We start from the raw sequence: 144179 nt of genomic DNA on the forward strand, positions 1-144179 counted from the left end.
AACAAACCGTGCCAACAATTTCGCCGCTAGATCACCCGCTTCATACAGGTGTTTTTGTTTTGCACGATACGCCATCCTAACCTCATGTTTAGCCACCGATTGGCATTCAGCCTATTTCAGTTCTATGTCTGTTTTCAAACAATGTGTGGAGGATGCCGCAATGTCCCTCTCCAACTGCACCAGTTCACCTTCAAGTGTGGCCAGCCTGCGGAGTCTCTCCCTCCTTTCACCTATTTCACTGGATATGATCACTGCCCGGATTGTGGCTTTATACACCTCCCACAATGTAACTGAACTCTGCACACTGCCCTTATTCTCCTCAAAATAAAGTGCAATTGCCTTTTCTAATCTTTTAACCTCTTGTTTGTTTGCGAGATGCCAAGTCTTCACCCTCCATGTCCCCTGCGCCTGCCGCTTGCCAATGGTCATAGACGCACACAGTGGCGAGTGATCAATGATCCCTCTGGCCAGACACCCTGCCTTAGTAAACCTGTATAAGGTGCACCCCGGAGTGAAGTAATCGAGCCTTGTGCCATGTGCCCCAGAGTAATGAGTAATAATAATAATAATAATAATAATAGGGGGTCTTGTAAAGCGCTTGGTGACGCACAACGGCGTGTCCCGCGCTAGGATGCGAGCGCTAGCAGGAGAAGGTACTAAGGTGGGAACCCACTACCGGGCATATAGAAATGTTTTTAGCTTGTAGCCTCTCTTTTGCCTGTGAAGAGCTCTCCAAATATCGTTCATCCCCAGTACCTGCACAAAACCCTCTAGCTTTCCTCGGGTCTCCTCCCCTCTCTCCTCATACTCATCCTGTCAAGCTGTGTATCCATCACCAAATTAAAATTGTCCTATAATTGTGAGTGCCGAGAGGGTCTCCATCAGGATATTCCCCACCTTGTGAAGAGTTATAGATTAGAGTGTTCCAGTGGTGCCTACACATTTATCAATAACATTGTTCCGCTCTCACAATCCTCCACCCTCAAAATCCCCCAACAACGCCATGTAGCTGCCATTGGCATCCATCTACGGGCAAGAGACATGAAATGGCAATGTCCTCAAGAGAAGAGTCCGCACACCCCTCGATGCCAAGGTATAAAGTGCGTAGCAGGAAAGCCTATATGTGCCCCTCCCCAGTCTGCAGTGTTTACTACCTATGGGGTTATGTTTGCTGTGAGAACACTATGGCAGTTTATATCTACCAAGAGCCCTGGTGACCAGACCTTTTTTAACCTTATTCCCTAGCCTGTTGATGTTCCATGTCAACAATATAAACCAAACCAATTAATCGGAGGGTCTAAGGGCGAGTTTAGTGGCCCACACTAGGTACATGCCCCAATCCATATAACTCGTTACACGAAGAGTACCTAGAGGTCAAAACATATCTGTCACTCAACTGTGGATACAGACCCCAGCACCATACATATAACACAGTGGGAACAAACAGTGCAACTGAGTGTGATAATTACTGAGTTAAGACTCAAGAGCATGGGGAAAAATTCCCATCAGAAGCCACACTGTCAACAATGTCAGAAGCTGCTGTCGCGACATCGTGGCTGGATTTTTGCTTACCCCTCTCGTGCTCCCTACTCTGTAATGTGTGCGGTCAGTGATTCTCACCCCCGGTGTCTCAGTACACTGATGCACTATAAACTATCCCCATAAATTCCCCACCCTACCGTGCAGTGATCCTGAAACTGGCCATCCCCCCCCCAATTCACCGTATGTTTGGACCCAAAACAACATCAATAACATAAAAACAACCCACGCTTCTATCGCTGGGGAGAAACCTAAGGCCGTACTTGTACAGCCATCCACAGTGGATGGCTCTGTCTCAGTCGGCTGTGATCCACTGCCTTCTCCCTCTGAGACCACCACTGTCCATCTGTTGTTGCTGAGAATGGTACCACAGTTCTTGACTTCCAGCACTGTTTTTTCACTTGTGCCGCCTTCATCTGTTCCTTTGTCAGCTAAGCTGTGGGACATTTGGTATTCCTTCACCACGAGTGTGCTGTCCTCCACTCAGTGTCCCCCTGTGTTTGGGGAGGGGGGCCTAACCACAAACCCTGTTGCACTAGCCATGGCCAGGACTCCTGGGCCGTTGACATGAAATGTGCCTTGTCTCCATGTAAAATTTGTTGCCTCGCCGGCAAGATGAGCACTTATCATGAATCCAGCTGTCGTAGCACCCTCTTGACCGGAACAAACGTACCTCTCTGCCTTTGGACCAAATTAGTATAGTCTGGGTCTAAATTGACCTCCTGTCCTTCTATTACCCAAGGACTATGTTTCTGTGCCGCTTGCCAGTCAGTTAGTCAAAATACTTTATTTCGATCTCACAGATCAACAAAGTAAAAAAAATAGACACAGTTTACAGAGTACTAAATAGATAAAAAGGACATTTCAGCTGTTATCATAGAATGGATACATTTATTAAAACATGATAAAACAATTTGTGGACTAAACACATATACAATTTACAAAACATTCTACTGTATTTGTCTCAGTTATAGCTGCTCAGGAAGTGACTTACACATCCAATAGGCACTTGGAGCGCCGTATCCAGGTAGCCAAAAGAAATTTGGCCACACCGAAGACATGGGGACTAGCTATGCTGGTACATAAAATTCTAAAAGCAACCTGGTGTTTCTTGGTACCAAGATTCTTACACAGTGGAGCAATCCACTTTGCTTGCGACCTACTGTACTGGGGAGAAAAGAAAAATAGGTGTTCCAATGTTCGATTTCGTCAATAAATGTTTCAAAGCTCAAAAATGATTTAAAATCAATAAAAGATAAAGTGTAACCACCTGTGCTACTGCAGTGAGGGCTGGGCCTTGTTGCGCACACTGATGTGTTAGCATAGGCTTATTAGAAGTTTAAACACCATATTACCTTTTGCTGCTTTTTGCACACAACACTGCATATAGCTGTTGTAAGTTAGGCTGCGCGAAATGCTTCACATGAGAATGGCTTGTTGTCAACATCCCTAGACTTACATCGCGACCCTAGTCTGCACAGTGAGTGCTAAAGTCTCCAAGGTTATCATAACAAGGTAGCTGTTGTTCGGGCTGGTCGGCTCATGTTTTAGACATAACATACATGCAGCTGCAGCCAACGCGATTCTGGTGACTTTAAAATTGCACTGTAAGCATGAGTTCAGGCACTTGGAAGAATCCCGTTTTTCCAGAGAGACAGTGAGCTTTTGCAGATCCTGATGTGATTCATTCCTGCTGATCTTGGAGGTATGGGGGTCCACACATGCCTAACAGACCGTCTATATTTTATAAAACATAGTTCCTATCTAGGGAGGGTGTTACACTAGGCACTATAACACCTGTTTTCACCATCATTGTAATATGATTTCTCCTTTTGTGTTTTATGGAATTGTAACAATGCTGATCATATTATTTCTAATCATATGTCAGCTTATGTTAGCAAAGATACTGCATCTTAGAGCACGTCGTTAAAATACATTTTTTTAACTTTCCCATGTCTCTTTTTATTCCTGTTGTGGACTGGTATGAGAAAAACAAACAAAAGAGTGTTCTTGCTTCCCACCATTCCTGAGTATAATCTAAGTCGCATGTTCTGGGTTGTCTAAGCATTGGTTCCTTTGCTATAGGACGAAGAGCTAATGTGACACTGATGCTAGTCAGTTAGGGTTTCTAGGTACTAAGGTGAGTTTTTTGGTCCACCACAATTCACTGAGGTCTTGGGTCTCAGTGCACAGTTCTGCGTAGGAGCAGAATCCCCGCAACATGGCGCACCCAACTTAGTGGTCATATTTTGAGACTCTCGAGTAGTGCTTATATCAGTCCACGACCCCCTCACTATTGTTTCCGGTTGACAGTGGTGACGGATAAACCTACCTATAGATACATAGGTCTTTTCAAGCTTGATAATTTAAAAGGGTTTCTATTGAGTTACTACCCAGTTGTGCTACGTTACTTAGTCCCTTACTGTTTAATGTGTATCTAACCCCCTTGATCTATCTGGCTGAGCAGTTGGGGGCCAAGATAATTGCCTACGCCGACAATACACAACTTTTGTTTACCTGGCCAGGTGACAATTTGGATACGGCGACGGCACAGCTCTGCCTGTCCTCGGTCTTTTGCTGGCTGGCCTCAGCCCAGTTAAAGTGTAAGGAGGACAAATCTGAAGTTCTTTTTATGGCACATTCCCCAATAACTTTAGGGACTCATTTTGGTCCCCAGGCAACGACAGCCCCAAGTCGATGGGTGGCCCAGCTAAAAACTTGGGCGTCTGGTTCGGGGAAAATTTGAAATTTGAAGACCACATTAAAAAACTTACAGGCACCTGCTTTGCCACTCTGAAAGCGTTACGCTGATTTTTCCCACTGCTTCCGAGGGAAGCCAAGGAGTCAGTCTCTCGTGCCCTTATTCTTTCCAGACTTGACTATGCTAACACCCTGTTTAGTAGCATCCCAGCGTATCTGGTCAAACGACTTCAGGTCGTTCAGAAGGATTAGTTACTTACCTGTAATCCTAGTTCTCTTCCAGGGGTATCCTCATCAAAGTCATAAGCATTAGAATATTCCCGCCCATGCGCGGGACCCCAGAAACACTATATTATATGTGCCCCACATATATATTCTCATATATATATATATATAAACATATATATATAAAAACATGCAATAGCAGCCAAATAACATCAGAGCTGAAATATGCTGTGAAGAATTTCCACCATACATGAATAATATGCATTAGAACCATGAGAAACAACACCAAAGATTGTTTGGAAACTGTTTTAATGCTCAGATAGCAGTAGAAATTCTTATAACTCACTGAAAGCATAGAAAGCTCCCAGGCTGCATTGCAAACACACAGTCTAAAAAGACTGAAAAGCTAACCTGTAGCTGCATAGCAATAAACTGACACCGTGCCTTTAAGGCACCCATGACCCCCAGTATCCCATCATGCCTCAGGGGTGACTGTTAGGTCAGTTGTTCTTTTCGGAGACTGAAAAAACCCAATGACAAATAGGTTAACAATATCTCCTTATTAAAGAATGTCCTTTGCCCGGGGAGGCGGGAGGGTTGCTTATGACTTTGATGAGGATACCCCTGGTAGAGAACTAGGATTACAGGTAAGTAACTAATCTTTCTCTTCCAGGGGATCCTCATCAATAGTCACAAGCATTAGAATAGAATAGCGAGCCTCACCTCATCTCCCTGCGGGCAAAGGAGTAACAATACAATAATAACCGTACTAAGCCTAGTAACAACTAAGCTTGTACAGGTCGCAGGCTACCCAAATAGATTCCTCAAAGAGGCTTGTCCTACTTGAGTATCGGCCCTGGAATCAGATTCTAGACAGTAATGCCTCGTAAAGGTATGAACTGATTTCCAAGTTGCAGCCTTGCATATTTCTGACATTGGAATGTCGTGCAAGAAAGCCACTGTGGCCGCTTTCCCTTTGGTAGAATGCGCTTTGGTTGACACCAATAAAGGCTTGCCTGCAAGCTGGTAGGCCAATTTAATGCAGGAGACAATCCATCTAGAGATGGACCTCTTGGCCGCTGGAAAGCCCGTTCTCATTGAACCATAGTTCATGAACAGCTAATCCGACTTCCTGATTCCTTTGGTTTTTTCCAAATAGAACTTGAGCACTCTTTAAATTCAAGGAGTGCAATGACCACTCTGCTGGGGTTGCTGGATTTGGAAAAAAAGAAGGGAGGGGGGTGGACTGATTTATATGAAAATCAGGAACCACCTTAGGCAAGAAGGATGGGTGAGCCCTCAGGACCACCCTATTGTGATGGAAAACAGTATATGGTTCCTTCGCACAGAGCGCTTGTATCTCTGCGCGCTGATGTGATTGCTACTAAAAAGGCTGCTTTCCAAGATAGATGTTGCAAAGAGGCCTTGTGGATAGGTTCGAAAGGAGGTGAAATTAACCTGGATAGAACCAGGTTCAATTCTCAAGGAGGAGAAGGATTTCGCACAGGAGGATAGACTTTTTTCAACCCCTGGAGGAAGTCCTTAACCACCGGAACCTGAAAGAAAGAAATCTGATTAGGCGATTTCCTGTACGCTACTATAGCTGACAGATGCACTCTAATGGAAGCATATTTCAATCTAGAAGTTGCCAAGGAATGGAGGTATGGCAGAATTACCTCCTCCTGCCCTTTAGTAGGATCCAGGTGATGATCTCTACACCATATATAAAACCTTTTCCACTTGAACGCATAGGACTCTCTCGTGGAAGGCCTCTTAGCCTCCTTTAAAATGTGCATGCATTCAGGAGGCAAGTTCAGATGTCCATAAGCTTGCATAACAGGTCCGGCCTGCAAGGAAGTCGTCTGTGTGGACACACAGACAGATGCAGAAGGTCCGGGTACCACCACTGCCGTGGCCAATCCGGAGCTATCAAGATCATCTCCATGTCCGACCCGAGGTGCTTGGACACTACCTTCGGAATCAGAGCCAGGGGAGGAAATGCGTAAGCGAATGCTCCCGACCAATCCATCAGGAGAGCATTCCCCTGCGTCCCTGGCCGGTGGAACCTGGACGCGAAGGCATGGCATTTGGCGTTTTCGTCGTCTGCAAACAAGTCTATTGCCTGACGACCCCAGCAACGAAAAAGCTCTTCTACTACTTTGTCGTTTAGCACCCAGTCTGGTTGATCTTCGAAGTGCCTGCTGAGTGCGTCTGCTTTGACGTTCAATTCGCCTGGAAGGTGCACCGCCACTACTGTGAGGCCTCAGGGAGAGAAGCCAGTGCCAGATGCTTTGAGCCTCTCGGGAGAGTGGGCGAGATCGCGTGCCTCCTTGTTTGTTCAGATAGAACATGGTGGTCATATTGTCCGTCTGAACTAGGACTGAGTTGGACTCGATTGCTGGAAAGAAAGCTTTGAGAGCTAGAAACACCGCTCTGAGCTCCAGCAAGTTGATGTGGTATGTCTGCTCCTGCGCAGACCACTGACTCTGAATCTGAAGCGGACCCATGTGCGCTCCCCAGCCTTGCAGAGATGCATCCGTCACTATAGACTGGGAAGGAAGAGGTTGGTGAAAAGGTACTCCCACCAGCACATTCCTCGTCCGAGTCCACCATTTGATGGCATCCTTTGTTGCTTGAGAAAGAGTGATACGATCTTCCCAACGCCCTGTCGCTTGGTCCCACTGGTCTTCGAGAGCCTGTTGTAGAGGCCGCATTCTCAGCCTGGCGTTTGGGATGAGAAAAATGCAGGATGCCATGGAACCCAGCAGGGATGCTACTTGTCGGGCTGTTGGACACCGAGACTCTAGCAGAATCCCACATTTCTGTCTCATGGAAAAAAGTCTATCCTCCGAAGGAAACGCTTTTCCCAATTTTGTGTCCAGAACGGAGCCTAGGTAGTGGATGGACTGTGTCGGCCGCTGGACTGACTTCTCCAGGTTTACATGGAGACCGAGCCTGTGCAACTGGTGCAGGCAAAGTTGCAGATCGTGTGCTACCCGTACCGGAGATGAATGAATGAATGAAATAAATCTTATAACGCGCTTCTAAGCCCCAAGGCATCAAGGCGCCTGGATGGACCCTTTAGGAGCCAGTCGTCCAGGTACGGATAGATGAAGAGTCCCTTCTTGTGAAGAAAAGCCGCCACCACTGCCATGCATTTGGTGAAGACTCGTGGTGCGGACTTGAGTCCGAAGGGTAGCACCTTGTACTGGTAGTGTTTGTTTCCTACGACAAACCTCAAGTACTTGCGATGCCGCAGTGCAATTGGGATGTGAAAGTATGCATCTTGCAGATCCACCGAACACATCCAATCTCCGGTTTGAAGATGTGGGCATATTTGGTGAAGAGCTAACATGCGGAACTTTTCTTTTACGATGACTTTGTTTAGGAGACGAAGATCGAGTATGGGCCTGAATTTGTCCACCTGATCTCTTTTGGGGACAAGGAAGTATCTGGAGTAAACTCCCTTTCCCCTTTGAGAGGGGGGAACTTCCTCTATAGCTCTTTTTTGTAGCAGGATTTTCACCTCTCTCCTGAGCAAGCTTAGCTGGTGAGGGCAAGATCTCTTTGGAGGAATGCTCCTTGGAAGCGCATGGAAACGTAGCATGTATCCATTGCACAGTATATTCAGCACCCATCGATCTTTTGTGATGCTGACCCACTCTGCCAGGTGTTGTGAAGCACTTCCTCCCACTGGAGTGGGCAACGGCGCCAGAGGAAGCCACTGCTCAGGCCTTTCCTCCTCTCGTTGTGGTAGAGGACTGCTGGTGACCTCCTCTACCTCTGTTGGATTTTCCTCGAAACTGGGATTTCCCCTGGTTCTTATTTTGGGACCACTGAGGAGTTTGAACCCTCTGTTGAGCCCCTCTTCCCTTGCTGGTCTTAACACGGCGTTTGAACTCTTTTTTCTTTTCCAGACCCACCGCCTTTACTGTATCCAGCTCTGTCTTCATACGAGTCATCTCTTCGTCAGCATGTTGTCCGAAGAGAGAGGACCCCCGAAAAGGGGAGATTTAGGATGCGGTGTTGAACATCCGGCTTCAAACCTGTGAGACGCAACCAAGCTGACCTCAAGGCACAAACCCCATGTGAGTAGGAGTGTGTCGCGAGAACTGCACCGTCCGCTGCAGTGCTTATCAACTGGTTCGCCACCAGACATCCTTCTGTCATAGTTTCTTCGAAGTCCTTCTGGTCTTCTTTAGGAAGCTTTGACTTAAACCGTTCCATTAAGTCCCATAAGGCTCGATCGTATCTGCCCAACAGTGCGGCCGCACTCAAGACTTTCAGTGTGGAGGCAGCTGAATTGCACACCTTGCGACCCCACGAGTCTTGTGACTTGCTGTCCTTATCTGGTGGTGCTGAAGAGGAAGCAGCAACTGCATGCGTCTTCCTTGCAGCTGCCACTATCACAGAGTCCGCTGGAGGGTCAAATTGTACAAAAACTGGGTCAGATGAAGCTGGTTTGTACTTCTTCTGTATGCGGGCCGGCACCGCTCTGATGGTTGCTGGAGTAAGGAAAACGTCCTTGACCGGATCCATTATCCCCGGGACCAAAGGCAGCAGCGCGCGAGAGACAGCTTTTTTGTGCAAAGTTTCAAAAATTACTGTCGTAGCCACCTGGGGGACAGACATCTTAATGTTCAGTTTCTGAGCTCCCCTTTGTAGGACATCTAGGTAAGTGCCTATGTCATCCACTGGAGAGGATCTAGAAACAGGACTATCCATTATCGTAGGAGAGTAATCCCTCTTGGAAGACCTGGTAGAAGAGGTAGATGAAGTAGACGGAGTTCTTCGATGTCTACGGTGTGCACCGTGCCTCCTCTCCTGTGATCTCCTTGGGTGTTCTTCCCTTCTAGGAGAGCGAGATCTGACAGGATCTTTTCTTCTGGGTGAATGAGATCTGACCGGATCCTCTCTTCTGGGAGAACGAGATCTAACCGGATCTTCCCTTCTGGGAGAGCGGGATCTGGTTGGTCGTCTCACAGGCGATCTGCTTGCTTGGCGCCTGGGGGGACTGCGTCTGTCCACTTCCTCCACCAGCCTCTGGAGAGGAGATCTGTGCTGAGGACTGACATATTCTTGCATACGTCTGGCAGCCCCTGACTCTCGCCAATGATCCAAGGCCTTGTACCATCTAGGTGACAGTCTGACCTCCGCAGCCGAAGGATCTGGCTGCCGTACAGGCGATCTGTGGACAGGACTTCTGGATCTTGAGGATGTTGTCGAAGAGCCAGAAGACTGTGACGTGAAATGGCGAGAAGCTGACTCCGTCACCATGATTACAGAGTTTCTCGACGACGATCAAGCCCTTTCTGAATGCCTCGACGTCGAGCGTTCCGGCGTCGGATGTCTTTCTCTCGACGCCGAATGCCTCTGGGGAGTCGGCGGATCCATCAATCTCGACGTTGAATGCTTCGACGGCGATCGATGCGAGGATCTACGATCTCTCGACGCCGAACGGCGATGAGCAGCCATCGGCGGAGCCTCTCTCGACGCCGAACGGCGATGACCAGCCATCGACGGAGCCTCTCTCGACGCCGAACGGCGATGACCAGCCATCGACGGAGTTCTCTCTCTCAACGTCGAATGTCTGTGCGACGACGGCGGAGGGGTATTGGTCACCCTCGACGCCGAGCGTTGACGAGACGGCGACGGAGAATGCCTCCTCGACGCCGACCGATGTTTTCTTGTCGACGGCAGAGGGGTCACACTTCTCGAAGATGGTCGTCGCCTAGATGACGACGGCGGAGGAACGACCTCCCTCGACGCCGATCGTCGCCGGGTTGACGATAGCGAAGGGGTCCTGGATCTCGACGCCGACCGTCGCCTGGTTGCTGGTGGCGGAGTCACATTCCTCGATGCCGAACATCGCCCGGTTGACGGTGGCGGAGGAGGAGTGACCTCCCTCAACGCAGTTCGCCGCCTGGTTGATGCCGGCGGAGGGGATTTCGACGACGGAACTGGATTCTTCGACGTCGTCGACGTACCTGGTCTTCCCTTCGACGGCGAGCCCGCCGTCGACGGTAGTTTTGAAGAGAGATGACCCACCGGTGGTTCTTTTCTCAGCGCCGAGCCCGACGCTGAAGCTGAAGGGTGTGAAGACTTCTCTTTTGAAGATGTTTTAGCCTTCTTGGAGCCCTTCTTCACCGGAGACCTTCCTCTGGATGACCTGTGAGCCAGGCCATAAATGAGAATCCTCTCCCTGTCTTTGAGAGTTCTTCCTGACAGGTGCTCACAATGAGGACAGGTGCCTGGATCATGTTCTTCAGGCAGACACAGGATACAGATGTTGTGGTTGTCTGACTTTGCCTTCTTGTCGCCACAAGAAGGACATTTGTCAAAAAGTGAAGGCATTCTCAGTTGAAAATGTTCACTAAACTGACTGAAAAAGACAGTTTCTTACTTGACTAGATGTTAAATGTCAAAGTAAGTAAAAAAGTTGTTAAAAGGGAAGTAATTTTCTGTCAGAAAACAGAACTTTGTGGAGCTGTGTAACTAGGATCCTTCCTGAAGGAGCCGGAAAGAACAACTGACCTAACTGTCACCCCTGAGGCATGATGGGATACTGGGGGTCATGGGTGCCTTAAAGGCACGGTGTCAGTTTATTGCGATGCAGCTACAGGTTAGCTTTTCAGTCTTTTTAGACTGTGTGTTTGCAATGCAGCCTGGGAGCTTTCTATGCTATCAGTGAGTTATATGAATTTCTACTGCTATCTGAGCATTAAAACATTTTCTAAACAAACGTTGGTGTTGTTTCTCATGTTTCTAATGCATATTATTCATGTATGGTGTAAATTCTTCACAGCATATTTCAGCTCTGATGTTATTTGGCTGCTATTGCATGTTTTTATATATATATGTTTATATATATATATATATATATCTATATATATATATATATATATATATATATATATATATATATATATATATATATATAAGTATATATATGAGTATATATATGTGGGGCACATATAATATAGTGTTTCCGGGGTCCCGCGCATGGGCGGGAATATTCTAATGCTTATGACTATTGATGAGGATCCCCTAGAAGAGAATGCAGTCTCCATTTTAACATTCCCAGAAGGACTAGTGTCCGCTCCCACCTGCGTAGTCTCCACTGGCTCAGCGGATACTATTTAAGTCCCTGGTGCTCTCTTTTAGAGCCACCCATGAGCAAGGACCGCCCTATCTGAGAAAACGGTTTTCCTTTTACGTGCCTAACCGGTGCCTTACATCGGCCACTCTTTGCAGGATGGTTATTCCTAGATTCAAGCTTGCAAGGTTAGGGGGCCAATCTATATCCGTTGTGGCTGCTAGAGCCTGGAATGCCCTCCCCCTTTATCTTCGAGAAAGCCAGTGCATTGGCCAGTTCAAGAAGGGCTTAAAGACACATCTGTTTAATCTCATGGTATAGTTCGGTCTCCTTCTGTGATCTGCTCTCCCTCACTCGCGCCAAGACACTTACAAGTATTTGAGAGCGCTACAAAACAGTTTATTACATAACATAACAAAACATAACATTGTCTTTTATCTCTGCTGTGTCATTATGGGTGATGTTGAAATACCCCAGCATAGCCACATGGTGGTCCGTAATCATTTGCCGTCCTATGCCGTCCCCTTGGAGGGCATGGCAGTTGTTTTTGAGGTGAGTGCAGACGCGGCATACCCATTTGAGCTTTGCTACTCATGGGTTACGTTTCCTGCAGTAAATGTGGATACCAATTTGTTTCATGTTTACACTCACACTCCTGTGCCTATGGAGTACACTCCATATAGGACACTGGAGATTCCGATTTCAGCTTGGCAGCACCGCATTTGGTTTAATGGCACCTTCCCCCACTCTAACTGCGGTTCGATTAGGTCCATTGTCCATCCCAGGCGCTTCTTAGCCTGTTTTGGCTGGATTTACCCCGCACCCCCATGCCGGGGTGGTTCCTGTTGGTGAATTGAGGCCACTTTATACCTATGCTGGAGGGGTTCTAAGGGCCTTGGTTCAATACACATCCCGCAACATCCAGGGCGGGGCACCTGGTGTTGCGGCGCATCCAGTTGGACCTGGCAGGATGAAACTTAGTCCCGTCATGGTTAATGCGGTTATGGGGAAGCGCCCCCAGGATAAGGATGATATGCCTTTTTGGCTTGCCGAGAAATTTGACCAACTGGAGGCAGTATTTCCTAACACGACTCCTGCTGAAAAAGCGCAGGATTCTTACTATTAGTTTGCAGAAAGACTTGGTGCCGGAAGTAACTGATTGTAACCCATATGGTATGGTTTTTGCGGCAGTATATGCTAAGTGCTTCGGCACTCCATCCATGGCTGTCCTTCCCTCCATCATTAAGCATGTTCAAGATGAACACGGACCTGAGGCGGCTGTTGAGTTGCAGTGGCGGCTGGTGATATTTGAAAGAGGTGGGGCGTAACAGTTTGGGATGTGTGCCCTATGGCTAGTGAGCGTAGGAAGCAAAGCTGATCGTCATAGGAGGCACATGGAGCTTAAGCCTCAGGTAGCTCCTGCTCTGCCCTTCAAAGATCCTAACAGCACCTGGGCAGCATCCTTGGAGACCCCTGCGCACCCTGTGAGCATGTCTGTACCCCAGTGTGTTCTGATACCCCAGACAGCTCATGAGGGGTCAGAAACAACTCATAAAGCGACAACTGTGATGTGAACACAAAGATTTCCCTGGGTTCCTAATGTTGACCCTGTACCCAAGATAGATTCGATACTCCGGGCAGTTTTTCACCACGGAACAAATGTGGACCACGTGGAATTAAATGCATTCATTGCAGCAGCCAGTGCATACTGTTGAGTTGAAAAATTATCCCTGGGTGGACAACACAGCAGCACACTTGCCAAAAATAAAATATTCAAAATCCTAATAAAAGTCTAAGCACAAGATCTACATGGTGTGCCCACCATTGGTCCTCGAAGGAGAGATCCACGAATGATTTAAGAATATTCATATGAGGCAATACATGCCCTGACAATGTACATCACAATGGGCGCGCTGCAGTGGAGAGTCTGTGCATAAACTGTAAGAGAGCCGGCCGCCCTATCTCTTTACAATGCCACCACCAACACTTTGAAATAAAATGTGCTTACTCACCCTTCTTGGAAGTGATGCAGGTATGCACATGCCCTCACCGGTCACACAATACACATACGCGCACATATAAACACATTACACAACATACACATCCACAAACATATACAGCCGCACACACTCTCTCAAAACGCACGAGAGCAATCAGAGGCAGAAAGGGAACTAAAGACATTTCCTGAATAACCTCTGGGCGGGAGAGGGAATAATACACCAATTTACATCGACGACCAGCCAGGTGGCAGACAGCAAGGTCCCACCGTCTCAGATACAATCAATCAACACTTCCTAACTTTGGGTACTTCTTTGAGAGGTCTGCTGGTTGGGAACAGAGCCGCCAACTGCATAAGATCAGGGGTTGAAGTGGGCGGGGTCTGTTAGGAACGACATTCCCAAACTTGTTTTATTTTACACTAACAGGTCTCACCCCATACTTCTTGTCGTCTCGGCCCCAAGTTTGCTCACTCCACTCCCCTCAGGATAGTTCCAATACCTTTTTTTATGCACTTCATTCAACCATTGCATAAGATATCCTATAACAGGCATCGTCCGGTAACCTCTGAGCTTCTCCGATGTAATAAAAACCTCATGTAAAACCCGAAAAGCACACTTCAAAGACAACTCCGATAGCACCGCTTTCCTCCTTATCTATAAGGGATTATAATTGAATTTTCAAAGCAGAAGAGCCGGCGAGGTGAGTCGCTGCCTAACGCCTAAGAAGCGATGACCATGCACAGCCCCATGTTACTAACATGATGTTAGAGAATTATAAAATATAAAAAACTTACCTTGGCTTCCCGCGCTGACTCCAGACTCGAGTCCCGAGACTGCAGACTCCCGCCGTCCTGGATTTTGAATGCCGCCGCTGCGTCTGACATGGTGTGGGCTCTCGTCACTGAAGGCTGCAGGCAGCCTCCCTCCCCTCCATGGCAGCCGGTGATGATTGGTTCAGCCGGCTGCCCTAACCGCGTCATTTCTCCTAGTCTGCATCCTGCAGAACGGAGAGTGGTAGGTTGCTTGGGGGAGCGGCTTGCCCACTGTTGCTAATACTGTCTGTTTGGACAGCCTCTCAGGCTGTCCAAACAGTCCGTATTAACGACAGTGGGCAAGCCACTCCCCCAAGCCACTCCCCCCTGCCCTGAGGCTCGAGGAACAAGGAAGTTCTGTTCTGCTGACTGCTTTCTCGCCGTGCGAGAAGGGCAGGCAGAAACAAATGGTAGTTATAAATAAATAACTACCATTTGTTTCTGCCTTCTTCTCGCACAGCGAGAAAGCAGGGGGGGCGGCGCCCAAACGCCCCCATGCAGTAACCGCCACTGTTGACTTGGGAATGAGACTCGTCGGAGAGCTTGACTTAGTTTCCGATCTTGTCCTTTCTAATGTTAATAGAGATGCGGTGAGTTCCAGGTGTCTGATGTTTTGCGCGATATCCCCAATGCCGAGAAACCCCGTCAGTTACCGAAAATTATTACGGCGGCTTATAAGACCATTGGCCGTAATAGTTTGGGTGTTAAGCCTTTTGCCAAAGCAGGGCAGAAGCAAACTCAAGGGTCGAAGTCTGACAAAGACGATCGCCCTACTGTTCCAAAGCAGACTTGGAATAAAAATAAAAAACAGGGGAAACAGCAACAGAAACAGGAGTCCCGTCCCGCTTCCCCAATACCTGCGTCTACTGAGCGAACATATGAATTGCGCGACCGCGCTACTATTAAGTCACCTGATCGTTTTCAGGTTCCTGATCAAAGTTCTCCTCGCTCTTTGCAGGATTCATCGGTCTCACCCACCGGTGAAGGAGGCCGCGGCAGAGGACGGGGTGCAAAACAAGAGGTACCCCGCAAGTCAGACGGTAAAGGCAAGCAGGACGACTCTCCACGTCAAAGACCCCAGTTTCAGAAAAAGAAAGTTGCTGCTTTAACAGCGAGATATGCAATGGATAGTTAGAACGCAGCTTCAGAATCTGACAAGGGCGCTGACGCTGCTGAACAGCGTAGTGGAAATTACCATAGTGCGGGAGGCGCTGCGTCCACTTCTTAAGGTGACAGCAACTGACACATTTGTTGTTGTTGAGACAGATGACACTAGAGTGTCTCCCCCGAAAGACTTTTTGAAATCGTCCTTTTAATTGAAGGTGACATACAACGTACTGTAAAAGGGGTATTTTGGGAGAATCTAACTACTACCTATGACATTTTGTTGGCGGAGGCCGATTGGCCCCCACCTTTCGTTTTAGCAGTTCTACAAGGGGAGGAGGTTATCCTCCCTAGTTTCACGCACACAGTTCCGAAAGGAGCAGGCTCTGCATTTTGCAGAAGATTGGGCTAAAGTGCTTGCAACAAATTTGTAGCGTACTCACAGTGGCTGAGACAAATCATTCCCCCAGCATGAGATACCATTGGGGTCAATGCCACAGCCTCAACCCCAAAACCCCATGCGGTGTGAAGCAAAAGCTCCCGTGGCAGAAATCCTTGAACAGTTAGAATATCAAGGTGTGATTGAAACGTGTGTGTCTCTGATGAATAACCCTCTTTTTACTGTGACCAAGCCTGATGGCTCGTACCATTTGGTATTGGATTACCGGCATTTGAACTCTCTTTGTCGAACCTGCGCGGCACAAAATACTCACAGTTCTGCCCTTGTGGATATTCTTGTGCGTAAAAGGTTTAAGACCACACTTGACATATCCAATGGCTTTTTTGGCCATAATTTGTCCTCTATTAGTAGTCAATGGACAGCTTTTACCTGTGGTGGCAAACAACGCCAGTTCAGAAGATTGGCTATGGGCTATAAGAACAGTCCAGGCGTCTTTGCTGCCCGCGTAGGCTCTCTTTTAGAGAGACTAGACCCAGATGCATGTTCGTATGTGGATAACATTTATCTCACAGATGACGAATTGTGGCCGCATCTACGTGGCGTTGACAGCATAATTTGCCAGTTTGCAGACTTCGGTTACAAATTTAACTTTGCAAAATCTCACATTGCTGAGTAAACAGTGTTGTTCCTGGGCTATGAGCTCAACAATAAAGGTTGAGGTTAGCCCATTGACCTCTCCGTGTATTTTGAGGATGTTGCGCTGGCGTAGCTGGGGGAGGGACAGCAGAAGTTTCTCCATGCTGCACTTGAACTTGATGAGATAACTGACGCCATTATGAGTATGTGTTCTGGCAAAGCCCCGGGCTCCGATGGCTTTCCCATCGATTTTTATAAACTCTTTGCCCCCATATTTGCCCCCATCCTGAAACAGGTGTACTATGCCACCCTAGAGGAAGGAAGCCTACCCCGTACCATGCGGGAGGTGCTTATTACTTCTCTACTTAAACCTGGTAAGTCACCCTCACACTGCGACTCTTATCGACCACTCTCCCTCATAAACAATGACACCAAAATACTAGCCAAGGTATTAGCCACGAGACTTAATCTCCTCATGGAACGATTAGTTCTTCCAGATCAAGCTGGGTTTGTGCCCAATCGGGCTACCTCTCACAATCTTCGCACACTTCACGCTGTGCTCCAAGATCTCAACCCCAAATGTGACGCTGTGGCGGTCTTCCTTGATGCCACTAAGGCATTCGATTCCTTAGAATGGGATTACTTGCTAGGCACGTTACAATATATGGGTCTACCGTTCAGCTTTCTAGACTGGGTGAAATTATTATATTATCAGCCCATAGCTACTGTACTCCTCAATGGGTCCAGATCCACTCCGTTTCATGTCCAAAGGGGGCTCGTCAAGGCTGCCTGCTTTCCCCCATCCTATTTGCCATAGCAATTGAGCCTTTGGCAGCAATGCTTCGGCAAAAGCACTACCACCGCTCCCTCATTTATAGCTCCCGTCCTCTTCTAGTGTCGCTCTACGCCGCCGACGACATCACGCTGTACATTGAGAAGCCCTGCGAGAACCTAAACCCAATACTCCGTGAAATTACGAAATTTGGAGGGATTGCTGGAGTCCAGATTAATTGGGCTAAATCTGCAATCTTACCGCTCACAGACAGCACGCAATCGTTTCAGCTTGACTACCCGCTGGTGTGGGAGCGGGAAGACCTGAAATACCTAGGTATTCATATACACAGAGACAAGGAAGCAATGATGCGTGCCAATTATGGCACTGCACTGGACAAGATCACAGACAACATCACAAAATGGCTGCATCTTCCCCTGTCCATGGCGGGTCGCATTGCGCTAATTAAAATGAACATACTACCCAAACCATTATACCTATTCGTTAATATCCCTTACAACCCAGGCACTTTTTTTTCCGCACCCTCAAGTCTCAGATTACGCGCTTTATCTGGGGAGGGAAACAGGCACGTCTCAGCCTTGACACTCTTATGCTCCCCTTCCACCTAGGAGGCTTTGAAGTACCCGACTTCGAACAATATTACGATTGCGCGCAAGCTCACTTCGCGGTTTACTGGTATCACCCGCCACCATATATGGCTCATTTGGCCGTAGAGGAGGGCTACATGGGCCCCATTGCCCCCACCGGCTATATCCATACCCACGTCGGTCAGAGAAGTCGTGACCCCTCAACTGTAGACTACACTGTGCAGGCCTGGAACCGTCTTGTACATGCTCTTGATAACCCATTTGCTTACTCGCCCAACCTTCCCTTGCTTAATGACCCGAGAATACAAGTCACCTGCGAAGCCATATGCCACGCAATGTTCAGTAAATTGAAAACATGCTGCTGGGGAGACCTTTATCTATAAGGCACTTTCCGTACGGCGGAACAGTTTTTTGGGGATGTGCCTCCTTCTGTTATGATACTTTCCTATTTACCAGACTACAGCAAAATGTCCGGGCCATAACCCCCTCCTTTCCTACGGAACCTGATACACTTGCCCCACTTCACGCTCTGGTACAACCTGGCGCTCCACGGCACGTTGTATCCATGCTTTACAAACATGCACAGAACGCGCCCGGCGTTGCCCCTGTTAGAGCTAGATTGGAATGGGACGGGGACCTGGACTCACCTCTCACGGACGAACAGTGGGAAGCCAGCTGTACCCACACACAATTCAGAAAAGGGGGTGGTGATGAACAGAGTGTCTGATTTAAGCAGACCACTCTTACCCAGTCCAAAGATCAGGGCTTGATCCATCACCGTTATTTAGCTCACTGCACCATCCCAGCTCAGAACCTGGCTATATGCAAATTAGTCTGTCCCTGGCCCAGTGCATCATGGGAACAGGGCAGACCAAACTACCAAGCCAATTCTTCACCAGAAAGGAGACAAGCTTCCGGGGACCGGTTTCTGGCATTTCAGCCGTCGTCGGCCCGGCTTGCTTGAATCCTGATGGTGGTGTGAGCAAGGGACTCAAGTCTGAGTATACCCTGCCACACCTATAGTGGCCAAAAACGATTCAGAAAAGGGGGTGGTGATGAACCCACACACAGGCGGTTACAGGCAACAATAGGCAACGGCTACTTCATTACAAATTTCTTCACAGGCTCTACTATACACCTGCCAAACTGCACAAATTTCATTTGCGAGACACTGATTGCTGTCTTCGATGTGGCGTGGCTGGTGCCGATTTTATACATTTAGCATGGTTTTGCCCCCAGATTGCTAGGTACTGGGATCAAGTCTTTGCGGGACTTACAGACATGCTCGGTGTCGCACTCACCCCATGCCCACTCCAGGCACTGTTGGGGCTGACGCAATCTGTGACCACTGTACACAAAAAATTTCTAGCCCTCGGCCTGTTGCTTGCTAAGCGCTTAATAGCGTGCCGTTGGGGTAGAGGCCGAGCCCCCAAGTTCAAATGTTGGATTCATTCTCTGTCCACATGGCAAGAGAGATTGCACGACTATGCAGAGCTCCTACCCCCCACCTCACAGCCAAAAGACATATGGGCACCACTCTCGGCATACCTCCTTAAGTTGAGAGCGGAAGAGGAGGAGACTCGGGCTGGGGAGGCTCTACCCATTACAACATCGTCCACTGCGCCATCCGAGTGAATCTTCATCAGCATACACCACTTCTGCTCATCTGCCTCTTGTGCTATACTTGTAACTGCTGTTTGCTCTGTCTGCCTTTAGGAATGGGGCCGGTTGGGGTTTTTATGTTGGGGTCATCGCTCGAATATCCTATCTCCTCATTAACATCCGAGATGGCTGTTTACAGGAGATGGAGGACACTCTTATTTTAACAGTTGTGAATATGCAATGTACATGGACTGATGCTGGACTACTCTGGGCATTTGCTTCTTACGTTCTAATTCTGCGTTCTGTAGAGGGGGGGAGGGAGGGGATTAGGTAAATGTTCATTACCTCTTCAGTATTGGATATATGACTAGTACTGTACAGCATGGAAAGATGCGTCAACTTTGCTCTCTAATGTTCAATGTCATTATCTGATTTTCTTACATTGATGTACCATGCTTCATGAATCAATAAAAGTTTTTGAAACTCAAAAAAAAAAACCAATAAAGGTCGAGGTCTGGAGAAATGCACACGGCTGCGCGCTCCGACAACTCTGAAAAAAATACAGTCTTTACTGGGCTTTTTACATTTCGGACGTAATTGCATTCCCGAATATGCCCAGCGTATCAAGCCTCTTTACGCCTTGGTACAACCAACTTTCTCAAAATCTTGCTGGCTGCCTGCTCATTCAGCCATCTTGCAATCTTTGCAGGCTGACCTTCTAGAATCTAAATTCTTATTGACTCGTGATAACCACACCAACCAGGTGATAAGAATCGTACCAGGGGCGGTGGGTTTCACGTACCTGACCTTTAATGAGGGTGACACAGTCCCTAATCGCTTACAAGTCACACTTGTACACTTCGGCTGAGCTGCGGTTTTCCACTGTGGAAAAAGTTTTGACAGCAGTGCAAATGGCGATTCTGAAAGAACGTGCACTGTCAAAGGAAAACGCATTTTGGTTGTTACTCCGTATCCTGCCCTAGAGGCAGTGACAAAAGCCAGTGTACCAAATTCAAAAGCTTTGCACCCAAGGTGGATACAGTGGGCTACGTCCTTGACATCTGGGGATGTCACTTTCATTTTCGACTCTTCTTTGCAGACTCTGGAGTATATGCAGTATGAATTTGTTCATCCAGCTCCCCTGACCATGCGCCAGCTGGATGATTACTATTGTATCATTTACACTGACGGTTCGGCGCAACTGGCCATGGTTTCAAAGCACACTTATTCTTCGGCCTGCGCAGTAGTGGTTGATACTATGGTGAATGGTGAATTAAAGTCCGACGTTGTTTCTTACACAGACATTAGGGGACTGTACCGCCCAGTTGGCAGAGCTCCGTGCTCTACTGCTTGCATTGGAGAACGCTGATCCTAGTGTGACTACTCTCATCGTAAGTGACTCTTACTACTGTGTACAGTCTTACAATGACAATTTGTTCTTTTGGGCTGAAAATGACTATCGTGATTCCAAAGGTAGCACAATAAAACAAAAAATGGTCTGGGTTCAAGTGGCTGAGCTTATAGAACGGCTGCTGCTCGTGTTTGTGATTCATATACTTGGTCACCAGCGTGTTGGAGTTCACGATGTTGGCAATAGTCTCGCAGCAGTAGCTACATATGTGGTTGCAGCAGTTACGCGTTCCAAATGTAAGATGGATGATGACATCTTGGCAGCTACTGCCGCAACAGAGAAGAGAAGTAATTACCCTAGAGGTTTCCATTCGAAGTACTCTTATCACTTAAGTCCTGATAAAGTTCCTTATGTGAGAATTAACGACGTTGGTGACAGATTGATTCCCAACGCGGACCGCAGGTCCACACTGATTACAGCCGCTCACGAGGGTATGACATCCGCTCATGCTGGTGTCTCTGCAACTGTATCACTCTTGCAACAGCGTTACTGGTGGTGTGGATTGTACAAACAAACGAGTGATTATGTCCTTCGTTTTAACATTTGCCAGCAGATTAAACCTTCTACTGCTGCACGCCCGCCCCAGACACAGTTGCATATATCTAATAAACCACTGGGTTGTGTTTATTTAGATTACTGCAGTCCTTTCTCTTCTGATACTGCATATAAGTACATCTTAGATGCAGTTGATTCTTGCACGCGCTTTGTGTGGGTGTGGCCCCAAAGGAGTGCTGATTCTCAAACTGTCGTAAGGGATTTGCGTGTCTTTGTGGGAATTTTTATGTGTGGTACCTTCCACTCGGACCAGGGTCCAGTGTTCGCCTCTAAGGCATACAAGGATGCCATGCGTTCATTGGGGGTCTCCAATTCAAATTTTCATCTCCATATTGGCCTGAGGGCAATAGTGTTGTGGAGTGGATGAACCGTGACTTAAAGCAATCCTTGACAGCTAGGGTTTTAGGTATAGGCCGGAACTGGCTAGCCCACCTCAATAGCGTCCAGCGTGTACTTAATAATCTCCCTAGAAGGTCTCTGGGTGGGCGGACTCCATACGAAATGCTCTTTGGTATCAAAGTGTTTGTTCCGGACCTTGAGGGTCTAGACCAGGCGGCTTCAGCCGCTCCCTTTGATATAGATGAACATTGTGCTGTTTTCCAGAATCTACAAAAGACCAGAGACAGTCTTGCAAAGGAACATTTGCCCTCCACATCTGATGCTGTGTTGCAGATTCCGGTAGTTGGCTGGCTACCCCGAGTTGGTGAACTGGTCCGAGAGAAGGTTGAGAACAAGAAGGAGTTTGGCCCCTCATATCGTGCTCCAGTTCCTGTGCTTGGCATGCAGGGCACAAGAACAGTCATTTTACCTCCACTTCCTGGTCATAAGGAAAACAGGTACATCTCCATTGACAATGTCAAACTACACAGAGTGGCGATTCTTCTTTGTATGACACCTGCGGTCTCTTGTCCAGCGATGCTGCAAAACTCTGTTTCGGCCCCGGCACCTACCACCAGGCCTGATGTTGCCATTGAGATGAATACAGTTACAAATCCTTTATTGAATCCACCAGCTGGTGATCCTCTTGATGATACTGAGTACACTTACCCCACAGATTTATCGATGCCCGATTTGTAGACCTGTGTGGCTAATCAGTCACGTTTTTCATTTGACACTGACTCTAACACAGGTCTTCAAACTTTAGTCGGCCGAGCCACCCCATCTAAACCTTTTTAAACGTCGAGCCCCCCCACCACCACTACCACCTGACAAAAAAGTTCTGGAAGCTGGTATTCTGCATCATTGATGGCCATTCCCTCCAGCAGAGCCCAGGTTGTATAGGGCAAATAATAATAAATAAAGTAAGAGTGTTTAGTAAGCACGTTTTTGTAGTGCATGTGCTTATTTTAAAGTTCAAATGAAAAGTCTCCAAGAAAAAAATTACGACAAATAATTACATTGGTGCTTTTTTTTCACATAAAACACAAAATTTAGGATAGATGAGCAAAAACACTCTCAAAACACAGGTGTGGGAGTGCATGTTTTTCTCCACAGAGACAATGTGTGGATGGATTCTTGCTTCTGCCATCCTTAGGTTGTGCTCCACTTCCAGTCTTGAGCAGTGCCTGGAAAAGGGAGTGCTCACAACATTTTGCAATATATTTTTTGTAGTTTTATATACGGCGAACATGACCTAAAGTTATTGGAGCGCTTTACAGGAGCGTCTTTTACATTACACAAGCACACATTCATTTTTTGTACAAATAGGGAGATTAAGTGATTTTGCCCAGAATCAAAGGATGTTGAGCAGACATCAAGAAGAGAACCTGGTTTCCCAGCTCTACAGTCATCAGCTCCGGCTGTTGTGCCACATCCTTGCCCCTAAACAAGATATCAGAAAAATAAGTTCCACCAAACATGCTTTCTGACACAATTGAAAATCCATGATTATGTGGAGTATGGCCAGGTGTTGCCATGTTAGTAGGAGGCCAGCCGCAGTTTTCCAAGAAGGCCTAGGGGACATTTACATCATACACATGTGATATACGTGATTCAAGAGGATATATACATCTTTATTCTCTAGCAGCATCAAGAGTCAATTTGTTAGCATAGTCGGCTTATAAAGAAGATCGCCTTCCAAAGCTTCAGAAATAGCTGCACAAGAAAACATTTAAAGTTGGTCTACGAAAGAAGCGAGGACAGATAGTAGGCACACTTCACAATATTTGTTATATTTGACTTGTGGGCTCAGCTCTAGGGATTGGAACATGTTAAACAAGCACCAGCGACTTTAATCAAGGTCAAAGTCATTTTTCGTAAGTCACTGGTAAATTAAGTGATTTTAACCAGGATCACACGATGTTGAGCCAAACCCAGGACTTGAACCTGGGTCCCCAGAACCAAAGGCAGCACCTATAGCATTAATGCCAAATCCACTCCTCCTTGAAATATCCAATGTTCCCACTAGTATTGGGACAAAGGGGAAAGGAGCGAGGCTTTAAAAAAAAAATACAAAAAGCTCTTCACTCTTACCTGCCTGAGAATGGAATCTTCAGGAAGGATGTAACCATTGTAAACTCCTTGCAGTGAAACGTACTTCCGACGTGGGAAGCAACATGGGGCGCAACTAGACAGAACTTCGAGGGGGGGACTAAGATTCCCAGCCAGGGCTGGCCCTAACACTGATCGCACACGTGAGAGGGACAGGTGAGTGAAGTGTCACATGAGCAGGGTGAGGAGTGTGCTCGTGTGACTGCAGGGTGAGGTACAGGGTGAACTCGTGTGACTGCAGGGTGATTACAGGGTAAACAGCGCAAGAGTATTGTGAGTGAAGAGTGATCACTGTGAGTGCAGAGTGTGCGGTGTGCTCATGTGACCGCAGGGTAAGTGAAAGGAGAACAGTGTAAGTTCATGGTGAGTGGCATAAGTGCAGTGTGGTCACTGTGAGTACAGGGTGAGAGGGTGGGTTGAGTGCATAGTGATCAGTGTGAGTACATTGTGATCACTGTGAGTGCAGGGTGAGTGTGAAAGTGAAGGACAAGAATGGGGAGTGAGTTGTCTAAATGCAGGGTGCATTCCCAAACACAGTTGAAGTTACTCAGCATGTTATTGAGCCGTGGCATAGGGTTTCAGATATAAGTTAAACTATTGCTTTTATGGCATTATTCAAGGTCCAGGGATTGAGTGTGGAGGAAATAAATAGTGCTCATCCTGCAATAAACGTCCAGTCTTGTGATTAGGGTTGCCAGCTCCTTATATTGATGTCCCAGAAGGTACAAAAGTTAGTGGTCCCCTAAAGCCTATTTTCAGCATTGATCTGTGCACACTTGGAACTGCAAAAATACATAGAAAGCATTTTTAATTTTGTTCTAAGGCTGCCTAAAGGATCTATGACTTATAATTAAAGGGAACAAAGATTGAAATGTCACATTACAAAGGAATACATAATATTTTATTTATAACCCTATTTAGTGTCAAGACAAGGCCTTTGCATGCTCTTTAAAGAGCACATGGCTGGCATTTTTATTTTGGTAACCCTACTTTATATTCCTTTTCATGAAATGCATTCTCACATTAAGGCAGCAAAAAGTAAAATGTAAGGAATAGGCAGAGTGGGGGCACAGGGGGTCCTGGAACCAGAAAACAAACAGCCTCTTTAATCAGTTTACAAAGGTATGTAAATATGGACATGGGGCAGATTTACAAGCCCCTTGTGTCACTTTTGCGTCACTTTTTCCATGTTAAAAGTGCCGCAAAAGTGGTGCAAGGGGCATGTAAATAAGCCCCATGGTTTTTAACAGGCGCACAACGCCCATGAGCTCAAAAGGCTTCAGCATGCCCCCCCACACCACCCGTCGTGTGTGTCAGCCCAACCTGAGACAGCTTCCCGGACACACACACAGATAGTTTTGGAGCTGCCAGCCGCACCTGAGTACTTCACAGGTCTTTAAAAGACCATTTACGCGTTCATGAGGCTTTGTTGTTTTCCACCCTTTTTTAGAGCCCCTGCATCTCCGTGACCATGAGAATTAGCCCCCCACCCCCGAAATCGTTGTGCCTCTGGCCTTAAAGACCTATGACTCTTGATCCTCTCAGTCGAGCCCCCAGCAGCTGGTGCTGCAGCAGCCCGGGCTGAGATGCACGTCTCGCGCCTGAAAGCAACAATGTGGGGATAAGTGCGCCCCCCCCCCCCCTGAAGGGATGCGGTGCCCCCCCCCCCCAAGGGGGGGCGCGCACCACAGTTTGAAGACCTATGCTCTAACACATCAAAGCCACCCTCAAAAGTTTACATTTTTGCAATTTGTTTAAAAAACATTTTTTGATTCCCCCCTGGATTTTTTTATTCGTCAATTGGATTTGTGGTATATTTGTTTTGTCTTGTGAATGGACACTATGTTAAAGAAAGATCTACAATTAGAATGATTGATGGAACTTTGGAGCCCCACTCCTTATCAAACATCATGAAGAGGGACCAGACTTTTGTGAATATCACTGCTTGGCCTGTCTTAGATGTGATTGTATGGGATGATCAAATTTCAGATTCATGGTCCCACAGAGGTTATCAATGTCCCTAATGTACTTCGTGTTTTTAATGGGGGATGTGGTTAAACAAAATATACGCTCTGATGACTGGGACGTCCAAGCCGTAGAGGCTCTATTTTCTGATTTGAAATATTATGCTGCCTTTGATGCTGAAGATCTGTATTTAGACTCTGCAAATTATGCTGACTTGTTTTGTTACCAACATTATGGCAATCATTTTCTACACAAAGCAAACACATTTAGGAATGTGGTTAATTATACACAATGGGAACATTGTCCCGCTCCTGCTGAAGGCAGCTCCAAAACTCTTTTGAAAAAGTTTACTTATTTTACTGATTTTGATCAGTCCAATCATGATGCATTTTATTTTAAAATGACTGAGAAGTCCTCTTCCAAAGTTAGACTTACCCACACTAAATTGTTATATTGCAAGTCCTTTACTGACCAATTGGCTATTGGGGGCTATGAGCTGTGGAAAGATACTATTGATCTTAAATCTGTTTGGGGTTCTATAAATTGGCAAGTGCAAGGCACTGAGGCTATGTATCGTGCATGTCTCATCCCGAACCATATGTTGTTTCTGAATTCGACTATTTCACAAACCACCTGCTTTTGATTGGCTACGTCTAAAAAATTAAATGCTCCTTCTATTCCTGATTTGAGAGAATACTCCAAATGGAATAATTACACCAGTAGGTCCCTTAGTGATTTACAGGCTCTGTTACAAAATTTGTCCTTTAACATTTCCAGTTTGAATCCCCAAGGCTGGTTATTATGGCAAAAAAGGGCAGATTCATGCCAGCATCGTTTTCTGGGTTTGGCCCCTGGCTATACACAGGTTAGGGTGGATCCCCGTTTTGAGAGTGACCATTCTGTCACTACCTATTCTGTAGGCAAGCTATGTCAGAACTGGCTTAAAACACTCCACTTTAGCATCAGTTAAGCTTCATTTGTCTAAATTGTCTGATGATGTTGACTTGAATGACTTTGTGAAAGGTCCTGCAGCAGGCAGGTCCAAAAGATGGATTTATGCTGTTTACAATGAAGTTTGGAAACTGTCCCAAATTGAAGCTGCTTCTAGGTTAAGGGCTATTGATCAAGCTGATTTAGAAAAAGTGCTTGCAGTTGTAGATGATAGCATTAACATACTTTCTTCCCGAATTTACACATTAGATAATATTGTTTCTTCTGTTGTTGATAATGTGCAAGATGAAGTCTCCGCTTTGTACCATGGTCAAAATCAATTGCGTTCTATTATGCAGTTTGCATGGACTTTACAAATGGTGAAGGCTGGGAAAGTGCCATGGGACTATATGAACACTTCTTTGCTATTTTTAGCCATTTAATCTGACTGTTAAACAACAATTTATGTCAATGAAAGATGCAACATTTTCACTATTGCATATTGAAAAGTTAGAACCTTTACCATTTTCTGTGGCCTAAACAAATTCTGCAATTTGGCTTATTCGCGGTTTAATAACACTACCTTTTCTACTGTTTAAATCTGAAGCTTGTATGAAGCACTATGCCATAGGCAGATATGAACCCTTGGATAGTGCATATCTCAATGAGGTTTGGTCTCTTCCTTTCACCTATAGGTGTCTGAGGGAGGGTAAAGAAGTTTATTTAGAAGGTGAAGATTGCACTTCCAACCCGATCACTCATTGGTCTGTAGGAATATACAATTGCACGGCTCGTGTAATTCAGAAGCACCGAATTTGGACTGTATTTTAAAAGGTACACCCTCCCCGGCTATTACACCTACTTTCACGTTGTTAGCGAACGGTAGTTATTTGTTATTAAATAATGACGATAGCTGTGGCATGCTGGCAGGGATACCGTACATAGTGACGGTCTCCCAAAGTGTAGTCTGTTGTAAGAATGTGCTGTTTCCTCCTCCGCATGGGAAGCTCGATATATCCATCTGGCCTTCCATTCCGACCTTGAAAGCAGAGTTCAACAAGATGAGTTGAATAAGGGCTCTTTTGTCTCAAAAAGAAGTCGCCCCTACATCTGCGCGTAAAACATTCGTCCTTCACGTGGCTAATACTTGTACTGAGGTACATGCCTTACTCCACACAGATCTCCCCCTGCATTTTGGAGCATTGATTCACACTATCTTTAATGTCTCGTCGACCACAGGCTTGGCACACTTTTTTAAAGTAGTAAGTTCTGGCCTTGTGACTTCATTCCAAACTATATTTGGTGTGATACCGGCATTTTTTCATTCTATTTTTTCCAGCGTCTTTGGCGGTTTACCGTTAATTCTCGCCTTGGCTGCTGGTGTACTGCTGTTAATTTGCTGGCTACAAAATGGTTGCACACTCTGTGCCCTACGACAATCTGCCCCAGCTGCTCGAACTTCGTAACCAGATGCTTGAATACTATGGATCGCTGCCTCTGGCTACCTTGAGTGTGGCGTATGGTTTATCTTTCCGGTTTTCCACTGCCTGGATTGCAGTTTTGAATAGGCTCTAGATTTGTCTCTCTGCGATACGGCGTCTCCTTACCTGGATTATGATCTACTAATGAGCCCCTTAGTTGCTCATGAACTAGACTGTTCTGGTGTTGGGATTATGGCCTGCGCAGCAGCGCATGGAGTCCTAGGCAATTAGGATATATGGACTGCAGCCCATGACTTTCTGGCACGCAGTTATCTTGAAGAACACCAGAGTTGTCCTCTGATGGTGCTAGAGGCTCCGGCTGTTGAGGACCATATGTGTTCCTTACCATTACTAAATTGGATGGCTGAAATGTTCACTAACGATAACAACGACTTCCTATTGGAGGCAGTTGCAATGTACTGTGCCTATACGCTGTTGGATTGAAGTGACAATTTTTTTTCCTGCTTCATAGACAAGTGCTGGACTCATGATACTTTTTTCTCCTTCATTTTTTTTTCTACACATTATATGTGTTTGACATTATACATCCCTGTAGGGTTTTGGATTTTTTGTGGTTGCTAATTCGGATTGTACTCTCAATTATCCAATTTGGTGAAATTTTTAACTTTGTTCTGTCTCATTCGAACTTGAACTCTGCGTTCTTAAACATTGCCCCCACTATTGTGCTTCCCACCATTCCTGAGTATAATCTAAGTCGCATGTTCTGGGTTGTCTAAGCTTTGGTTCCTTCGCTATAGGACGAAGAGCTAATGTGACACAGATGCTAGTCGGTTAGGGTTTCTAAGTACTAAGGTGAGTTTTTTGGTCCACCACAATTCACTGAGGTCTTGAGTCTCTGCACAGTTCTGTGTAGGAGCAGAATCCCTGTAACACTACTAGTCACTATGTTCATAGCAGCTGCTTCCCAATACAATTGTTTTGTCTTTTCTATAGATAACTGGCAAATTGTTCCGGGAAAAGCCAATAATCATGTAGACTCAACCTCTATAAGAGAGTTTTGATAACATAGAACAAAGGGATTTTAATTACACCTGGCTTGGGTCAACAAATCTCTGACACCTTAGTGATAGGGTTCAAAATGGACTGAGGTCCATAAACGATACCAGAACAATAACATTCGATATTCAATTTTGTGCAATATCTTCCTCTGGCTAAAATCTAAATACAGGGGGAACAGAGGTGTACTTGTTGGAAGTGAAACAATAGATCTCATAAACCTATGCTCATACTCAGCCGTAGCAATGCTAGTATGGTTTGATGATCCCCATATTTCAGCATCATACTGTGCGGACCCAATAACTTTAACATTATATATCTCCAAAACAGGAGCCACTCGCCTGGAAGAAGTTCGGAGGTAAACCTTCACCAAATGTACAGACTTTTGGGTAAGCATCGATTGGGCCTTTTCAATCTGTGGGGCCCAGCTCGGGTTTGGTTTCAACCAAACGCCTAAGTAATCAAAGGAGTACATGTGATCGATAGACATGTTTTCCACCAAGATATGTATACTACTACGAAAATGTCTGGCCCTAGAGAAAAACATGCATTTTGTTTTGGTACTGTTTAGCTCTAGGCCCGTTGCAGCACAGAATGAAGAAAAATGGTTCAAGAGCAGTTGTAAGCCTTGCCGAGTCTTTCGAAATCAATAAGGTATCATCGGCAAAAAGGAGGGCTGGAACCCTACTTCCCCCTAGACTTGGTGCATCACACCCCTCCTTACTAAGGTGGTCAATCACCCCAATAATATACAAAGAAAAAAGAGTAGGGGCTAAAACACAGCGCTGTCTGACTCCTTGGACCACCCTAAATGGATCAGTGAGATGCCCAGCTGAGCCCCACCGAACCTGAGTCTCATTTCCCACATGGAGTCTCACTAAAATGTTCAATAGGGAGGGAGAAATACCCAGGTTTTCCAGCACTCTCCATATACTTTTCCAGGAAACAAGACCAAATGTTGTACGCAGAGCTACAAAAGCAACATACAGCTTTCCCCCATGGAGTAATACCTCGCCCCAATATAGACATAGGAACCTAAGGACCTGATCCAGGGTACTGATACATGTGCGAAAACCCACCTGGAAGTCAGATAGAATACCCTCCTCATCAATCCTATTCTGCAAATGAAACAAAACTTGTTTGCAGAATTATTTTTGCGGTGAATCTATAAAACTGATGGGACGATAGTTTGCCAGGCCTGCCCGATCCCCCTTCTTGTAGATGGGCAGGCTCCCGGCAAACTTCCACGAAGGTGGAATCGCAAGAACCGACCATATAGCATTAGACAGAATACTCATATACTGACCCCAGACTTCGGTAGTGGCTCTAAATAAATTGTTAGAAATTCTGTCCGGGGCACAGGCAGGAATGCATGAATTAATGGCATTTAGAGTATCTGATAAAGTAAAGACAAGAGTGTTATTAAATTCCTGATTATAGATACATTCACTAAGTTTATCATCCATAGCTAATGATTCACTGCTAGAATATAGCTTACTGAAATGGTCTACCCAATCATCAGGTTGTACACAAAGATCCAACCCTGTTTGGATACCAGTAGTACAAGTAGAGGCCAGGCGCCAAATGTACTGCTATCCTTAAAGATCATGGCATCATGGAGAGTTAACCACATTTTGTCCTCCCACTCCTTCCTTGCCCTTGACAGAGCCTGTCTATCTTTGGACCTATAGCAGGTTATATTATGGTGCATGTTGGATTTCTCTGCCACCCTTTATGTGCTTTTGGCGAGCCCACATGAGCGTTTGTATCATGGGCTCGCCTTAGGGAAACTCACACCACCCTTTAACGAATTACCCAGCAGATCCCTGATCTGGTTAAATAATGGGAAGCGACTCTTGCCTAAAAGGCCACTCCCCAATAATGCCAAAATGAATTTAAAATAAGATCCCTGGTGTCTAATGGCTTCTGTTGGGCCTGAAAACATGAGGCCCATGCTCACGCCCACTGTGGCGTCGGTGGGCTCCAGGCCATCTGACGCACACAAGGGGTTAATCCTCAGCCACTACCTATACCAGATTAATGAAGCTTTGAAATTTGATTATGTTTTGCACCCCTTTGTTCATCTTAAACATGGTTATTTGTCGTTTTGAGTATTATAAATGTTGTTTATGCACTCATATCTTTTTTAACTGTTTTTAATGTAAGTTTTTAAAGGTATATGTGTGATTATAATAATTAGTAATGGGAGAGGCACACCTAATTAAATCAACAATTAACAGTGAAGTTTAAATGCTCATTAAACACGCGTGCTGCGGAGGTAGACACAATGTCCATACTGCGCCAGTGAATTATTGCAGGATAGAATCAAGCGAAACCGCTTGCCCTCTGCGCACTGTTGCGAATCCAAAATGGATGATTACATAATATTCAAATCTAAATGTAACTGATGTCAACATACAAAGTTACATAAGGACTCATAGGCGTGAATTGCAATCAATATGCGTTTTTACTAGCATCATAACATTGTACTGCACAGTGTTCATTTGATTTCGAGTAAATACAATGAATTCATCATGAAAAAAAGTTTGATGTTTACATCACATCAATTTATATGTTTCATCTCACAAGTTTGCCCTGCCCAATGCATTTCGGGCCACATGGCCCTTCGTCAGGGGCGGTACCTGAAACGACACAAACATAAATTGCTTTCACTCTAATGAAAGAATCTTCAACTGCATAGTTCATAGTTCACCACAGGTATCATTACGAAATTATTGTAAAAAGTAACTATGCTCATGTTTAATTCATAACAAGAAAATAAAAAGATAAACAACTCTGGCTAGTACACTCACTTGGACAGTTGTAATGGAATGGCACGAGGAGTGGGAAAGACCACAGTGAGATGTTCTGGTATGGAGGGCCTGACGGGTCAATGTGCTGTAGAAAATGTACAAAAAAAGGACATCGACTATCGTCAAATGAACGTCATGTGCAACAAATGGGAAAGCGGTGACATGAACCGAAACAAATGCACTCACATGTCAACTGAGATGGTGACGAAATAATACAGTCCGTTCGGTCCGAATATAATAAAACGGGGCCTGGGATGCTGGAACACTCACTTGCCTCAATAGTACGTGCAAAATTACCTAAAATGATCAGAGAAATAATGACCAAACGAGGATAAACATTTCATCTAGAGCAAAGTTTGTGAGCACGGATGATTCAATCAAAGTGAGTGTTCATGGATTCTAACATGAAAATCCATGGTGGCAACTGAAACCAACCTGTTGAATCTTTGAAAGATGCGGTGATTTTCGCCCAACATTCACAGCAGATGTAATACCAAGTTCAACCCGACACTCTACAAAAACAACGACAGCGTTACTCTAACTGACTATTATCCTGCATTTAAACTATGGGACCTTGTTCAAATAGCAAGTACCTTAAGCCACGAGTAACGATAACAAGGTAATCCGGATTCCACTCTCGTACTCAGCTCCCGGTCACGAACGCCCGATAATCCTGCCGATTCGAACGCTAAACTTGGTGCGACGGCCTTGTTAAGTGACGTGAAGGTGTGATGAAAACAAAAAGCGGACTCTTCCGCAAAGATGTGGGGAAAAGTGATGGAGATAAGACGCCATGCCTGAATAGTTAAGCGTACGAGTAATGTGCCAGATGGTTGATACATGGTCAAAATGAATGCGAGACCCTACTTCATATGTGTAAGAAACAAGAAAACAATAAAAACAAATACAAATAGTAACAGACAAATAGGATATATGTTGTCGTAGTGATAACAACCTGAATCATCAAGCAGTCCTACGGCGTACACAGATAGTGCAGAAATCACAGATAACAAGTTAAATCCACTCGATCATTGATCCCATTGGGATCTTGTGTGTTTAATCTTTTTATCCAAAATATCTCTCTTTGCAACAAAGTTTTGGTGAGATTTTTTCGGGTGTGGGGATGACCACTTCGAGAATCTGGAATTTGATCTGAGCTATTGTATGTCTGTTATTGTCCCAATGTACTGCCAGACTACTGCTGGTATTTTTGTTCCGGATGGTGCTCTTATGCTCGGATATGCGTGTCTTTATTTTTCTTTCTGTTTTGCCCACATACAACAATCCGCAGGGGCACTTGATGGCATATATAACATTCATGGTGTTACAATCCGCATTAATCCTGGTAGAAATAGTTTCTCCTGTGTGTGGATGTTTCACTGTGTCGGTCACCATCACATTATTACAGTGAACACAATTTTGGCATTTTCTCATTCCTTTATAAATGATTGTTTTTGTCACGGGATTGGGTTTTAGTAGCTCTTTTATATTTCGTGATCTTCTATAGGCAAAAATTGGTCTATTCACAAACAATTCTTTGAAGTCAGTCTCATGACTCAACAAATCCCAGTGTCGGTTGATGCTCTTCTTTATCTCATGGGAACTGGTAGAGTATTTAGAAACAAATACCTGACGTTGGCACTGCTGTTTTGTTTTCTTATTCAACAAGGTTTCCCTAGATAACTTTTCAGTCTTATCTTTGGCTGTTTCCAACGCAGTCATGGGATACTTTTTAGACACATACTTGGTGATGATAGTTTTGAGGTTGGTTTGTAAAGTTTCTTCCTGTGAACAAAGTCTTTTGGCTCGTAACATTAATGAGTATGGCAGATTGTCAATGAGATTCCTGGAATGAAAACTGTTATACTGGAGAGCAGTGTTTTTGTCTGTGGCCTTATGGTATACTTCAGTATCAAGCGTATCATTCTCCAATTTCACTAATACATCCAAAAATGGAATGGCTTTATCATCAATATGATGGGTAAATTGGATATTCTCATCATACAAGTTGAGCTGGGATATCTTCTGTTCCAACATTCGGCAGGCAGCAAGCACACAGTACAACCTCTGTCCACACTGAATCCAGGACCCTCTAGAGATGACCCCTTTGCACATGAAGGATAGCGATGTGATGCTGTTAAGAGTAAGTATACAACACGCCATTTTTATTTATTTATTTATTTATAGAGTTTTATATAGCGCGGACAAGACCCGTGGGTATCAGAGCGCTTAACAGGTAAAGAATGATATATAACATTATCAAAACAGTAAAAACAAACAAAACAAAATAGATATGAGGTAGAGGCAGTATAGTGTATGGACGAAATTAGCTATATAAATTCCTAGTGTCAACACATATATCCATTATAATAGCATTAATAACAACAGAAAATCGATATGAGGTAGAAGGCAATACAATGTGTGGGCATGGTTAGATATATAATTTCCTAATGTATGTGCAATTGGCCTTAGATGGCTAGTAGGGCTTGGCTAGTGTCCTGGTATCAAACCAGGCTTGGTGAGGTAGGGTTATATGGCATTCCATTGCATATAAAGAGTAATAAGGATGAATACATATAGAGAGGTAGAGGTTATATAGTTTTGTCTGAGATAAGTTTACAGGTATATGAGGTAGCAGTAGCGTGTCAAGCCTCTGCTTGAGCATGGCCACAGTCAATTGTCAGTTATTGATCTTCCAGTTTTCATAAAGAGGACAATCCTCTGTTAGTGTAACTCTCTTGCGCTTCTAGTTGTTCTGTTACCTCCTGATAACTTAAGTTTCTTGGCTAGGTATCTTGGGGTGTTGTAGTGAACCGCTTTATGTGTGATACAGGCCATCTTCATTTGGATTCTGGCCTCGTAAGGTAGCCAGTTTAGTGCTTTCAGTTGAGGAGATATATGATCGAATTTCTTCGTTCCCGTAATGAGTCTTGCCGCTGCGTTAAGGCAGGCTTTTAATGGTGCTGTGGATGTTTTCGGTAGGCCAGCTAGTGTGGTGCAGCCGTATTCGATCCTCTAGATAACTAGTGATTGGATCGCCAGTTTTAGATCTGTCTCTGAGATAAAGGGTTTCAGTTTTCTTAAGTAATTCAAGTGGAAGCGGGCGCTCTTGGCCATTGAATTAATATGGTCTTTCATGTCAAGGTTTTCATCTAGCGTAATTCCTAGTGATTTGGCTGAGTTCACTAGGGTTGGGGTGCAATTTAGCGACGTCACCATTTTAGTCCATTCCTTAACTTCAGATTGGCTCTTTGTCGGTGAAATTAGCAGGAATTCTGTTTTCTGGGCGTTTAATTTCAGATGGTTCATTGTTAACCATCGCAAAGCTTCTTTTAGTGTCTTGTTCATTAGGTCAATGTCCTCAAGGGAGGCGATCTTTATGTATAATTGCGTGTCGTCTGCATACATATGATAGGATATCTGTGATTTTTGAAGAATCTCCGTGAGAGGTTCTACATACAAGTTGAATAGATCTGGGGATAACGTTGAGCCTTGTGGGACCCCAATTGCATTGGGGCTCGGGGAAGAGATTGCTTGATTAACCAGGAATCGCTGAGTCCTATTCTGTAGGAAGGAATTGAACCATTTCAGTACGTTTCCGGACAGACCCATCCTGTCTTGTAGCCTGGTCATTAGTACTTTGTGCTTTACCGTGTCAAATGCTGATGACAAGTCTAGGAGGATCAGTAGGCATGTTTGGTTACGGTCTAGGGCTTGTAAGGCGTCATCGACAATGTGCAGGATCGCAGTTTCAGTACTGTGTCCTGTTCTGAATCCTGATTGGCAATCGTCCAGTAGCGAGAATTTCGCTATATGTTGGCTTAGTTGGGCCTGCACGCATTTCTCAATGAGTTTGGCCAATAGAGGGATGTTGGTCACTGGACGATAGTTGTTCAGGTCTGTTGCATCAGCTGTCGGTTTTTTGATGATGGGCACTACCTGCCCTGTTTTTAGGCAGTCAGGGAGAGTCCCTTGTGCAAGTGAGGCATTTATTATCTCAGTCCAGATTGGAACTAGCGTATGGCTGATTTCTCTTATACACTTTCCCGGTAGAGGGTCTTGATAGTGGTTGTTTGGTCTGATTTCCGCTAGCGTTTTGGCGATCTTTCCCTGGTCGTACAGTTCAAATGTATCCCATATTGCCTTGTTTTTTGTTTGGAGACCCTCTGTTAAGACATTGGCCTCAATTTTAGGTGGAGGAAGGGTCATCAGGTTAGTTGCTGCATTTGTGAGTTCAACTTCAAGCAGCTTGGATTTTTCCGTGAAAAATGAGGAGAATTCCTCGCAGCTTATGGGAGTTTTAGTATTCTCTTGAACCGTTTTGGCGAGTTTGTTTGACTGTTGTTTTAAAATCTCGAAGAGTTTTCGTGGTCTGTTTATGGCATTGTCCAATTCAGCTCTGATAAATTCTTTTTTGGAGTTGATTATCTTTTTGTTATATTCGTTTCTTGTTTTCCTGAGGGCTATCAGCTCCGGGGAGGAGGGATGTTGTCTCCATTTCCTTTCGGCCATTCTCAGTTTGCGCCTGTCCTCGTTCAACGACTCATTAAACCAGGGATTTTTTGGTTTCTCCGCGAATTTTTTCAGTTTTTGGGGCATGGTGTCATTGACGATATTACCGATCGAGGTTACGTAGTGATCCGTCAGCTCATTGACATTTTGCTTATTGTTGGGTGGCTTCAGATCTTTTTCACATCTTTCAACCAGTAGTTCAATATTGGCCTCCTTTGTGTCTCGGATCAGTTTCGTGAGCTTGCGAGGTTGCACGGTCCTGCCCTTTTTCATTGTAGGTATCGCGAATGTTATAGCGTGATGATCAGACCAATCAAATGGGTCTATAGCGAGGATTGATGCTTCATCATTTCTTGAGATAATCCAGTCTAAGGTCGCTCCTTGTGAGTGAGTGGGTTGGTTGCATGCTTGTATAAGTTTTAGCTCACTGAGGAAGTCCTTGATCGAGTTGATCAGTTTGTCATTGCCGTCCTCCCAATGTAGGTTAAAGTCGCCTAGGTATATGTTATTGGCATCCGAGTTGGAGTTGGTCGTTATGATCTCCATCAGTTGCTCTGTGAACTTAGCATTCTCTCCTGGTGGGTGGTAGAATGCATGCAAGTTGCAGCCATGGAAATAAATAATATAGAGCAAGTCACTCTCAGGATATAGATCACAATACGATCACACTCATTTTGCAGATCGTGAGTATGCTCAGTATGCACACATCTGACAGCAACTAATATAAAGACTTGCATGCACACTTAGAATACTGACTCTGCTGCAACTCTGTATATACTGACCCCTGGGACACTAGTTAGTGTCTTAAAAAGACTTAAATATACCAGTTAGCAAGTGACAGGAGCAGTGGCTCTTACGTGCATATCCAGCCAACACGAACGGAAGATAGAGGGCAATCTTACAGTGAAGGTGAGCTTTGGAGTTTGATGTACCACACAACGCCTCGGTAGACTCGGTGTGCCTGTTGTACGTGGTGGCTGCTGGCTCAAGTTGGTAGCAGGAGGATTCACACCTGCAAAGAGCAGGTTCGGCCCATGCATTATTCCACCACAGATTCAAAACTTGCTTGATGTGCCAGGCAGGCAGAGTAATAATTCCTGGTGGTCTGTGTGTGACCGTGGGCTTGGGCTTTTGAGTTTTGCACTGTCTCCTTAATCAAAAGCACACAGCAATCCCCCACTAATCTAATCACACAATATTGAATTGCTTTTTAAGTTATTAGGGTTCAGCCAACTAGTTCCAACAAAGGAGTGGAATTAAAGTATCATTGTCATAAAGACTCCATCCCATTTGGAGAATTCTTAAGAATTAGATGCACCGGCTCTACAATGGGGGAGTATGTGCAGCATGGAGAAGAGCTGACGGGTAGACTCTTAAATAGAGGATATCCTAGGGGTTTCATCAGACCTAAAGCAACTACGTGAGTTACAGGATTGATATCTTGAGACAGGAGAGTGAAGGTGGGGAGAGCACAACTCTTATGTATGGATGCACATGTGAAGATCTAGACCTCTGCCTTTCTCTCTATATGTCACACATACAATCGAACTGATGGCAAGATGCGTCTTCAGGGCAATCTTCTTATGTACACTGGTTATAAGGTATTAAATGTGTTTTCTGACGATTTCAAGTTATACTTACAGACAGAGAATATATCATATCAACTGATACTCTACCCTCTATCACTTGGTGCACCACGGCAGAGGTATCTATAATGTAGGTTCTAACAATGGAAACTCTATTTAGTTTCTTACCCATTAAGTAATTATGTTTTTGTGGTCTGACCGGTTATTTTTATATACTAACTTGCAGATCATCACCGATTGACCCCCCCATAATCTGTTTCATATTGTGTGGTCTGGAAGAAGGTGGATCATCACTATCTCTTACCAACCGAAACGTGCGTTGACTGTTTTTGTGAGAATTCCTGGCCTGCAACACAACAGCAGCAGAAACTGGGGATGATCTTTCCGCGTTGTAACTCACAGTGTATGTAAGCTGTGGCTGGGACTGGAATGAGTGGTATATATGAGAAGATGTGATTTCTTTGAACGAAAGAGTGAGGGGATTGTGATATGGGGGTGATACCAGTCACATGCAATCTTTAGCTAATATGTATAATGTATAAAGTTTTTATAGAAAATGTACAAAAAAAACGTGTTTTCTTTTTTGTTTAAATGTGTTTTGATATTGAAGAAATTAAAGATCATATTGCTGAAATTGTTAAAAACAATATTGTGGATTAATTTGTAAACTGCAATGTATGGCAGTATGCCCTCAATGATTAAAATATAAAATAATATATTACGGTAACACACATATATGGTCTTAAATTGTTTACGGTCTCTCCACTGAGCACTTTGAGGTGCTTTGAAGATACATAGGTCGAGTGGGCCTTTGTGCTTTGTTTTGTCAGTTTTAAAGACGAACCTGCACTGAAAAAAAAAGTAAAGAAAAAAAACGACACCTCTAATATGGGTAAATTAACCTTGAAGGAAGCTGTTCTAGGGCCCTTCCCCTGTCCTAGCCCGAGGGACGTAGCTAGGCCAGTAAGATTGGGAGGTGAGGGCGAGCTTCAGATTTCCCAACAATCACGCTGGCATATCATGGTTGAATACATTATCTGAGAAGCAGGACATGAAGGGGCAGTGGAATGGGAGAGCAGTGTGTATTGTTGGCACAACTTAAAATAGAATATTTTGTAAAACAACTCAAAAACGTTAAGAAATTCAAAACAGAGGACAGAGGGGCAGTGTGTGTGTTTTAGTCTGTGTGTGCATGTAAAAGTCCTAGGAGAAATCTGACAGCCACATCACAATATCAAACTGAAAGAACCTGTACCCAGCTATTTACTACAATATACATTTATTACGGGGCGTAACACCCCAAACACCACCCATGAAGCTGCCCCTGCCCAGCCCACCAATCATACTCAAGTCCTGACCAATGGCAGCAGTTGTTGGGAAGTGTAGAAGGAGAAAGAGTTCTGATGGATACATCTGCCTGTGGATTCCTCACCTTATGAATATCCCCTGCGCCAGCATTCCGCAGAATTTTTTCCTAGCTCTCCACGCCGACGAGGACGTTTGCTCCACTCGCGACTCCGCATGACAACACCGGAGTCATAAGAGAGCCTCGTCAGCATGATGATGTCAGTGCCCTTTTTTCTGCGCTGTCGACGCGGAACTGTTTTCTAGCACTCTCCATATTTTGTGGAGTTGCTTTGTTATTCCTTCTGCTTTAACTGTTGCTAGAAGGGATGTCGTCTTCAAGGAAGTCTGGTTTTAAGCCCTGTAGGGAATGTGGGGGGTCACATGTCCATCATTGATCCCCATGAAGATTGTTTATGGTGCTTGTCGTCGGATCACGGCATGGAGGACTGTTCCTGTTGCAGGAAAATGAATCCTAAAGCACTTAAAGAACAGGAAGCCAAGTTGTTTCTGGCCAAGGCGAAGAAAGAAGGTAGAGGGCATAAGCATGATAAGTCGAAGTTGAAGACGTCGACTTCGCATACATCGAAGTGGAGAAAGCAGGAAAAAAAAACAAGACATTGATCTCGGCGCCATTCGACGAAGGGTAAGGCTTCGAGGTCACCTTCGCCTGCCCTCTCGACATCGCCGTAAGGACTTTGTATCTCCTACGCCCTCCCCTTCTCCTAGTGCGTCTCCGGAGAAGTCTCCTATGCCTAGAGAAACTCCGGGGCATCTCCGGCGCCATGGGATTCACCAGCTTCAGACGCTGAGCCAGTTCAGGATGTTTCATCTTCTCCTGTGCCTGAGATTGAACCATGGATTCGGCAGTGGATCCGATCGTTCTGACGTCGGACACTCCCAGTTTGGATACTGGCTCGAATCCATATCCACAATTCCCTGGTTCCAGGGGTGGATCCGTCACATTTTTTAAATGCTATGTATGGTGTTTTTACAAAGGCGGCTTTCCAATCCGGAGCACCTTCTGGTCCCGTGGGTCTGCTGACATTCAACTTGGGTGTGCCCCAGCACTATGCCCAGGCACCCTTCATGCCGGTGGTGCCGTCATGGCAATTTCCGGTACCGAGAGTCTCTACGCAGTTTATAAAATCCTCAGCGCTGTCTGGGGAGCCCTCCTTTCGGCCTTGTGTGGATCTCGTGTCTCCTTCAGAGCCTCCTTCGACGCCGGCTCCTGAGTAGTCGGCGCCGCGCATGACGCCAACAACGCCGCGTCTGCGGATTCGTAAGAGGTTTTTAGAAAAGGAGCAGTATCATAGCGAGGAAGTAGAGGAGGGCTAGTTTGAAGAGTCCCTGGGTGAATTCAAGGGAATTCAGGAGGCGAGTGGTTTAGAGACCTCTCCAGAGTGGGAACTCTCTTCTACAAGGGCTGCACCTCCTCAAGAGGTAGCTCCCTACCATTTGGTGATAAGGAAAGCTGCGGAGCTTTTGGATTTGTAGTTACTTACTGCTGAATATAAACCAAACTTGTTGTTTTGCATTCACCTTCCTCCACAGTTGACCCTCTGTTACCCTTTAATGAAGCTTTGTTGGATCCTATCCTCGAGGTTTGGCATAAACTACTCTGTTTGCCTGCCGTTTCTTAAGCTCTGGCTAGAAGGTATAGGACGGCACCAGGGGATCCAGATTTTCTCTCTTCTCAACCATCTCCGGAGAGTTTGGTGGTGCAGGCATCCTGCTCCAAGGAATCTTCAGGTGCTTTTCCACAGACCCCAGCTGACAGGGACTCAAAGAAGATGGAATTGTCAGCTAAAAAGGTTTTCTCCTCTTCTAGCATGGCACTGAAATCGACCAACGCCACTTGTCTGTTGGACCGTTACATGCATGCTTTGATGGACCTGGCAAAATAACTGGCCCCCAAGTTACCTGATGAGGAGAGGGGACACTTTATGGAGGTTCTGTCAGACGCTCAGGCTGCGGCTAGACAGGTTATTCAATCAGATCTGGATACAGCTGACTCAGTAGCCAGAGTTATGGGCTCCTCCATAGCTACAAGAAGGCAGGCTTGGCTTTGTTCTTCTGGATTTTCCCCTGATGTCCAGGCCACTCTTGTTGATTAGCCCTTTGACGGGTCAAAGCTCTTTGGGGAAAAAGCAGATTTGGACTTACAAAGGTTTAAGGATAGCAGAGCCACAGCGAAATCCTTAGGATTGCAGACCAAGTCGAGAGGCTTCGGCTAAAAAAAATATCGAGGCTTTGGAAGGTCTCCCTTTCGCAACTTCGTCAACCTCTGCGGCAGCAGCAAAATCCACTCTATAAATCTTATAGAGGAAGAGCCAGAGGTCGCCAACATGGTTCTGCCTACAATCTCTCTTCCTCCTCTTCTGCCTCCCCCGGTCCTTCTGGTACCACAGGAAAGCAGCCCTAGATCTCCCATCCTGGATCATGTGGGTCCTGTAGGGGGTTGGCTGTCTCACTTTCTGCAAGGTTCAGGAATTTCCTCCTCCATACCCTCCTTCGTCATTCAGGAGATGTTCCCTGTATTCCACAATGGAGCGGTTGTTCCAGTTCTGAAGGTCCTTCGCCTGCTTGGTCTTTTCGCTTCCTGTATTCTGTTAGTCAACCATGCACGCTGGCACATGAGGGCGCTCCAGTGATATCTCCGCAGGCAGTGGTATCAGCACAACGGAGATCTCAGGGAGACAGTCAGGATCTCCAGAGAAGCTGCAGCGGATCTGAGCGTGGAGGGCAATCTGTCTCAAGGAAAGCCCTTTCATCTTCCTCCATCGGTGGCCACAGTGAGCGGGACTGCTGTGGGTAATCTATTCATAAGGCGGGGAATCCACGGGCAGATGTATTCATCAGAAGAACAAGTTACTTACCTTCAGTTACGCTTTTTCTGGTGGATACTGTATCTGCCTGTGGATTCCTCACTGACCCACCCTCCTCCCCATTGTCCACTTTGGTAAACCTTAAAGGATGCCTAATTTGGCTTGTTGTTTTACATTGTATCTTCTTTCTATCTGGTACATTTATAGGAAATGCTGATGTTCTTTAGCTTTCCTTTTTTATTTTGTACTGTGTATATTAGTTCAAATGTTGTGTACTGTGTATACTTTGAATCTGTTGTTGGTCCACCTGTTCGCCTCGGAGGCACGGAAAAAATGGGTGGAACTGACGTCATCATGCCGACGAGGCTCTCTTATGGCTCCGGTGACGTCATGCAGAGTCGCAAGCGGAGCCCAGGTCCTCGTTGGTATGGAGAGCTAGAAAAAATTCTGCGGAATGCTGGCGCTGGGGATATTCATAAAGTGAGGAATCCACAGGCAGATTCTGTATCCACCAGAAAAAGCGTTACCGAAGATAAGTAACTTGTTCATCAGTGCCACACCCACTCCTCCATTGTTACCAAATGCCTACCCTGCCCTCTGCCATTCAGTTAGTTGGCACTGTTTTAATCCCAGCCTGGGCCATGTAAATAACATCCAATGGGAAGCTTGTATGTAAAAATGAATCCCAGCAGGCTTCCTCCCCCCTCAGCTTTCATCACAGGCCTGGTTTATGCCTCTAGGGCGAACACAACCTTGTCCTGGGTCCTGCCAACACATGAAGAATGTTTGGGAGGTTTCATGTCACAGTTCCCTGACTTATCTTCCCTAGAAAAAAAACTGGGAATCACACCAGTTGATCACAAAGAAAGAGCAGCAGTTATTCCCAGCTGCTTGGTCTTAATTTGTTTACTCTTTTTCTTTTCCCCCAGCGTGGGAGGTCACCACCCCTCACGCCCTTTAACAGCAGCCACCCATGCCTAGGGGATTGTTAGACTGACAGAGGCGAGTCCATTGGCATAACTAGGGAGGGGGGCAGGGGTCCACCCCGGGCAGCACACTTTTTGGGGGCGGCAGAGGTGAGCAAGTATTGTCTGTCGGCTACCGCCATTCCCCCGCCTCTCGAGAATAAGTTGGCCGCCAACCCCTTCCCCCTACCCGGAACAAGTCATCCGGCAGCCCCCCACACCCCTGTTCTTCCCTGCAGGAGACGTCAAACTTAGGTACTGCCCCCGTGGTAGTAGGTCTAGCTACGCTACTGGGCGAGTCACGCAGTTAGCTCTACTTTACTTTTTTCCAAAGTTACTCTTTATTTTTGTAATCTTCTGTAGGTCTTTTGCTCCCTGTGTTTTGCCCTCAGTTATTATTAATGGTACGTTTAGGTGCTCTGTTTCTCGATACTGTGTTCTGATTGGCAATCCTCGTGTACATATATCATACTTTACACTTGGAAAGTTCTTTCTACGAAGCGTCTAATATTTGCAGATTACCAGTGTTTGCTTTGTTTTTCCAACTGTATCGCCCCCATCCACACCTTCTCCTTTTGTCTCCTCACCTCATTTTGGGTGTGGGGTCCCTCCATCCTCTGTGAAACTCTCACTGTACTGGCACTTCCTCCTGTCTCCACCACTGTGTCTCCATCAACATGAACTTGTCTTCTCTGGGCCCCATCACCCTAGCTTAGAGGCCTTCAAGCTTTTTGACACCACACCCCTGTGAAAACAAATGTATAAAATAAAAATCATTCCCCGCAACATTTTTCACAATTATTCTATTAAATTGGCAATGTTTAAATATGTATCTATCTATGTAAACATTGCAATTAAGTTCTGTTACCCCTTTTGAAAATATATGATTGCCTAGCATACTGTTCTGGTCAGCCAGGCCTCATTAAAGTGTGAAACTATCCATTACCAGAAACAGGAGAGGGGGAGGTTTAAGGAATATTTTGAGTCCCTTTCCCTTCTAAACATACTTCCAGTCAGGATATAAATGACAAAAGATGTTACTGATAAATCATTACAACGTGGCTTACTGCTGCTCATTTTGTTCTGCTTAAAACAAAGCACTGTGATCAGCATGATGCTTCTTTTGACCAGAGCCTGGCCCCACTCCTGGGACATCTATAGGCCAGCCAATGGTGACCCGTTTGAAGACCCCTGCCCTAGCTGCTGCCTCTTCTCCTCATTGTGCTACTCTCCATTTGACTAATGACTTGCTTCTCCATCTTGATAGCTCTCTGTGGCCGCTCAGGAAGATCTTAACAGCTGCAAACTGCCTTATGCTTGCAGCACAGGGTGGCCTCCTCACCTCCATAGAACTCCAGGATAGTTCTGTTGCAGATGGTGAGTTTTTATTGCCGGGCAGCTACTGTAATAGGACGGAGTAGCTCACAAGGGTGAGGCCCGAGGAGACATGTCCTATTACACCACTGGCATACGCACACCCCTGACATTCTATTTTTAAAAGAGCACGCTAGCAGGGTTTTTAGCAACTCAATATATGATTAAAATTATAAGTGCCGAAACTATCCTAAAAGCTTTGGGTCACCTGCTACAGCTCAAATGGTCTTTCTAGAAGAGTAATGGTTGGTAGGCATAACTTGCAACATATTAGAAGAGGAAAAAGGTAGATTTTGAAAAAATAATCTGGGAAAATGCATTTCTCCCATAGTCTTCTATTGAAGCAGAGGCAATTTCAGGTGGGAGACAGCCACGATGAAGACATTTTGGGCCTCAAACCTTAGGAGTCTCCAGACTGAATCGGGTCTATTGGCATGCAAGAGTAGGTAGCAATGTTCCTGGTATTTGGCAGCACTGGTGGCTTCAGAAATATAATGGGCCCCGGCAAGGGGGGCCACCTGGCGGTTTTATACCAGCCTGACTGGTATTTTAATGTCTGAACTACTACTAAAAGTAGATGGTTTGTTCATGAGGGTGTCGTCCCCTCCCACCTGCTGCGGTGCAAAACGTGAAAAATAAAATGCTAATGAAATTATTTCATTGCCATTTTTCAAGTTTAGCAGCACAGCACCCAGCAGCCGGGATTAGTGGAGGTGTGTCCTCCTCTGCTGCCGATTGACAGCAGAAGAGGACTGGAGGACCAAGATTGACCTTCCAAAGTGCGCATGTCACTTTGGCTGGCTCTCTTGAGCAGGCCAAAGTGACATGCACACTTTGCAACTCTCCACTCAGCTGTCTTAGACAGCTAGGTGGAGACCAAGCACAGGCCTATAGGGCCTGAAGGACCCTCCAACAAGGATGTTCCAGCCAATCCTGGCACTGCTCTTATGCTGGGAGAGTAGTGCCAGGATTGGTTAGTGGAATTTCCTGGAAACTTGAGCCTTTTGAGCTGACATGCAGCAGGCAAGGTAAGAGACTTTATTTTTTTTATTCGCCTTGCCTGCATGCACGCACCCACCCACCACTTAGTTGTCCGTCCGCCCACTTCACCGGTGCACATACGTGCCAGCCGCCCCTCCAATCACCTAAAGCCAATATTTTTTCAGTACATACTTTAAACTGTAACTGTACATAGAAAACACTTTAAAATGTTTTCTACAGCTTCCCTAATAATTCCTGACGGATAATTAAAGTAAACAAAGAGAGAAAACCCATCTTAAAAATTAACACATATGATATATTCTTTACAGAATGTTAAAGCATAAACAGATGGCTTGTATAATTCTCTAGGAAAGGTGTCAACCCTAGCCCCGGCACGTATTTGTTTGAAAATTAGGCACTGAGAGAGAAAGAATAAAATGTCCTGTGTAGCTTTTCATGGTTTTAATTAACACAGAATCCTGGGGGACCACATAACATAACATACAGAACTATGACAAGCCGCCATGACATAAGGACACGGAAGGTCCAAGTGGAAGACATAGGTTCTTCACTGTGCTGCCTCACAAGAAACAGCTTCTCTTAATTCTAGGGGGACCAGTGGGTAACAGGTTCCCCGCTGCCTCGCTGCCACTGTTCTCAATGTGGGGGTTCCCATTTTGTCTTTTCCCCTGAAGGTGGATGCAGCCCCAGTGGGGTATTGTAAATGGAGAAGAACCGGGCTTTTGGAGACCACTGCGACAGAGTCAAGGCTCTATGGAGCCTGCTTAGGTCCACCAAACAATACATCAGACAATCACTGAGATTCTCTCACTCTTTGGTTCAGTCTTGTGATCCAGCTACATTTTTTAAAGGGAATTACCTATATGAATATGTCATATTCTTCGTAGTCAGTTACTGTATGTGAATATGGGATGTAACGCCTCTTCTCAATCTGCCTGAGGTGTGTCTTTTCGAATTCTAAGTCTTTGACAAATCTCAAGTTGACGAAACCTTCACTATTCTCAAGTATGTTCGTTGAAAGGCAAAGAGGTTTCTACTGCCTTCCCACTCGACTGAAGGGACCACTTCAGGCTCAAATCAGGACAAGGGGAGGACGTACAGAGAAGATTCTAGGCCGCAGAAAGTGCTGGGAACAGGCTGTTCCTTTGCGCAACACTTTCACCATTCAAGGAATCCAAACCTCTGCAGGCTAGGACACAAAGGAAACCACACCCTTCCAAAAACAGAAGCTCATTGACCCTGACCCAACTGCTGACCAGAAGGATTCCAGGGAGATCTCATGATCAGCAGTTCTGTGCACACACTGTCAGCAGGCCTGTGCTATGCAGCCTACAGCAATTCAAAACTTAGACATGAGCTCTGCTGACAATACTGTTGTTGTATCTGAATTGGGATGGGTCCCATTTAGTCGAACTGTGTCCAGCAAGGACAAAGGGCCTGGAAAACATTTGGAAGTCCAACTCCCAGTTTCTTTTTTCAAAAACTTGTTGCAATTGCTATAAGGCATGAGTGGGATTGACATTTTACATAAAGACTGTTTCTGATATATTTGTATATCTGTATCTCTATTTATGTTTATGATTGTTTCCAAAGTGTGAATGTGCACCTGAGGCACCTAGGCACTGTTGAAGAGTTCACAGTGTTCTAAATGCATTCAGAGTATATTCTAAGATCATAAAATCTAACTGTATATGTTTTGAAGAGTCACTTATATGGGCTTTTAAACAGCAGATGATTAGTAAAGAAAATGTAATAGTGACTGACAAACATTTCGAGGTCTTTGGGCAAGAATAGAAGAAGTTCCACTGCCTGCCCTGGCTACCCTCAAAGAAGGGATTGACATTAGGTTCATTTAAGCTCCTGCATCTTGTTCAAGTTATCAGGTGTCCCATTATTTGCCATTCACTTTGGGTCTCATGAGTACCTACCTGTATCACTGGAGGCAGTCACGTGAACCAGAGCACTGGATGAGCATTAGCCAGGCCCAAGTAAATGGCTAGGGTGTGCACACCATAGGAGAGCAGACTTTAAAAATGGGCTGAGCAATATTGTATTTAAACTCCTTAAAAGGTCATATATGATGCTGCACCTCAGTTCTTACCCTTAATGTCCTCACGTTCACAAATAAATTGTTTTTACCTAAGCACATTTACTGCTAATGTATTAACTGTAGTTTACAGACGCTTGTCTGTTCTTATGTGATGACCCAAGAGTCAGATCTCTTTGTATATATCCTGCAGGCACTCTGCCCAGATCCAAATCCTTCATGCCCAAACCACCTGTGCACACTCAGCAAGTGTGGGGCTACATAGCGGTTGATTCATACACATTTTGCCCATGTGATATCAGATGTATCTAACTCTTCTGTCAGGCTCAGACTGCATCACCCCCCCCCCTTTTCTGCAGTTAACTGTAATTGTTCTTGTTTATTTAAATCTTTTTATTGCATAAAACTCTTGCACAGTGTACAATAAATGCAAATCATACATAAGATACAGAGTGAACATGAATTCAGACACAGGAATAGCACTCATTGGGCATGTAGCATAAATATAATACAAAAACTCCTGCTGACAAATGGAGTTTCAGGATAGTGCAGAACTTTTGCGCACATCCCTCATCTCCCTCTCCCAATCAGTTACCTCGGTAGGCGCGCCAGTTGGCCAACACTTTGTCCCATTTATTGGGGCAGCCCCTACTTTGCAAGAGCATGTGTTCTGCCCTTTGACACCAGTCCATACCAGATTCTCAGTCCTCAGTTCGGGCAGGAGCCACTGCACCCCAAGCAGGTGCTATATTGCGGTTGCCTACCATTGCTGCTACCGCCAGATTCTTTGAAATTTGTTCCAGGCCTCCCCACCCAAAAGATTTAAAAGGCGCAGTTTAGCGTCCAGGGCGACCGTCAGTTTGAGCACTCTATGTCATTTGCTTGACACTTCCCTCCCGTGCTTGACAACCATTTTTACTCTGTGTGTTAAAATGTATGCTTGACAATCATTTTCTCTTTGTGTTTTGAAACATGTGCTTGACAATCATTTTTACTTGGGGTTTAAAATGTATTTTGTCTTTCTTTAGAAGTAGTTTGATGCTAAAACTGCTCTCCCCCATCCAGTTGGCCTTTTACCTGGTTGTCCACTTGCTACCTCTTCTTCCCCTAGCTCCCAACGTTAATTTTATCTTTCAGGTTATGTTGCTTTATTGTATTGTACTTATACGGTTTCTTCACATCAATGTTAGTTTTCCTCTTTGTACAGAGATCTGATACCTGTCTTGTTTGTGCTTTATAAATGTTTTCAAATTAAAATAATGATGTTCAACACAGTAGAGCTGTATTGCTGGGCACGTCCATACAATATGAAAGAAAGCTCCTTTCTGCCCACAACCCCTCAGGCATAGCGTCGAGTCCCTCCTAACCATCTTGTGTAGGAGAACCCTGGAATAGTCTGCCCAATAATATCCTTAGCTGAATCAGCCCGAAGCGGTCCCGTATTGCCAACTTTCTCGGGCTTTGAATAGCTTCAATCCAGTCATCGTCCTCTAGTGACCTGGTGTCCCTCTCTCAGGCTTCTCACATGGATGCTAGTGGGTCTGGGGCTGCAGTTCATTATTTTCCTGTGTGTCATGGAGACAGCCTTACCCTCTAATGGGGCCAGAAAGAGATGGTTCTCTAGTGGTGCCGCCTCTAGCAGCTGTTCCCCTGCTAGATTGTTGTGCAAGAGGGTAAGCTCCATTGCAGAAATCTATAGTTCGGTCTCTGTAATCCCATAGTCTTGACGCAGGACCTCAAAGGTCACCATCACCTCCCCTCTCCATACATCTCCCAGGTGTTCTACACCAATCAGCGCACACTTTGAAAATCCGCTAAGGGCTTAAACCTCCCACAGGAGGTCACTGGTCCACACCAGAGCCGGATCCATCAGTGCCCCCACCAGCCCAAGTATCGTTTCACTTCTCGCCACACTCGTACCACCGTCTGGGTGTGTGCGGTAGGGCATATTCTCATGATTGTCTATAATGCTGCCGCAGAGCCTCTGCTCCCTATAACGTCCCTGTCAACTCAATATGCTGGTTCAGCGTGGTGAGCAAACACCCAGTCACTGACAGTCACTAACCGTGTGGCCAGTACTACTTAAGAATGGGGGGGGACAGGCAGTCCCTCGTCATAGACACCCCTTAGTAATATACAGAGAGTGATGCGTGAGCTACCCCAGTCCCATAGAAGCATTCTGATCGATACTGGGAGGGACTGCCAGTGTTCCACATCCCTGTGGAGCCTGCCTAGCTGTGGGAGTAGGTTCTCATGTAAGAAGTTGTCTGGAAGTCGAATTACATAAATGCCTAGGTATTTGAAACCACCTAGCATTAGTGGCATGGTGCAACTTGAGGGTAGTCTCAGGGTCTCTCCAGCCAATGGGAATATCAGAGACTTTTCCCAGTTATTTCGATATAAAGAATGGTCCCCAAGGATGTGAGTGCAGTACTCTGTCTATGGGCAGGAGTGGTTTAGTGACATAGAGTAGTATATCATCAGCATAGAAGGAAATTTGATCCTCCTGTAGTTCACTATCACTCACCCCACACATAAGGTGGTCTTGGCAAATCCAGGCCACCAGCAGCTCAAGCACTAAAGCGAGTAACATAGGGGAGAGAGGACACCCCTGCGGCGTGCCTCTCTGCAGGTCAAAGAACCTGGATAGTGTGCCGTTGACTGGAGCTTTTGCTAACAGGCTCCGATATAGCGGTCATACCCAGCCACAGAACTTAGAGCTGAACCCCAGCCAAGCAAGGGCTGTGAAAATATAGTTCCATTCTACACAGGCGAATGCAATTTTGGCATCCAGGGAGAGAAGCACAGCCTGTTCAAAACATGGTGCATTAGTCATATGTAGTACCCCATAGAGGCATTGAGATCTAAGTGCATGCTCCTGTATGGCATGAATCCCAATTGATCTGGATAGATTATTGTGGTGATCACTGACCACAACCTGATGTCTGGGCCTTTGCCAACACCTTCGCCTCTTATTTTAATAAAGAGATAGGCCTGTAGGATCTACATTTCATTGGTGGTATCCCTTTTTTGGAATCACAACAAAAGTCACAGCCCTTCGGTCCTCCTTTGCAACTTGGAACATGGCCAGCATGTGTTCTGCCACTTTGTCTGTCATACATTTATAGAGCTCCACCGGCAGACCGTTCGGTACCACCGCTTTGCCCCACTGTAGGTCCTGCTGTGCTGTCGCTATGCCCTCAACAGCCAGGCTCCTTTGCAGAGTGTCCCTGTCTCATCAGAAAGCATTGGAAGGGTTATGTCCTTCAGGAGGTCAGTGCAGTCTTCAGATCTGCGGGTTGTGGAAGCCTATCCCCTTCGTAGGACTTGGTTCACGCTACTGCAATAGGGCCATTGGTTATCTAAATCACCGTCTCTGTCTACAATCTCCCTGACCCAGTTTTGCCCCTGCTCTCACTTGTCAAGTCATGCAAGCAACTTATTGGCCTTGTCCCCAATGTCATGCAAGCAGCGCAAAGTTGCTAGTGCATGGGTGCAAGCGTGATTTTCCGCCTGCGCCCTCAATTTGTGGTCCTTGAAACACAGCTGGTGCTGAAGGCGTTAGCTCATTGCCACTCCCTCTAGGACCTGCAACTTTAGAGAGTTGATGTTGCGCTTAAGCGCCTCACATTGCAGCTCGTGTCCCTCCTTTTTCCGCCTATCAGGGCCTGCAAATGACCTCCTATAACTGCTTGGGCAGAGAATACTAGCCAAAGCGACCGTGGTTAACTGTAATTGTGAGTTACCAGACAGTGAGCTTAGGATGGATCTGCTCAAAACTTATTGTAATCAGGTGGAGCTAAGTTGGGCAGCTCCTTTGAAGGTCAGCTTCTACTTGGGCAAAAACAGTGATTCAGTGATTAAAGCTTCTGTTATGAATTCCTTCTCCCAAAACACATAAGGTACCTTGCAGGTCTCCAGATACAACAAAGACCGGGAATACAACCTGCCATCACAATGTAATTAAGAGAGAGAGCTATATGACAGAAACAATCAGTAAAGGATTCTGCTTTCCTAAGAAAAATTAAACATAAATGTATACGAAATTAGAACATATACCTTATCAGTTATATATTATGTTTTGTTAGTGCTAAGATCATTTATAACTTGACATGAAAACATGTAAATGGAACAAACTAAATGTTACAAATTGGCAACTGGCAAAATAAATAATGTTCTATCACTTATGGTACTGGAGGCAAATGCAATGTATGATAATGACATCTTCTCTGCCTGGTGGGGGGGACAAAGCAAAACCAAAGGGGAGGGTGGGCGGAGTGTTGAACATTGCCAGCACCACCCCCAGTCAACTAATCTGGGTTTAATCCATCATCATTCTTTAGCTCACTCCCCCACCCCTGTTCGGACATGGCCATATGCAAATCAGTCTGACCCTGTGCCTCATGGGAACAGTCCATCCTGAAATGCCAAACCATTTCTTTCCTGGACCGGAAACAAGCATCCTGGGACCGGTTTCTGGCTAATCAGCCGTCATCAGCTAGGCTTCTCTGCCCGCTCACTATGTCTTACCTATCTCCTGTATATATGATGTTGTGAGGATACTGTATGAATGTGCATTTGTTTCTCCAAATGTACATGGATTGGTTTGAATTTACATTATTTGATGTGACTGAAAATTCGTAAGTTGAAATGTGCATTGGTCAGAATAAATCTAAGCATTCATATAAGATGAGCTCCATCTGTGTCACAAAGTTAATGTAGTGGACCTTACACTGGCATCATTAATATTGTGTTCTATGTCCAGTATTTGTAACGCGCAAACAATTACCCGATTGTGTCAAGGCACTGGGGGCTGTCGGGAAGATTAAGCGAGCTATTGCCCAGAGTCACATGGTGCTGGGCTGATCTGCCGCCAGCGATCGAACCGTGAGCCCCCGGGTTCCGGAGTCAGTCGCCCTGGCCGCTGCGCCACACCTCTTCTATCGAATGATTATCGTAAAAAAAGTAAATTATTGATTGGGATGGATGGTACTCCACATTTGTCAAGGGATAGGTGCAGGTAGGATCTCTATCCATCCCTCATCAACCGCTGTTCAGCTGCTAAGTCAGATATGAAAGCCTTATGCCTCAACTAATTGTATATGTTATGGCTTGTATGCATATTTGGTACAGATCACCTGAGTCCTGAAGAAGGCCAGTGACCTGCTTGGGCATAAGAAGTGGTTGAAACATTCTGGCTAGACACATAGATGGAGGAACCACTCAATAAGTATCCAAAACATTGATTTTTAATCATATCCAGGGCACCCGCTAAATAAAATGAATCACTTTTGGATATGCCCTGCAATATTTTTGACAAATCTGGATCCTTGCTACTATCCAGATATAATTTATAAAGAACTCCCAATCATGGTTAAGTTCATTAAGGTGGTATCTACTAACTTGATGAGGAGGGGTCACTAATGATGGAGCATATGACAGGAAATTATGGGTGTTTTGACCTCTTTCAATATCCTTAGATACCTGGCTATATCACAAGACATTAATTAGAGTCCCTGAAGCAAGACCCATGTATATGTATTCTTAGTGCATAACAGAGGGTTTAGAGAGAATGTACATAGGTCCCTTTCCCTCTCTCTCTCTTTCATATTGTGAACATAGTAAACTGAAGAAAATGTAACATGGTTAATTTCGTTTTAAGTCACAATAGGACTCCATCAGAAGCATTTTTAACACACTGTAGTCTCTAATGGAAAAAGGACAGTTCATGAACGGAATGCTGAACAATTTTAAAATCACCCCCAGTCCGCGATCTGGGCCTAAATCCATTGTTTTTTTGCTCGCCCTGACATTCCAGTTTGGATCTAGCCATATGCAAATCAGTCTTGACCCTGTTCCCTATGGGAACAGTCCAGCTCGAACTGCCAGGCCCAGGTCCTCCCTGTACTGGAAACGAGCATCCTAGGACCTGTTTTGGAGTATCACCCTCATCAGCCAGGATAGCCAGAATCCAGTTGCATGACAAGCATAGGACCCATGCCTGGACATGCCCGTCCCACTCGGAGTTTGGACGTAGCCATATGCAAACTAGCCTTGACCCTGCCCCAAACTTGAATTGCTTGGTGAGCATAAAAAACTATGGTTTAGGCCCAAGTCTCTGTACTGAGGTGAATGTTTTCATCAATTGCTCTTTTTGCATTTGTCGCCCTAAGTGGAATAGGTATGCCCAGAAGTCGGTCCCGTGCTCACCATACCAGGAGTAAAGCTATCCTGGCTGATGAGAGGTGATATCCTGAAACCGGCCCTAGGATGCCTGTTTCCAGTCCGATGGAGGACCTGGCCTGGCAGTCCGGGCTGGCCTGTTCCCATGGGGAGCAGAATCAAGACTGATTTGCATATGGCTGGGTCCAAACTAGAATAGCGAGGTGAGCAAAACAACAACGGATTTAGGCCCAGATCTCTGTACTGGCGGTGAATGTTGGAGATTGTTCAGCATTCTGTCCATTCCAGTCCACCAGCAGAATAGAGCTTTGGCTTCTATTCAATTCTTTTCCTTGTTCCAAAGCCAGGCAGCTCCTTTTCTCCAGTTCTGGATTTAAAGAACTTAAACATGTTTGTCAAACAACTATCTTTCAAAATCCTCTTCCTCCAAAGTATGATTCCATTGTTATCCAAGGGAGATTTTCTAATGACATTGGAGTTGAACGATGCATATTTCCACATTCCCATACATCAAGATTCCCAGAAATTCCTGCGTATGTCAGTAAAGAACAAGCACTTTCAGTTTGCGGTCTTTCTGTTTGGCCTCTCGTCATCACCATGGGTCTTCACCAAGTTTCGTGGACCAGTTGTGGCCTCTCTCCATATGTTTGGGGTGCAATTGTGTCCTTATTTGGGTGACTGGTTAATTGTTGCCTGTTTTTTTCAAAGGCGTTGGAACAATGACTCTTGTCCGCGAAACTCTTGAGTCAGTAGGGTTGCTTCTTAACAAGGAGAAATCAAGTCTGGTACCATCTACTCAGAAATTCATCATTAGTGCCCTATTTTATGCAGATCAGACAAGAGCTTTTCTGCCAGAGCCTCAGAAAATATCTCTTTAGAACCAGTTACAACAGTTGCCTCAGCCCAAGTCGTCTTCAGCCCGTCAATGACTAAGAGTACAGGGGCTCATTCATGAACTATTGCACTGCTGAGGTTTCTTGGGCTTGACCCATCTTTGGTTCTTCATGTTGTAAGTTATTGGTCTCCATTTTCTGAGAACTTCTAAATACAGATTCCAGTATCCTAGAGTATAGTACAGGATCTCCAGTGCAGGTTAACCCTGTCAAATATACAGAAAGGGGTTCCATTTCAAAAACTTTTTCCCCAGATCCTAAGAAAAGATGCCAGTCAGTGGCGAGCCACATTAGCGACTCAGGAGATTCAAGCCAATTGGTAAAAAATAGAGAGCCAGAATTCATCAAATTGGCAAGAGTTAGAGGTAACCAACAGAGCTCTGCACTCATTCGAGGCAGTTCTCAAGGACAAACCTGTGATAATCCAAATGAACAACCAGGTTGCAAAATCCTATGTCAATAGTGAAGTGTGAACATCTTCTCTCTCTTCGGGCAATGTTTAGTCCAGGGGAAGACAATTTTCAGGCAGACAGTTTGAGCAGAATTTGCCTTTTTCAGTGAATTTTACACTCAATCAGAACGCATTTCAATTGATAACCAGAAGGTGGGGTTGTCCAACATTCAATCTATTTGCATCCTGAGAGAATGCCCTGCTTCCATGGTTTTGCACAGATAAGAATTGCAAACAAGCATGGGGTAGGGATGCCCTTGAGGTGGCATGGCCCAAGGAGCTCCTGTACCCCTTAACTTCCTCCCGAAGGGGCTTCAGAGTATTTGGAGGAAGAACTCTGTTGTGATCTTGATAACTTCATTTTGTCAGAAGAGAACGTGGTTTCCGCTCTTGACACAAATGGCAATGAATCCACACATCCTCCTCCCCTTTCATCCAAGACCCCTTGGGTACCCACTGCTAACAGACAAACAGTTTTGTCATTTGTGACCAGGGGCAAAACACAGGCCCCCGGCCCCCGCGTTGCGGGGGCCCAGGTACTTTTACTCAAGAAGGGGCCCCCATTCACTTTCAAAGCCTTCTAGCAAACTGGGGTGAATGTATGACATTGTTCTGCATTCTGTCCATCACCTGTGGTTTTTGCATTTGTCACCCCGAGTAAGACTGGTATGCTCAGACGTGAGTCCCGTGCTCTCAATGCCACTGGAATCAAGCTATCCAGGCTGCTGAGGGCTAAAAGCCCGAAACCGGTCCTTGGATGCTTGTTTCCAGTCCAGGGAGGACCTGGCTTGGCAGTTCGGGCTGGACTGTTCCCATGGGGCACAGGGTCAAGACTGATTTGCATATTGCTGGGTTCAAACTGGAATGGCATGGTGAGCAAAAAAAACGATGGATTTAGGCCCAGATCTCTGTACTGGGGTGAATGTATGACATTGTTCTGCATTCTGTCCATCACCTGTTGTTTTTGCATTTGTCACCCCGAGTGGGACGGGTATGCTCAGACGTGAGTCCCAAGCTCTCCATGCCACTGGAATCAAGCTATCCAGGCTGATGAGGGCTAAAAGCCCGAAACCGATCCTTGAATGCTTGTTTCCAGTCCAGGGAGGACCTGGCTTGGCAGTTCGGGCTGGACTGTTCCCATGGGGCACAGGGTCAAGACTGATTTGCATATGGCTGGGTTAAAACTGGAATGGGATGGTGAGCAAAAAAACTATGGTTTAGGCCCAGATCTCTGTACTGGGGTGAATGTATGACATTGTTCTGCATTCTGTCCATCACATGTTGTTTTTGCAGCAGTAAACAACACAGCAGTTGCTGCCTGGCTGAAGCCTGCTGCCCGAAATGGGATATCCCAGCACAGTGTAACACATAAACTTGCAAATTCAATCATTGTTGGCAGAGAAGGCCCTCAGTAAAACGCACCTCCATGTCTCTTTATGTCAGTGAGGAAGGAAACACCTGCAGAGTCCAGGGTGAGAGAGGGTAAAAGACAACACAGTGAAGGAGAAAGGCAAACGAGAAATAGACACTAAAATACATAGGTGAGAGAGAGAAAGAGACAGAGAGAACTGCAAGAATTAGTGTGGGGTAATAAAGAACACGTTAGAGGTGGAGACGTGAGAGGATGAGAAAAAAGCAGATGAGAGAGGAGACAGGTGTGAGACAGAAATAGGCGAGACCGTTGATTTAGGCGAGACAGGGAATTAGATTAGAGAGGTGATAATGAAGCAGCCAGGTGAAAAAGGAACAGGGTAGAGAGACAGAGAAGAGACAGGTGAGTGAGTGATTGATATGTAAAACAACATGGGGAGCGTTAGAGGGGAGGTCAGTTAAAGAGTTACAATAGAGACTGTGATAAGAAAAGAAATAGCTGAGCGAGAGAAAGAGATTAAGTGAGTTTGGGGTTGGGGTTGGTAAAGACACAGCCATGTTATATAGGACAACTGAGGATAACAGGGTGGAGGAGACAGATGTTCGAGAGTTAGCAGAAGACAAGTGAGAGACAGTTAAAGATAGAAGGGTTGAGAAGTGGTAGAGCTAGAACAGTAAGAAAGAAAGACAGTTGAGAAAGAGAGAGACAATTGTTGGGAAGAAGATAAGTTAAACACAGCTGAGAGATATGGAAGGAGAGATTTGTGTGAGAGAGGTGATAAATATATAGAGGCATATGGGAAGGAGACAGCTTAAAGGACACGCAGAGGGTGGAACTGGAGAGGGGAAAGGGCTCGGCGGGGAAGGCAGGTGAACGAATTAGACTGGGTGATTAAGAGAGAAAAGTGAAAAAAGGACTGCAGAGTAAAAGAGACAAACCAAGATAGGAAGGAGACAGGTGTTTGAGAGAGATAAAAATAGGTGAATTACAACTCAGAGAGGTAAAAATGGTGGCAGATGAGAAGGTTATAAAGAGACAGCCAAGAAAGCAATTGCCTCAAGAGAGCATAGGTAGTAACAAAAGAGAGCAATGAGAAAGAGACATACAGGTTCGAGAGAGAGAGGTGAGAAGGGGACAAGCTAACAGGTGACAAAGAGACATTGAGGAGAGAGAGTGAAGTAAATTAAGAGACATATACAGATGAGAATGAACTGAGAAAGAGGCAGAGAGAGTGTGGAGATTAGAGAGCGCATGATGATAAAGCGACAAGTTAGAAAGAGAGCAGAGGGGATGGGGAAAAATAGCTAGTTGATAAAGGGACATGCATGATATAAAGAGACATGTATAGAGAAAAGGGAGAAAAGAGGTCATTAAATGCTAATTATGTGAGTGAGAGATACCTAAGCAAGAGTGGAGAGAACGGTGAAAGAGGTGATAAAGAGACATATATATATATATCAAGTCAAATAATGCTTTATTCGAGGTTCACTCATTAAAGCAAGTACATAGAACAATATAAGAACCAGATTAACAATCATTACTGTTAAAGAATAAAACTTTCAGTTAAAAATAAGACGTGATAGTATATTAAAATTCAAATACAAACTACAGAATAATATTCTATAGATACATTTTTTGTAAAAGTACAGGATAAAAGTTTTGGAATAAAAAAATTTCAGATAAAAAATGACGGTATAAGTTGCAGACCGACTAACAAAAAGAAAAACAATCAAGTGACTAACAGTCTCTGTCTAATAGACCATGCCCATCCGAGATACTTAGCTGTAGCTATCGCTAAAGGCATTAAAGTGCTTGTGCATATGATAGGTAGAGCCAAATATGTCTTGGGTCAGAGTAGGCTGTACAGGAAAATAGAAAATGGCCAACTGTTTCTTTAGCGGCACCACAAGCAGGGCAACCATCAGGAAGTCCGCCTCCCCACCTTCCTGTCAGTGATCTAAGTGGGAGTGCGCCTGCTATTAATTGGAAGAGGAGCTTTTTGTCACCTGATCTAGTTATGGCGTCCCAGTACGGTTCGAGGCAAGGATATAACTTGGCTTCTAGGAATCCTCCAGCCATAGACGCTGCACTAGAATTACTCCAGGTCCGAGCAGCTACCTTCTCCCAATAGATTTCTTTTATGATTCTTTTTGTTGGGAAGGGGGTTCCCGCTGGGTCTTCCCAAAGTGCCTGAAGACCAAGTTCACTCAAGGTTAGACTAAGAGTTTTAAGCCATCCGATTTTGTGGAACACATCCGTTTTGGTGATATCTAGGAACCCCTCAGCATAGTGAGAAAGCTCAGGCGTAGTCCAAAGCCTTCGCCAATACAAGATCGGACTAAGCCTAACCAAATCGGCAACCGCTTTTCTGCCCAGATCGTACCTGAGAGGCACCAGTGGGGTACTCTTGGGGACACCAGTGATGGCCCGGAAGAACTTGTTTTCCGAAATTTGGAGTGCCGCTACCTTCTCGAATCCCCACAGCTCAGCACCATAAAGTGCAGAGCCGAGAGCCTTTGCTTCATATACCTGCAATGCTGGCTTTATTGGTTTAGTCAAAGATTTTCTGTGTTCTAGCCAATTGCCTATGTCTTAATGTAGCGATATCTATATGCTGGGACCATCTGAGATCGTTAGATACATGAATTCCCAGATATGTAAAGGCATTCACTACCTCTAAAGAACGACCGTTCATAGTTAACTTAGATTTAAAACTACGGTGGGGGTTAAAAATCATGAGTTTTGTTTTGGCCACATTAACTTCTAGGCCATGCTCCCCACAAAATTGGTCAAAAATAGACAGAGCAAGCTGTAGTTCACTCGGTGTCTTAGATAAAATCAACATGTCGTCTGCAAACATTAAAATAGGAATTTGTGTGCCTGCTAATGAGGGAGCATCCACGTTCGAGGACAACATGCGAGCAACAACCCCGTTAATATATAGTATATAGTATAAAGAGTGTGGGTGCCATCGAACACCCTTGCCGGACGCCACGCTCCACCGGGAAGTCTGCAGTCACCATTCCCTGGCCCCCCACTGATATAAAGAGACATGTATGGAGAAAAGGGAGAAAAGAGGTCATTAAATGCTAATTATGTGAGTGAGAGATACCTAAGCAAGAGTGGAGAGAACGGTGAAAGAGGTGATAAAGAGACATATATATATATAATCAAGAAAAAACTGATAGGGAAAGGTAGTAGTGATGATAAAGTGACACTAGAAAGAGAGGGAGAGGTGAGAGAGAAAAACAGGTGGGACAGAGACAAGTAATATGGAAAGGGAAACGACAGACAACTCAGTAGAGAAGAGATGACAAAAAAAGCATGAAAGAAAGAGCAGAGGAGAGGAATTGAATTAAATGACAGAGAAATGGAGGGGAGAATCATAGGAAATGGAAGACATGAAGGAGGGAGTAAAAATAGGCCACATGAGATAGAAAGTTAGTAGAAGACACAAATGGGCAGAATAGCTAAGGGACGGGAAATCCTGCAGAGGAGTAGAACAGAAAGGAGAAAATTTAGCATGTCCTATTACAAATATAGGTTACCATTCTGGTGTTCTAATATGGAGAATGTGTATGTATGTAGAGTGTTGGCCTCTGCACAAAGAACAGCATTACCTGGTAGAGCCATAACTTATCCTTAGCTATACATTTTCTTGAAATTGGCGGGTTTTTAACAGTTTCTCGGTTGCCTAGTTATCCGGGCGCAATATGTAACATAGGGAAACCACGAAGATTGGCAAAGAAGGCTCCACTGCAATGACTTTTACAGTATCTCAGAGCCGTAGGTCTCATTGGAGCTAAAAATCTCAAATGTCTTCAGGAGCAGTATCTTCTAATGACTTATTAAGGCACAAAACGCCTTTGTAATAAATAGCTCTATGGGCCAGACACAGTACCCTTAATTCTTTGGAGCACAACATAATGAGGTTCCTTCACTCTGTAAATCAATCACATAGCTTGGTCTTGAGCCATCTGGAACACATAAACTGTCTAGCAGTTATCTTGACATGAAGAACACTGTCATAGTGCATACAAAATAAAATGATAACCTTCATAATTGCAGCCCTTTTCATTCAGTCCAAGAATGGAATAAGATTTCTGGCCAGTCTGGACTAAACCTTTCACTTCTGTCCTAATTTTGGGAACTAAAGAGAGTTGATGGCCAGTATAAACTCTCAGGTTCTTAACGGTGAAGCTGGCTCATGATGCTGCTGTGGGGCGTGGCCGACTGCCAAACATGGCGGCCGCCATTTAGCTGTGCTCTGTGCCCGGGCTCTAAAATCCTGAATTTCCATTAACATATGCCGCACAGAGGGGCTCCTTGTGAGGTGTTCTGGAGCAGCTGGGCAGCACTGACGATCGGATCTGCTTCCCGGCCCACTACCTCCCATACAGTGCGACCTCTGTGGCCCGGAGCCTGTGTGCCGGCGGGGAAACGGCGAAGGACCCTGAGTCGAGGATGTGCTGTGCCGCTCTACGGCTGGTGCTGACTGCGGCTTTATCGAGGAGGCAGACCGGAGGAAATTGTCGACGGGTCGTAGGGGAAGGACCTGGTTGCTGTGTGCCCTGAAGAGCGGACCGGAGCGAGGCGATGGGTGTGTCCGCGCCCTGGAGGCGGGCTTGGGGCTGCAGCTACGCGCGGCCTGGGCATGTGCTGCGGCCTATGGCTGACGCCTTGAGAACAGATTTGTAAAGCGAACGGGCCCGCTCACATGATAATGTGCAGTGCTATAAGAGGTTTACAAAAGGGGGTGGTGATGAACAGAGTGTCTGAATTGAGCAGACCACTCTTACCCAGTCCAAAGATCAGGGCTTGATCCATCACCGTTATTTATCTCACTGCCCCAACCCAGCTCAGAACCTGGCTATATGCAAATCAGTCTGTCCCTGGCCCAGTGCATCATGGGAACAGGGCAGACTAAACTACCAAGCCAATTCTTTACCAGAAAGGAGACAAGCTACCGGGGACCGGTTTCTGGCATTTCAGCCTCTTCGGCCCGGCTTGCTTGAATCCTGATGGAGCAGTGAGAAAGGGACTCATGTCTGAGTATACCCTGCCACACCTATAGTGGCCAAAATCGATTTACAAAAGGGGGTGGTGATGAACAGAGTGTCTGAATTGAGCAGACCACTCTTACCCAGTCCAAAGATCAGGGCTTGATCCATCACCAGGTTCTGAAACTGGGATGGTGCAGTGAGCTAAAAAACGGTGTTGGATCTAGCCCTGATCTTTTGACTGGGTGAGAGCTTTCTGCTTAATTCAGAGACTCTGTCCCTCACCACCCCTTTTTGTAAATATTTTTGTCCACCCTAAGCGTGGAAGGGTATTCTCAGATGTGAGACCCTTGCTCATTGCACCATCAGGATTCAAGCAAACCGGGCCGAAGACGGCTGTAATGCCAGAAACCGGTCCCCGGGAGCTTGTTTCCTTCCCAGTGTAAGAATTGGCTTCTGTAGTTTGGTTTGTCCTGTTCCCATCATGCACTGGGACAGGAACAGACTAATTTGCATACAGCCAGGTTCTGAAACTGGGATGGTGCAGTGAGCTAAAAAACGGTGTTGGATCTAGCCCTGATCTTTTGACTGGGTGAGAGCTTTCTGCTTAATTCAGAGACTCTGTCCCTCACCACCCCTTTTTGTAAATATTTTTGTCCACCCTAAGCGTGGAAGGGTATTCTCAGATGTGAGACCCTTGCTCATTGCACCATCAGGATTCAAGCAAACCGGGCCGAAGACGGCTGTAATGCCAGAAACCGGTCCCCGGGAGCTTGTTTCCTTCCCAGTGTAAGAATTGGCTTCTGTAGTTTGGTTTGTCCTGTTCCCATCATGCACTGGGACAGGAACAGACTAATTTGCATACAGCCAGGTTCTGAAACTGGGATGGTGCAGTGAGCTAAAAAACGGTGTTGGATCTAGCCCTGATCTTTTGACTGGGTGAGAGCTTTCTGCTTAATTCAGAGACTCTGTCCCTCACCACCCCTTTTTGTAAATATTTTTGTCCACCCTAAGCGTGGAAGGGTATTCTCAGATGTGAGACCCTTGCTCATTGCACCATCAGGATTCAAGCAAACCGGGCCGAAGACGGCTGTAATGCCAGAAACCGGTCCCCGGGAGCTTGTTTCCTTCCCAGTGTAAGAATTGGCTTCTGTAGTTTGGTTTGTCCTGTTCCCATCATGCACTGGGACAGGAACAGACTAATTTGCATACAGCCAGGTTCTGAAACTGGGATGGTGCAGTGAGCTAAAAAACGGTGTTGGATCTAGCCCTGATCTTTTGACTGGGTGAGAGCTTTCTGCTTAATTCAGAGACTCTGTCCCTCACCACCCCTTTTTGTAAATATTTTTGTCCACCCTAAGCGTGGAAGGGTATTCTCAGATGTGAGACCCTTGCTCATTGCACCATCAGGATTCAAGCAAACCGGGCCGAAGACGGCTGTAATGCCAGAAACCGGTCCCCGGGAGCTTGTTTCCTTCCCAGTGTAAGAATTGGCTTCTGTAGTTTGGTTTGTCCTGTTCCCATCATGCACTGGGACAGGAACAGACTAATTTGCATACAGCCAGGTTCTGAAACTGGGATGGTGCAGTGAGCTAAAAAACGGTGTTGGATCTAGCCCTGATCTTTTGACTGGGTGAGAGCTTTCTGCTTAATTCAGAGACTCTGTCCCTCACCACCCCTTTTTGTAAATATTTTTGTCCACCCTAAGCGTGGAAGGGTATTCTCAGATGTGAGACCCTTGCTCATTGCACCATCAGGATTCAAGCAAACCGGGCCGAAGACGGCTGTAATGCCAGAAACCGGTCCCCGGGAGCTTGTTTCCTTCCCAGTGTAAGAATTGGCTTCTGTAGTTTGGTTTGTCCTGTTCCCATCATGCACTGGGACAGGAACAGACTAATTTGCATACAGCCAGGTTCTGAAACTGGGATGGTGCAGTGAGCTAAAAAACGGTGTTGGATCTAGCCCTGATCTTTTGACTGGGTGAGAGCTTTCTGCTTAATTCAGAGACTCTGTCCCTCACCACCCCTTTTTGTAAATATTTTTGTCCACCCTAAGCGTGGAAGGGTATTCTCAGATGTGAGACCCTTGGTCATTGCACCATCAGGATTCAAGCAAACCGGCCGAAGACGGCTGTAATGCCAGAAACCGGTCCCCGGGAGCTTGTTTCCTTCCCAGTGTAAGAATTGGCTTCTGTAGTTTGGTTTGTCCTGTTCCCATCATGCACTGGGACAGGAACAGACTAATTTGCATACAGCCAGGTTCTGAAACTGGGATGGTGCAGTGAGCTAAAAAACGGTGTTGGATCTAGCCCTGATCTTTTGACTGGGTGAGAGCTTTCTGCTTAATTCAGAGACTCTGTCCCTCACCACCCCTTTTTGTGCTATAAGAGGGGCATGAGGAGCAACTGGCGGCGAGTGCAGACCTGGGACTGTATTACAGACAGGAAGAGGTCAGTGTAATTGCTGCATCATCACACTGGTGGAGGGCCTACTCAGTGGAAGGACGGCGGTCTGGCTGTGAGGAGAGTTGGGTAGCCCTGCTAAGATTGTGAGGAGGGGGCGCGGAGCGTAGAACTCACCCTGGGTGCATGCACTGGAGTACTGGGCACCAATACATCACTGGTTGGCCCTACCAACGCTGTGCCTGTACTGTGGGGGACGTCTCCTGGGGACCCAGACGACCTGTAGCGGGCCGGAGCGGGTCGCGCCTCTGGGCGAGATACCTAGGCAGATAACTGTTCCCACAGTGCCCATACCTGCAGAGGGCCACAGTTTGTACTGGTGCGAACGCCAACTGCTTATCTTGTAAGCGCAGCAGTGACCGGCTGTGTGCCTCATTGGAAGGATTGCGGCTGGTGGCCAGTTGCTGGGGTGCCACCCCTCCCGGGGCGCGACGAAGAAGGCCATCACTTTGCTGACCAGGCTGAGACGACGGTGATGGGCCGCCTTAAAGGAAAGCAACAGGACTCTGGGCCCAGTGTGGACCATGGGATGAAGCGAGCAGACTCTACTGAAGCGTCACAGTCTCCCAGTTGTATACCACCTACTGCGAATGTGGTGCCCCTGGACAAACTGGATCTTATCCTTCAGGAGGTAAGGGACTCTAGGAAGGCTATCGAGCAGCAAATTGGTGCCCTGACGACTGGTTTCATGCTGCTCAAAGAGGATCATGCCAAACTAGCTGAATAAAGTGAAGGATCACACCGTGGCGCTGACAGAACTCTACTACAACAGGTCCAGAACACAACTCGTATACAACAGCTCCAGAAACAAGTCAATACTCTGATGGAACGAGTGGAAGACGCAGAAGGGAGGACAACACTGAATAACGTACGCGTAATTGGCCTGCCGGAACGTTGTGAAGGTATGGATTCAGCCCGCTATATGGAGCAATGGTTCCGCGAACATGTCACGTCGGAGGGCCTATCCGCCTAACACTGCGTGGAATGAGCGCATAGGATACCTACAGGTCAACCAAAACCGGGAGCCCCTCCGAGGACTTTTATCGTCCGCCTATTAAATTATAGGCACAGTGATATGCTATTGCAAAAAGCAAGAGAACTGAAGCAGATACATTTTGAGAATAGCAGAATATTGCTCTATCCGAATTACACACTGATAATTCAGAGACAGCGCTCTTCCTTCATGGCAGTCAAAAGGAAATTAAGAGACCTAAACCTAAAATACGCAGAGCCCAGAAGACGCTGAGGAATGGTTGGAGGTGATGGACCCTACAGTGGCTGGAGACAACGCCTCCCAAGGCACGCAACATAGCATCAGCCGAATGGAACTAACCGGTACACGTCGGAGCAGGCGGATCCGAGGGAACACTAGACGGAACAATCCGACATCACAGCAGCAACAGCAGGGCAAGAAACAGGCACTTATAGCAGCTGCTACGTTCCGAGAGACTGCAATAATTGAGGACTCAGCCTCCTCTGAGGATGAACTGCACAGGTCAGACTACGAGGGAAGTGTGGCTCTGTTTCCCACTGTGACCTTACAGACGGCGGATGGATTGTTTGTCTGACCGCCTTGAGGACACTCATAGTCAATGACTTGCTTCTGCCTATGCCGCAATATCCTTTTTTTTTAACCATGTTGCGGCGATGTGTGCATACATTTTTTCTTGAGCCTGGGCCCTTGCTCGGACTGAGCTTTACAGCGTACCGGAGTATGAATTGCACCCCATGGTTGGCATCAGTGATGTCCCCCGAATTGCAAATTCTGTTGTTGTACAGGGCATAGTTTTGTTTGCCATGTTTGCCTGCATGGTCCGGTATAGTTTCTCGACCGGATAGAGTATTGGGAGTTTTGGGAAGAGGAACAGTCCTATTTACTGATTTACTATTAAGCGACTTACCACTCACACTTATAAGACAGGACCTGACCACAGGATCACTTTACGAATCCAATGCATACACTCAGCCAATATACCATAATCACATGGAACGTGAGAGGTATGGGTTCAGTACAGAAACGCCACAGAATACATGCCCAATTGCAAAGGCGCAAAACACACATAGTATATTTAGAAGAAACTCATCTGTTAGAGCAGGAGGCAGTGAGGCTCTGTAAGAAATGGAGGGGGCAGGTTTTCTTACTAATTCCTCTGGATATGTCTGTGGGGTCACTGTATGGATCACACATGGTGTACCCTTTACAGCACTGGAACAACAAGTAGACAAACAGGGTCGATACGTTCTTCTGAGGGGGTCCCTGAATGGTCAACAGGTTGTGTTGGGCAGCACATATGCGCTGAATACAGATCAAGAGGGTTTTTTAACTACCTTAAACTTAGCACTGACTGGGTGGGAGATGCATCCCTGGATTATCAGTGGGGATTGCAACACAATCATGGATATTGTTCTACACAGGTCCCATCCCCCTTTGAATGACACTGGTGTGATTAAGCAGGCAAAGGCGCTCTGTAACTGGGCCGAGGGTTGGGCATTGTGCGATGTGTGGAGAATGCGACACCCAACACATAGGGAATACTCGTTTTACTCCCCGGTCCATATGCTACACACTAGGATAGATAGAATTTACTGCTCAAACACGATTGCGATGCAGATCACATATGCTATGTATTTAGCAAAAACCTTCTTGGATCATAACCCTTTGGAGATAGCTGTCACATGGGGTAGGATACTCACTCCGGTCCCTACGTGGAGGCTATGGCCACAGCTGCTGGATGACACAGTGTTCCATACTGCCATTGCTGACAATATTACACAGTATTTTGCCGAAAATGGTAAAACAGCTTCTAATGGTTTAATTGAGTGGGACGCTTTTAAGGCGGTCATACGCAGGAGGGCTATAAGTGCAACAGTGGGAGCTAGGCGGGAAGTGCATAAGGCCCTTATGGAAACAGGACGACAGATGGATAGATTAGAACAGGAGGCCGCACACGACAGAGAGAAACAGGCACCACTCCAGGAAGCCCGCATTAAACATGTGGAATTGTTAGAATCCCTACGTGTCATAGACCACCAACGCTACACCCAGAGGTGCCACTCCGAGGCGGACAAATTGGGGCCCTGTTAGCCAAATTACTGCGTGATGATCCCCCGGCCATTGTGATCACTGAAATTAATACCATGACAGGTGACATGGCACATACACAAAATTATATTAATGCGGCCTTCTGTCGATATTACGCTACATTGTATAGCAGACCTACAGATGGTGGGGACACGGAAATCGACGATTTTCTCCACGCATTACCATACCCACAACCGACTGCAGCAACCCTGAAAGACCTATCAGGTCCCATTACAAAATCAGAGATTAGGGTGGCAATTAAAGGGCTTCCCCGTAATAGCACCACTGGGCTGGATGGGTTACCTGCAGAATTTTATAACTTCTTTATGTACTCACTCCTACCACACTTGGAGGCACTATACAACACGGCGCTGGTGGAGGGAACGCTGCCCCTTACCGCACGCACTGGTGGTCTCTCTTCCGAAACCGGGATGGGACCCCACTAGGTGGCCCCGCAAACATTTAAATATTTGGGTATCCAGATATACCAGACGCCCACCGATATGTTTGACAGTAACCTACACCGAACACTTAGAGCTCTGTGCTCTAGTATTGCCTTATGGACCACATTACCACTATCAGTGATGAGAACAGTAGCCATTACCAAAATGGTAGTCCTCCTACGCCTGTTTTATTATTTTACGTACCTACGGGTGTGGCTCCCACAGTCCACTTTTAAACTTCTAAACACTATGCTTATTGATCTTATATAGGGGCCCGGCAGGAGGAGGATAAGGCTAAAAAATCTACAGCTCAATACGGACAAAGGAGGGCTGCTAGTACCGGACCTCAGAGCATACTACTATGCTTGCCAATTGCAGTGGTTGTCCTTCTGGATGGCCGGATGTAACTTGCAGGAAATAGGTTACACCGAGTGCGATATTGCAAGAGGAGCTTTGCATACACTACTGTTGCCACGCTGCAAACTTCCCCGGCATCTTACTCCCCTGCTGCACACGGCGCTGCAGTGCTGGAAGGAGACACTCCAATATACAGGCCCACACCCTGCTTATGCTGGCAACATCCCATTATTGGCAATACCACTAGTGTCTGGACGCAAAATGACACGCACTCTCGCTCCCTGGCTTGAGGCAGGGGTTAGCACGATATCGGACTTGTTCCATGACGGACAGCTACTTGACCATGGTAACTTTGTTAGAGAGACAGGGGTGCCGGATAATTTGTATATATTACATGTAGCGCTAATACAATATGTAAAGGCACACTGGGCCCCACGCCGGCAGGAACCATCTACGCACGCACTGGTAAAAGCACTTTATTATTTAGGACGGGGCAGACACTTAATTAAATGGTTATACGTGGGGATTTGTGCCCATACGGGGATAGCCCTCACTACTGGGTCTTAGGTCTCCTCCCCCAGGTTGGGCAGGGGAAGCCTTAAAGGCATACTGCCTTTGTGAGCTTCTCCAGACCACATGCTGTACTCAGCAACTGCTCCCCACCGGTTCTGACCCCCACTCTGGCAGGAATACTGGCGGGAAACCCTACGTGAGGAAAGGGGGTGTGCCAGCCTGTGCCAACTCCACCCCTCTGGTGGGAGAGGCGAGGTAAAGCACAACTTTGGGCTCCAGCCATCTTGAGGATGGGGAGCCCGGCCCAATCAGAGATAGGCTCCTGCCCCCCTCCCACAGGAGAGGAGCAGGATAGGGGGTGTACTCACCCCAGGACAGGGACCTATTGGTCCCTGCCCTTCCCCTACCTGTAATGCCCATAAAGTTAGTATTTAGGGGCACCCTGAACCTTCCTTCCTCAGATCCTGATTTCGAAACAAGAAAGAAGAACAAGAAGAAGTAGACCTGCAGTGCAGCTGCTAACAAGAGGACAACATCAACTGACTTGGCCCCAGCCCTACAGGCCTGTTGATCCTTGATCCTGCTCAATCCCAGCGTCTCCTGCGGACTGCAGCTTCAAGAACCCCGGAGAACCTGCCTGCCTTGACCCTCTAAGAGACTGGGACTCCCATGAGCAGGGGTTCTGCTCAAACAGCAATACACCCGGTACCAGCCAGGATTCGCAAATCCAGTCCACTCTGCACCCGCAGAGCCCGACCTGTGCCCGAGTGGACGTCCCCCCGGCAATTCGGACCTGGAATCCAGTGCCCAAGGACCCTCCTCGACGAATCAGACGATGCCTGCAGCCTCAGAACCAGGACCCCTCCAACCGCGACCAGCAGGGAGTAAGATTTCCCGTCGTCAAAAGACACCCCTGCACCCGGAGCACCCCCCCCCCCCCCCCCCCCCCCGGCCTCCTGGGCCCAACTCCGGGTGCCTAACTATCCTCCAAGATCCCAACTTACCCCTCGAAGTGTTGGCCACTCCTGAAGAATCTCCGTCCCCAAGCCTGCAGCCTTTGTTCCCTTTTCAAGATCGCCATTGAATAACATTGAGCGCCCCGCGGCTCAAAAGCACCCTGGAGCTAGCCGCCCCAGTGCCCCTGGCAGTGCAACCTTTGTCCTATCCTACTTCCCCATTTGCCCTGAGCAAGTGACCAGGAGCCCATCTCCCACAGCCGCGTGGCCTGCTAGCCAGCAGCCACCAACCGAAGGCCCCCTGCCTCTCATTGGATACCATTGGGCCTAACTACCTCTGCACCCGGCTGCCCCTGTGCCGCTGAGGGTGTACCAACTGTACCGACCGGACCCTGGGAGACCCCTGAGTCTATGCCCAGAACCTTAACTCTATCAGTCGAGTACTTACCTAAACGCCGATAACTCACTTTTCTTCCATATGCTAACATTGACTGGTTTCACTTGGAAATTGGAGTTTTGGAACTTTAAAATATTCATCTAAAATCAGCCGAACAACGAATTCCTATGTACTCACCTGTTAACAGGAGAGACCTCAGTGCTGCATCTTTGAGCCCAGGACTGACCCTGAATAGTAATCCTAACCATACTCACCAGTAACTTGAATTTCCTTCCATAAGATATCATTGCCTGCATTTTGCTGAAAAAGTTTCAAAGTGTCGATTTTTGAAACTTACAAATATTCTTCAAAAATCGTGCCTACGATAAAAACGTAATTACTTGCCTGTTTTAGATAGATGTCCCAGTGCTGAACCTAGGAGGCCAGCACTGGATTACAAAAGTAACATAAACATACTTTACCTGCAAACTGAATTTCCTTCCATAGGATAACATTGGTAATTTGAACGGAAAAAGTTTCAAAGTGTCAACTTTTAAAATACAATATTATTCCTTAAAAATCACTACTGTAACCAAAACGCTTTTACTTAACTGTTTACAGGACTTGTCCTAGGACTGAATCTAGGATCCAATCTTGAGGTTAGAAAAGTAATTTACAAAGTAACTAATTGCATTTAACTAGAAATTCCCATTGAGCTCAATGTTGCATTGTGTTTGAAATTGTGTTGCCTATTGTAAAAAACTGTGACTATTGTATTCAAAGAGTCTATTGGCTATTTGAAAAGTATTTAACTAAAGAAATCCATTCTGAGAAAGTATATTTTGATACCTTGTTGGTTCTAAAATAAAACCACTATATCTTTTGATACCAAACAATTGGCCTAGAGTTCAGTTCTTGAGTGTGTGAGACATTTGCTGACTGAGTGTGTACAACAGATGCTTTACACTGTCCTCTGATACTGCCTTACTGCTCGACCAGGCTACCACTGTAGAGAGTAAGGTTACATCTAACTTTAGCCTCTGCCAGACCTCTTGGGGACTGTGGTCTCTGTACACACTGTACCTTACTTTGATCCAGTATATACAGAGTCACTTTCTTACATTGGTGTTAGCGGTGGGATACAAACTTGCATTTGTTGGACTACTTGGTTACCATCTGATCACACAACAGAACTCATAAATTATCTTTAGAATTCTGAAATTGTTTTTTCCAAAATACTAAAGGTCTTGTCAGGGCCTTGCTTAAGTCCCATTAGAATTTTAGAAAAATAAAAGTCACTATAATCAAGGGTGGAGTGTTAGAACTGTCAGGTTAGAATGTCTCAACAGAACCCAGCTATTAGTGAAGATAACACATGGACCTGGTTGAGGAGCTCGACCTCACTCCTTACTTACACTTGTCTTTCAAGGAATTGAGGTCCTTATGCAAACTTAAAAATATAACAATGGGCCTGCATCCAACTAAACTAGGGATCCAGGCTGAGTATGCTAAAGGCCACCCCTCTGAACATGTTGATGACCAGTCAGAAGGGGGAGAGGTGTCAGAGGAGGAGCATAATACCCCCCCCCCCACCCCCAATCATCTCTAGGGAGGAGAGGGCCCACATACCCTTAACTCCAAAACTCCAAGAATCAATCTCTGGGATCCTAGGCCTCACACAGGTGGACCAGGTCCCAGGGAAAACATTGGGATAGCCCTAGTGAAGAGGACAGTTTTTAGCAAATCTGTCCAAAAGAATAGACCTAGAGTCCAGACTCCTGGCTCTAGAAAAAGAAAGGAAACATATGGGTTTAGCACCCATCAATGGTGGCAGCAATACCACAAATAAGGATAGGGAAGAAACTTCTGATCCTACAATCCCCAAAGGGATTGTCCCTAAATTTGAGGAAGGTGATGACATCACCAAGTGGTTCATAGCCTTTGAGAGGGCTTGTGAAATAAGAAGAGTAAAGAAACCCCTCTGGGGGCACTCCTGTGGGAACTCTTCTCTGGTAACTGCAGAGACTGGCTTCTGACCTTCTCTGGCCCAGAGGCAGGGTCCTATGATCTCATGAAGAGCACTCTGATTGAGGTATTTGGACTCATCACTGAGGAATACAGAATTAGATTGAGGAGGGCTCACAAAACCCAGACCCAGTCCTGGATTGACTTTGTGGACAACTCAGTGAAGACACTGGATGGCTGGTTAGATGGACATGATGTGCAGGAATTTACTGGACTTTACAATTTGTTTATGAAGGAACATATATTACGTTATTGAACAAATGAAAAGTTGCATCAGCATTTGGTAGACCTAGGTTTATTTTTTCCTCAAGAATTGGGAAAGAAGACAGACCATTGGGGCAAGACTAGGTGACAAGGACAACCACTAGAGGTGACCAGAAGACGATGGTTACAAAATCTCCCCAGGGGAAAGGTGGTGAGAATCCCCAAGATAGAAAGTCTGAGTTTCCAAGGGGCCCCAAAAACCTGTACAGGTGGGTGGGTCCCAAACTACTCCCTATGTGCCTCAGCCCGACAGGGGGAAGAACGTTGATCCCTCCAAGGCCTATTGTAACAACTGTAAGAAGTTGGGACATTTAACTGTCAGAAAAAAATGCCCCCACAACAAAGCCCCTAAGGCACCCAGTACAGCTAACCCTGGGGCAGCAGGTCTACAACTGGGATCAGAACAGTGCCCAGAGCAAATCTGGACGTACACTAAAGCAAGTATATTTTCCATGGGGGAAGTTGAGTATGCCAATGCAGTTGTGTGGCCACCCAACTTAAAAAAGTATTTACAGTGCCCCTGGGTGAATGGAAACAGGATAGACGCTCTGAGGGATACAGGTGCCAGTGTCACTATGGTGAGAGATACACTGGTTTCCCCTGAGCAATACTTAGTTGGAAAATAAATTCCAGTCACCAATGCTTACAGTGTTACCACTATTCATCCTATGGCTATGGCGACACTAGGCTGGGGGGTGTTTACTGGCCTGAAACAGGTAGTGGTCTCAGAAATTACCAGCTGGCTGCCTGCTTGGCAATGACCTAGAAACCTTAGCCTGGGCTGAGGTTGAGTTGAAAACCCATGCAGCCATGCTGGGTATCCCTGAATTGGTGTGTGTGCAAACATGAGGATAGAGCAAAAAGAAGGGCGAACAAGTAGGTTTGGAGCCTGAAAGTATGGCCCAACCAACCAAGAGAAAAAGCAAGAAGATTGGGGAACCAGCTTCTACACAGCAAACCTCTCAGGACTCCTCTCCTCAGGGAGAGGACTTGGAAACCCTAGAGGGAATTGAGCCCATGGAGCTTGAGCCGTACCAGGTTGAACTCTTGGGCCCAGGGGGACCCACTAGGGAAGAGCTGTGCCAAGGTCAGCAAGACTGTCCCACTCTTGAAAGCCTGAGGCAGCAAGCTGTTTCATAAGCACAGGGAGGTGTCAGTGGTACCCACTGAGCTTATTGGGAAGAGGGATTACTGAATGCTGATGCAAGAAACCCCAGTCCTGGAACCACCAGGAGAGAGGTAGTGCCACAGAGGAACAGGGAGTTCCTCCTAACTTTGGCTCATGACATCCCACTATCTGGACATCTGGGGAAAACCAAACCCTGGCAAAGGCTAATTAGTTACTTCTACTGGCCCCAGATGCACCAAACCGTGAAGGAGTTTGTTAGCTCCTGTGTTACCTGTCAGTCCAGTGACAAGACAGGTGGCTACCCAAAAGCCCACTGATACCACTGCCAGTGGTGTGGGTGCCCTTTGAAAGGGTAGGTGTGGAAATTGTGGGTCCACCTGAACCTCTCACAGCCTCAGGTAACAAATTCATTCTAGTAGTAGTGAATCATGCTACTAGGTACCCTGAAGCAATTCCACTTAGGACTACTACAGCTCCTGCAGTAGCCAAGGCCCTCCTGGGTGTTTTCACCAGAGTAGGGTTTCCTAAGGAAGTGGTTTCAGACAGAGGTTCTAACTTCATGTCTGCATACCTAAAGCACACGTGGAAGGAATGTGGAGTGCAGTGCTTGTTTACTACCCCATACCATCCACAAACCAATGGTCTTGTTGAAGGGTTCAACAAGACATTGAAAGGTAAGATCATGGGACTCCCTGAAAAACTCAAGAGGAGATGGCATGTCCTGTTGCCATGCCTGATTTTCACTTATAGGGAAGTGCCACAATAGGGAGTAGGGTTTTCCCCTTTTAAACTTCTGTTTGGTCATCCTGTAAGGGGACCACTTTGTCTTGTGAAAGAGGGTTGGGAGAAGCCTCTCCAAGAACCCAAGCAAGCCATTGTGGACTATGTACTTGGCCTAAGTTCCAGAATGGCTGAGTACATGGAGAAGGCATCCAAGAATCTTGAGGCCAACCAGGAACTTCAAAAGCACTGTTATGACCAAAAAGCTGCACTGATTGAATTTCAACCTGGGCAACAGGTGTGGGTTTCGGAGCCAGTGGCATCAAGGGCTCTCCAAGGCAGATGGAGAGGCCCTTACCCTATCCTAGAGAAAAAGAGTGAGGTCACTTACTTAGTTGACCTGGGCACAAGCAGGACACCCAAAAGGGTTATCCATGTGAACCGCCTAAAGCTCTACAATGACATGGCTGACATCACCCTACTGGTGGTGACTGATGAGGAACAGGAAGCAGAGAGTGAACCTCTCCCTGACCTCCTCTCCTACAGCCCAAAAGATGGGTCAGTAGATGGGGTTGTCTTTTCAGACACCCTCTCTGCCCAACAGCAGACTGACTGCAAGCAAGTCTTGCAACAGTATGCTAGTCTCTTTTCCCTGACCCCAGGTCTGACTAACTGGTGTACCCATGATGTGGACACTAGTGACAGTTCACCTGTCAAAAACAAGATCTAACACCAGTCAAACCAAGTCAAGAAAAGCATCAAAGCTGAAGTCAGCAAGATGCTGGAGTTAGGGGTTATTGAACCCTCTGAGAGCCCCTGGGCTAGCCCAGTGGCCCTGGTCCCCAAACCTCATCAACAGGGTGGAAAGAGAGAGATGAGGTTCTGTGTGGACTATAGAGGGCTCAACTCTGTCACCAAGACAGATGCTCACCCTATTCCAAGAGCAGATGAATTGATAGACAAATTGGGGGTAGCCAAATTTCTCAGTACCATTGACTTAACTGCAGGGTACCGGCAGATTGGCATGGCCCCTTGAGCAAAAGAGAAAACAGCATTCTCCACACCTGATGGGCACTATCAGTCTACTGTAATGCCCTTTGGGTTAAGGAATGTGCCTGCCACCTTCCAGAGGTTGGTGAACCAAGTCCTGGCTGGGTTGGAGTCCTTAAGTGCAGCTTATCTTGGTGATATTGCTGTATTTAGCTCCACTTGGCAGGATCACCTGATCCACCTTGGGAAGGTTTTACAGGCTCTGCAATCTGCAGGCCTAACTATCAAGGCATCCAAATGCCAGATAGGGCAGGGCACTGTGGTGTTCTTGGGCCACCTTGTTGGTGGAGGTCAGGTACAACCCAAGATCCAGAGTATCCTGGACTGGGCAGCTCCAACAACCCAGACCCAAGTAAGGGCATTCCTTGGCTTGACTGGGTACTACAGGAGGTTTGTGAAAGGATATGGGTCCATTGTGACTCTCCTCACAGAACTCACCTCCAAGAAGATGCCCAAGACAATCAACTGGACTGTTAGTTGCCAAAAAGCTTTTGACACCCTAAAAGAAGCAAAGTGCTCAACACCAATTCTAAAAGCACCAGATTATGCCAAGCAGTTCATAGTGCAGACTGATGCCTCTGAGCTAGGGATAGGAGAGCTCCTATCCCAGACTAATGATGAAGGGCAAGACCAACCTGTTGCTTTTATAAGCAGGAGGCTACTCCCCAGAGAGCAGCGTTGGAGTGCCATTGGGAGGGAGGCATTTGCTGTGGTTAGGTCCCTGAAGAAGTTGAGACCCTACCTGTTTGGAACTCACTTCCTGGTTCAAACTGACCACAGACCTCTCAAATGGCTAATGCTGATGAAAGGGGAAAATCCAAAACTGTTAAGATGGTCTTTCTCCCTTCAGGGAATGGACTTTGAAGTGGAACACAGACCAGGGACTGCCCATGCCAATGCAGATGGACTTTCCAAGTTCTTCCACTTAGACAATGAAGACTCCCTATGGCAAGGTTAGTCTCATCACGTTTTGTTTGGGGGGGGGGGGGGTGGGGTGGGGGGGTTCTGTGAGAAAGTTCCATCTTTCTTGCATGGTATGCCACCTTTTTTTTGCTGAATTGCTGATATACTTTGACTGAGTGTGCCCTGGGCTCATGCCAATCAGGTGCCCAGGGCTGGGTTCCTTCCTTAAAACTGTGTTGAAGCTAAAACCCAATTGGTATCTCTGGCCACATGTCCGCCCCTGGTAAATGGTACCCAAGCTACCCAGGGCATTGTGTCCAGAGAAGACCCCTAAGGGCTGCAGCACTTATTGTGCCACCCTTAGGGGCCCTGCACCCTGACACACACACACACTGCCTTTGCAAGCTGAGTGTCCTGGTGCAGAACTAAACAAAGAGTCGACCTGGCACACATCCCTGTGGTACCATGCCCACAAACCCTCTAGCAGGGTCCCCTATGCCAGTGGTGTGGGCACAGGTGCATGAGCCCTGTGTCCCTACAGAACCCAGGGCCATTCCTGGGTACTGTAAGTGCAGTGATGCCATTAAGAGTATATGGTGCTGGGAGGTTGTCATTACGAAGCACACTAGTGATGAAAAAAGGGTGTCACCAGTGAAGATCGCATTGCCGAGCTGGATCAGATACCGACTAAACCGGTACTCTTAGCAACCCCGAAAGTGATCGGATTCCCGACCTTAACTGGTGGCTCCCGATATTGGTGACCACCCTTACTCTTCTTGCCCAACCCCTAGCCATGGATTCAACATGGTTTTAGAGGCTTGCATTTAAATAGGCACTTACCAAATGTCCTGATGATGATCCCTTTGATTTAAAAGTGGGATCGAAACGCCGTCGACCAGTTTATGTGCCTTATACATTGTTTATATCATGTACTCTGTTGATGTAAAGGTGCATCTTGATATTCTTGTTCTTACTACGATTTTGAGAACAGTTAAAGCTTTTTGCCTAAAAGCCCTTTCCTGTTCACTTTGAGTGTACTAAAGTGTTTGTGCTTAATTGGGGTACAGGCTTGTGCCCCACAACGTGAAACTGTTGAAGGAAATTTTCTTTGTATTGCTGCTAAAAGTAAAAAATATTTAGACCGCTGTCCGGCTGGACAAGTCACTCAATACAGAATCGACTGTGTCTGTATTTATCTTTATGCTTGATTCTTTGTTGCATGGGACCGTTGTTGTTTCTAAAAATTACGAAGCACACAGCACCATAATTGCTACACTGAAGACTGACAAGTTTGATATCAAACTTCTCAACACATTAAACCCACACTGATGCCAGTGTGGGATTTAATGTAAAATGCACTACAGATGTCATCTTAGAGATGCCCCCTGAAACCTAACCTACAATCCACTCCACTTCTTGTCTTTGAGGCTGCCTAGGCTGCCGCACAGCAGATATGTTGCTGGACCCCTGGGTGGAGAGGCCCCCGCTCTCCTGGGCCTGCAACAATGTACATCCTGGACGGGGTGCTAGGTCTCCTCCCCCAGGTTGGGCAGGGGGAAGCTTCAAAGGTATACCGCCTTTGTGAGCTTCTCCAGACCACTTGCTGTACTCAGCAACTGGCCCCCACCGGTTCTGACCCTCACTCTGGCGGGAAACCCTACATGAGGAAAGGGGGTGTGCCAGCCTCCACCCCTCAGGTGGGAGAGGCGAGGTGAAACACAAATCCTGCCTCCGGCCATCTTGAGGATGGGGAGCCCTGCCCAATCAGAGATAGGCTCCTGCCCCCCTTCCACAGGCATCTCCTGTGGACAGCAACCTCGGGAACCCCAGAGGACCTGCCTGCCTTGACCCTCTTAGATACTGGGACTCTCATGAGCAGTGGTTCTGCTCAAACAGCAATACCCTCGGTGCCAGCCTGGAACCGCAAATCCAGCCCACTCTGCACCCGCCGAGCCCGGCCTGTGCCCGAGTGGACAAAGACCCTGAGGACGTCCCCCGGCAATTCTGACCTGGAATCCAGTGCCCAAGGACCCTCCTCCATGACCCAGATGACGCCTGCAGCCTCAGAACCAGGGACCCCTCCAACCATGACCAGCAGAGGGTAACATTTCCCGACGTCAAAGGACACCTCTGCACCCGGCGCCTCCTGGGCCCAACTCCGAGGTGCCTACCTATCCTCCAAGATCCCAACTTACCCCTCGAAGTGTTGGTCGCTCCTGAAGAATCTCCGTCCCTGAGCCTGCAGCCTTTGTTCCCTTTTCAAGATCTCCATTGAATAACATTGAGCGCCCGACGGCTCAAAAGCATCCTGCACCCAGCCGCCCGAGTGTCCCTGGCAGTGCAAACTTTGTCCTATCCTACTTCCCCATTTGCCCTGAGCAAGTGACCAGGAGCCCATCTCCCACAGCCGCGTTGAGGAACCGGAATCGATTTTCGGTTATACAACACATATAATCAATACCTTAAGATTAGCTTGATGTATCTAAATGATTTAGCATATGCACGCAAACATTAGCATAAATCCGTATTGCAGTATTTTAGATTTCTACCTTGTACCACTTTCTGCATTTTTCACTCGCTTGACTCGACCGACGCCATTTTGTGGCATCGCTCGAGTCGTACATTAGCAGACCCCATTCATTCCTTGCACCAAAGTTGTTCTCCTGAGAAATAGCCCAACTGTTGCAGAACTGCTGTTTCAGCTCGTTAGGCCCGTCAAGGTTGTAGGTAGGAGGAGAAGGCCTGATAAGCAAATTTTAGAAGGGGTGCGGGCGGGCTGTCTCAGGGCTGGCAGAAGGGAGTCACCCGTTCGACCTTGCTAATCTAGGATGAGCTAAACCAAGAGTCCTTTGTGTGCCATATATGGCCTTTCCTTTCTGTACCAAACTGTACCAGCTTGTATTTTTCCATCTTGGGCCATGTTTCTGCAAATGCAACTGTATATATGTGATGTCCTGAAAGTGTGCCAGCAGTCTTCTTGGCGGACCTCGTGGGGTTAGGTCGCAAGGAGCTCCTCTGGCAGAGTTTTGTTTGTCATAATAAATGCTTGGACCTTCTACACTGCCAACCGACTGATTATTGGTAACGGGAAAGGGATTGGTTGTGAATATAACTATAATTGGGAGGTGGTAAATAATTTACGGTACATCAGTTGGCGACTCCGCCGGGACTCCGCGTTGGGGTCGTCCCTCTGTATTGCAGACAACAACCGGGACATTGAAAGGGGTCCTCTCGATCGGGGGGTTGCAGAATAGACCAACGAGAATTCGGGGTTTGCTCCGCTCTCCCGATCCCGAGAACCTCAGCTGCTAGTGGCCCCACGCCGGAGTCCCTCAGGTGTGACCCGAGAACCAGCCACGTTGGCCTTATCGAGAGTTGGCAGTGGAGAACGTGCAAACAAACCTGTGTGCACCAGGTGAGTGTTTCGTCTCGTTTTGTGTCGAATTATGTTTTCGAAACTCTCGATCTTGGTACTTGGCATTTGGTGATCTGTGGTCACGGAGAAACTCTGAATAGAGGGTCTGACAGGGCAACGATGGAATTGCACGTGCAAATGCCTCTGGTGTGCTTTGTGTAGAAACACTGGAGATAGAGACTATACGCCTTTGGGGAACTGCGGTTCTCGCTCGGCCGGACTGTTTTCGGGAATGCCGATGGTTGTGATTGGGTAGCACTCGGACAGATCTGGAGTGGCGCTTGAAAAAGCGGGCTTATCCAGCATAGTCCGGGAGGTGAACCATGAATACTGTCGGATGGCCTGTAGGTTGGTCTGTGGTTTAAAACCTGTGTAGCTATCTCCCGGCAGTCTAAGGACAAGACTGTTGTTGGAAGATGTTCTTTGCAGCTTTGGATATTTGAAAGAGTTCTCCATAGGTGGGAGTCGACGGACTCCACCTTCTGTTTGCAACATATTGGTGTTTTTTTTTTCTTTGTTTTTCCTGTTTTGTGGTTTACGAAATCTTTGTGTTGTCGTTTTATGTCAAGTTGAAGGGTTATTTTGCAACGAGAGTATGACTTTGAATGAAAACATGGCCATGTGAATGAGAGAATTGTAATTAATGATACTTGATTCTGTTATTTTGTAAATAATAACACTTGATTCCTTTTCAGCTCGAGTAGAATAGAGAAAGGGAAATGCCTTGCCTTAGCAAACTATGCTTTGGCTGTATCCACCGTGAAAGCGTGAGGTTAGATGAAAGTCAGCCAGCCCCCCCGGAGGGAACACCTAGTCATGATATGTATTGCAAGCACAGTATTGGCCCCCTTCTTTTTAATTCCTTGTGGCACAAGTATACAAAAGATAATGTTGAACTACAGTGGCCAAAAACTGGATCTTTTTTTTTAGTTCAAAATGATTTTATTGAAGTATTTTGTAGACAAAAGAAATAAACAAGTACAATACAAAAAGAATAGAGCTTACATGCGTAAATGTTGAAATGTTGAGCATGAAATGCAATAAGCCAAAAAAGAAGAGGAAGGGAAAAAAGGGGGGGGGCGGGGGAGTAAACATATCATAGAATCATTTTTAATTACAGCTGCTTTAAAATCCATTACCTTTTGTTGGAAAGATGCTTCTTCTCTTTCAGTTCATGCTTGGTGGTCGTGGATTACCTTTACAAGAAGAGGTGCTCGGTTGTCTATTAAAGGAGTTACTCACAATTCGCAGTCCTTTCAATCTTTTTGGTCTCCTATTGATTCGTATGTTATACAAAAACTGGATCTTTTGGTGAGAAAAAGATTCAGTATTTACAAGAGCGTCTCTTTGTTAAACGTAGCCGACAGGCTATGTTTGACACCCTTAACAAATGGCAGATAGAGGCAAAGAGAAGGCGCATTCAGTCAGAAAAACTCCTCAAGATACAGCAAGGGCAAACTATAACGCAGAAAGCTATCGCGCATGACAAGAATAGAACAGAAAAGAATATTGAGACAGAAGATAGACGATTTAGGCTGCAAGTGGATAAGAGCTATGTAACGCGAAATGAAGCTGAAGATGAGATAGAGGATCTGCTAGACAAGAGACCTCCCCCGCCATATGCCCCGCAGCGCATATATCCCGCGGTCCCTGTTCAAACGGCGGCAGCGCCGCAAGCATCCGCACCAGAGGAACGAAGCTCTGTCACCCCTAGACGTGATGCAGGCGTTCCATCCCCCTCTACAGGGGACCTGGCCACCCTTGTCCCTGATTCCAGACAGACTCTAACATCCCCTCACGTGCAATTAAGCATCCCGAGTCCTGTGTGGGCGTCTCAATCGGCCAGCACCACGCCCGGTATGTCGGAGCAGACTCTGAGAGGGGCATCCGGAGGGTTGGATGGTAAACAACTATACACTAGATCATCTGTGGCATATGGTGAGAAGGAAGTGTTAGCAGATCAGGCTGTCAAATGGATAAGGAGTGACGCGTATACTGTGGCTGACATATGGAGTACAGTGAAAGATTTAGAACCGGTAATGCAGCAACATGTGATATTCCAGATGGCCAATTCCCTCATCTGGTCTTGGGAGGTCAGCTTCGATAACGGGAGTGCTCCTCAGATACTATATGAAATTCGAGACTGGACCCATAGATTTAATTTGACCCCAGAGGAGGTATACAAAGAAGTAGTCACCCTGGTCCAGTATCGAGGCAGATTGTTCTTAAAGAGCCCTCAGTGGACATCGCAGCATCCCATACGAGAGGTCCACCCCATTTATCATCCAGAAGTTCCAGAACTACGCGATGATAACCAACAGATCACCCGGGCGCGGATAGACGCCCGGTTCCAGGAGCAATGGGTGTACACTCCATGGAAAAGAAGTGAGGTCCTTGCTCTGAAATCCCAACTGCCCGACCCCCGAAAGAATCCTACCGCCTACTACAAGGAACTGACCGAAGCTGCGGCTTCTGCCGTAATGACGTTGGCAGATGTGGAGCTATTCTTTGGGTTACTTGTGCCTGTTGACATATGGCGACAGGTGCATGACTCTGATCACGCTGAACTAGGGGGGACATGGGATGAGTTGAGAGGGTGGGACCGAGATCGCAAACAGGAGAAAAACCAAGGGGTGAAATATCGTCTTTGCCAGCAAAAATTATAGCCTTCATGCACACTTTAATACCGCCGAGGAAGGTTGATTCGGATAAACGGTCTGCCTGCCGACAGAAAAAGGAGGAAAGCGTGTCCGACTTCTTCACTAGGTTTGAGGGAGTCTTCATTGACTTTAGCGGGCAGGATCTGGCTACGGAAGGTGGGACTGGGTTGTTCGTGAACAGATTTGTTACAAACCTGGCTCCGGAGATTTCTGCACGTTTGCAAGCGGCAGAAAGTACCTGGACTAACTCTACACCTTCTGTGATTTTAAGCATTGCCCAATACTATGAACATAGGGAGAACGAGAGTAAAGAGAAGGTGGAAAAGAAGGCCAAAGACCTTTAAACACGAGTATTGCTGCAGCAGGTAGTCCAGGGACAGGGAGGGGGAAGAGGAGCCAGAGGGCCCATGTCCAGAGGGGCAGGTGCAGGCCGAGGCACGGGCGGGGCTCCGACTGTGGGCTCGAACCAGTGTTCCTACTGTAGAGAGGAGGGGCATTGGAAAGCACAGTGGCCGTTGTTGCTTGCCCAGAACGGAGCAATCCGAGTGCGAGGACGTGGACGAGGAGGCCCCGACCAGAGTGATATGCGCAGAGAAGAGGGATCAGGCAAGTCTGAGCGAAATCATTTTGATAACCCCCAGAGCAAGCAGTACTATCATGATGATTACGAATACGAAGATCAGGATGCATATATACAAGCATAGGACAGCCAGGGACAGAGTAGGGGCCAAGTGTCGATCCCGGTCAATCAAAAGGGACCTTATGTAAAAGGGGAAGTGATGGGGACTTCTGAGAATTTCCTAATTGACACGGGAGCAATGAATAGTTCTGCTGCTCGATCATTGGTTCCAGGGGCGGCTCTGTCCGGGCAAAATAATGTCACAGTGGGGTTCTCAGGAGTCCCAGTTGTCAGTCCCATCTCCAAACCTCTCCCCTTCTCGATCGGTCCCGCCACCATTGACACTCCTCTTTTGCTGACCTCACATTGCGGAGAGAATTTGCTGGGCTTGGATATGTTAAAGAAATTAAATGCGACAATACATTGCTCTGCTGACGGGGTCTATCTAACGATACAACCCTACGCTGACCACATGAAACAATGTTTCGCTAAAAATGAACCCCTTCCCCCAGAGTTTGATGGCATCCCAGCAACGCTTTGGGCAACAGGGGATGCTGATGTGGGCAAGTTGGATATTCCCCCGGTTCACATTACGCTGAAACAAGGCTCGAAAATGCAGCGTATCCCGCAGTACAAAATAGCACCCGCGGGAGAACGGGCTTTGCTGTCGATTATCCAGGACCTGATCGATAAAGGGGTGGTGGAAGAAACGGCTGCTAATGTTTGCAATAACCCGATTCTCCCGATCTTAAAAAGAAGTTCTGATTCTGGTGAGCAGGGTCAGGGCGCTGTACCGCTTTGTGATTGACCTTAGAGCTGTCAATAAAATTGTGGTACCACAGTATCCTGTGGTAACAGACATCACCACGATCCTCACAATGATTCCGCCAACTGCCCAGTACTTTTCAGTCATCGACCTGAAAAATGCTTTCTTCAGCATCCCTATCCATCCTGATAGCAGACAGATTTTTGGATTCTCGTTATCTGGACGAAGCTTCCTCTTCTGTCGCGCACCTCAAGGCTATACTGAAAGTCCGAGTATATATAGCCAAGCCCTTAAGGCTTTAATAGACGATCTGGACTTGCCTGAGGGCAATGTCCTTTTGCAGTATGTGGATGACTTACTCATTGCCTCGGATACGGAAGAAGGCTGCAAAACAGCCACTGTCAAATTGTTGCACCATTTGGCTGCTAAAGGTAACAAGGTATCCCTGTCTAAATTCCAATACTGTCGACAGAAGGTGATCTACCTCGGTCATCTACTATCAAAGGAGGGTAGACGACTAACACCTGAACGTATTACTACTATTTCGAAAATGTCTGTTCCTTGCATGCAGCGCGAGGTTCGCGCTTTTCTTGTCATTACCTCTTACTGTCGCCAATGGATACCTAATTTTTCCCTTCTTGCTAAACCTCTGCTGCATCTGACTACTAAAGAAGTGCATGAACCCCTGCCCTGGGCGGATGAATGTCAGCACTCTTTTGACTCTTTAAAAACTGCTTTATGTTCTGCTCCTGTTTTAGGCACTCCTGACTACCGTAAACCTTTTGTACTATACGTGCATGAGGTCGACGGTTGCTCACTTTCGGTGTTAACGCAGGACTTTGGTGGTAAGCAAAGACCTTGCGCTTATCAGTCAGCCACACTGGATAATGTCGCCAGAGGACTTCCTAGCTGTTTGAGGGCCACAGCAGCTGTTGCAGTGGCAATCCAGCAGTCAGAAGGACTCGTTCTAAATTCCGATCTGACAGTGATGGTGCCGCATGCTGTGGACACATTACTAAACAAGACAAAAACACAGCATCTTACAAGTGCACGCCTCACTGGATATGAACTAACGTTGTTTGCACCACATATCACGATCACTCGATGTGCAACACTAAATCCTGCCACATTGTTACCACTCCCTCCGAGTGAACTTACCAATGACACACATGATTGCATTTATCGCACCGAAGAAGAAACTAAGGGCAGGATGGACCTCACTGACACTCCTCTAGATGACCCTCAGGGGGAGTTATTTGTGGATGGGTCTTGTTTTAAGCTAACAGATGGAACAACAACAGCTGCATATGCAATCACCACTCTAAAGACAGTAGTCGAAACAATCCGAGTACCTCACCGGTCAGCCCAAGCTGCTGAACTTATGGCCTTACTGCGAGCCTGTGAGTTGAGTGAGGGACTCGAAATCAATATCTACACAGACAGCCAATATGCCTTCGGCGTGGCCCATAGCTTTGGGCGGCTGTGGAGGGAGCGGGGTTTTCTTACTTCCCATGGTCAGAAAATACAAAACGGTCCCCTGGTTTTGCGGCTGCTAGATGCCCTCACCTTGCCCAAGAAATTAGCCATCATCAAATGCAGTGCGCACAAAGCAATAGTGGATGAGGTGGGGGAGGGAAACGCTTTCGCAGATCAGGTGGCCAAAAAGACAGCACAGTCCCCAATGTCAACTATGTTCGTGAACTCTTCCGCAAGATGGGTGGAGGAATCTGAATTGTTTGATAACACCATGGAAAGTGTGAGAGTATTACAGAAGGAAGCTACCCCCGCAGAATTAGAGAGATGGGAAAAGGAGGTAGGGAGACTTGATGAAATTAATTGTTGGGTTGATCTGACAGAAAAGCAAAGATGGTTACTGCCCAATGCACTAGTACATGCCGTTGTGACTATGGCACACAGCCCTGCACACATAGGAGCAAAAGGTATCTGCGGGCTCCTAGACCCAGATTGGAACAACCTTAATATCCAAAGGACGGCTGTCCGGTTGGTCGAATACTGCATGGTCTGTTTGCAACACAATCCGGGGAAGGGAGAAAGTGTCCTGAGTGGGAATGTTGCACCCCCAACGCTGCCTTTTGAGGTACTCCAAATGGATTACATTCATATGGAGCGTGTCAACAACTTGAAATACGTCCTGGTGGTGGTTTGTGCTTTTAGCAAATGGGTTGAGGCCTACCCCACTAAAGAAAATACTGCCATGGCTACAGCAAAGGCCCTTCTTAAAGAGTTTGTACCCCGCTTTGGTTTGCCCCGCTTGATCTGGTCAGACAATGGGGGGCACTTCCATGGGGCCCTCGTCAAGCATATCTGTGAGGGCCTACAGATTTAGCAAAAGTTCCATGCTGCCCGGCATCCGCAATCAGCGGGGCTGGTGGAAAAGTACAATGGTATTCTTAAGCTCAAGATGGCCAAAATACAGGAAAGCACAGGGTTGAAATGGCCTGACACCTTGCCTCTATCCCTTATGTCATTAAGTTGTACCCCACATTTCCGATCTGGCCTTTCCTCGTATGAAATTATCTTCGGCAGGCCCGCAAACGTATGGGGGGTACACAGGCCACGATCCTTTTCAGACATCAAATATCCTATGTTGATTGATTACCTATATGCTTTGACTAAAGATCTTTGTTCTATTCATCAGCAGGTAGCCTCCGTACTGCAGCCCCTGCCAGAGGGCCCTGGACATCGCCTCCAACCCGGCCAGTGGGTTCTGGTCAAGAAGTTTGAACGTGACACCAGTTTGGCTCCAAGGTGGTCCTAGCCACGACAGATTCTGCTCGCCACCCGGACGGCAGTTAAAGTGGATGGGAGAAAACACTGGATCCATGTCTCCCATCTGAAGAGGCTGCCGCTTCCACTTCCCTATGATCAGCAACGCCCAGGGGGAATTCTGACGCAGGAAACTGAGAGAGCTGCTGCATTCGTACCCTTCTCTGACGCCTGTGAGATTGAACCAAGGCTAGAGGAGGGAGTGACGAGATCAGATAACTTGGTCTCTGCTGAATCTGCAATTGCTTTGAATCCTGTTTTAAGTACCCCGGCAAGCGAAAGTTCTCATGCTCGAAAAGTATCGGCAGTACTATTTTCTGATCAGGAAGTTCCGGGTCATGTGTGATATAACCTGCGGCCAAGGAAACATAATAACGATGCCTCAGACCCCTCCGCTAGGAGATAGGGAAAGACTCGATTGAACAGATAGGGTTTGCTAGTTTGCCGGTCTAAGGTGCTGAGCGAGACACTGGACTGAACCCGTTGAGAGCTGGAACTTTGATCACTGTGCTCTGTTCAGAAAGAAGATCGGCTATTGTCAACGGCCAGGTTGCACAACAGAATAAAGGTTGACCACCGCTCTTTTGCTTGCTTGAGATAAACGATAGGAGTCTACCTGTGAGACTCTGACGGACACAGGGAGAAGAACCCTCTGGCAGGACGGACTGCTAGGCCCGAGCTTATTTTTGGACTTTTAGCTAGGAATGTACACTTTTGGCCGTATCGTTTTAGAAGAAGAATTTCCAATTGCACCACGACACATACCATTTTATGAGCCTATGTTTTCCACATGGACCACGAGGGTCAAAGTAGCATTTGTAATAGTTATAGCCGTCATTATTGCTGTGTTTATGGGTTTGTTTGTATACTTGGAACATAAATACCCTTTGCAGAATTTACTACCGTCCACTGTTGCCCCCTCTGAGCATTTGCTGTACACTTTAGCACCCCACAAAGAACGACACCGCCAGACCTATGCTAAAAATGTATTCGTTGAAATGCTTCATCAAACACACAGTGTTTCCAACACTACTGATTGCTGGGTGTGTGGGCTTCTGCCATCTGTGGTGCATATCCACGATCTGTTTCTCTCACTACCTTTGTCCTATCTAGGAAGCTGTGAGGCCTGGTTCAAACTGTTTTCAGCTATATACCATCATTGGGGTGAAACTCGCAGAGATTTCGATATTAATGAACACAATATGGTTATGGATTATATTGATGCGCACTATGGCTTTGACCAAAAGGGAAATGGGGGACGGGGGACAATAGACCAACAGGCATGCATGCAGCTGTATATGGTGGCTAGGATTGATACTTGGTTGCAGGAAGAACTTTATGACTTTAGAAATTTCAATGCTTCTCAATATTTCCAACTTTTTATCGAACGAATTGTTACAAGAGACCGTGTTGTACCCATTCCTATTCTGAATGTTTCCTCAGTATTCTGTGTGCAAGGAATAGGCCGTATACAGGTTGGAGATAGTATCTGCAATTACACCTATCGTCTAAAGAAACACATCAGCCCCCCGTTAATTACGCCACCCAATGTCTATTTCGTCTGTGGAGAAAATGCATATACCTGGTTACCACGAAATTGGGCTGGACGATGTTACATGTCCTTCCTATACCCACCCGTATATATAGCACCTTCCGATTATCACAGGACGCACCAACTACGCCCCGTAGGCCCAGCACCCTCAGCGGTACCCAATAGACTACGCAGGCAGCTTATCAAGACCGAAGTTGATCAGACCGACACCTCCTTACAGCAATTCACGGATTTTAGCAAAGGTTTAGTGCCGTTCTGGGGACCCATCTTTAATAGCAGAGAAATAAGGAGATTGTCCAGGATAGTGGAAAATGTCATTAACATAACTACTGACATCATGGCCAACACAACTGTTGAGCTTCAGGCGACCAGACTTGTTGCGCTCCAAAACCGTATGGTTTTGGACGTTATCTTGGCTGATCGCCGCGGAGTATGAGTATGCCGCGTAATCGGCAGTTCTTGTTGCGTATATATTCCAGACTCCGCCCCCTCCGTTCACCTAGCCATTCAAAAATTGCATCGCATTGCTTCTGAAATGCACACTGATAATAGGTCCTGGTCATTGTCGGGTTGGTTCTGGGGGCTCCTGTCCACTTGGGGATGGAAGTTGTTATTGATTTTGGGAGGAGCCGCTGGCATCCTCTTCACCTGCTGCGTCCTGATGCAATGTGGCCCGGCTTGTTGCTCTTATTGTGCCTCCCGAGTTACATCACTGTGTGTGCCTACCTCAGTCCCCGCCAAAATTCAAATGCTGCAAAAGGAGATTCACGAATTGATGGCAATTAATGAAGACATTTTTGAGGACTAATGCCTGCCTTTGTATTTAGCTACACCACACTAAAAGGAGGGTTTGAGGAACCGGAATCGATTTTCGGTTATACAACACATATAATCGATACCTTAAGATTAGCTTGATGTATCTAAACGATTTAGCATATGCACGCAAACATTAGCATAAATCCGTATTGCAGTATTTTAGATTTCTGGCTTGTACCACTTTCTGCATTTTTCACTCGCTTCACTCGACCGACGCCATTTTGTGGCCTCGCTCGAGTCGTACATTAGCAGACCCCATTCATTCCTTGCACCAAAGTTGTTCTCCTGAGAAATAGCCCAACTGTTGCAGAACTGCTGTTTCAGCTCGTTAGGCCCGTCAAGGTTGTAGGTAGCAGGAGAAGGCCTGATAAGCACATTCCAGAAGGGGTGCGGGCGGGCTGTCTCAGAGCTGGCAGAAGGGAGTCACCCGTTCGACCTTGCTAATCTAGGATGAGCTAAACTAAGAGTCCTTTGTGTGCCATATATGGCCTTTCCTTTCTGTACCAAACTGTACCAGCTTGTATTTTTCCATCTTGGGCCATGTTTCTGCAAATGCGACTGTATATATGTGATGTCCTGAAAGTGTGCCAGCAGTCTTCTTGGCGGACCTCGTGGGGTTAGGTTGCAAGGAGCTCCTCTGGCAGAGTTTTGTTTGTCATAATAAATGCTTGGACCTTCTACATTGCCAACCGACTGATTATTGGTAACGGGAAATGGATTAGTTGTGAATATAACTATAATTGGGAGGTGGTAAATAATTTTCGGTACATCAGTGTGGTCTGCTAGCCAGCAGCCACCAACCGAAAGGCCCCCTGCCTCTCATTGGATAACATTGGGCCTAACTACCTCTGCACCCGGCTGCCCCTGTGCCGCTGAGGGTGTACCAACTGTACCGACCAGACCCTGGGAGACCCCTGAGTCTATGCCCAGAACCTTAACTCTACCAGTCGAGTACTTACCTAAACGCCGATAACTCACTTTTCTTCCATAGGCTAACATTGACTGGTTTCACTTGGAAATTCTTTTAAGTGTGGAGTTTTGGAACTTTAAAATACTCATCTAAAATCAGCCGAACAACGAATTACAATTTACTCACCCGTTAACAGGAGAGACCTCAGTGCTGCATCTTTAAGCCCAGTACTGACCCTGAAAAGTAATTCTAACCGCACTTACCAGTAACTTGAATTTCCTTCCATAGGATATCATTGCCTGCATTTTGCTGAAAAAGTTTCTTAGTGTCGATTTTTGAAACGTACAAATATTCTTTAGAAATCGTGCCAACGATAAACACGTATTTACTTACCTGTTTTAGATAGATGTCCCAGTGTTGAACCTAGGAGTCCAGCACTGGATTACAAAAGTAACGTCAACATACTTTACCTGTAAACTGAATTTCCTTCCATAGGGTAACATTGGCAATTTCAACTGAAAAAGATTCTAAGTGTCAACTTTTAAAATAAAATAATATTCCTTAAAAATCACTACTGTAATCAAAACACTTTTACTTAACTGTTTACAGGACATGTCCCAGGACTGAATCTAGGATCCAGTCTTGAGGTTAGAAAAGTAATCTACAAAGTAACTAATTGCATTTAACTAGAAATTCCCATTGAGCCCAATGTTGCATTGTGTTTGAAATTGTGTTGCCTATTGCAACAAACTGTGACTATTGTATTCAAAGAGTCTATTGCCTATTTGAAAAGTATTTACCTAAAGGAATCCATTCTGAGAAAGTATATTTTGATACCTTGTTGGTTCTAAAATAAAACTATATCTTTCAATACCAAACAATTGGCCTAGAGTTCAGTTCTTGAGTGTGTGAGACCATTTGCTGACTGAGTGTGTACAACAGATGCTTTATACTGTCCTCTGATACTGCCTTACTGCTCGACCAGGCTACCACTTTAGAGAGTAAGGTTATATCTAACTTTAGCCTCTGCCAGACCTCTGGGGACTGTGGTCTCTGTACACACTGTACCTTACTTTGGTCCAGTATATACAGAGTCACTTTCTCACAGTCAGATGACAAAGGGTGAGCCCTAGAAAAAGAAAAATGGGACAGAATTCTGTAACATCCTAGGAAAATACAGAGGAACACAAAATTCAGCTATATCCTAAACATGATATTACACAGGGGATATCTCACCCCTCACAGACTGGACAGAATGTTCCCGCAAACACATCACTGCTGCCCTAGATGTCACTGGGAGGGGGCAGAGATAGTTCATATGGTGTGGGCTTGCCCACATATACAAGAGTTTTGGGACTTGGTCAGGCGCTATACACAGGCAGCCACACAAAGGGACATACCCAACACCCTGGAAGCATGTATCCTGGGCCTCCACAAGTCCTCCACTAAACACAAAATGCAATATAGGTTCGTGAACCTATCGCTCATCTTAGCAATAATCACCATGCGGTGGAAATCCAAGAGGTCACCTTCTGTACATACATGGCAAAGCGAGTTGATTTAGTGGGGTAGTGCAGAAAGCGCAGCCATCAGACGAGAGGAGGTCAGGGGCTTTCGCAAAACCCTGATAGCACTGGAGTGGGATGTTATGCTGGAAACTCTTAAAGCGCAAGAATTAGATGCTGCAGATGCTTGAGCTGGCTCACAATAAAAAGTGTGTAAAAATTCCAAACCCACCTCTTCGAGATAATCACAATTGCAAGCATGCACACCGATTAACACATTTTGCTGTCAATCTAACCCAAGAAGTACTTATGTTGATGTTGATAAATGATGTGATGTATCAAGCCTGAGGCACAATGGTGTCTTCGGACGCTGCTATATGAGGTTAAAGGACTGGAGGGGGGGAACAGAGACTAAGCTAGAATAGCCACTTCATTTGTGATATTTCATTTTTTCTGCCACTGAATGTTGGTTTACTTACTCTCATCTCCACAAGAAGCTGTTATTTGCTCTCTCTCTAATGTCAGACATGAGGAGACAGAATACAACAACCCTCACTCTAAAATGGTACATGGCTCCTGATTTACAAGAAGAGGCAGCACCAAGCACCAAGCCTCAGGATGATGGCAGTGTAATTTCTGCCTTTCAAGATTGTGTCTTCGAACTTGCCATTACCAACGCTTCCAGAGTGAAATGGTAATCAGCAGTAGAATTGACAAGCTGTAGAATAGCCAGAGATGGCAAAGAAACCAGAAGCCTGGAGTGACGCACTGCTAGTTGAAATTCTGATCTGAAAATGCCTGGTAATAAAGGTATCTGTCTGACCCGGGCTGAATATAGTAGGCAACTAAAAAAGTAGCACAGTGGCACTGAAAAGGCAAAGAGGACCATTTGGAACTGAAAGACTGTAGGAAATCTGGAAGAGTGAGAGAGTACACGCAAGGGGTAGGCAAGGAGAAGAACGTGGAGCAGTGGTAAGCAGGAGGATGCATAGATGAGCTGGAGAGGTTCTGAACTACAGCACAATGCTGTGGAACACTGACAGTGGGAGCTAAACTCCTTTTAAGCGCACTGATACTTGAGCATGTTCAAGTGATCAGAGTTTTCTTAAAGGCATTTGCTGTGTTCCGTTTACTGACAAGAAGGCATGTGCAAGACAACAGCTAATTCTGTGCTTGATTTGGTTGCTGATGCAGGCTCTTGGATGAAGGTAATCATTGCATGATTAAATGTTGCCATTCAGAGGCCACAATCTCTGTGAGCCATTAATAATGTGGGTACAGAGCCTGGCAACTACCTTCCTCCAGATGAAACCTTATTTGGGTGTCATATTTAGTGCTGAAAGTTCAATCCAGTTGGAAGACCAGCCATATATCTTTTAAAAACAATGGATAAACTGCAGAAGCTGGTGGTAAGTAAAACTTACAAACATGCTGCTGGATCATTTCATGTCTCACTCCCTCCGACACTTGGTCAATACCAGCAAATAAGAACTTGGTCTAAAATTGTCAGTTATCCATCAGAAGACCTTTTTTTAAGGTGGGGCGTCACAATAGCTGTTTTAATCTATTGTGAGACCACACCCTCTTGCCATAAAAGGGGCAGATACCAAAACATGCTGCTAGGCTGTGACCAAACAGTGCCTCACCCAGTGAGATAGGAAGGGGAAAAAAATAGTTCCTGACTAGATGTATTTATATTTTGTGCTGGATTATAATAAAAAGCCTCAAGGTTTCTGTCTACCATGTCCACAAATCCTGAAACAAAGCATTGAGCATGTCAGTACTAAGTGCTTTTTGCGTTTGCACTACATAAGCCTTCTGATTGATTGATGTTCATTCTTGTCTACAGATGATTGCATTCCAAGCTCTGTCATTTCCTCACTTAAACAAAAGATATTTTAGATCTTCTGGTTTCCTCTCTAACCGACCCAGCATTGCATTCACTAAGAACAATAGTAATTTGTCTAAGATGCCTCTCTTTCTTGTATCAGTAACATACCTACTCCTCAGTTTAGCACCCAGTACGGTTGATGCAAATTAGTGTGTGCAGCCTGAAGGCCTTTTTTAGGTCTCGTAGAGAGACCTATTGCCGCCCATCCACAAAGCTGACTTTTTACGATGAGGATTTTCAACAGTTCACGTGAATCACGTGACCACAAGCTCCTTGTGCACGAGCTTGCATTTCCCCACAGGCTTCACCCTGCCAGCAGCATTTGCCACATCAAAGGCTTCAGCTGCCCCGCCCCCCGCCGTCACTTATTCACGGCCGCAGGCTGTGCCTTGCTTCTACAAACATGGATTTCCACAGCAACAGCTTCAGCGTTTCTTTCTTTGCTCTGGTGCTTACAGCCACTTTTGAAACGGAAGTCACGCTGCAAATTAATGTACCGATTGCTACCTCATGTATTTTGGTTGCTCACTATTGTCACTTTTGATCCATGTAACTTAACGTTTGCTTTTTTGTCTAATTGTTTAATCTTGTATCATTACTGGTCCTATTGTAAAGCGCTCTGACACCTTCGGGTAAAGTCCGCGCTAAATAAAATCGCATAAATAAATAAAAAGACATCAAAGGTTGCTGCTCCCCGTCTGCCCCCCCACCCCAGCAATGCCGACAGCTTGTTTCTTATTCTATTCCGACTTCATCCGCTTCTGTTTCGAGATGAACACTGCATACATATAGCCCCCGGCTTGTTTTACTCAATGCCTCCCTCCAGACAAAGCAACCATTTGCTAATCAGCCTTGGTCCTTCTCCAATAGGTACCATCACCCCCAACCGCACATCGATTTCGACCTTTTTAGATCCCATTAGTGATGTGCAACTTGTATCCGCTGGCACAGCGAGCATTTTATATCCATGGTCCCGAGTCCGATGTCTGCCGCCATTAGGACTGCTTACAGACAGGCTATATATATATATATATATATATATATATATATATATATATATTAACCATTGTACAGAAGAGGCCATAAAAAAAAATATTTTCCAGTATCTTCATTCCTCCGTCTTTATTACCCATTTGTCTTTTCCTCATGCATTGCTCTCCCTACTGGCAAGGTGGGTTTTTTCATCCCTTCCCCATCGCTCTCTTCCCCGTCGCCTTTTCTCGGCAGTCCCTTTTGCCTACCGCGGTATTTCCTCCTTCGTCTTAATGCCTTGCCCTGGGCCTCTTTCCCTGGGTTCATTAGTGCTGGGCGCACTGAGGCCTGAGAGGCCGCTGCTCCCATTCGTCTCATGGTCCGGCATACAGCGCGCGGCCAGGCTTCGGCTGCAGTAACACCTGAGTCTCCTCCCGTGGGGCCAGGATTTCATCTTGTTAGTGGTTGCTGTAGTTTAAGTCACTTTTGTCGAAGAAGGTGTAAATGTGCACTTTCTCTGCCACAAAAATGGATAACATAGCTTAAGCAGCAGCAATCTTCTTTTAACTAAAGTCCTAGCACTAACTTTTTTCATCAATTACTCCAAATTACAGTAGAGCATTCTTATGTTCTCTGCATCTTTAGCTAAGTACAAACTTTCATATAGCAGACACATGCCCTGCAGCGCTGTTTACTGTCTGCGAGAAACATTCCTTTTTCTAATCTATCACACCGTTTATGTGTGATCTCAATTAGCCGCTAAAACAAGCTTATCTGGTTCGTATACCTCAAGCTGCGCCTTTACCCCTCCTCCTAAATGCTTCCATGACAATTGCAAACAGCCAGACTGAAAGGTGTCCTTGGCGCATATGCCCGGTACATTTCCGCAAATCTTGCAATACTTTTAGATCAATGCCAAACCACTACAACCAATACTCTTACGACACGTTCGATTATTGTACAAACAGCCATCTTAAACTAGGAACAAAGCTACAATAACAATCTTGTCACCAGACATTACCCTGCACGGCACTTCTGCTAATGCACCTTTTATTGTGCCTTTAAATACAAATTATTTCTTCCATACTTTTCACAAGCTATACACAGGTTTTGCAGCACTTTTCCCACTAATTCCATTGATAATTTGTAACACATACTACACAAAATACAATTCAATCATTGATTCCTCGCTTGTCTCACCCCCCATCTCCACCTTCCTCCTTCCATCACGTCACTAGCGATTATAACTATACACATGCATTGTACCAATTTCAAGTCTTTTCCTACAACAATGCTCACATTTATACCCCATGTCCTGTCGCTAAAAATACAGGGATGTTTACACTAGTTGCAGTACTTACAAATATTTTAAAATGACCCATTACTCCACAATGTAACACAATATCAACTGCTCATAAATTACTACCTATTGAACAATGCATTTGCTACATTATCTACCCCTACATACTTCTTTAAGCCCACACACATTAAGCACTTTGTGCTAACATATGTTAAAATCCAAATACCTCATGCTTACAACATACAAAAAGCATTTTCAATGCATTAGGTCTCGCATTTGTGAGAGATTGACCTATTGGCATCCTTTTATTTATGTATTTTAAAAGACTGCGATCACGTATAAATATGCACTTTGTACTTATAGTCCTGTTTGAACTTTCATTTATTTACAGCTGTATGCTTCCGCCATGTTCAAATAATGTCAGCACCTCTCTTCCCTCAATATAGTGCCCCTACAATGCCCATTGCCACTCGTGCACACCGACATGTGAGGCCTCCTGGGCGTGCATCCACGCACACATGTGTATGAGAAGCTGTCTCCTTGTATGCATTTGTTTTATTGAGGAAGCTCTCATTATTTAAAATATATTTGAGTTCATTAACAATTTTAAAAAAAGACATGTTTTCCCATTTTCAGCAGAAGCTGATTTTAGGCAGAGCATGTTGGATATTAAATCATTAAACCGCCTGGTTTCTTCACCTACTGTTCGAGTTCCCGTCTCACACCTCCCCACCTATTGTTTTCTCTTCTCTCACCCCACACCCCCCCATCTCTCACCTTCCCTAGTTCACTTAGCCCCGGATAGCTGCTGTCTCACTATGCTGACTGGCTCAGCAGATCAGTTCTCCCTGCTGGGTCTGACCCCCTGGCACCAGGCCACATTCAGCTCGGGTATGCCCGCTCGGGTACTTTTGTGTTTCAGGTGCTCCCTCAGACCCACCACACACCTCTTGCTGGGTTTCAACCCTTAGATCTGACAGCCATCCCTCCACCCCAGGGGGGCCCCTCCCTGCCTCTTAGACAGGGCTGTGACAGGCCCGTAGTACACAGACCCGGCTTGCGCTTCAAATCGAGTTTATACAGCGGGACGATATGCAAACAGTCAAGACCTAACTTGTAAAGGACATGTGTGTGCCCAAACTCACTAAGTTGTTTCAATTCTGCATCCCTGGATAAACAAGAACTCATTATTCACACATCCGGCCTTTACACAGCATATATATGTAATAAAAACAGCTTGTGTACTTTTGCACAATGTCACACAGATTTCCTTGCGGAAATGTGCCCTGACTTGTGATACTACCAGCAAAGGAGTACACAAGGTGCCAGGGGCCCGAATGCAAAAAAGTAGAATGCTCCACCCATCCCTCCATGTCCTGGTTTGGTAACAAAAATCAGCAATAAGTAAATGGCAACTGGCCCTTTATACTGCTGAGCCCCGGTGCCACTGCACCTGCTTCACTCCTGATAACTATGCCTCTGGGTAATGTGCACAGTGCATATTGCGATCCCATGTGAAATAGATTGGAGAACACATTGCTAAATCCGTAAACATATACAGTGAAAGGGAATTATTTACAAAAGGTTTGCACAGGGACTCAGCCTTTAGTGTGCTGGAATCAAAATGCATGAGGGACTGTTTTACAACACAAAATAATAAATGCATCGACGTATAATCCTCGTCTCATAAATGCAGTCTATCTATCTATCTATCTATCTATCTATCTATCTATCTATCTATCTATCTATCTATCTATCTATCTATCGGCCTCACTCTATCTATTGGCCTCACTCTATCTATCTATCTATCTATCTATCTATCTATCTATCTATCTATCTATCTATCTATCTATCTATCTATCTATCTATCTATCTATCTATCTATCTATTGCCCTCACTATATCTATCTATCGGCCTCACTCTATCTATCTATCTATCTATCTATCTATCTATCTATCTATCTATCTATCGCCCACACTCTATCTATCGGTCTCACTCTATCTATCTATCGCCCTCACTCTATCTATCGCCCTCACTCTATCTATCGCCCTCACTCTATCTATCGTCCTCACTCTTTCACTCTATCACTCTATCTATCTATCTATCTATCTATCTATCTATCTATCTATCTATCTATCTATCTATCTATCTATCTATCTATCTATCTATCTTTTGCCCTCACTCTATCCATCTGTCGCCCTCACTCTATCTATCGCCCTCACTCTATCGCCCTCACTCTATCGCCCTTACTCTATCGCCCTCACTCTATCGCCCTCACTCTATCTATCGCCCTCACTCTATCTATCGCCCTCACTCTGTCTATCTATCGCCATCACTCTATCACTCTATCACTCTATCTATCTATCTATCTTTTGCCCTCACTCTATCTATCTGTCGCCCTCCCTCTATCTATCGCCCTCACTCTATCTATTTATCGCCCTCACTCTATCTATCGCCCTCACTCTATCGCATCACCACCGAATCACTCAGGGGCACCACAACATCACTATGCGCTACCACAGCATCACTGAACGCCACAGCATCACTCGTCGCCACCACAACATCACTCAGCGCCACCACAGCATCAATCTGTGCAACCATTCAACAACTGGTTTAAATATGTTCTCTCAATGTTTCAAGCTTTATTACAAATATCACAAAAAGATGTTAATATTTCACTTCTGTTCTTGGATTTTCGTTACAATAAAATACACTGAACATAATCTTCACAAAAGTTATTTACAAAAGTTAAAGCTATTGCCATCATAAATTACAATAACTTTTATGTAAGTATTAATTATTTTTTACAAATTAAAGGCCATTGTTATTTGTAATATCAATACATCTAAGTCACGTAAATACAACACATATTGCATTACAAATACTATAGGTGTCACATTTGCGAAAGTTAAAACCATTGGAATTGTAAATGACAAAGCTATTAGTTTCGCTATTTTCAAAACCAACACATAAATAAAAGATTTGGCATTTACAATACCAATAGCTCAAACTTTCCTATTGCGAGACCTATTGCATTGCAAATGCTTGTTTCACTTGAGATACAACACAGTCTCAATCCACAGCCTGAGGATTTATGTAAACTTGGAATCGTTCTGCTGAAAGTGTCTATATGTTGTGCAGTTCTGAAAGTCCTTGCAAAGGTGAAAGATGAGGGAAATAGATTTCATGTAGGCGACCAGGGTCCCTTCATCGCACCTGGCAGGGGGGCCCTTTAACGTTTTGTTACTGCACTGGTTGCAACTCATATTCTGTAGATTGAGAGGGCTAGGTTACAACATCTACAGTGTTCCAAAGAGGTGCATGGGACATCTAGTCATCTAAAATGCATTCAACTCTTAAAGCATCAAATCAAAAGTTTAAGCCAAAAGTCCAATTTCACTTTCACTCTTCTCAGGAGATATCCTTTCAACCTTTCAAGATTCAGCCGACTTTCTTTCCTCTATAGCTGTCAAGTGGGCTTTAATCAATTATTTAGAAAAAACAAAGGGCTTTAGGAAGTTCCAATCCCTCATCTCTTATGGTTTTGCCACCAAAGGGAAGAAAGCAACAATGGCCACCATTGGCAGGTGGGCGAAACAAGTAATTTGACAAGCTTATGTATCAATGGATGAGGAATTACCAGCCCATGTGTTAGCAAGATCAACTAGAGACATGGCTACCTCCTGGGAAGAAGTATGGGAGTGTTCCCTGGAGGAGATCTGCAGGCCGCCACATGCACAACTCCTAATCCTTTTCTCACATTCTATAAATTGGACTCCGTCTGCAACAGAGGCAACATTGGTGTTTCTTTGTTGAAATCAGCAATGGTGTAAATTTTTATTCACAATTACATTGCTTTCTTTGGAGCACCATCAAATTGTGTCGACCCCTTTCTTTGTTTTGGTAAATCCTCAAATGTAAGCACTGTGACAAGGAGGACAAGACATGGGTGTAACAAACCCTTACTTACCGGTAATCTTCATTACCCTGAGGACGGTCCTCCTCGTCATAATAGATGCCTCCCACCCACCAGTATCCTGTGACACATTTTTGAGTTTTGGATGCTAACTGGAAGTGAAGGATGTGGGAGGGGTTCCTATATACCATTCAATAGCAATTGGTGAAACAAAGAGCCTATTGGTGACTCCTGTGTGATGCAGAATGGCTTCAAATGTAAGCACAGTGACAAGGAGGGCCATCCTAAGGGTAATGAAGATTAACCGTTAAGTAAGGGTGCATTAAGGTTGTTTCCATTATTGTTAAAAACACAAAAAATGAATAATAATAGTTTAAGAATAATCATAATAAGATTTCATCCTCTCCAAAAGATTTCAACTGGATAATATCCAACCAGTTACAATACATAAAACAAATGTGAAAATATTTAGGATTAGAGCTAGTTCAATAATATGGGTTCCATCAATGGTTAAAAACACTAAAAGACTACGAAACAATACAAGCTCTAACCCACATCTCTCCCACAGCCTCAGGTGATTAGAAACCACATAACTAATAAAAAATATTGTAACCATAATTAAAGCAGGATTATGGTATTATTGACTTTCTGATGTGCCCGAATTCAGGGATGATAGCCTCCTTAAAGGGTTGGGGGTCCAACCGAAGGTTCGATGGCCTCCCTGTGCGCGGGGGCTGCAGGGGCCTGTGTTTCCCTCTGCACATGAAGGAAAATGTTAACACTGGCCCCACTGCTTGTTATGCTCAAATAAAACCAGATCTGTGTACCTTGAACCTTTGAACCAATATGAGAGTGTTTGTCATACTGGGAAGCTGTGTTTGCTGTACCGCACAGAAAAATGATACTCTGGCTGTTACTCAGTAAGACCTCTATGATTGGCAAACCCCGTCCTTCATCAGCCTGTTGGTTTCAGGTTTTGAGCACATCTCACAAGAGAAATCCAGACGAAGTTTCACAATAGACCAGGGGGTTTATTTACAAGCCCCTTGCACTGCCAATGCGTCACTTTCAATATGGGAAATAGTGACGTACCGGTGGCGCATGGGGCTAGTAAATATTAGCCCCCAGGATCGATACAACTACCCTTAGCACACATTTAACCCCCATGGGTCACTGTTGATTATGAGAGGTTTCCTCCCCCACACCAAACAGGATGACAGCAAAAGCACTTGAGTCTTCTGCGCCTGCTAAAAGAACTGTCCAGAGGAAAAATACCCACATTTAAATCTGTTTCTAACAGGATAGACGAGCTCCACTGGCTTCTACGTGCTTCTAAGGCACTCTGTATGGCCCACAAATCTTTGCCCAGTACAGGTCTAGAGTACCTGAGGAATAAATCGTATACGCATAGGAGAGCTCTTCGATCTGCTGCATCCAAAACGTTGACTATCCCCAAATGCAACAAAGTTTCCTGGGTGGGGGAAGGGGGCAGAAGATTTGTTTTCTCAACGTGTAAACTCTGGAATACACTACCTATCCAGTTAAAAACGTTGACTTGTTTTAGGAAACAACTGAAATCCGGTCTTCTTGCACTTCCATAGTAGTTTTACGAATCACTTACATTTCTATTTTTAAAATTCCCTTATTCAGTTTTCCTATGTCGCTAACCTTGAATATGCAAGCGCCAAGACACCCTGAGGCATTCGGGTGCTCTATAAATAATATCAATGTCCAGTGTGTGCACCATTTTTGATTATGCAAAGGACATCTGGACACAAGTAATACCACATATAAGCATCAGCTACATTTCAACTGTGAGAGCCTGGCATGCCTTTTGTTAACACCCTCACACTTGGTTTCTCCTTTTTTTTTTTACTTTTCCTTAGTTAGCCAGCACACACAAAGCCTGCATTAGCAGGAGGGTAAAACACTGACTAAACACTCTGCCCAAGTGACCAAGAAAATGATCCAGTCACTGGATATCTTATCACTGTTGAAAAAGACCGACTGAGGACACTTATCGCGTGTTTCCATACATTGGCAGCTGTCCAGTGAAAGGAAAAAAAAATGTCTTCTGTGGGGATAAAGAAATCAATTTGCCAAAGTCTGCAGGACTCCCTTCTCTCAGCCTCCCACAGCTGCCACTCCAAAATCCAGGTGGTGAGATTGTGCCTTTCACCTGGGAGACCCACTGCATCTGCTGGTGACCCAGATGAAAAGGATGAAGACCAAGAAGGGACTCTACACTTAGTATCTGCAGCAGGTGCCTGCCACCTCACAAATCCCAGTGCAGGGTAAAGTCAGCATCCAATGCCACCAAGTCACGTCACAACGGTTATTGAGAAGGTCTCTTCCACCAGCGTTAGGGCCAAACCTCAGTATGCTCTTCTCAAATGCTTGCCTCTGCTGTTGACAACCACAGTTCAGATCTCTGAAGCTTTCGAGGCAGACATTACCCAGGACGAACGACGCGTACGGACTAAAGTTTTCATCAAGAAGAGAGACTCAAGGAGCTTAATCAGACGAGAGGCTGAAATTGGTCCTATTCGCGCTCAATATCAGGACATGTGAGCTTGAATGTATGTTGAAATGCTTCCACTCTGTGTTCTCAGACATAGGTTGCCTAAAAGTTAAAAAAAGTCAATCTGCACAGTGACAAAACTGTTCACCCAGTCACTCTATGCCATAGTGCATGGTTTTTAACATGCAGAAGAAAGTCAGAGAGATGTACTCACTAAACGTGGAGATCCTGACATCATTGGAAATGTATCAGGACCTAAGCATTAGGTTTATCTTGTTGTGGTCATGCAGAAACAAAGACAACAGAGAAAGTCAGGCTGTAAGTACACGTGAACTTTCCCCAATACTGCAAGCAAACACGGCACCATCTCACTTCTACAATGGATGATCTCGTAGCAGAGATATATGCATCACAGTGTGTTTCCAAGATAGTAATCAAATCTGTGTATCACAAACTCGCGTTTTCCCCTGATTCACATTCCACTTCGACTTTCTCAACCCTTGTATGCCTAGGATTGGTTGGCATGATTGATGTCAATGATGGTGTCATAGTCTACACACCATCACAGAACATCAGGCTGAGAGCTGTGCTCTAGACATTGAAGGAATGTGGTCTCATGCTACACAAGAAAAAGTGTGAGTTTGTTAAATCAAGCGTAGACTTTTTTTTTAGGTATTTTCTTTTCAGTTTAGGGGGTTACCCCTTAACCTACCCAAATTCGAAGGTGTCAAGTCAGATGGCAGGTGTGGAGACCTCAAGGGGACCTTCTAACAGACTAAAGCTGGATTCCCCAACTTGTGGGTCGTAACTCACAGGGAGGGGTCGTGAGGTGATTTTTGGTGGGTCAGGAAAGTGGGAGCAATAAATAAATTGTGTGTTTAACTTATAACAATTGCTGGTGCTTCAAAGACAGAGGTCAAATGTCAGGCATTACCTTCCGATAAATTGAGGCAGGATTGGTGTTTACTTTTTTTTCTCTGATTACAAATGGAGAGAAGTTTTAAAGTGAATGATGTGACGAGGGAACGTATAAGGTAAGACTCTTTGATGTGTTTTTGCAACACACAGCAAAATGTAAATACCTGTAAATGAAGTGTGAGCTTTCAGCAGTTAGGAATGCAAAAATTAAGCACATTTTTTATAATTCCGAAGTGTGCTGGACACAGAGATTTTAATATATTAATATATATTCACAGAAACTCTATCTCCACACATTATCATTTGTGTGCTATATAGTTATACTAGTAGCAAAACTGTACGTTTGTGGAAACTTAGTGGCCATGTCAATGAAAAATGTGCTGTCTGTGAATGACACTGTGATACCACATGATACAAATGCCCATTAAAGGTAGGTGGGTTGCGAACGCTTGTCATTCGAAAAAGTGGGTCATGATTCTAAAGGTTTGGGAACCACTGATAAACTATTAAAGATCTTGTGAAGCAGACAGGGCGCCTGGACATGTTTTACTTACCTTCACCTCCTCTCCTCCCAGTACTGAGCTGTAGTAGCCTTTCGCCAGGCCCTCTCCGAGGCCTCCTCTAGAGTGACTGCATCATACGATCTGAGGAGAGCGCCTTCTCACCCCAGTGCTTCCTATTTGCTCACGTTATCTGTTCTGCAAAGATATGAACAATGACCCTCTGTCTGAGCGACGTGACATTCAGATAGTGAAGGGATGCTGACATTTATGGGATAACAACTTATGACAATTACACAACTTGGGTGCGGTGTGCACTGTTCACATTGAATCAAATTAGAAAATGTGTTAAACACAATATTAATCACAGTCTGCTATTTATTTCACACTAATGCATTTATGTATTCAATTAGTATTTATTAGTACTTTTTTAGTACTTTTGCATTATTTATGTTCGGTACCATAAGTCTAGTACCTCATTTTTGTTCCAGACAACATTTCTATATCATGGATGCCTTAAATACATAATAAAACATAATAGGAAAGTCAAAACATTTTACACAGTGCATAATATGTTTATCATATTCATTTTCATGTCCGATGCATTTCGGGACATCAAGGTCCCTTCCTCAGGGGAATATCTCTTGTGATCCCACTCAATATAGCATCCGTATATATATTAATACTAATTACTAATGAAATATCCACACTTAAAGGCAGTGGCCAAGTGTAGATGTTGCTCGTGTTGTAATATCCTCTACCCCATAGGTCTCCCCGGCTCACTTTAAAGATTGCATTTACGAAACCTGTGGGAAAAAAAAGAGAGTTTTCCCTTATCAACCCAGAAAGGACCGGGAAATGTTATACCAAAACAGAAAAATTTCCTTTCTGTGTTTTAAAGCTCAAAGCATTAGTGTAATTTGTAAGCAATGACACCTATCTTGAATCAATAATATCCCCAATACATTGTGTAATGCACATAAACTATATCATAACATGAGATGTATCCAGACAAATTTAATTAAAATATTTATTAAAAAAAGGTTTCATCACAAAACTCATTATAAACATTTACTAAAATAATGCCCCCCAAAATTTTTTTGTGCACATATATTCATTAATCACATTAAATGATACTCAATACATAAATATACAATGATCAGTTAAAATCAATACTGTTGACGCGTTTCGGTGCTTGATTGGTTAGGACACCTTCTTCAGGACTACATTAAAAACATCTTCTTTCTAGAAAAAGTGCATAATATTTATTAGTATACAGATTATATGGGGATACTAAGTTTATTTAATTAAACTAGTGCGGTGTCAAAGAGCGGAACATTGTATTTATCTTACATTTTACTGCAATGTTACTTTGCGAAACCAGTATGGATCCGGAAGTTGAGGCTAAGTTTATTAATCCCCTGCAACTCTGCGTGATCGTCAGCGGATCTGCATGTACAATAACATGTTTTAGAATCTAAAATCAACATGCTTTGCAAAACATCTTGAGCAGCATAACATTAAATATTGTTGCTTACTTCGTGTTTTGAAAGGGGCCACATGTATAAATGAATGGACTCCTTAAGATTTTCTTGTTCGTATTTTTTCGTCTTCACTTCATGCAAGGCCGACCCCGATTTCTTCAATTTAGGGAAATTGGCACGATAGTATATCCTCTTTTTAAATTGAGGTAGTCTTTATAATCTGGATAGATAAAGAGAGGGTTTTGCGATTTAAAAAAGCGTTATGTTAAAGGGGCTTGTATCTACATGTCTAGCTATTTAGACCCTAAATATTAGAAATGACCAAGGCGCCACTTTTTACACTCATTTATCTGGAATTGGACAAGAAACGATCCACATCATTATTTCTTGTGCTCAATTAACAATTCTTAAATCTGGTCACGTTAATATTATGGACCATATTTTTTAAAACAAACCCACATCGTTGGCTCTATTTCCGTATTCTGGTCACGTTGATATTATGGACCATATTTATTAAAACAAACCCACATCGTTGGGTCTATTCCCGCCTTCAAGATACTCCCGTTGTTTATTGAAATATCAAGTGGGAGTTGGCTCACTAGTTCCCCTATGATTACATAGCGGGGGAACCGTTCCTACCCCGAACAAAGACTTAGGTGTGTTCTAAAAGCCTACTAACGGGATTCCGAGCATAGACTAGTCTTACCTTATTACGCGAACCGCACGCCGTCAGCCCGGTCTCCCTGGTTTCCGGTTTACAAATAATAACCCGGCCAGGCTGTCTCTTTTTATACGGGCTGAAATTGTCAATAATAATGTAATTGCAAACACCTTTCTTTAATTACAGGGTGTTTGCCCGCGGGAAGCGCCATGTTTGTAGTTTTATTAGCGATCTTGTCTGTCATCTCAATACACAATAGACGACGGACTAACGCACAATCACTGCATCATTCAATGCCGTATATTTCAACTAGAAAATGTGTGCCATGTTCGTGTTTTCGTATTCTATACATGTCGCAATTATCCGAATACTTAATGCAAATTAGCGCAAGTTTATTCTTACCTTTTGCACTAATATAAGTTAATATATCCGTATTAATTGATTCTCAGATATTATAGGGCGATTTGGTTTCAAAAATTTTTTTTTTATATAAAAAGCCGCTCGATCTCATTAATTTACCTTTTGGAACTGATGTAAACTGGTCATGGTGTTTTCACAACTAGACTAAGCCTTCACTGATATTAATACTGTTTATGACCAGCCCTATACTTTTTGACCCAAATGATTCCATTCCTGGTTTTCATTTTTTTCGACCACATAACAAATATATTTGGGCAAAACCTGCATTAAACATTAATGGCCTATTTCACAAAACCAATTCAACATTATATTAATTTACACATCAAGGTCTAGGAGAGGACGCTGCCGTTGCTTACGGAGATTTCAGATTATCCGTAATTTATCATTGGGCCATTATCAATTTGGAGATATGTCTATAAAGGGGCACAATGTTGTGTGCACTATTGAAAAACCCATTGGTTATAAAAAGTAGGTCAAATTCACATATCCGGAAACAACCGAAGCGTCCTTTACATAATTTTGGGCAGTCATTGGAAAGATTATATGTGTAAACATCATACAGTTCATAAACGGGTTATTGTCCTAAACACAGAGATTCACTACCAAGCAATATTACAGATAGATTTTACATCCATTAATTTCCATACAGATATCTAGATTCTAATACTGTTTAGTTTTATGGTACAGATGTCAAAACCCACAGTTAGTTTCAAGTACACTATATATAATAGGAAAATCAAAACATTTTACACAGTGCATAATATGTTTATCATATTAATTTTCATGTCCGATGCATTTCGGGACATCAAGGTCCCTTCCTCAGGGGAATATCTCTTGTGATCCCACTCAATATAGCATCCGTATATATATTAATACTAATTACTAATGAAATATCCACATTCAAAAGCAGTGGCCAAGTGTAGATGTTGCTCGTGTTGTAATATCCTCTACCCCATAGGTCTCCCCGGCTCACTTTAAAGATTGCATTTACTAAACCTGTGCCTGTATCCAATCATCTCGAAACGACCTGGTACGCATGTTTAACAAATTGTCTTATGTGATTCAATGAGAACAGTGCACACCGCATCCAAGTCTGCGTACTTGTTAGTTCATGTAAACATATGTCGACAGCACACGTAGCGGTGTAGCATCACTTGATTAACTTGCATATATTTTCATGTGAAAAAGTAGTAGGTAGAGTACATCGTTGTGCACTCCTTAGCAAAACATTGACATTTATGGGATGTCATAACTGACAAAACTCACAGATTTGGCAGTCGTCACCCTGTTTTAACTTCAACTCACACCTGGCAAATAAAAGGCCTCCATATAAATTAATGGAGTCATCCACTTTTTGAAACCTATACAGTTCCCAAAAGCGTTTGTTCTTTCTATTCACCTTAATTGGTTCACCTTAAACGTACAATTTCACCCACATTTTGTAGTCAAAATTTGATAGGCATGGGCGCCTCTTTCTTTGTCTGTTGTGAGTATCTGAGCGGGTACTCAAACAAACAAGCATTGGCAAAGCCAATAGGTCTCGCCTATACAGGAGCTATTGGCTTTGGCACTGTGTCATTGCCATGTTGTACACTAGTGGGTCTGCTGTTCAGCATGGCTAAAAGTTTGTAACGTGGAGTGTCCTAGAGTGGAGTTGTGGGAGTAGAGTGTCGAAGACTGGAATTGTTTGAGTAGAGTTTCGCAGAGTGGAGTAGGGTTAGTAGAGTGTTGTAGAGTTGAGTACAGGGGAGTAGAGTTCGGTGGTTTAGTGACAGAGAGGGTTGCAGATGTGTCATACAGTGAAGTGGTGTAGAGTGGAGTGGCATAAAGTTGAGTGGGGTGAGGTGGAATAGGGTGTAGTGGGTTGGAGTGGAATGAGGTAGTGGGGTGGATTGGATTGGAGTAGACTGGTGTAGACTGGATTGGGGTAGATTGGGTTAGAGTGAGTGGGGTGGATTGGAGTGGGTGGACTGGATGGGATGGAATGGGGTGGTGTGGACTGAAATAAGATGTGGTGAATTGGACAGGGGTGGACTGGAGCGGGTGGATTAGAGTGGTGTGGATTGGAGTGGGGTGGATTGCAGTGTGGTAGGATGGATGAATTAGATTGAGTGGGGTGGACTGAACAGGGGTGGGGTGAATTAGATTGGGGTAGTGTGAGGTGGATTAGACTGCAGTGGAGTCGGGTGAATTGGAGTGGGGTGGGGTGGACTTGAGTGCAGTGGATTGGATTGGAGTGGGTGGATTGGAGTGGGGTGGACTGGAGTGGGTTGGGGTAGACTGGAGTGGGATGGACTGTAGTGGGGTGGAATGAAGGTGAGGTGGAAAGGAGTGGCGTGAATTGGAGTGGGGTGGATCCAATTGGAGTAGGGTGGGGTGCATTGGAGTGGAGTAGATTGGACTACAGTGGGGAGGACTGGATTGGAGTGAGGTGGATTGGACTGAGTGGATGTAAGGGGTTGGGGTAAATTGGATTTGGGTTGGGAAGGGTTAGATTGTATTCGGGTGGAGTGAATTGAGGTGAGGTGGATTTGAGGGGGGTAGATGGGAGTGGGATGGATGGGAGTGGGGCAGATTGTTTTGTAGTGGTGTGGGGCAGACTGTTTTGGATTGGTGTGGGGCAAACTGTTTTGGATTGGTATGGAGCAGATTGGAGTGGGGCACATTGTTTTGGATTGGAGTGAGGCAGATTGTTTTGGATTGAGTGGGCAGCTTTTTTAATTGGTGTGGGGCAGATTGGAGTGGATCAGATTGTTTTGGATTGGAGTGGGGTGGATTGGATTGGGGTGCAGTGGATAGGATTAGTATGGAGTAGATTGGACTGGGGTGGATTGGACTGTGTGGGTTGGATTGGAGTGGGGTGATTGGGTTGGAGTGGGTGAATTGAGGTGAGGAGGATTGGATTGGGGAGAATGGGAGTGGGTGGATTGGAGTGGGGCCGATTGTTATGGATTGGAGTGGCACAGATTGTTTTCGATGGGAGTGGGGAAGATGGAGTGGGGTGGACTTGAGTGGAGCCAGTTGTTTTGGATTGCAGTGAGGCAGATTGGAGTGGGGCAGACTGTTTTGGACTGGAGTGGGGCAAATTGTTTTGAATTGGAGTGGGCACATTATTTTGGATTGGAGTGGGATGGATTTGAGTGGGGCAGACTGTTTTAGATTTGAGTGGGGCAGATTGGAGTGGGACGGGTTGGAGTGGGGCAGATTGGAGTGGGGTGGATTGGAGTGGGGCAGATTGTTTTGGATTGAAGTGGGACAGGTTGGAGTGGGGCAGGTTGGAGTGGAGAGATTACAATGGGGAGGATTGGAGTGAGGCAGATTGTTTTGGATTGGTGTGGCTCAGACTGGAGTGGGCATATTGGTATGGGGAAGATTGTTTTAGGGTGAAGTTGGGCAGACTGGAGTGGGACAGTTTTGGATTGAGTGGGGCAGAATGTTTTGGATTGGAGTGGGGCAGATTGGAGTGGGGTAGATGGGTGGCGTGGATTGGAGTGGGGCAGGCTGTTTTGGATTGTATGGAGCAGATTGGAGCGGGGCACATTGTTTTGGATTGGGTGGGGCAGAATGTATTGGAGTGAGGTAGATTGTTTTGGATTGGAGTGGGGCAGCTTGCAGTGGGGCAGGCAGTTTTTGATTGGAATGGGCAGATTGTTTTAGATTGGATTGGGGCAGATTGTTTTGGATTGGAGTGAGGTGGATTTGAGTGGGGCAGACTGTTTTAGATTTGAGTGGGACGGGTTGGAGTGGGGCAGATTGGAGTGGGGCAGATTGGAGTGGGGTGGATTGGAGTGGGGCAGATTGTTTTGGATTGAAGTGGGACAGATTGGAGTGAGGCAGGTTGGAGTGGGCAGATTACAGTGGGGAAGATTGGAGTGAGGCAGATTCTTTTGGATTGGTGTGGCTCAGACTGGAGTGGGCATATTGGTATGGGGAAGATTGTTTTGGGTTGGAGTTGGGCAGACTGGAGTGGGACAGTTTTGGATTGAGTAGGGCAGAATGTTTTGGATTGGAGTGGGGCAGATGGAGTGGGGTAGATGGGAGTGGGGTGGATTGGAGTGGGGCAGACTGTTTTGGATTGGTATGGAGCAGATTGGAGTGGGGCACATTGTTATGGATTGGGTGGGGTAGAATGTTTTGGAGTGAGGTAGATTGTTTTGGATTGGAGTGGGGCAGTTTGCAGTGGGGCAGGCAGTTTTTGATTGGAATGGGCAGATTGTTTTAGATTGGATTGGGGCAGATTGTTTTGGATTGGAGTGAGGTGGGTTGGGTGGATTGGAGTGGGGTGGACTAGGGTATATTGTATGATTATGTGTTAAAGCATCCTTTCAGAAATTACACACAATGTTGTTTTGCAATAAAATAATCCTCATCTTTTGAGAACAGTGCCCACAAGAAAATACAAAAGAAAACATGAGTGCAAAGTGAGAAAATAAGACTTCGCAAAATAAAAGAAAGTTAACAACAGAAAATAAATCTTTGCAATTTTGTTTGTCCTGCTGGGCACGTTTTTACCAGTCACATGCCTTCTGTTTGTAGGCAGTGGTCGAAGGAGGGGGGGGAGTAGGGGAACTGTGGGTAGAGAATCAGAGGGCGGGAATAACCCGAGGATTGGATCAGTGGGGGGAGTCAGAGGTGTGGCCAGAATGAGCAAAACATCCCAATTTGTATTATTTTTTGGGGCATTTCACTGACCAGTAGCACCATTTCATGTTATTTAATTCAACCAATGGAAACACATGTTTATTTAAGGTTTACTACGAGTTATTGACACTAAAATATATTCACATTGTGTTTCAGTCGATGCCCTGCACAAAAGGTTCTTGTGCATGGCATAGGTTCGCACCTACACGGTGTAGCTGCACAGGAAGTCACTTGACTGAGCATCGCAGGCACACACCTCTAGTCACACATTGGTACTTGCACTACCAAAGAAATAGTGACACACACCATGGGGGAACATCACATGCCTGCATAGCCAGGACAAAAAGCAGTACGTTGCAGTCGCACAACTTGAATCACTCACACGTAAACAAAATCAGTGAGTACTTTTGCTTGAAAATTTAAGGACAGGACTACAGGAACCGGAAGGGACCCATTTCAATGTCCATTGCTTATATCCTAACAAAAACTTAAGCAGTAAGGTTTAAAAAGACAACATCCGTGAACACAGAGCTGCGGTACACATTTTGTTTTCCACTCCACACATCAATTAGAGATTGCAGTACCTTCAGCATTGGTGCACTCCCCCACCCGGGGAAAACTATGCTGTTCAAAGAAAGACAAGAAAACAAAAATAGCGCTTCGCTGGCAAACTCTGTAAAGTGACACTAATGTGTATGGGCGTGACTAAAATCAATCAGTCCACTTTGATGACTAAACACTTTACAACCACTGTCTTGCTCTATTTAGTTACTAATTTTTCATACTGTGAACCTATTATTCCAGAGGCTACACTTTGGAATAGAATAAATGTCAGAAAAAGACATTTCCAACAAGAGTTTTTCTTTTTTGGATCCATTTCACAGTGGAACAAATAAACGAAAGGAGGAAAGAGAGGGTGAGTACTGTTTCTTGAAGTCACAGTTTCCAGTGAGGAAGAGCTAGACAGAAAGAGAGGGACTAAAAGAAAGAAAGAGAGGGGTCCCGCTTCCAGGCAGAGCAGAAGTGGACATTGTCTTTGTCTTGGCAAGAAGGGAAAGAGAGTCCTTTTCCCTCACTGACCACCTGCCCGTCCCCGAACGGACGCGACCGCCGAGCCTTATCTATTTGCCTTGGCGATTTCTGCCATCCTGGGACACATAAAAAAAAAGTAGGGGAGTGGAATCTTTGAAATGAAAGAAGTAGGGCCATGTAGTGCCCTGCTGATCCCGCCCACTTTGACCACTGTTTGTCAAATAAGCATTTAAATTGAACTGCATTTACCAGGATGCAAAGGGGCGAACTGTGTTGGGAGGTGAAGCAGTGTGCTTCCATCCCCCCACTGTTTGTAGGGCACTAAAAGTTAAAAAGAACAAAATTGTACCTCAATCATGTCTGAAGCAGAGGGTGGGCACTGAGTAAGTTGTATCAATCAGTGTTTGGTCCCTGTTCCACAGAGAGGAACAACAATGATATTAGGCCTGCCTTGACGAATTACGAGGCCATAAAAAAAGAAGAGTGCCAGACCAGTCATGAAATGTTAAGGAACTTGCGGGCTTGAAGCCCTTTCCATTAACCACATTGCAGGCTTGACTCTAATAAAAAGGGCTTCTGTGCCTCTTCACAAAGATTAGTCATTTATCAGTTTGATTGATGACGATAGTGGGCAAAACACAAAAGAGTAACAGCCTTGGATGAGTACTAAAGATGGAGACCCAGGAGGCGCTGTTTTCTGAGAAGGTGGAGAGACCCACCCACTAAATGAAGCCTTGGTGTACCAGTATCCTATGCCAACTATGTGTTTCCACTCCACAGAGACCTCAAGTCATAACAGTAAGTGATAACAGCTGCAGTGCTGATTGCCCACATTGTAACAAACGAAAAGGAGGCCTCACCTCACCCTAGCCGCACGCCTCATGATGTGAGACGTCGTCATCGATCAGTTTCACACGTTGTGACAGCCGCAGCTGAAGCCCGGGCGGGGCGCACCAAGGTGTCACGTGAAGCGTTACCGGTCACGTGAGGGGATGCGCGGGAGTCCGGAGTCGAACTAAACCGTTCGCTGGGGTGAGTCCGTGACTCGGGCGGTCTGCGCTGACCTGCTGCCGTGACCCTTCATTCCAGCTAGGTACTCTCTCACGGGGAAGCGCCGACGCAGAGGGACCTGGAACGCCCGTGAAGCTGCGACGAGACAGGCTGACCCAGGGGTACGTCACGTTAGCACTCTGTGCGCCGCTCCAGTGCAGTGAGGCGCGTGCGTTTAGTTCAGGGCCCCGCGAAAATGATCATTCGCAGCTGGGACAGTGGGCCGGAGTTAGTGTTAATGCGTTGTTTGGTTGTCGAGAGTGCAAAACTCTGGTTTAGCTGTGACTCAGCCTTGCACACAGTGTTCTGGCTCCAGCGGTACCAGATGCACACAGAGGCTGGGCAGTTGACTTATCACAGAGCCAGGCCAACAGTGTCCATGCTTAGGCCTCAATTTGTATTCTTTAACACATTTGTTTAACTTCAGTAAATGATGTAACCACATTGCATTGGCCAAAACTACATGTTGGCAACAGTATATTTTCCACATGAATTCTTAACATATCTATTTAGTGCTATGTTGTGGGTCTAGTTTACTGGGATTTGGTGTAATTGTATTCATTTTATATGTATTTAGGCATTTTCCCATTTTACAGGAGCACTTCATGTGAAATCATCAGTAGAGGTGGGCGAGCCCCTGAAACCTCGAGCCTGAAGCCTGGCTCTGGCTCACCTTGTGGTCCCATTGGAGTCTCTAGCTCACAACGAGCCGAGCTTTCACGCGGCTTCTGTCTGCCACACTTTTCATGCACAAAGAGGTAAAAACAAAAACATTAACAGTTGAGCTAAAAAAGAGAGACAAATACATACCCATTTAATGGCTGATTTGTAAAAAAAAATGTAACCAGAAAGCCTGGATTAATCACGAATCACCGCTTAACTAAATTGTGTATTCTTAGCCAATTATTTTATTTTACCAATCCTTGTTTTTCTTCACTATTGCATAAGAAAGCACCTTCAAATAAGCGAGTTAAGAATACCACCTATACAATATATAGTTAATGTGACAGCTGTCTTACTTTGTAGTTCACAAATGCTCTGTTGCGACATTGGGGGTAGGGCAGAATGATTTTAAGTTCATGTTTAAAAAGGATTTCTTTCACGTGTTAAAGAAAAACACATTTTTTAAATTTAGCAGAGACTTTACCACATTTTAGGTGGTTTGTTTTATGATTTACATGGAAAACATTTTCTGGACTCTGCTCGTGCATGGGCTGTAGGAGCCAAGCTGGACCCTGTTACTTTGTTGGCCTACCCACCTCTAGTCGTCAGTGTCAAGGGTTGCCGTCATCACTTCATGTGACATCATCAATATGCAAATTATTTCGGACACCTAAGAATTTTTGAAAAGTTGATAGATCTGATTCCACAACCCAACATCCATACGATAGTTCTTCACCTTCTACTCTTTCTGGCCTACAGTCTATATGTGCTTGTGCATTTCATTTACTTTTTTTTCTTTCCTTTCGTAGTTCGATAACCTGTGACAGTTCTGAACAGAAAAAGCCAGGAGACTGTTCTTATGTGGTAAGTTCTTCAAAATTTGTGGGATCCTCCAATCCCTGTACAAAAGCCTTTCTTTAATTTCCTTATTATAGTCGAGTTGTAACATCTCTAGTCATCTGTAATAATGAAATGATGGAGCTGATCAACTGTAATAACTTATTACAGATGAGCTGTGACATAATTCCTGCTGCCAGCAGCCAGGGTGAAAGGCAAGTCATGAGCATCATTGTAGTTGGTGTATAAACAAAATTGAGAACTACCTCTTAATTCTTCTGAAATGTTTCTCTAAAATGAACAATGATCAGCAGAAAGGACATATTTATTGACATGTTTATTTTTGCATACTATCGGTCATTACACGAACCACAGAATCTCTCTGCATGTTTCAATACATTCTGAGCTACAGCATTTTTTAAGTCATACATTCAACTGTTGCTAATATCTTTTTTGCAACAAATATCTAAATGCACTCCAGATTTTGTTTTATTCTTCATGTCTGCAATCATTCCATCTCTTTTGTGTGAAAGAGCAAGACAGATTGATGTAGCAGTTTGTTGAAGAGCGATGGTGTGAGCATGTATAATGGTATATAATGAGCACTAAAATACCCTCTGCTGTTCATTAAAAGAATGTTACAAGTCACCTCGGAATTCAATGATTTTAAATAGGAACTCAGCCTTCGGCCTCATTCCCCTAAATGGTCCAGGAACTCCTTCGTGACTTGCAGTTTTCTTATAATGTACGGCAGAGTATTTTATCCCATATATTCTGCTTATTACACCTTAGGAAAATGCGATTAATTTATATTACAATTTATCAAGGAGGTTGTTTTACAATGTTATGATTGATTCAAATATAGAGTGTTTTTTATTGTAATATTTGTGATTAAAACAATAAGTTGGATTTTACTGCTACTACATATATTCTAAGAGGAATGAGTGGCCAATATCCTTATGGCTACCGCCCAGAACCCACAGTAACTTAAAGGGATAACCTACAGAGGGTAAAGAGTAATTTTTAAAAGCGTCCTTGTCTCGCTTTTTGATAGTGGGCTGAGACTGAAGCCTTATTCTTATAAAGGGGATAGAAGGATGCAGCAAAACACAGTTAAACAGTTAAAAAATAAAGAATGTGTGCGTTGGCGCAGTGTACTAGGGGTTGCAGTGAGGTCGGAAAATTCTTCCACATACTGTGGGCCTGCTCCAAGATCCAAAGATTCTGGAAAGGGGTAGCTTGGGTGATGACAACGGTGGTGGGGTAACAGGTCCCGGTAGAGGCGAGATGGCGTATCCTTGGGGTGACGGGCGAGACAGTCTGGCCCAAGTAGGCTACAACCTGGCTGGCCTTGGCAGGAGTGGTGGCAAAACAAAATATCACCCTTGCATGGGGGTGGCCAGTGTTGTCCCAACGGTGGAGTCATGGGCAAATGACTTGGATTGGTGCCAGCGGGCGGGGCAGGCAGTGTATCAGAGCTGGGAATGCCCACGCAAATGGAAACCGATATGGGGGCCTGGGTGAACCACAGGAACAATTAGTCATCAACACAACAAGGGGCTCCAGACCCATGAGGGACCATACGGACTGGATGTATCGAACGCCATGTTGGTTGGGAATATGGGCCAATGAGAGGTTTAAACTATGTCAAGTCAAGTCAAAGTTATGTTTATTATGACCATAGTCTTTAAAGAAGAGCAAGAGGCAGTATCACAAGTTTAAAATATTCATATAAAAACCATAAAACAATGTAAAATTAATCCAATATCCATTAAAACTCTTACACCTTTTTACGTTTACCAACGTCAATAAAAATTGCCTCTGAGATAAGACTTATTATTACATTTAAAACACATTTCTTTCCTTTAGTTCAAGTATAAATCCCTTAGTATAAAAGTTCATGCAGTACTACAGATTATTCCTGGTTTCTTATTGCACTCAGAACCACCTTTTATATATTTTCCCAGGGCAATTGCAATGTCAATAGTTGGAATTTCAAATAGTAAATTTGTCGCCTGCGCCCTTGTTCTTATATCGTGTTTTACAAACACAGGTCGCAGCAACATTTTCCGCTGTTCTAAAAATGACAGACAATCAAGTAGGATATGTACCAGGTCTCCTTTGCATCCTAAACCACACCTGCAACATCCCACCTGATCTAGCATTTTTGCTCTCAGGTCTTTATTCAACAATCATGGGTGGATCCCAATCCGCAGCCTTAATATCTCCTGCCTGTAGCCACGGTTGGGAAGGATGTCCAGATAGGGAAACCAATTTTCATTTGACCAGGTATTCATCATGTGTGCTACTGACTTCTTCTTCACTAAGTATCCCATATCAGTGGTTCTGGATACTTCCTTCCCATTTAATTTCAGCTCACTCTTAGTACATGATACTTGAAGCGTTTCCTGGGATACCTCCACCTTTAACCTTTTACAAATTTGCCTCAATCTTTCCCTACATGCTTTTGCCCATTTTAGGTCACTCTTTTGGATTTCTCTCCTGCACCGTTGTGCTACTTTTTGCCCATCTGAATCTTCAAATCGATTCCAAAGTCTAATTAATGCCATTTGCGTTTGTATCTCCCAAGACTTTGTGCCTATTTCAGTTCTTATAGCTTGAACCATAGACGATTGTGGGAGAGATAGAAGGCTTTTTAGGCATTTCCCCTCCACCAAGTCCCAAGCTCCCTTACCGCTCAAATAAAGGATTTCTGCTCCATATAGGACTTTGGGGGGAGGGGGGGGGATCATTGCCTCAAAAGCTCTTAGCATAGGTCGATGTGACATTTCTCCGTAGTCCCTATTAAAATTTTTTAGTGCGCATATTGAGGCGTGTGCTTTTGCTTTTTGTGATTCCAAATGGGTGCACCAGTTCATTGTCTTATCAAACCATATACCTAGGTATTGGTATTCGTTTACCGTCTCCAGTTTAAGCTCCCCTTGGTATTAATTAAACCTGCTTGTCTTTTTCCCAAAGCATAGTATTTTTGTTTTATCTAAGTAAACTGTTAGGAATTTTCTGGCACAGTATGCACTGAAAGCATTAAGCTTTCTTTGGAGGCCTCTCTCGGTCTGGTCCACTATTACCAGATCGTCTGCATAGAGTAAGCAGGGCACCTTGTTTCCATCCATTCTAGGACTTGCACTACCCTCAACCTCTAAATAGGCCGGGAGATCTGACAGGAATATGGAGAATAGCTCGCAACCCTGTCTTAGACCATTGTCAATGGGTATTTTTTTCGTCAGTGACCTCTCGGTGTCCTTAATGACTTGCGCCCAGTTTCCTTTATGTAATTCCTTTATTATGGTCAGTAGGTCATTGGGAATATTTACCTTTGTTAGAGTTTCCCATAGACAGACCCGATCGACTGAATCAAAGGCTGCTCGGAAGTCGATGAAACAACAACATAACTTGCCATTTTGTTCCGCCGACTTCCTAGCCATAGCCCATAATGCAAATCCGTGATCAATCGTGGAGTGCCCCTCCCTAAATCCTCCCTGTTCTATGGGTACAATTTGGAACTCTTTGACCCATGCGTTAAGTTGGTTTAATACAATTTTTGAGAACTTTCTCTCCTATGTCAAGGAGGTTAATCAGTCGGTAATTTTGTGGTGCCTCCATACTCCCTTTCTTATGGATTGGCCTGATTATTGCGCCCTTCCAGTTAGGTGGCATTATGCCTTCAGTAAGAATTATATGAAACATCTGTGTAAAAAATCTTGCCCACCACTTTACTTCTGATTTCAATATTATTGCAGGAAGGTTGTCGGGTCCTGCCGCACGGGTTAGCTTCAGTTCTCTTATTGTATGCTCTACTTGTTTTTCTTTAAACTTAGATTTGAGATCTTCTGATATTTCTTGCCATTTTTCGGTATCTACGTGATCTCTAGGAGCTCTTACCCCGTACAATTCCCTTATATATTCCTCCCATGCTGCCTCACTAACTACACATTTTAGCTCACCATCTATTGGGCCAATTGCTGCCTTTACCAATTTCCAAAATTGTCTAAGGTTTTTTTCTTCAATTGCTTCTAACAGGTTTAACCAACATTTGTCTTTATATGTCATTTTTGCATTGTCTGCCATTTTTTAAATTCTCTTTTCAACTTGTTTATGTGTACCTGTCTCTCGTGTGTGAAGTTCTTTTTTTGCCTTCTTTGTGCTGCCCGTATCTCCCTTTTTTTAGATTGGCACTCAGCGGAGAACCATTTTACTCGGCTGGGCGGTATTATTCGAGTATATTTGTCCCTTTTTAATTCTATTCTTAGGCACTGGACCACTTCATCTAACTTTTCTATGAACCATTCCAAATTTTTGTTCTCTAAGTTTCCGGGCTCAACCTTAATTTGCATGGCCTTCAGTTTTTCCTGATATTCCTCCGTCAGTCGTGTCGTCACCCGTTTAGGGTACTCGACCTCCTGGGGGATCACTTTGTCTCTAGGCATTTTGCATCCCCCAGATAATATTAGGTGTAGTAGGTTATGATCACTAACCTCTTTTTGTTCTATCCTAAATTCCCAAACTTGGGGGAAGTTCCAGGCTTGTAGAAACATGTAGTCTATTGGGCAATTCTGTGAGCCTAATTTAAAGGTCTTCCATGCTGGGCAATCTGTCTTCAATCTACCATTTACACATTGGAAACCCCTACCTCCTAGGACATGTACTAATTCTGATTCCTGTTTTGAAATCTCCCCTACTGGGAAGCTAGCAGGGTTTATTCCATACACCTCTAACAGTTCTCTATTCCAGAGGTCAGCCTTCTTTGGATCTAATTTGTGGTTAAAATCCCCCATTATTATCAGCATGTCCGATGCGTATTTTTCTAGTATAGTATCAACATCCTCCTTAAAATACCTCATCTCAATTTCATACTCTGCTCTATTATCCCACTGCATGTATACATTTATCACAGTCAACATTTTGTATTTCATTTCCACTGTCAATAGTTCTATTCTGCATGATTGGGCCCATTTACATTTCATATTCAATGGTGTAACTTTTCTCAGAACTTTTGTTGAAACCAGTGTCCTCAGTCCCCCTGAAGGGCGGCCAAGGCTTTTTTTCGTGGCCGGGCGACTTAATTGTAGGTATCCCTCAAAGATTGGGGTTTCGTCGCATGTCCAGGTCTCTTGTAGGCAGGCAATGTCCACATTATTTACTATTTCCTTTATATATTCTCGCTTTAGTTCATTGCCTAGCCCATTCACATTCCAGGTTATGAGACCTAGACTTTGCGGCACCCCCCGTCCTATTCTACCTCGCTCAAGCCACCCTCTTCTACCTCTTCCTCCGTATAGCTCTCGTTAGCGTCTCCCTCCGGGCTACTACCTAGGGACCAGTTATCCCAAGAAGCATAATTTCCTGTATTATCTATTACTATGTTCAAGCAACTACGGTTTCCTTCAATTTCTCTATATAGTTTCACTTGCCTCCTCCCTAGACCTGTATGATGTTTTAGGAATGTATTATCTGTGGAGGCTATTACTTCCCTCTCTGGAATTATCTTTATTCCCTGTTGATTTATCTCACTTGTGGCTTTCAGGATTGCCTTTTTTATCAGGTCTGAGTGAAGTGACACTTTTGTTATTTCCTTTCCATTCCTATTCTCTACAAAGCCAATTTGCCGAAGATCGTTTGTGCTTATCCCACTCAGGCTACTGCATTTGGCGAAGGCGGAAAGAATCTGTGCCCTATTTAGGGGGTTCATTTTTCTTTCCGACTTTCCCTTTTTCCATATCTGATCCAAATATACCCATTTGTTGTTATCTACCACTTGTACTTTTTTAGGGGTTTCAAATTTTTGCTGTCTAGCCTTTGTTCTCCCTATCTCCCACCCTTTGCTTCCCGCACCGGATGGTACCTGTACCTGAGAGCTATCGAGTCTACTGCCACTATTGGGTTGTTCTGAGGCTATCCTTACTTTCTGCTTCACAGTACGGGATGTTAAGGGTTTCTCTTTTACCACCTTGCTTCTCCCATTTTTACTAGGTACTGTTGGGGTCTTTGTTGTTTTAGACTCCGATTGCAAGGGTCTGTTCGGAACGTATATCGGGGCTGAGGGATTTAGACCTGACTGTGCCTCCCCCTCTATTATCTTCCCTTTTCTCTTTGCTGTTGGATTTGTTACACACTTCTTTCTATCCCTGTTCCTGGTGGGAGCCACTGCATACACCCCTCTCCTTTTTATCAGCATTGGGCGTCTAGAGATATATACGTTATCTAGTGCCTCAGCGGATTCATTTGTTATGCTTTGTTCTGTGGGGTGAGGTGTCCCTGCAAGGTTTACCATGATTGCTTCTGCCGGTTCGTTCTCTGCACTTTCATCAGTGGGTGATGTTGTAACTATTGGTCTTAACATATTTGGTATTTGGTTTTTTATCTCCCCTAGTTCCTCTTCAATCTTTTTTAAGTACAGTTTCTGAGCTTTCATCACCCCATTATTTGAAAGTGTTACTTCTAGGGTTCCTTGTAATATCTTCTGTAGCATCAATATTAGATCTACCAATGATGATGTGGGCGTTACGGAGAGGTCCGAATCCTGTGTTGTTTCTTTCTGGGTTTACATGCTGACCGGTTCTTATGCTGTCTTGCTGTGCTTGGGGTTATGGGTATTTTGGTGCTGCAGAGATTGCTCTGGCGCATCCCCCCTAGACATAACTCTGGCTCTGACTTTCGTTCCCCCTTAGCTCTTCATTTCCCGATGGTTGTAGCGAGAACATTTTTGGGGATGATGAGAGACGAGGCGCTGATGTGTGGAGATTTTGGCTCAGGAGCGTCAGGTTTATCGATATGGGGTCCTCCCTTCCTTCCTCTCTATCTGGAGATTCTTCTTCATGGAGTTCTTCCGTAACTTTACTTATCTGGCTCGTAACAGCTGCCCCTGTCTTTTCTCTGCCCTCCACGCCATCTTCCTCCATGTCTCCCTCTTGATCCAGATTTATTGCTGGCTCCATCGGTTTGTAGTGTTTCCCTGTAAAATCCTTTATAGATTTGGACGCTGACATATTATCTTTCTGTTTAGAGGTTGTCGGGATACAACCCCTTTTAGCCTGTTGGGCGTTTTTGGTTGCTCTTTTGACTTTTCTTTTCTTGCGTCGCCCCTTGCTGTTGTCCATAATTGAGGCCTGGCTTTCCTGGCTCTCTTCCAATGATATTGAGCCCTCCAGTCGTTTACTCTTCTCTGGTCCATCATCTGAGCGCAATTTTTGCCCTCTTTTCGGTGCCATTGCTTTAGTTTTGTTGCCTATACTGTAGTGTGGCTGTTGTTAAATTCTCTGTTTTATTTAATATTAACTTTTTATTTTAAAAAATACTTAAATTGTTTCACTTACCTCTGTTGTGCCTTTTAACCACCAGCCTGCCTTGCCGCACTTGTTGTCCTTTCTTACGGTGACTCCCCGGCTTTTCCCTATACTTGCTCTCCTTATTCTTTGTAGGTTCTGCGGCTGGGACTCTAGGCTCACACCTTCAGTTCTTGGCTCCTTGCTCATTCAGGTGCCACAGGTGTTCGTTTGGTCCTTTGGTCCTTTGGCCACTACTACTGAATAAACCAGATGCAGCCTGCCCCCCCCCCCCGCTCCTGACCCGCTGTTGGCGTGCCTCTGCTGGTACCCCCTCTGTCTTGCTTCCACGGGGGCTGGGGGTTTAGAGGCGGCTGGATTATGCCTTTGGCAGCCGGCAAACACACTCCCCACGTTTCTGTGCGTTCTGCACGGCTGGTTTTCACGGGAACTGTTTGCCGGTCTCTGACTTCCCTATCCCAGCTTGTGACCGGTGTTCTGCCGTGTTTTTGTGGTCCTGTCGCCCTGCCCAGCCTCACGCCCCGCGCTTCGAAATCTGCGCTTCCGGGGGGCTGGAGCGAGTCTCGGGAGGGTCTCGCTGTCATAAACGGGTGTTATCTACCCTCCTTCGGCGTCCTCGGCGTCTTCGCTCCGGGATACTTCGCACTTCTCACGGTATACTGCACAGTGCTCCGTAGTGCTCCGTAGCCTCCGTAGGCAGCGCTCTGCTCTGCGCTCGATTCTCCTGGTCTGGCTAGCTGCGACTGTGGCAAGGCAAGACGTGACTAGGCTACAACAGAGCGTTTAAACTATGGATATTGCTATGTAACTGTATGCCAAACCACATACTATGTATACTGCAGTAGTTACACTGAAGCATATGTTGGTTGTTTAATAAAAAGAAAGTAAATAAAGAATGTGGGGCCTCATGGAGGAAACCTTTTGGAATCCTAAAGCCTGTGAATCACAAAAACAGGCTTCGCAACTGCCACATAATATTTTATTATGTACAAAGAATCTTTTTTACAAAAGTCAGAAATGACTTTCCAGGATGTAAAAGGGATTTTACGATCTAATATGAAATGCAAAGAGGAGGGACAGGAAAGGGGCTTTTCTCTCCTATTTGGGAGTCGCAATGACATGTCAGTGGTTTGTTACTGCAATTGTGGTTGCAAAACCATTGATTTCAGATACAGTGTCGGCTGACATATATTTAGGGTGGCGAAGCAGGCAACATACGGGTGGCATAAAGATAATTTTTCAAAAAACACTTACCTTGCAGACCTGCCACATGACACCCTCTTCGCTTGGGTGTCTTCGCTCATGGAAGCTCCGGACCATGAAACTGCATTCTCCAATCCTGGCACATCTCTCAGCATGAGAGGCGTGCCAGGATTGGAGGGGGTGGGCCTCTCGCAGCACTCCTAAGAGCACTGGAGGCCTGGATTTTCTCTAACCTAGCTGTCTAAGACCGCTCGGTAGAGAAGTCTAAAATGCAGATGTCGGGCTGGCCGACGCAAGACGGCCAGCCAAAGGAAGCTGCGCACTTTAAACATAAGTGCACAGCTCCCTGCTGCTACTCAGTAGCACTGGCCCCGCCCCATCCTGACACATGGTTCATGATGTGTTGCTTCAAAGTAAAATGGCAAACATTAAACTTTATTATCAGTTTCTTTTTTAGCTGCTCAAGGGCGTTTTTTAAGGGGGTGACGCTCCTCCGCTCTCACTCTCCTTGTTAGATATCAACATTTCAAAGGGAGTGGTATCTCATTCTAAAAAGAGAAGCTGTCCCTTGGGCACAGATGATCCTTTAGCAATCGTATTGGGCATCTTTGCAGGGCGAGTGGTGGAGGATTGGCAATGGCCCTTCGGACCCCTGACTACTCCCCCTCTATTTATTTCCAAACAGGAAACATGTTTTTTTAAAGGAGTACCTTTCCCTTTAAAAGGTACAGGCTGCTTATAAGGTGTTTCCTTTTTGGAAAAGTGAATTCAGGGATATAGGTCTACTGTCCATTGTATGACACCATCCCTGCTCTTGCGGCCATTCACAGGGGTGTGCAAATATTTATTAGGCAGGTCATTCTGTGACCCCCATCCCTCTGCAAATGTACAATTCTTGAAGTGAGCGACCTATTAGTACATAGGTCACGTCGCAGATTGCATACCCATTGACAAATCAGTTGGTGTGCAAACTGCGCATCCTGGTTTGTGAATGTATCGTTTTACATCAGACCCCAATTTCAACAAAGCAATTGAAATTAAAGTTACGTTTATTGACATTTCATCTACCCTACCTTTTGAGGATAATTCGGTTGAATAAACGTTGAATGACGCCCAAAAGAAATAGCCTATATCTCGCCCAGGTACGATTAGATGCATATTTAGGTGGTGAATAAACTGAGGGCTTCTAAATGTTTTCAAAATGCCCTATAGATCAGTCTATATTTTAATTCTGGCAATTATAAAAAAAGATCATTTTTATGCCAAGTTATGCCCTGAAGGAAGCACCTGAGTCCATAAATTTGGCTGATGTGTCTTGCAGGCGGCTTTAACGTTGCCGTCAACTAAAGAGGAAAAACAGCAGTTCTCTTCACCCAGTCCAGTATCACTAACAATCGCTATCAGTAGGCAAAACAAAATGTTCCTTTGGTTGATGCAGTCTGCTTGGGTTTTGTGACATATTGTGCCATCATTCACCAGATGGCACTTTTTAATACTTAAATGACCACGTCTGTAATCATGAATGAAGGCATATCAGAACTGAATGAAATGATGCACATTCCCACAGCTGGCTAACCAAATAAGAAGATAAACAAAAGAGCAAATCCTTCCGCCAGGTTTTTGACCAGATATGTCATAAGGCATAAAAATGATTCTAGTCAGACAGATTGACAAATGCAGCATTACTTTCAGAAAAAGAGCAGTCTGTTGTTGACTGTACACTGGCAGATGCTTGCTCTTTCCAGTTCTCATTAGACATTTACATTTGTGCCCGCTGTGAAAGTGACAAACTCAAATTTGGTGGCCTGGACAAGGTTCACCACACTTGCGATCTTCAACGGAAGGGACTATTGTCCCTCCAAGGGCCCAAGGATATACAGTACTTCCTGTAAAAAGAGGAACTAAGGGTCAAATTTACAAACACTTTGCATCAGGTTTGAGTTACTTTTCTAATGCAATCCCGATGCAGAGTGTTGAAGTTGGATTTACTATCCAATACAAATCCTGATTTATGTTGGATAGTAACCCAAAATATTGCAAAGTTGTGCAATTCTCTGCCTTTGCGTCATAGGGTGTTTCATGGGTGGCGCATGGGCTTTCTATTGCAACAACCTATGGAATATGTTGCAAATTCCTATCTGATAGAATTCTAGCGAGAGATTTGCTCCAGAATCCCTCGCCTCCTCAAGGCAGGCACAACGAGGAGAAATCTATACAACTTTGCATGAGTGCTGCATTGTACAGAACACATGCAAAGTGGTAAAAGTCTTAAAGCATATGTTTTGTACTGGCAGGGACCCCTTGCAGTACAAAGGCTATGGTTCAGATAACGCAGACTGCATTGGTGCATGGCTACCTAAAGTGCACCAATGCAGGGAGAGAGCAGAACAGCGCCATGCCTTAGTAGATATGGCACTGTTCTGCTCTCTCCCTTTTATGCAACGAAGCACTGTAACTTTACTTGCTGCCCTGCCTTGCATGACTTCTTGATAAATATGGGCTAATTCTCTGAATGGACCGGATGTTGTATATCCTTAGAATATAGTGGAAGGTGGCACTGTCCTTAGAAGGAGTGATCACTTTCCATAAAGCTATGGTTTATTAAATTAATCAAGGCTGTATAGTTCAACAACGTAAAAAATTGGGGCACATTTCTGCATGTTTCTGCATGCGCTGTGGGAATGCATGGCGCTAGCACACTACTGGCAGAAGGTAGGCCAGATGCTTGAAGCTATAGATCCAGAGGGATGTCATGCTTCATCATCGGGCATTGCTCCTTGTCGGGCCAGCGCTGCAATGCCTATGGGTCCCCCGAAGGGTCGCTTTAGTTGAGATTTTTTGGTAACGCCGTATGATCAGTGAGGGTATGAGATTGAGGGTTCGTAAGGAAAGGTGATTGCAGCGCCGGCCCGATGAGGAGCATCAAGAGACAAGACTTGCGCTTGCTTCTAGTCTGTGGGGTTTAGACCTAAGCATCTCCTGTTCCCTCTTCTACGTTTTCTTTTTTCTTTAGATAATTATTGTGCCCACTTAGGAACAGTTACCCACTGGCTTGAGATTGCCTTTGGAAAGGCAACAAGAGATCTCACCTCATGGAGCATGGTGCAATTGTGCTGAATTTGAAAAAGTGGAGTTACCAGATCTAATTCTAGTGGACCATGTTCCCTCCTGGATGTTACTATTTACTTAATTGGAAAATGGATGATGATAAAGATCGAACAGAAGGCTCCTACATTCAAAGTTAACTCTGGGCCCAAAACATGAAAACAAGTTGGTTTCCGACCAAGGAAAAACACATTTGATCATTAAATACTATTGAATAGTATTCAAACCATCACTAAATCACATGTTTTAGGAGCCTCAAATTTACGTGACATTCCCATACCTACCTCCAACAGAGGAATTTTCATTGGAAAAAAGAAAACATGTAAGGGTTGGCTTTGACTTTCCAATATTTAAATCAAATTGTGTACCAGGGAATATAATATTAATAATAATAATAGGCACATTTATAAAGCGCAATGGTTACACTATGGCCAGTGTGTCTCCGCGCTGCGGTAACGTGCCAAGATTCTGCTACCCTCCACTGCCACCCTACTTATCTCGGGGAAAGAGGTACGTTTTTAGGTTTATCCTAAAGCAACTCTCCTGGACCTCCATCCAGAGACCCACCGTGAGAGCATTCCATTGCTTAGTAGCCAGTAAGCGGAAAGACTGTCCACCCATCCTAGCTCTCTTGACAACGGGTACGCACACCAGACCCACCCCAACTGACCTCAACTGTCGTGTGGGAACATAAGGGGTAGGTAGATCAGACAGGTATGACGGAGCAGTCCCCTGGTGGCACACACAGAGTGTCTTGAATATGACTCTTTACTTTATCGGGAGCCAGTGTAGCGCCGCGCGTGCTGCCATTGCAGACGACCTTCTTGGGCGCATTCTGCACTCCCTGAAGACGGAGCATACATTTGGACGTCGCACCCAGATAGAGAATGTTACCATAATCCAGGCGTGGCGTCACCAAGGCATGGACCATTGTCTTCCTGTTTTTTTCCGCAGGACCTTCAGGACCCCAAAACAGGCGCCTGCCACCCGCCTGGTTTGATGGTCAAAGGAAAGGTTGGTGTCTAACCTCTCGACCCCATCTTCACCTCCAGCAATCATGTCTCCTTCAGCCACACTACGGAGCTCCTCTGGACTGACCACAGCTGCGTTCACTTCACCTACAACAAACCAAAACCCAACATCCACCTCCAACCTACCCTGCAAAGAAACTGGAACAAAATCACCACGGACCAAATCTCCGCATCGCTCCTTCAAAACACCCCAGCCCTCTCCTCTAACGCTAACGAAGCCGCCACCAACCTCACCCTATGGTTATCCAACACCGCCGACACCTTAGCTCCACTGAAAAAACGTCAAAGTAAACCTGGCAGCAAGAAAGCCTCATGGTTCAACGATGATCTCAAGAAGTCCAAGAAACTCTGCCGTTCCCTTGAAAAGGCCTGGAAAAAAGACCCAACCACCAGCACTAAGGACGCCTTCAAAAGCGCCACCCGCACAACTCCCACAACAGCAAGGAACTGTTCAACATCGTCAAGGAATTTTCCAATCCCTCGGCCAATTCCAACGACATCACCCCCTCTCAAACCCTCTGCGACTCCCTAGCCTCTTTTTTCCACAACAAGATTGCAGACATCCACAACAGCTTTGACAACCAACCCGGAAACCAACCCACCCCACCATCTGCTGACCATCTTCCCCCCGTGAACACCCTTAACGCCTGGAACCCAATCTCCACTGAGGACACCATCCGCCTGATGAATTCCATCCACTCAGGATCCCCCACAGACCCATGCCCCCACCACATCTTCAACAAAGCAGACTCCGTCATAGCACCGCACCTCCGAGACGTCATCAACTGCTCCTTCAACTCCGCTACCTTCCCAGAAGACTGGAAACACGCTGAACTCACCGCCCTTCTGAAGAAACCAACAGCGGACCCCACCGAACTTAAAAATTACCGCCCCATCTCGCTTCTTCCATTCCCGGCCAAAGTCATTGAGAAAGCCGTCAACAACCAGCTCGCCGCCTTCCTCGAAGCCAACAAATCCCTCGACCCCTCACAATCTGGCTTCCGAGCAAAACACAGCACTGAGACCGCCCTCATCGCAGCAACAGACGACATTCGAACTCTACTGGACAATGGAGACACAGTCGCCCTCATCCTCCTCGACCTCTCCGCAGCCTTCGACACAGTCTGCCACAGCACCCTTCTACAACGCCTCAATAACATCGGTATCCAAGGAAAAGCACGTGAATGGATCACCTCGTTCCTCACCGGAAGAACCCAGAGAGTCCGCCTTCCTCCATTCAAGTCCGAAGCCTCTGAAGTCATCTGCGGCGTACCTCAAGGATCCTCACTCAGTCCCACCCTCTTCAACGTATACATGAGCCCCCTCGCGGCCATCGCACGCCAACACAACCTCAACATCATCTCTTACGCGGACGACACTCAATTGATCCTTTCTCTCACCAATGACCCCAGCACCGCCAAAACCAACCTACACGAAGGAATGAAAGAAGTCGCCGAATGGATGAAACAAAGCCGTCTGAAACTGAACTCAGACAAAACAGAAGTCCTCATCTTAGGCACATCCCCCTCTGCTTGGGTCGACTCCTGGTGGCCGGAAGCCCTCGGAAAAGCACCCATCCCGACAGACCACGCACGGAACCTAGGTGTCATCCTGGATTCTTCACTCTCAATGAACAGACAAGCCAGCGCCGTATCCTCTTCCTGCTTCAACATTCTTCGCATGCTCAGAAAAACATTTCGCTGGATCCCCTCCGAAACAAGGAAAACAGTCACCCATGCTCTGGTCACGAGCCGACTGGACTACGGAAACACCCTCTACGCAGGTACCACCGCTAAACTCCAGAAGAAACTCCAACGAATCCAAAACGCCTCAGCCAGACTCATATTAGACATCCCACGCAACGAACACATCACTGGTCACCTTAAAGACCTCCACTGGCTACCCGTCAACAAAAGAATCACTTTCCGACTGCTCACCCACGCACACAAATCACTCTACGACATCGGACCAGATTGCCTCAACTCTCGACTGTCCTTCTACACCCCCTCCCGCCAACTACGTTCTTCCAGCCAAGCCCTCGCCACTATACCTCGTATCAACAAGACCACCATGGGAGGCAGATCCTTTTCATACCTGGCTGCTAAAACATGGAACTCACTCCCCGCTTACCTTCGCCTCACCCAGAACCACCTAGAGTTCAGAAAGCAGATTAAAACGTGGATATTTGACAAATAATCCTCCTCCCCTTCCTAAGCGCCTTGAAACCCTCTGGGTATGTAGTGCGCTATACAAATCTTTTTGACTTGACTTGACTTGACTTAACTCCCAGATTTTTTGCCTGCGCACAGGCGTGGGTGTCGTCCCCAGATTCTGGGGCCACCACGCCGAGGACCACACCGTCGGGGCCCTTCCCACCACAAGCACCTCCGTCTTGTTGCCAATCAACTTCAGGCAATTCTTTGCCATCCATGCAGCCAGTTCTTGCAGGCATGCCGTGAAGTTGGAGGCACCCGTCTCCGGTGCCTGAGTCAGGGAAACCACGAACTGAGTGTCATCGGCATAGGATACGACCCTAATCTCAAACCCATCAGCAATCTCTGCTATGGGAGCCACATAGAGATTGAACAAGGTCGGGCTCAGGGTCGATCCCTGCGGTACCCCCTGATTCAACTTGATGACTCCAGAGTAGTGATCACCCTGTCTCACCTGGAAGCAGCGCCCAGACAAGAAAGATTTTAGCCAGCTCAGGGCACTACCCGACACCACTCCATTCCTCAGACATTGCACCAGCGTATGGTGGGCCACAGTGTCAAAGGCGGCACTTAGATCCAACAGGATCAAGGCCGCCGTTTGACCTGCGTCAACAAATTGCCTGATGGATTCGGTGGCAAAAAGAAAAGCTAATTCTGTGGAGTAACGTGCTCGTAAACCAGACTGGGTGGGGTGAAGGAGATCAGATTCCCCAATGTGTGCCATCAGTTGTTCATTCACCACTTTCCGCCACCTTAGCAAAGTACGGCAAAAGTGAGATGGGTCGTAGATTGTCTAGTTGGTCTAGACCAATATGCGGTTTCTTTGGGAGCGGCAGGACCACAGCTTCCTTCCAGCAGCTAGGTACTGTACAAGTCCTAAAAGATGTCTCCACCGGATGTCTTATGTAGGGCTCCATGCGCTCCAAACTCCCTCTCAACCTTTTAGGTGGTGCCGGGTCCCTGGGAGATCCTGACTTTATGCTGCTACAGATTTTAATTAGCTGTTCCGGGCGGGGCATCAGAAAATTCTTCAGCCCCTCTCCCTCCTCCGCATATTCTTTCTCCTCCGTCCCTTCTTCTCCCACTCTGGCCGAGTCAGGGAAGGTGGAGTGCATTTTCTCCACTTTCTCTGAGAAGAACTCGGCTATCCGATTCCACAGCTCCTCTGAACCCACAGCCAGTGCAGATAGAGTAGTTAGGGAGGATATCTCCTTATAGACCTTAAATAGCTCCCGAATACTGGCTGAGTCAATTCTCTCCAAATAGTGAGCTGCTTTGGCCCTTCTTCAGTTTCAGTTTCAGTTTCATAATCTTTTATTCGGTTACCACTTGTTTGCAACCATAAAAAGTACACCATTTTAAAACATTAGATTAAAAAAAAGAAAAAAAAAACAACAACAATATTTGCTAAGGGAAAAAGCTTTAAAAGAAAGATACAATTTGTAATAGATAAGCAAACTTGCAACAAAATTTGAAACTATAAAACTTAAAAAAGAAAAGTTAAATTAAATTGCATAAAAAGGATTACGCAGGCTTTAGGGAAGAAATTTCTTATCAGTCGTGAGCTTGGCGTATCTTGATGCTTGCTTTTAAAAAGGTGGCTATGCACTTTGCAACATATACTGAGTCCAGGAGCTGTAGAGAAAGAAATGCAGGATAGCATGACCTATAACCAATTGAGCGAAGAAGTGGAAGAATCCAAGATTTTCGTGGTGATTTGTAATATTTACAAAAGAAAATAATGTGAATTGTTGATTGAGTGGATAATCCATCACATGGACAGTTCATGAGGATACTCGATCAGTTTTGAACTTTTGGAAAGGAAACTAAACGGAATAAAGTATTAAAACGAAATCTTGTCAAAAGATATTTCTCGTGATTGGACAAATAATAATTTAGATAAGGTTGGATACCTTTGACAGATTGAATTGCACAAATTTGAGAGTTCGAAGGTTTTGCAATCTCCGTTAGATTGCGCAGTTCTCTCACATGGTCCAGACATATCTTTTTTAGCTCTTTTCTTGAGATGTCCTCCACACTAGGTGGGTCATCAAAGTAAGAGCTACGGCCGAGATCGTTAAAAAAATTCCCCACATAGACTAACCAGGGGATCCTGCGCCAGTTGGTTAAAGCCATGCAGTCCATAATCAAGGAACGTGTTAGGTGACACTCTGGCTTAGTCCATATGCGTTGCCATAAAAGAATTGGTTGAGAACGTATGGTATCCGTAATATATTCCATACCAAGCTCATTATGTGAGGCATAGTTCGGAGCACTTTGTGGAAGAGCCAGCAGGTATTTGACAAACCCATTCTCTATTATTTGGATAGAGTCTATTGGACCATAACCCCAAACACCCGCTCCATATGTGGCCACACTATGGCATTTTGCATAGTAAATTTTAAAAAATTTGGGGGTGCAGGTTTGCCTAACTTTCTCGAAAAGGAGACCAGGGCCGATGTTGCTCGCTGGAAGAGAAGTTTTCTGCTGGCCGTGGCCTGTCGCCAGCTTAGAGAGTCATCCACCAGGATGCCTAGGTATGGATAGGCAGAAGTTTTTTCCAGTCTTGTTTTTTCCACCAGGATTGGTTTAGAATTCTTGACCTTAGGACCAATGTGCATGGTGAATGTCTTTTTTATGTTAATTTTAAGACGAAGAGAACTCATAAAGGAGCAATATTTGTTAAGAAGTTTTTGGAGTTGATTTAGTGTTTGAGCTATAATGACCGAGTCATCTGCATATAGCAGTGTTGGTATAGGGCGATGGTTAATCTGGGGTAGATCCTGGCTCCCTTCCAGCATGGCCTGCTCTAGTCCATTGGTGTAAAGATTGAACAGGAAGGGAGCCAGTACACATCCCTGTCTTACCCCTTTTCCTATGGAAAAGGAAGGAGAGAGCTCTCAGTTGACTCCAAATCTGACACGTGCCGTGGCGTCAGAGTAGAGTTCACGGAGGAAGACTATAAGGGCTGGGTCCACCCCAAGATCACTAAGAATAGCCCAGAGTTTGGGATGCTGGACACAGTCAAATGCTGCACTGAGATCAACATACACAAGAAAGATGTTACCTCCTTTTGCACCCACATACTTTCCAATCAAGAGGGCAAGATTCAAGGCCTGCTCCACAGTCCCAAGACCCTTCTGGAAACCGTATTGCAGGTCGGTCATGATGTTATTTTCTTGGGCCCATGATTGTAATCGGCCCAGAACCAACCGACCCGCAACTTTGCCCATGGAGTCCAGAAGGGAAATAGGCCTGTAGCAGGCCGGATCATTGCGATCACCTTTTTTAAAGATGGGAAGCAAGATGGACGTTGACCAAGACTCTATCAGCCCTATTGATGATGCTGCGGCCAGGACCTGGGTAAGAAGTGGTGACCAAAGTTCAAAATTGTGGAGAAAAAAGTCCAGCGGAACACCGTCAGGCCCGGGAGCTTTTCCGGGTTTCGACGCCTTGAGAGCTTTAGCAACCTCTTCGTGATTAAAATGGATGTTAATCGGGTAGCTATTCTTCCCCGACTTGTTGCCTCCACTATGTTCTTCCCCTGAAGGGTCCGTATGGGGATTCCTAAAGATTTTGGAGAAATGAGAGACCCATTCAGCAGCCGTAACTGCAACGTCTAGGTGCTGTCCCTTTGATGTATCGGCCAAAAAGGGGATCTAATAACTTGCCAGAAGAGGGCACTATCTTTACTTTGGCAGCTGTCATGCAGCTGTGCCCAAAGAATTTTCTTGATTTCTCTCCTGCGTTCCAGTCTGGCTGTATTATAGAGTTTCCTTAGACTGGAAATTTCCAAGGTATCCCTCGTGGGTCTGTGGAGGGCTTCCTTTAGGTTCGAGAGGGCCTTGCGACAGTCTGCATTAAACCATTTCTCGGAGGCAGACTTATTGTTCCTATGCTTGCCAGAAAACTCTTGTCCAATTACCTTCAGGATATTCTGGAAGCTAACCATGATTGTTTGGGGAGAGGAGTCGGTTGATAGATAGTCAAGTACCCAAGGTCTAGTTTTTACAAGAACTCTCTCCGTAATTACAACTGGGTCTACCTTAGCCCATTTGACCGTGTAACCGTTCAGTTTGTTCATAGTTAGAGAGTTTTGTCTTAGATGGCTGGAGGTGATAGAGTGCAATTTAACCTTTTTTGGGTTTACTCTTACACTAATGGGGAAATGGTCACTACTAACATCAGTCCTAGTAGAGAAATTGGCCACTTGTCCCTTTAGGCTCTGGGAGGTCATAATATAATCAATAGTGGTTGAGGACCCCCTACCATGAAACGTTGGTGAAAAATCTGTTTGGGGTTCCTCTAGATCATTTGCAAAATCAAGCTCTAGGGAAAAAAGGGACTCATTTAATTTATTGCCGCAGGTGGAATGTACAAAATGGAACAAAGGACTACTGTGTTCGTCCTGCAGTCCACAGTTTCCATTTTTGTAATTAGTACATAGTGGAAGGTTAAAATCACCACCCCAGATTATATATGCTGGGGATGTCTGGAATTCATTTTGCAAAGATTCTAAAAAAGTGGTAATTTCAGTTAGCATTTTTATACAGTCCATTGTATCTGAATTATTGTAATAATTGATCAAGATATAGGTACTGTTTTTGTTAAAATTTACTTGCAGGATTTGGTAACTCTGGAGTTCTTTTAACTTGCGTATGGATATAGGAGACGGAGTATTAGCAACATAAACTGCCAGTCCTCCCTTTGGTCTACCCATAGCTCCCTGAATTGCTGGGGTATGAAAAGTTTTGTAGCCTATTAGATGGTTTGGAGTAACTGACCATGTTTCCTGGAGGCAAACTATCTGATGTTCCCTCACCGTATCGAACCACAGCTTGCAATGACATCTTAGCACGCAGACCTGCAACGTTCCAATATAAAATTGAAAAGCTCAGATGTACAGTGCAAGAATAGTCATTTGGCTGAGATGGTGGCTGAGGATCAGGAGATCGCAAAAGCGAACACACTGGTGGAATCACGGTGGCTTTTTTAGTATTATCCAGATCTCTAATCTGATGAGAGTTTATAACGTTCACTCCAATAAGGGTCTCCAGGGGACTAATCGTCATTGCATTTAGGATGGAATGGGGAGATTCTAAGGTGGGACCCGTCTTATTACTGTTTATAGTGGACGAAATTAATTCTGAGAGGACTTGGGGTTTAGACTGATTTAATTTTAAACCGGGACTTACAGGGGGACCAGGAGTTTTAGGGGCCTGGGTCATACTCGTTATGGTCGCTAACAGTCAGTCTACCATTTCCAAACAATCATATCTATTTCTGGTTGGAAAACCCTGCCAACCCTCCATTGAAAAGTGGGGCCTGCCAGGATGCCAGAACTGGGTCTGCCAATCTCTACTCCTATTTCTAATTCTGTAACTGTAGCCCACCTGATTCCAGTGCCCTTCCCGTGGGTGTTGCCAGTTTGAGGTAGGGAAGTATTGATGTGTATTCCCTGGGGGGTAAAAAAAGGAAAGATGTTGGGCGTCAATTCCGCCCTTTTTTTCCAGTGTTGACCAGGAGCAGATATAGTCGACAGTGGTTGGATCATCACAGTTTACTATGATGCAGTCGCCCTGGATTGATTTACGTTTGTCCCCTATCAATCAATCAATCAATCAAAGCATTTATATAGCGCACTACTCACCCAGAGGGTCTCAAGGCGCTAGGGGAGGGGGGTCCGCTACTGCTCGAACAGCTAGGTCTTGAGCTGCTTCCTGAAGGCGCGGTGGTCCTGGGTCTGGCGGAGGTGGGTCGGGAGGGAGTTCCATGTCTTGGCGGCGAGGTAGGAGAAGGACGGTCCCCCTGTGGTGGCTCTTCGGATGCGGGGGATGGCGGCGAGGGCGTGGCCGGTCGATCGAAGCTGGCGTTTGAGACGTAGAAGTTGAGGCGGCTGTTGAGGTATCCTGGGCCTTGGTTGTGTAGGGCTTTGTGTGCGTGGGTGAGGAGACGGAAGGTGATTCTCTTGTTGACCGGGAGCCAGTGCAGATCTCTCAGGTGTCCGGAGATGTGGCTGCGACGGGGGATGTCCAGGACGAGAGGTGCTGAGGCGTTCTGGATCCGCTGGAGTCTCTTCTGGAGTTTGGCGGTGGTTCCGGGGTAGAGTGAGTTGCCGTAGTCCAGACGGCTGGTGACGAGGGCCTGGGTGACCGTCTTCCTGGTCTCGGTGGGGATCCATCGGAAGATCTTACGTAGCATGCGCAGGATGTTGAAGCACGACGAGGAGACGGCGTTGACTTGTCTGGTCATGGAGAAGGAGGAGTCCAGGATGAAGCCCAGGTTGCGTGCGTGGTCTGTTGGTTTGGGTGCGCTGCCCAGGGCGGGGGGCCACCAGGAGTCGTCCCAGGCGGAGGGTGAGGATCCCAGGATGAGGACTTCCGTCTTATCCGAGTACAGTTTCAGGCGGCTGTTCTTCATCCATTCGGCTACCTCTTTCATCCCTTCGTGAAGGTTGGCTCTGGCGGTGGCGGGGTCGTTGGTGAGGGAGAGGATCAGCTGGGTGTCGTCGGCGTAGGAGATGATGTTGAGGTAGTGCTGGCGTGCGATGTCTGCGAGGGGGCTAATGTAGACGTTGAAGAGGGTTGGACTGAGCGAGGAGCGTTGAGGAACGCCGCAGATGACTTCGGTGGCTTCTGATCTGAACGGGGGGAGGCGGACTCTCTGTGTCCTTCCGACGAGGAACGAGGTGATCCATTCCAGTGCCTTCCCCTGGATTCCGACGTTGCTGAGGCGCTGCACTAGGGTACGGTGGCAGACAGTGTCAAAGGCCGCAGAGAGGTCTAGGAGGATGAGGGCCGCTGTTTCTCCATTGTCAAGCAGGGCTCGGATGTCATCGGTGGCTGCGATCAGGGCGGTCTCGGTGCTGTGGTTGGCCCGGAAGCCAGACTGCGAGAGGTCGTGGGATCCGTTTGTCTCGAGGAAGGCGGCCAGCTGCTTGTTGACGGTCTTCTCGATGACTTTTGCAGGGAACGGGAGCAGCGAGATGGGGCGGTAGTTCTTGAGGTCGGTGGGGTCGGCTGATGGCTTCTTTAGTAGAGCTCTGAGTTCGGCGTGCTTCCAGCTCTCCGGGAAGGTAGCGGTGTCGAGGGAGGTGTTGATGATGTCCCGCAGGTGGGGTGCGATGACAGCGTCGGCCTTGTTGAAGACGTGGAGAGGGCAGGGGTCGGTCGGAGATCCGGAGTGGATGGAGTTCATCGTGCGGACGGTGTCTTCGGTGCTGATCGGGGTCCAGGCGTGGAGGGTGGTGGTGGGGGGCGGTGGTTCGGTCGTGGCGTGCGTCGGTTGAGTGCTGAAGCTGTTGTGTATGTCTGCGATCTTGTTGTGGAAGTAGGAGGCGAGGGAGTTGCAGAAGTCTTGCGAAGGGGTGATGTCGTTGTTTCCGGCGTTGTGGTTGGAGAGCTCTTTCACGATGTTGAAGAGTTCCTTGCTGTTGTGTGCGTTGTTGTCCAGTCGTTCCTTGAATGCAGTTTTCTTGGTGGCGTGGATCAGTTGGTGGTGTTTTCGGGTGGCGAGCTTGAGGGCAGTCATGTTGTCCGGTGTAGGGTCTCTGCGCCAGGTTCTCTCGAGGGCTCGGCAGTTCTTCTTGGAGCTCTTGAGTTCGTCGGTGAACCATGGGGCTTTCTTGCTGCCGGGTCTGCTGGGCGGGGTCCTCAGGGGGGCGAGGTCGTCTGCACAGTCGCTGATCCACTTCATGAGGTTGGTGGCCGCTTGGCTGGGGTTCGTTGCGCTGGTGGGTGGGTTCTTGCTCAGGGAAGTCGCACGCTGGTCAGCTGAGATCTTGTTCCAGCTTCTGCGTGCAACCTGTTGTTGGTGGTGGTGGATCGTGGTCCTTCTGAAGCTGAAGTGGACGCAGCTGTGGTCCGTCCAGTGGAGTCCAGTGGCGTGGTTGAAGGTGATGTCCTTGCTGGATGAGAAGACGGGGTTGAGTGTGTGTCCGGCATAGTGGGTGGGGGTGGACACCAGCTGCTTGAGTCCGAGGTTAGCGAGGTTGTCCAGCAGGGTGGTGGTGTTGCAGTCGTTGTTGTTCTCCAGGTGGAAGTTGAGGTCCCCGAGGAGGATGTAGTCAGCGGAGAGGAGGGCGTGCGGGCTGATGAAGTCGGCAATGTCTTCGCTGAATTGTGTGCGTGGTCCCGGGGGTCTGTAGATGAGGGTGCCTCTGAGGGTGGTCTTGGGGTTGATGTGGACCTGGAAGTGCAGATGCTCGGCGGGTGCGAGGGTGTCGTCGGTGTTGGTCGTGATGCGGATGGTGTTCCTGTGGATGATGGTGATGCCTCCTCCGGTCTGGTTGATAAGGTCCCTACGGATGATCTTGTAGCCGTCTGGGATGGCGATGGCGATGTCGGGCGCTGAAGAGGCGTTCATCCAGGTTTCCGTGAGGAAGGCGACGTCTGGTGAAGTTGTATCGAGCAGGTTCCAGAGCTCGACGGCGTGTCTGGATGGAGCGGGTGTTGAGCAGGATGCATTTCAGGTGGCTGCTGCTGTTGCTCGTCTTGGTCTTGGTCGGTGCTGGAGTAGTGGAGGTCCGGATGCAGGCGAACTTGCAGGAGTGGCAGCAGAAGGGTCCGTGGGTGCGTCTCGGGGTGGCTCGGTAGCAGCCCGGGATTCGGCCGGCGTTGAGTGCATTGAGTTCGGTGGCGTCGTAGGTCCGGCGAGTGGGCTGGTGTCTGCGGGGGCCAGGGGTCCTGGCGCTGGGCGCGGACGGGCGCAGACGGGCTTACCTTTGGCGCACCTTCGGCGCTCAGTCGGCGCTCCTGCTGCGCGCGTCCGCTGCGCGGTTGCTCTGGGGGCATCATAAGTAAGGAGCCGGGTGGGCGGGTCAGCTGGGTGGCGGGAGCGGGCGGCCAATGGGCTGGTGGTGGGCAGGGCCGCAGGGAGGCAGCGGCGGGACCTCTGGACGGCGGGCGGCTGGATCGCGCTACCAGGGTCAAGCGTGGGAGGCGGGGTAGATCCGGGCGGCCCAGCGGCAGCTGGGTCGCTCACTTCACGGAGGCAGGCAGCGGCACGCAAAAGGGCGGGAGGAGAGATCCGGGCGGCCCAGCAGCGGCTGGGTCGCACTATCCAAGCACAGGCACAGGAGGCAGGAGCGGCAGGCGTGGGGAGCGAAGGGGGTGACCCGGCCTCGTAAAAGGCACAGCAGTAAAAGGCACAGCGGTCCAGGTTACTCTACGAACTGTAGAGATCCTGCCAAAGTGACAGGGCTCTAATGGTCTATTTAAGCTTAGCCACTGCAGGACCTTATTTTTAAGTGACCAAGCGGATTCGTCAGTGCCCTCAGTTAGTTCAGGTACTCCTGTACGAATAACCGTGTAAGGGGATGCCTCGGGTGGGAGGTGTACTGGACGCCTTGGTCACACTCCCTTTTTAGCTGTCACCGAGGATTTTGTTCCCACCGTTTTAGGAGATGAAGATGTCTGTTTGTTGTTAGTGGGTTGGTTTGCGTTTTTCACAGGTCCTAGAGGGACTTGGGACGGGGCAGTGGGCATTGTAGTCGGTGGCACACCTACCGCTGGATTTAGCCGCTGTTGGACTAGGGGGGCAATGTGCTTTGATTTCGTAAGGGATGGAGTAGCCGCTACAGGCTGTTTACTTCTGGCACCAGATTGGACCATTTGGGGAGCTTTTATTGGGTGATTGGGTTTCCCCTTCCCTTGTTTGGGTGGATGTAAGCTAGGCACGTAGGTGGAGTATGTGATAAAGTTGCTATCTGGGTTTCAAGAAGCCTCATACTAGTTTCCAGAGGTTTTAGGTATTGAATGAAGAGCTCTCTGATGGTAGTTAGTATTTGCGGGGTGGAATTACAGACTCTGCAGGAGCCCCCCGACTGGAACATTTTAGGTGAATTATCAATAAGATTCTCCGCATTAATGATAGGCACTGCGGAGTTATTGGCATTTGATGTATTTATGCTTAGTTGTATAAGTTGAGTGAACTGACCCCCCCGGACTCCAAAGGGGTATCAGGCCCTGCTATGTTACCGCGTGATTTACTATTAGCCCGTTTAGGAATGGCACCTTCCCTAACCCTGCGGAGCTGTTTATCTAGAGTTGTTTCCAATGTTCCCAGAGTTTGACATAACTCAAGGTCTGGGGTGTTTTCTAGGTCTACTGAAGAAAGGGAGTCAGACTCAGATTGAGTTGCGGACAGATCCACAGAACAGGGCACTGTGTGGATAACTGCAGCCGTAACGGATGGTGACGATATAGAAGTGGTAGGGGCTTGTTGGATAGGAGAGGCTGCTGTGGCCAAAAGGCCCATCGAGGAGCGTTTTGCATTAACGAGGTCTAAGGATACTCTGCGCTCCAGAAGGGAAATACTCTGCTTGATGACCTCATTTGTTCGTGAGATGAATTGGTCTATTGGCCCAGTAAGCTGGGCTACACTTAGTGCAGATTTGCTTTTACTTCTGGATCCTCGGGGCATATTGCTCTTGTCAGAGGAACAGACAGCGACGACGGCGGACCGGGATAGCCTTATGACAAAAATCAAAGGAGGTGGCCCGGTCCGGTCCCTACCGGACACTAACGGGCAACAACGGGCCCGCCCTTGGCCCGGGCTTCGCCCGGCGTCCCGCGAGACGGGACAGGTGTCACTTTTATGCGCCTCCTGGCGCTGTGTAGTGACGCTTCAGTGGTGGTCCCGCTGGACGCTGGAGGCCTCGAGGGCTGCCGGGAGTTGTAGGCAGCCCCTCGCCACGCTCCGCTCGGCGGCCCCGCTTTTGATCGTAAGTGTGCAGCTGGGCAGCAGGCGACAGGCGGGAGGGTCGCAACAGCCGGGTCAGAGTCTTTGGCAGGTTTGAAAAAGATTCAGCGGGATTAGGCACAGGCAAAAGCAATGAAGCCCCGCTTACCAGGACAGGCGTCACTTTTATGCACCTCCTGGCGCTGTGTAGTGACGCTTCAGTGGTGGTGCCGCTGGACGCTGGAGACCTCGAGGGCTGCCGGGAGTTGTAGGCAGCCCCTCGCCACGCTCCGCTCGGCGGCCCCGCTTTTGATCGCAAGTGTGCAGCTGGGCAGCGGGAGACAGGCGGGAGGGTCTCAACAGCCGGGCAGAGTCTTTGGCAGGTTTGAAAAAGATTAGCGGGATTAGGCACAGACAAAAGCAATGAAGGTCCTTCTAATTAGCCTATGGTAATTCCTTAGTGCCTCTTTGTACTGCCCTCTCCCCTGTTCTGAGAAATCTGCCCTCCAATGCCTTTCCAGTCGTTTGCATCCAGCTTTCGCTGCTCTCAAGGGGTCTGAGTACCACAGGGCCGATTTCTGAGCTCTGCCCGGTTTCCTCTGTGCCCAGGGGGCAGTGCAGTGCAGAGCCTCCGCGATCCGTCTCTCCAGATCCTACATGCCGCTTCGGAGTCTATACCACCAGGAGGGCCCCCTGTACCAGGGCATTGCTGAAATGTCCCTGCGAAAATCCCCCCCACCTCCGGCAAACTATGGTCTTATTGCCAGTCTCATGTCGCTTAAACCAGGACGTATTACCGCAAAGGGGACCAGGAAGTGGTCTGTCCATGTGACAGGAAGAGGGGGGTGAACTACAATGTCTTCCCAATTCGCAAACAGGCAGTCCAGCAGATGTCCCTTTATATGGGTAGGGGAGTTGAATCCAAGCCTTAGTTGCAGTGTGGCCATTTCTTGACAAAGTTCAGTGGCCGCGGTGCAGGCGATATCCTCAAAATGCAGATTGAGGTCCCCGAGCACCATAAATTTCTCATATCGCAATGCCGGTTGAATAAGATAGTCCAAAATGCTTGCCGAAAAACCCTTGGAGTGGCCAGGTGGTCTATATCTGCCACATAAGATATAGTTTGATTAAAGGCCAGTGGATGACCATGTGGGTTTACTCGTATTAAACAATAAAAGATTTAGCGGCATACTATATGTGGGTGATACTGCAAATATAGATTTAGCTCCATAAGGACTTAAGAATAGGATAACTTTGTGTAAAGATTTAATTTATGAATGATAGATTGATCATTAATCTTTCCAAAACCAAGATAGTTAGAATTGATAGAGGTCCTGCCAGGTGCATCTGGAAACGTATGATAGTGCAATGGAATAGCAAAGGCAGAATATCTACAGGACAGAAATTTAAGGAACAAAATATCAGAATGTAAGTGCACAGAGGTGCATATATGTTGAGTTACATAAAGAAAATCTATACAAACTTACCTGTTGATATATTGTCGCTCAATATTCTGTTCTGTCCATATTCTGCCTTTAATATTCACAACCTATACCGCAATTGGTTAGGATTGTGGAAACAAATTTGTACACCCAATTATAACATTTTCAAGTAATCACACATAAGGTGACCATGCTGTTAGATTTGCAAAGCTGGTAGACCCAGTAGTATGTTGGCGTATTACATTTTATAAAAATTTGGAATGCTGATTAAAGCTTTTGGAGCAACGATGATTTTGATTGTCATTTATGGAAATGCAACCTTCAGCCACGTGAACTCAGTAAAGTTGTTGTGTGATGTTCTGTTGATGCACCAGGGTGGTGACGTAATATCTCAAATCAAGTGTCATTTCTTTAGAAGCAAGAAACCAGCATGTATTTCTGAAGAATTTATTTATTTAATTATTTTTGGCATTTATAGAGCACACAGCTACGCCTAACGGGGGTGTCTCGGCGCTAGAGCAGATGACAGAAGGCAAGTGACAGTAAGGGACTAGAGGTTGGTAAACATCCAGGTCTTTAAAGCACGTCGAAAGATGGCTTCTGACGCGACAGAACGCAGAGAGAGTGGCAGGGCGTTCCAAGTCTTGGTGGTGATTACTGCAAACGCTCTGCCACCCATTCGAGGCCTGCGAAAGTGGGGGGTAGCCAGAAGACGTAGATGGTTGGATTTGAGGTTCCGGCTATGTTGATAGTCCTTGAGTCAAGCTCTCAAAAAAGCGGGGCCACAGCCGTGGTACGCTCGAAATGCCAGAACAAGAGCCTTGAATTCGATCCTCTTGATCACTGGAAGCCAATGGAGCTTCCTCAGATGGGGGGTAATCGAGTGTCGATAAGGAATTTTGCATATCACTCTGGTCGCCGCATTTTGAATGGCCCTTTAAAACTGAAAGCATGAAGGCAGGTAACTTATGCACCTGCTATATATACACTTTGGAGAAACTAGAAGAGTGGGATATGTCTAAAGGGTTGTTTACTCGAGATGTCTACTTCTATAAAATGAATAGTAGTCTGGGAGAGTGGTGTGGTACAGGACTGGTAGACAGCCTGTAGCCTATCCTCACTGAAATGGGATGTGGCTGGGGGTATGCGAAATTCATGCAAAATGTATTACACAAAATTTTGTCTGTCCACATTATGTGAAATTACACGAAATGCAAATGTGCAATTTTGAGCTATATTTTACAGTGAAATGCATCCTTGTGTCAGTCAGTCAGTCAAAAGTACTTTATTCGGTTTAAAACAAAACCATAAAAGTATACTAAGCATTTTAAGTCAAAGCCACAATTATTAACAAAAAAACAATACAAATACAATACAGAAGTGCAAAACTAAATATATATATACACATTACCTATTCAGTTCATTTACAAAAACATTATATAAAACCAGATAAGCATTTAAAAAGAGTATCCTCAGCCACAATTCATTTTTAAAAAAAATATATTTTTATTGCAGATTCATTAAAAAAACATTGAAATAGTTCGAACTTCCCGTCCCTGATCACCATAAGGCACAGTTCAATAATAAAATTGCACACAGCCATTCAGCCCACATCCCGGAGGCCGGGCGGCGTACGTGTCCAATCCGTTAATGATGTCAAGGAAGCCACCTCACAGAGGTATCCGGTCAACAACATAATTTAGTATCTGCTTTTCTATAACTCCTAACCCCCTCCCCCATGCACTCATCCGAATACAGTGTTTCACTAATGGTGAATGATGTCATTGTCAGCGCATCCCGCTCCATTCAGTCACACTTCGGAACTCCCCTGTACTAGTTCTCCTAATCTTCCACAGTGAACCAATCTATGCTTTAGCCAGAGCTCCGTTCCATGGGCGTTCCTTCCTTCGCCTATAACCAAGTCTAGCTTCTGCTGGTATCCCTCCTCTATCTGTGTCGGATCCCTACTAACCCTCCCCTTATCCCTCCCTCCCAACTGCTGCTGATGTGGGCAATAATCATAAATTCTCAATCAAGACTTCGCTACCTGAGGGATCCATACATTCACACCTTCATGTCCCATGGAACCCCCTTCCCAGACCATCCCTTAGTCTTCATCCTATATCAAATAGTCCTTCAGAGCCTGCACTATTGCCTCCCAGGCCCTCGCCATCTCCAAGCCTTTCACATTTGCTGTACGAGCGGCTTGCTGCAGCCTAACCACACCCTCACACCTTGCCTATTTCTGCAATTCATTCATCCATCTCCTGGCCGATGGGCCTTCCTTTGATTTCCAGTGCCAGGTGATCTCCCTCTGGGCCAGTATAAGTCCCAGGTCAATAAATTTACTTGTGATTTTTGTCTTGGCCGTGTGAGGGAACCAGAGCAGCAGACATGTCGCCATGTCATACTCCACTTGTCGATCAGTGACTGCGTTAAGAAGCTCCCCTACCTCCATCCAGTACGTCCCTAGTTTCGGGCATCCCCATAGTAAATGGTCCAACTCTACCTCAGGCGCCAAGCATCTCGGGCACGCTGCATCCTGTACCCGGAAATACCTCCTTATCTTCCCCGGGGGCAAATAGGCCCTGTGTATTACAAAGAAATGCACTTGCTGAAAGCGGGCATTTCTGCATCCCTTCCACGTTCTCTTCAAATTATGTCCCCAGATCGTGTCCGGTATTGGTTTCCCTATGCTCTCTTCCCATTTTTCTTTCAGAGCTGTAAGCCGGTCCAGCCCTTCGTACAATATTCTAGAGTGGAGGCAGGTAACCGCCTTAATCGTACCCGCAGCCATTACTACATATTGACAGGCCATGGTTGTGCTGGGTTCTGCTAACCCCCCTCTCCAGTGCTTCTACATCGCCGCTATTACCGCCGCGTGTAATAGGAAACTCCCATCCGGGAGGCCAAACTGATCTTGAAGTGCTCTAAAGGGCATCTAAACAACCAAAGGTACCCAGTAGTCAAGGGAGTCTGTCACCCAGAACCACACCGTAGACGCAGTGCAGATAACACCCAGAGGAACACAACATAACATACCAGATAATGAGTGCAGACAAGGCCAAGTTAGGACTCAAGGACAAATGGAAAAAATTCCCATCAGAGGCCACACTGTACCGCCCTCGTTGTACATCATTTGGGATCTCCCAGCCCAGGAGACTCAACACAGCGGCCGGCAGACATTACCAGTGCCGAGGTTAAAATGTGGGAGGGTGGTAACACATGAAAATACGTGGCAACTGAAAAAGCAGTGTAGGGTGAGAAAGTAGAAAGTGAGTATTAAAATTAGGTGAGCTGGGTAGAAAGTCAGAGTTTATTAGTTTCTCCCAGTCCCTAAGGCTAAAAAGAAATGTGCAAAAGGCGGTGTAGG

At 45.9% G+C, this 144179-nt stretch overlaps 1 long non-coding RNA gene across 2 annotated transcripts; it reads right to left on the reverse strand.

Annotated features, from left to right (window-relative positions):
• Positions 1–31834: 31834 nt before the first annotated feature.
• Positions 31835–103226, reverse strand: LOC147677820 (uncharacterized). Of its 2 annotated transcripts, none has more exons than XR_015302569.1 (3): positions 103095–103226; positions 43979–44136; positions 31835–31985 (listed from the first exon to the last, which is right to left on the reverse strand). It is a non-coding gene; the product is annotated as an uncharacterized LOC147677820 (long non-coding RNA). The 2 variants fall into 2 exon arrangements; XR_015302570.1 differs by lacking the exon at positions 31835–31985 and adding an exon at positions 32364–32453.
• Positions 103227–144179: the final 40953 nt, after the last annotated feature.

Source organism: Lissotriton vulgaris, chromosome 12 (assembly GCF_964263255.1).
Source record: "Lissotriton vulgaris chromosome 12, aLisVul1.2, whole genome shotgun sequence".
Taxonomy (NCBI): Eukaryota; Metazoa; Chordata; class Amphibia; order Caudata; family Salamandridae; genus Lissotriton; species Lissotriton vulgaris.